Below are 144,179 nucleotides of genomic sequence, written 5' to 3'. Positions count from 1 at the left end.
TATACAGCTGCTTTCCTGCTAGAAGATATCTTCTTCTTGCCACGTTATTTCGGCTGACAACTAAATATTAAAATTTATGTGACTTTTAAAACTTCACATTATTTTCTTTGTTGTTAGCTCTATTTCGCACAAGTGGTGGGCGCTGCCAGCAGGAGAAATCGCTATTCAGCCAAACGTATTACATGTTTAACGAAATTTTGATTCTCTAAAACAGGTGAAACCTATTCTGTTTTAAAAAATACATCGGAGAATTTACATTTTTTTTTTTTTAAGATTACAAGTAATTAGAACATTCTCCACTCGCTGTTTGACATAGGTCCGTTCCTGCCTGTTGCACCAAGTAACAGTCATGTGCTGCTAAGCACACCGTGGCCGAAGACCTTCTCTCCTTTCAGCAACTGCGCCCGAGGGTGGGACTGCTCCCCATGCACGTGAAACAACGCTGCGGACAATACCAAACTCCTAGGCTACACTCATCGCACTTTGTCCTTCTTCCAGTTTCACGATGATTCTTCCTCCCGTGAAATCATCCTAATGTTATCTCCGAGCCATGTCGCAATCCACCTCCGAGCACCGTAGCTACTCGTCGATAAACGCACACAGTCTCTAGCCGTTCCTTCAACTGACTCGTGTTGTACAGCAGGCCCCATTTATCGATATAGTCACCTTGGCTACATCCCACGTGACGTCCAACCATTTGTGCAAGACTGGGATAATTCTAGCAACGAAACGCTGCCGCTCTTTCATTCATTTCACCCGAGTACTTAGTGTATTATGCTACGTTACCTATCGCGTCCTTATGTTTTGGACCCTGATCGACAGCATTTTTACAGACAATGTGCATATAAATGTTAATGGAATATCTGATAATGATGCAAAATTAAGGAAAGTATACAAACATAGACACAAAGAATGTAGCTACAAAAAATAAATAAATAAATACTTCAGCTGATCGATAAAAGAAGGAAGTACAAAAATGTTTATTGAAATTTAGCAATACAGACATACAAATAGCTGCGAAATGCAATAAATAGGAAGTGCAGGGAAGCTAAAACAAAATGGCTGAAACAAGGGCCGTAACATTATCAGTGCACGTGTATTCCAGTGTTTACGCACAGAAAGGGCGGATAGGTGGGAAGGGTACATTGAACGAATCTACGAGGGTGAAGGTGTATCTGGTGTGATGGAAGAAAAACATGAGTCGATTTAGAAGGCATAGGGGATGCAATAATAGAATAAGAATTTAAAAGAGGTTTAGAAGACTTACGATCAAATAAGGCAGAAGGAATATCCAATATTCCATCAGAATTTCTAAAATTATTGGAAGGTGTGCAACAAAACGACTATTCACTTCTGTGAGTAGAATGCGTGAGTCCCGTGATACACCACCTGAGTTCGAAAAAATTTCTTCCACACGAATCCGAAGATTGTATGAACTGGCAAGTACGAAAATTACCGCTCAATCAGCTTAACACCTCATGTATCCAAGTTGCTGCCAAGAATAGTATGCAGAAGAATGGGAAAGAAAATTGAGGATGTGTTAGATTGCGATTAGTCTCACATTGCCAAAATAAAGACATTATTTTCATCATGGCAGCGACAACAGCAACCGTTACGAAATTGTCGAGAATGAAAAACAACCCACACTTGCCCAGAAATAATCCTGTTTCGAACATAAGTAAAATTACATATGGCAACGTATGTCGTCCGCCAGATGTAGTGACCCAATGGGAACCACCACAGATGAACATTAGAAGAAAGTCAATGGATTGGTGACCATAGGATGCCATTCGCGCGCCGGCCGCGCTGGCCGTGCGGTTCTAGGCGCTCAGTCCGGAACCGCGTGACTGCTACGGTCGCAGGTTCGAATCCTGCCTCGGGCATGGGTGTGTGTGTTGTCCTTAGTTAGGTTTAAGTTGTTCAAAGTTCTAGGGGACTGATGACCACAGATGTTAAGTCCCATAGTGCTCAGAGCCATTTGAACCATTTGCGCCATTCACACCTTATACGCGTCGATGCCATCACGCATGGAACAAGCTGTCAGGGCCCATGGTGAGCCCTGTGCTACTAGGCCACAGGACACATGCTGCACCGAGGTAACTGAAACGCTAATCATTTGTGCGGAACATGCTAATGTACTTGTCCTGTGGATAGGAGTGTCCTGTCTCTAGCCATTCAACGTGTTTTTTTCACTTAACATGAGTTTAAATCGTGACCTGTCCTCTTTGGAGCATCGTGCGACCGCAAGTTTTGCTCTGGTGTACAGGGTGGAGCCTCCAGGGACCGTTCAGAGCCATGTTACGAAATTCGAATGTGTCCTGTACAGTGTGTTAACTGTAAGAAGGCAGAGTTGCGTGGGGAGTGCGGGGAGAGGAGGAAGCAAGCATTGGCTGGAGAGGGAGAGAAGCTTTTGGGAGGGGGGACAAGGCACGCCTACCAGTTGCAGTGCTGGCACTACAAAATTGCGTGTCATGCTTATACGAAAGCAGACGAAACGCTCGAAAGTAAAACTCGCTTTAAATGTTGTTCGTAAACGAAACTGAAATCATCATGTACATTAAAATCTATAAATATATATAATAATAAATGTATGTATGTTTGTCTACTATGCGCTCACAAACTATTCATCCGATTGCAAACTTTGGTGAGTTGTTCTCCGAACGCCAAAAAAGAGTAGTCAACAATGTGTCAAGAGATAGGTCATTGTAGCATGCGTGGCTCTATTGACTAGGTACAGGTTTGTCATGCAGCGAACACGGGTTCGATTCTCACTGCTCGCAATTTTTTTCCATTTTACTTCATTCCCCGCAATGTTAAACTATTAATTATAAATTTAAATATACTTAAATGGGTCATATAATATAACGTAACTGTCAATGTCTATATATAAAAATGAATGTATGTATGTCTGCCCTCTGTGCGTTTCCATTTCAAATATTTTGTTCGCGGAAATGGAAACTCACCTTTTCTTACCAGGCGTTTGTGGTGATACGCTACGATGATTCTTGGAAAACTGTTTGAATCTTCCAGTGCTACGCATGCTTTGTCCTGTGTATGCGGCAGCTCTCACTAAAGATTTGTAAATGGGGTGAAGCAATTTTTTCTGCTCCCTTTCCCTTTCGCAGCATTCAATCACACTCAATATAATTTTGCGAGCATAGCTACGTAATACTGGTTTTCTTTTAACTGTAGGCCTACCGGTAGGGGTTGTTGGCGACTCCCGAGATGGGCCAGCAAGTGCCTCCTCACTCATTTTGATAATGTTGAGCACAAATGCACAATAAAAACACGCAGAACAATACAGCGCAAAACGATAACGAAGCAGACAACAATGGCTACTTTGTACAACACAGTCAACTACCAAATGTTGGCAACAGTCGAAACTGCGTGCCTACCGAAGCCTCCCGACGTTTACCGACTTCTACCGATTCAGGACTAGGGAGAAGAGGTCTGCCATCCAAAAGTTTACACACTGTGACAGCAAAGCACGATCATGCTTTTTCAGTTATTCTGTTTCGCCCCCCCCCCCCCCTGCGGCGTGATCACAGTGGGGTGACATGCACGTGAATGAAGAGGCTAAGGGTCCCACTGAGACACCCCCTCCCCCACTTCGGGAACACTCTTAGTGCCACCCAAGCAACATTGTTGAGACCGTTAAAATTATTCCTGTCAGAGACTTACGAACACCACCTGAGTGGCGCCGCGTGGCGGCCCTTGCGCCTCAGGGTGCGCTATCCTACCTAATGTAGGCTCTGAGCACTATGGGACTTAACATCAATGGCCATCAGTCTCCTAGAACTTAGAACTAATTAAACCTAACTAACCTAAGGACAGCACACAACACCCAGTCATCACGAGGCAGAGTACCTAACGTTTATCGAATGGGTTTCAAAACAATATACCTTAAAAATATTAAGTGGATAACTAGATTCAGTAAATTCTTGGGATACATCACGTTTTTTCAGTCTCGCAGAATCAGTTGTAGCAAGACTGACAATTTTAGTGTATTATGTCTAAACGGGAATGAGTGTAGTAATTCTGTGTGCGGAAGTTTTCTGGAATTAAGTAAGTTATTCATTTATTACTAATTATGTATGTTTGTTGTGATCTTCATTACAAAGACTTGTTTGCCGCTGCTCTTCAAGATAGTCTATCCTGTGTAAGCCTGTTTCACCTATGTATAAAATTCTGCTACAGTACCATATTTCGAACGCTTCTATCGTCTTGCTTGTGTGAAACCTTCAACGTTGAGGTTTCACTCCAGATAAATACCCACAGAAAAGAGTCCCTGGTATCTAAATTCATATTCTATTTCGACAAATATCTCTCTTTCAAAAACGATTTTTTCGATGTTGCCAAGCTGTATTTTTTATCCCCTCTACGTCAGCCAACTCAGTAATTTCCATCCTCATGCAACAAATTTTATTTAACAATGTCTCATTTGCTAATCTCATTTCCACAGCCTATTTAATTCCACCACATTTTATTTCCTTTGCTTTATTTTTCTTTCTGTTCACCTTGTAAAGTCTTAAACAGTTGTCACTTTAATTCCCTTGCAGATTAATCTTGGTCTACAACTTTCTCAAATGGCTCTGAGCACTATGGGACTCAACTGCTGTGGTCATCAGTCCCCTAGAACTTAGAACTAATTAAACCTAACTAACCTAAGGACATCACACACATCCATGCCCGAGGCAGGATTCGAACCTGCGACCGTAGCAGACGCACGGTTCCGGACTGCGCGCCTAGAACCGCGAGACCACAGCGGCCGGCTACAACTTTCTCAGTCTATGGTTTGAACAAAGTCGTGGACATGCTATTACCCTGTTTCACCCCCTACTGAAGCACTGTTCCTGTTTCATTCCCTTCGACTCTCATCACTACAGTATGGTTTCTGTGCAACGTTATCAGTTCTACCTTCAAAATGTTAAGTAGTGTATTCCAGCCAACGTAAAAAGTTTTCTGTGTACCTACAAATTCTCTGAATATAAATTCTTTTTCAAACTTGTTTTGTAAGACATGGTGTAGGATCTGTACAGACACTAGTGGTTCAGCGAAATACGTTGTACACTGAGTTATCAACAGCCATGAGATACCTCCTAATATAATGTTGGACTTTCCTTTTTGCACTGTAGTTCAGGCTGCTCGATAAGACGTGGACACAAACAGTCATTGGATGCCCGTGCAGAAGTAATGAGACATCGAAAATTGTGCAAATGTTTCCGATGCAGAATTTTGTGCACGGACTGAACTCTCAACTATGTCCCACAAATGCTCAGTGAGATACATATCGGGTGATCTGGGAGGCCAAACCATTCGTCTGAATTCTCCAGAATGTTCTACAAATCAATCGCGAAAAATTGTGCCCCAGTGACACAGCGCATCGTCATCCATAAAAAATCCCATTTGCTTTTGGAATATGAAGTCCATGAGTGGCTGTAAATGGTCTCCAAGTACCTGAACATCACAATTTCCAGTCAATTATCGGCTAAGCTGGACCAGAGGACATAGTCCATTCCATGTAAACACATCCCAGAAACCCAGTCCATTCCATGTAAATACAGCCCACACCACTGTGGGGATTGGGTCCATGACTTCGTGGGGACTGCTTCATATTTGAACCCTAGAATCAGCACATACCAACTGACATCTGGACTCGTCTGATCAGGCCACTGTTTTCCAGTTGTCTAACGTCCAACCGATATGGTCACGAGCTCGGAAGATGCGTTGCAAGCGATGTCGTACTGTTTACAAAGGTATTCGCATCGATCGTCTGCCCCGCAGTGATTTCTGCGAATATTTCACAGTATGTTGCTTATCTATTAGAATTGACAACTGTACGCAAAAGCTGCTGCTCTGGGGTCCTTAAGTGAACGCCGACTGCGTCGCCCATGGTGAGAGGTAATGCCTCAAATCTGGCATCCTCGGCACTATCTTGACGCTGTCGATCTCGGACTATTGAATTTCCTAACGATTTACGAAACAGAATGTCGTATATTTCTAACTACTGTTTCGCGTTCAAAATCTGTTGACTCCCGTCGTGGGGTCGTAATCACGTCGGAAACCGTTTCACATGGGTCACCTGAGTACAAATGTCAGATCCGCCAATTTACTTCCCTTTTAAATCTTGCATACGCGATACCAAAGCCAAGTATAAGAGTAAAGCCGCGCGGGGTAGCCGCATCGTCTGGGGGCGTCTTATCACGATTCCCGCGGCTTCCTCCGTCGGAAGTTCGAGTCCTCCCTCGGGCACGGGTGTGTGTGTGTGTGTGTGTGTGTTTTGTCCTTAGGTAAGTCACTTCAAATTAGATTAAGTAGTGTGTAAGCATAGGGATCGATGATCTCGTCAGTTTCGTCCCATAAGACCTTACCACAAATTTCCTATCACCATCATCAGTGTTCTGCCAAAAGTCAGGTTTTCGCCTGATAATTCTCCATGCTGTCCGGTCTTCTGCCATCCTACTCAGGCCTTCACAATTTCCTCTTCCCGTTATGTCGTCTATCATCTTGTGTCCCCTTATTCCTCTCAGTCTTCTCCCATATACCAATCCTTCCAAATCATCAGCTACCAAGCACTCCCTTCACAATGAATGTCCCAACCAGTTCTTTTTCCTTTCTATTGCAACCTTCAGCAGACTTCTCCTCTCACCAATCCTTTCCAATAATCTTTCATTACTCACTCTTTCCATACAGCGTATTCTCTCCATTCTCCTCCACATCCACATCTCAAATGCTTTTAACCTTTTTTCATCCTCTCGTCTAAGCGTTCATGTTTCTGCCACATATAGCGCCACAGTCCAGACAAACCATTTGCCAAAACCTTTTCCTTACACCTTTATCTAATTTGCGACATAAGAGTCTCCTCTTTCTGTTGAATGCTTGTTTCGCTATGGTAATTAGAGTTCTCACCTTTTGGTGACATCTCAAGTCTTCAGTTATTGTGCATCAAAGATATTTAATTGCCCTTACTTGGGTAATGGTAGAGTGTCTTGTTTTAATATTGGACAGTCTGCGTCTTGTACTGATGACCATACTCTTTGTTTTTACTGTGTTTATTTGCATCCCATATTCCACACAAGCTTCATTTAGATCTTTCAGCATGTTATTCACTGTCCACTGCGTTTCTACCACTAATACCATGTCAACAGCAAATCTTACACATCGTATTCTCTTTCCACCAACACATATTCCTCTTTTCACATCTAAGCCATTCGTAATAATCTATTCAAGGTATGCATTAAAGAACACTGGGGAAAGGCAACAACCTTGTCTAACACCTTGTCCAATGTTGCTTCCTTCTGATATTTCATTTCCAGTCCTTATCCTTACTTTCTGTTAAGAAAAGATTTTAGTCTGCTTGGAAAAGGCTGTTGACAGAGTTCGTTGGAATAAGCTGATGGATATATTGAAGAGGAAAGGAGTAGATTGGAAAGTGAGACGACTGGTAAGATATCTATATTTACACCAGAAATTTCCTATAAGTGTGAAAATTTCAATACGAAGCCCTTTGCATCTCAGTGTGTGTATATAATAACAGTTATCACTTGTCTCTCTTTCAGTGGTGAAACAGTAAGTTAGTACCAAATTCGTAATTTCCCTTAATCAAAGCTGCAGACGGAAACCATTCACTAATAATGTTACTTATTCATAAGCCCCCAGTGGAGCTAATCTGACTGTTTACCGCGGGTATTCCTGTCCGCTTGCACCGCGCCGCACAAGAACTTCCACAGATTCGCCTGCGAGTTGGCCTCATTAGCTGATTGTATTGTGGCTCGGTAGCGAAGCACAGCGCCGGGTCCGGAGCAAGTTGCCTCACGAACAGCACGCCTCGCGCCGCCGCTCTGATTTTGCTAGCACGGGCTGCGAATACCCCGCCACGGAGCTGCTCGGCTCTAAAGCCAGCGCCAGAAACATGCCGTTACGCGGATCCAGCGCCCGCTCAACAAACCGCAAACCTCATCCCGCTCGCGCTCCTGCTATCATGTTACCGCTTGTCCTGGTAATAGCGTTCGAATTAAATGCGCGGTGATGCTGCAATGTTGTTCTCCGGCAATCTCATCGCTGATGAGGCTATCGCAGTTGCACTCCACGGCCACTACCTGCTTCTGCAGAGTGTAATCGGTCGGGAATTATTCATTTCCTGCTGCAGTACTAGCGTAGCGCTGTTCTCCTGGTTTAATAGAGGTGATTAAATTAACTTCAAACCTCTTAGGTTCTGCATGAAGAGTAGAAGAATTACAACTAGAACTGTAGCACATAGAGCCAACAGTGAACACTCGATGCACACTATTTCTAAGTAGTGGCATTAGAGCGTGCAACGATCAACAAAATAACGTCAGAAGGAGATTTACAATAGTGGAAATATTTATTGCATCACCGGTTACAGTTACCTATTTTTGTTGCAATCATTGAATAACTCAGCTTAACTTGCCTGATTTCTCTTGATTTCTATCAGGAATGAATTACACAACAATTTTTCTCAATTTGTTTTTTTCTTAATATTTGTTTCTATAAAAATGTTTGTTTTTTATAATTAAACACTTCCTTGAAAAATGAGTGTAAGTGGATATGTCAGCTATTCTGCTTGCTATTTTGAAATATGAATACTAATGTCGAAAGAAGCACTGCATATTAATGTTATAACAAAACACTCATGGATTTTAGTGTTTGCATTGCCTCATATGAACACACTGTAGCATTAAATTCTTTGTTGCTCCACCATGCGCCTTAATCACCTCTTGGCGTACTGAAGAAATTGAAAGAATTAACTTATTAACTTACTCAGTTCATGAAACCACACACGCACAAGGGTTCTCCATCTGCTCCCGTTTATCCCGTGGCTTCTTCGTCGTGACAACATTTCCCATTACCTTCCTATAGTTCTCAATAGGATTGAGATCAGGGATGTTTTCAGGCCACTCTAATACTCGAACCCCATTTTCTGGAATGAAAGATTTTACCTGAAATGTAGGAGTAGGTGATAATTAATCAAAAAAGTAATCTGCTTCGTGTGTGGTAAAACTATTAGTCATAGCACTCACCTTCAATGTCAAGGAGCGAAGTCATTCTGAAAAATGCAATTAGAAACACCTCGAAACTTGCTTTCAAGAACGCTTTGAAGGCATTTGTGTTGACAGAGTCATTGGTGAAGTCCAGGCGACCTACTCCGTCACTGAAAATGCACCCCCAGACTATCTGTCCTTGTGGGTGTTCGACTGTATGTGTTATGCTTCATGGTAAAAATTCTTCACCTTTCCTTTGACTCATGAACTCTTTTCCACCTGAGCCATGCAGATTAAATTTGGACTCGTCTGAGAAGATTACTTTGTTCCACATCTCTGGTGTCCATGTCGCATGTGCCTTTGCCAATTTTAGTCTCTGTTGTAGCAGTATCTTGGTCTAAGACGACAGAAAGAGAGTCCAGCCTCCAGTAGTCTATTTATTACAGTTCTACTGGTTGCTGACATGTACCACATTTCTTACCAGTCTCGCTTTAGTTCAGTTGACGACAGGCGACGATAGTTGAGCGAAAGCCTTTTCAATACCCTGTCCTCTTTCGCAGGAGACGCTCATTTCCTACCTCTTCCTTTCTTACGATCAACATTTCCTTTTTCCCCGTATTTTTTCAGTAACCTCGAAATCATAGACAGAACACTATGGGACTTAATTTCTGAGGTGATCATAGACTGATTAAGTCCTATCTTTGAGGCTATCTCTCTGGTGCTGAGACCGACAGGCGAATAAGCAAGTATAGCAGCTTTCTTTTCTGGCGTCAATTCAACTGACTTGCCCATCTTCTTACTGCAAAGTCTCAAATCATAATGGCAGTATAAAAACTGAAGTCATTATAAAACCAAACGACACAACAAAGAGTTGTGTATTGTTGGAAAACATGCGTGAAGAAGTTAGATTATAAAGGCAAGAATATGTCAAAGTTTAGCAACAAGAGGACTGGTATAACCTGAAGCAAAGTGCTGCAAGAGACAAAAAGACGAAGTAATTCATGGTGATGATACAAATATTTCCACCACTGTAAATCACTTATCTTTTCGAATGACTGTTGTCGGAATCAACAAATCACCATTCTTTCTTCAGGAATCATTACAACCCACGAAATCATTTAAGACATTTTAGCAAATTGTGTCAAGCATATTTAACGAGGGAAGAAAATTACAACACCAAAAAATAATTGATATTGAGTAAAGAAATTTCGGGAATACATTTCTCTAGGCAACATATTTAAGTGACTAACACTGCACGACCACAGGTTAATGTTCTCACGAGATAAGCCACTGCATATATGAAATCCTGGTACATTAATAACCGGTGTAGCTGGCAGAATTTTCCATACGAGCATGCAACCGTGCAAGCATTTTGTTGTACAGGTGCCGGACATCAGCTTGTGGCATGGAATTCCATGCCTTTTCTGCACTTGGTCGGTCAATACAAGGACGGTCAATGCTGTTTGTGGATTCCATACGTCTTCGATAGCAGACAGATCTGGTGATCGAGCAGACCAAGCTAATTTGTCGACACTGTGTAGAGCCTTATCCTGTTGAAAAGCGCCCCTGGACTGCTGTTCGTGAATGGCAACCGGCCGAATCACCAGACTAACGTGCAATTTTACAGTCAGGTTGAGTGGGATGATGACGAGAGTGCTCCTTGTGCCATACTAAATCGAATGTCAGGCCATAACTCCACGCGCAGATTCCGTGTGTGTAGGACGTACACTGGTCGGTTGCAGTCCCTCAACTGCCCTCCTTCTACCCAACGTACAGCCATCACTGGCACTGAGAAGGACCAGATTTCATCGTGAAACACAAAAGGCGTCCATTCTGGCCTGCAATGAGCTCTCGCTAGAGACGACAGAAATCGCTAACGGCGGTAGTTTGGTGTCGGTGAAACACTACAGTCGACAGTACAGGACATGTGTCTCGGAGAAGTCTTTGACTAAACAGGTTTTTAGCAGTTCGTTGTGCCATTATGGTACAAAATGCTGCTCATATTGCTGGTGGAGGTGCAGTACGATGCGCCAAATGCACACAAGATGGTCTTCCCAATCAGTGGTGCCACTTGGGCGTCTGGAGCCTGGTCTTTTTGCGACTGTAGGTTATCGTGACCACAGCTACCAACAATCATGTATAGTGGCTACATTCTTGCCTGGTGTTTCTGCAGTGTCGCAGCAGGAGCATCCACCTCCTCGTTCAGACTCAGTGAAGTGTTGAATGTGGCGTCTTTGTGACATAAAGGCTGCCTTTACTAATGTAAACTCACGACCTTTAACCTCAGCCGTTACAATGTGTATTTTACAAACCACATTTGCGTCCTCATAGTGGCACTACAAATACCACTCCTATGCGACTGGTGTGAATTTTATATAGACATCACCTTTCAGATGTAGAAAAATAACTACTGATTTTCGTTTAGGCCGCATAACCCTATCCTGGTGTCGCGACTGATTTTTTTTTTCCAAACCGGTATTTTTGAACGCTGCCATTCTTTTCTCAAATTTTATGACGATTTATGTCATTTTATTAATCTCTTTCTCATGTTGCAGTCTTGTCTCATTGTATGTAGCAGTGTGTCCACTTATACACAGGGTGTTACAAAAAGGTACGGACAAACTTTCAGGAAACATTCCTCACACACAAAGAAAGAAAGTATGTTATGTGGACATGTTACCGGAAATGCTTATTTTCCATGTTAGAGCTCATTTTATTACTTTCCAAATCACATTAGGCATGGAATGGAAACACACAGCAACAAAACGTACCAGCGTGACTTCAAACACTTTCCTACAGGAAATGTTCAAAATGTCCTTCGTTAGCGAGGATACATGCACCCACCCTCCGTCACATGGAATCCCTGATGCGTTAATGCAGCCCTGGAGAATGGCGTATTGTATCACAGCCGTCCACAATAAGAGCACGATGAGTCTCTACATTTGGTACCGCGGTAGCGTAGACAAGAGCTCTCAAATGCCCCCATAAATGAAAGTCAAGAGGGTTGATGTCAGGCGAGCGAAGAGGCCTTGGAATTGGTCCACCTCTACCAATCCATCGGTCACCGAATCTGTTGTTGAGAAGCGTACGAACACTTCGACTGAAATGTGCAGGAGCTCCATCGTGCATGAACCACATGTTGTGTTGTACTTGTAAAGGCACATGTTCTAGCAGCACAAGTAGAGTATCCCGTATGAAATCATGATAACGTGCTCCATTGAGCGTAGGTGGAACAACATGGGCCAAATCAAGACATCACCAACAATTCCTGCCCAAACGTTCAGAGAAAATCTGTGTTGATGACGTGATTGCACAATTGCGTGCGGATTCTCGTCAGCCCGCACATGTTGATTGTGAAAATTTACAATTTGATCATGTTGGAATGAAGCTTCATCCGTAAAGACAACATTGGCACTGAAATGCGGATTCACACATTGTTGGATGAACCATTCGCAGGCGTGTACCCGTGGAGGCCAAACAGCTGCTCATAGTGCCTGCACACGCTGTACATGGTACGGAAACAACTGGTTCCTCCATAGCACTCTCCATACACTGACGTGGTCAACGTTACCTTCTACAGCAGCAACTTCTCTGACGCTGACTTTAGGGTTATCGTCAACTGCACTAAGAATTGCCTCGTCCATTGCAGGTGTCCTCGTCGTTCTAGGTCTTCCCCAGTCGCGAGTCATAGGCTGGAATGTTCCGTGCTCCCTAAGACGCCGATCAATTGCTTCGAACGTCTTCCTGTCGGGACACCTCCGTTCTGGAAATCTGTCTCTATACAAACGTACCGCGCCACGGCTATTGCCTCGTGCTAATCCATACATCAAATGGGCATCTGCCAACTCCGCATTTGTAAACATTGAACTGACTGCAAAACCACGTTCGTGATGAACACTAACCTGCTGATGCTACGTACAGATGTCCTTGATGCTAGTACTGTAGAGCAATAAGTCGCATGTCAACACAAGCGTCGAAGTCAACATTACCTTCCTTCAATTGGGCCAACTGGCGGTGAATCGAGAAAGTACAGTACATAGTGACGAAACTAAAATGAGCTCTAATATGGAAATGAAGCGTTTCCTCACACATGTCCACATAACATCTTTTCTTTATTTGTGTGCGAGGAATATTTCCTGAAAGTTTGGCCGTACCATTTTGTAACACCCTGTATACAGGATGGTCCATTGTTTCAACGAAACAACAAACGCACAACGATACTGCAGTGATATTCTGTACCCATTCATAGGAGAACTTGTGTTAAGTGAAATACTGAACGGTTATTTTCAGCAAGATGCTGCAACTGCGCATAAAGCTCGCGTTTCAATGTCACTGCTTGCTTATGTTTTTGGTGATCGCATAATTTCACAGGGACTTTGGCCTCCATGATCGCCCGACCTAACACCACCCGACTTTTTCTTCTGGGGTGCAGTGAATGCAACTTTCTATAAAAACCGCCCAAAATCCATCGATCAACTGAAAACTGCAATGTCCACTTCACTGCTTCTGTTACTGAAGAAATGTTACAGCTTGTGTTTGGGAACACAATTAGACAAATCGTATTGTGTATTCAACAACAGGGGGCACACATTCAACATTTAATGTGAAAATTTGTAAGTATGAATTAATATCACTAAACTAATAACTTGTATTTCACTGAGTTTCATTTCGGTATATTCACTGCGGCATACGGCGCGCGCGGCTAACAATCATACGGCACTGCGGAGAGACTTTCTGAACACCCCGTACATGAAGGTTTTTTGTTTCTTTCGACATATCTGTAGAAAATCATCATTGACCGAATCTAACTAAAAATGATTCGTAAAAAGCACTTGCGATTAAAAACTGATACAGAATCTGCAGTTTCAAACATTCATTGTGATCATATCACACTATACCATAAGATTTTTCTTGTAGAATAGCACACACATACAGGTGTTTGTGTCAAGTGTCAGAATAAGTTATGATACAGACAAGATTCATCCTCACATACTTCTGTTTATCCCAAGACACAGATCGAAGATTAGTATGAGCTCAAAAATACCACAGTTGGACGTTCGAGGTGTGAATGAAGTTCTTTAGGAATAATGATTGTCGTACACATGTTACCCTCTTCTGAGAGCACCGCCTGCCAACAGGACACCGTTCAGGCCAATGGAGGAGGTATTCTCATTTGGAGGATGTTTACACGGGCTTCGCAGGTCACCATTAAAGTATCTACCACTATCCCTCACTAGCAAACGATATACTGATAATACGTACGACTACGTATATCCGTTTGCTCCACGGAAACACCAAGCAGACCAACTGCCCCCTGCTCTCCCATGTGACTGTGACCCATATCTTCGCCGCCAGTTTTTCGAAGGAGGTTGAGCAGAATTCTATGATTACGCGGATGCTTCTGCTAACCGTGCTGCTGCCGTGTTGACCCTTTCTGGGACTCCATTGGTCGAGATTTGCAAAATTTTGGTCCACCTCTGCCCAGCATACGCTGACGCCCGAAGGCGGTCGCGGATCAGGTTGGCTCCTCAGATCTTTCGGTGTCTCGTGAAGTCGGATAAAACGTCACCTCCTGCGTCAGGAAACTGACACACTCTTCCAGGATGGCGTCCGTAATTAAATGCTAGTTTTTTAAAGTAATTTCTTAATTAACAACTTCACCAATTACAGCGCATTATGATTCACAACAAAATAGTAAGATTTAGATGATTAATAAATACCTTGTCTTGCAAAGTAGATACGGATTCTTCAGTCATATGAATGAACTCTCGACACTTTGGAACTCCTCATTCCTTACTGACCTTTATTGCAGCCTCCTTATCTTTTATTTTTCCCTGATTCGTCCTGTTCCTCCTTACAATGGTGTGGCCTCTCAGTTTAGCCAGTTGCCGAACAATGCTGCATATGACTTATGGAATCTTGTTGTTTGATGTTCCAATTTATTTATGAATAATAGTCTTTGAAAACGGCGCATCGACTGTGAATTGTTAGCAGGCGTGTGACCTATAGCGTCCCCAGTGAAATAATACGAAAAAACTTACAAGAACAGTATTTATAAAGAAGAGGCATTTAAACATTGAGTAATATACATTTTTCTCCTGTACCCGTAAAATAATAATTTCTCTGTGTAAGCTTCGAGGACATAGAAATATGACAAAATGATCTAAAGAGACGACAAGATACGCTCGTTTGTTAATTTTTTAGTCGTCTTCACTTCTTCTCTTCTCTCGATTGCGCGTAGACGGACATCTTGCGTGTGCTGGCAAATGTAAGCATATTTGTACTAATTAAGCAGATAGTATATTGATTTAATATCATCGTTCACTTTTAATTTGTAAGAGGTGATCCCGATATCATGTCCACCTTCCTTGAATAAACCTGCATTCGAGTAATTTACAGTTCAGCAATTGCAGCGGCCGATGCAGCCAACGACGACATTACGTGGCGATATTAACTTATAAAAATTAGCGGAAGTGGAATAACTTGACCGCCATTAACATAATATACATTTTTCTCCACAGCCCCCCGACTTTGCAGAAATACGTAGCTTTAAGATTCTTATTTTCAGTACAATAGCCGAGAGCTAGAGCCAGGACTCCGACTACAAGGCAATGGATAACGGAGGTAAGAAAAAATACTCTCGCGCGTATGTGGGCCGCAATTTTAATTAATAACTAAAGATTTTTTTTCTTTAAAGTGAGCTGACTAGCCGAGGAAATTCATATGAATAGTTTACTCCATTGTTCAACTTACATGCTCATGTTTTAACATTCAGCGAGTATAACATTCATTAACGTAAAAAATAATTTAAGATTCATATTTTTAAAAAGGAGGACTTCACAAAAGCATTTAATTGCAAATCACAATAAAATGAAATATCATTTTTATTAAGGCCCACCACGCAGTCGGCAACAATCAACATAATAATAATAATTATTATAATATATTAAATTACGATGGCCGAAGGACGCGAGAGACCGATCATCAAAATTGCTGCATTGTCTTAAGATCGTTGGTGTCACAGTCTTATCGTGTCTATTTTTCAATGTCATTCAGCGCTCTGCGATCTATGATCGCAAATTTCCTTCCAATATAACACCAGATCTCAAATTCGGTTCCATAGGTGAACCTATGATATATCTTGTCAATGAAACCGCAAGCTTCACGTGTGAAAGTAGTCCTGGGCGGAATGGTGAAAAATTTTTCGTTCCTACATTAACGACCTTGTGCCACATGGCTTTAACATTGAACGATGTCAGGTTGTTGTATAAATTCCTCCAGCTAATACAGCTAATATATGTTAAGCTGAGCAATAACTTCATGCCATTACTCGTTAAGAGTCACAAATCTATTTCTATGTTAAGACAGCTGCGGATTCCGGCTCGTGTGTGTGTGTGTGTGTGTGTGTGTGTGTGTGTGTGTTTTAGAACTAGAACAGTTATGACTTCAAGTGTTCAAGCTAATGGTATCGTTAAGCCGTCCTGCGGCTGCACGCTGCCTGACTCCCACGTGTTCATGAAGTCTGACAAGGGATTTCAGATCGATTCCGTACTTCTGGATTTCCCGAAGGCTCTAGACACTGCACTACACAAGCGGCTCTTAGTGAAATTGAGTGCTTATGGAATATCGTCTCATTTATGTGAGTGGATCTGTGATTTCGTGTCAGAGAAGTCACAGTTCGTAGTAATTGACGGAAAATCATCGAGTAAAACAAGTGATTTCTGGCGTTCCCCAAGGTAGTGTTATAGGCCCTTTGCTGTTCCTTATCTATATAAACGACTTTGGAGACTATCTGAGCAGCCGTCGCCGGTTGTCTGCAGACGACGCTGTCGTTTATCGACTAATAAAGTCATCACAAGATCAAAACTAACTGCAAAACTATTTAGAAAAGCTATCTGAATGGTGCGAAAGGTGGCAGTTGACCCTAAATACCGAAAAGTGTGAGGTCATCCACATGAGTGCTAAAAGGACTCGATAAACTTCGGCTACACGATGAATAAGTCTAATCTAAAAGCCGTAAATTCAACTAAATATCTAGGTACTACAATTATGAATAACTTAAATTGGCAGGACACTTAGAATATGTAACAGACCTACTAAGGAGACTGCCTGCACTACGCTTGTCCGTCCTCTTTTAGAATATTGCTGCGCTGTGCGGGATCCTTACCAGATAGGACTGACAGGAGTACATCGAAAAAGTTCAAGGAAAAGCAGCACGTTTTGTATTATCGCGGAATATGGGAGAGAGTGTCACAGAAATGATATAGGATTTGGGCTGGAAATCATTAAAAGGAAGGCGTTTTTCATACCTACGGCATCGTCTCAAGAAATTCCAATCATTAACTTCCTCCTCCGAATGCGAAAATATTTTGTTGACACCGACCTACATAAGGAGGAACGATCACCACGATAAAATAAGGGAAGTCAGAGCTCGTACAGAAAGATAAAGGTGTTCATTCTTTTCGCGCGCTATAGGAAATTGGAATAGTAGAGAATTGTGAAGGTGGTTCAATGAACCCTCTGCCAGGCACTTTAATGGGATTTGCAGAGTATTCATGTAGCTGTAGATAGTGCTAATGGTCTCGTATCTCATCTCGTATTTTTCTGCACGCCGTTGATATGGAAAGATTTCCATTTTTGACATATGTTCGTGAAGTTTAGGCCAACCCCCACCCCCCCCCCCCCACCCCCCCGCCCTTGATTGGCAGTGTTAAGATGTCGTAACGCACTTTAAAATTATTTCCCCTCATGATAATGCAGCCTAGCGCTCGTTGGAAGTTATATGCTATGACAACAGGTACTGGAAATATCTGTTCCAAGCAATGGAATTTAAATAAAACCGAGATTTTTTTCTGTTTGCACTTTTTGCAACACGTTCAACTAGCTGTCGCAGTACAATCCAATTTTGCCTCGCTTGTTCGACCAATTTCGTGTCGATATCTTGCCCGATAATGTCTCCAGGTATATACAGAGGATTATGTTATAGTTGATTTCTTGATACCACTCGTAACGACGCGTGTCACCCATGTGCAGTAGGAGATATTTGTTTTTATTTTGCTGAGCACCTGCTGCCACAGTAGAATCATCGCCGATGTGGCCCGCCAACACGACGATGCATATTGATATTTGTCATCAGCGTCTGCAGTGCAACATTTCCTCACGTTTCCGACGCGGCCGAGATGCTTAAGAGGGGGCCCTGCATCGGTAGAATACAGAACCTTCGAGAATGAGCATCCTTGCCGGATGGTATGCTGAGTTTCAAGAGGCCTGTTCAAATGTCCCTTTATCAAGACCGGTAATGAACCGTCTACATGAGCACTTCAGTTAAACTACAGCCCATTGTCCGCATGGTTTTTTAGACATATTCCTCACTGAAGACGTGTGCCTTGCCAAAGATCAAATATAAAAGTGCATCGCAGCCCTCTGTGCAAAGACACAGGAGAACGCAGGCTGCAAAAATTACGCTTCGACCGGGGATTTAAGAAAGTGATGGACCTCATTTTATTAGTGATCTCTCTATTACCCTTGTTACATAGAGGCACATCTTTGAAAGCGAGAGGAATATTTTCGGCATCCTATAATTCACATGCGATGTCATGTAGTGTGGGTCTCAAAAGGTCCCCCAGTATTACTCGTAATATTCTGTTGGGAGCCCATCAGCTCATGGTGATTTTTATTTTGCGGCTATGTTAACTGATTCTTCGATTTCGTCTTCGATGAAAAGTGCCTAAAGGATCCCTTTTTCGTTGTCTCATTCTACCAACAATCTTTCCAATCACCATGTCACAAAGGTAACCGATATAGCCTTGTTTGCTCTAGAGGGTGTTATAATGTTCTTGGCTCTGAGCACTATGGGACTTAACATCTGAGGACATCAGTCCCCCATAACTTAGAACCACTTAAACCTAAGTAAACTAAGGACATCACACACATCCATGCCCGAGGCAGGATTCGAACCTGAGACTGTAGAGTTCGCTCGGTTCCACACTGTAGCGCCTAGAACCACTCGACCACTCCGGCCGGCTATAACTTTCTTCCGCGTGTGTTATGATCTCACGTAGATTTACACTGAAGCGCCAAAGAAACTGGTATAGGGATGCGTATTCAAATACAGAGAGAGGTATGTAAGCAAGCAGAATACCGCACTGCGATCGGCAACGCCTATATAAGACAAGTGACTGTCGCAGTTGTTAGATCGGTTACTGCTGCCTCAATGGCAGGTTATCAAGATTTAAGTGAGTTTGAACGTGGAGTTATAATCGGCGCATGAGCGATGGCACACATGTCGGAGGTAGCGATGAAGAGGAGATATCCCAGTACGACCATTTCAAGAGTGTTCCGTGAATAGTAGGAATCCGGTAAAACATCAAATCTTCGACATCGCTGCGTCCGGAAAAAGATCCTGCAAGGACGGGACCAACGACAACTGAAGAGAATCGTTCAACGTGACAGAAGCGCAACTCACCAAATGTCAGCATGCGAATCTTTCAACGAAACATCATCGATATGGACTTCTGGAGCCGAAGGGCCACTCGTAGACCCTTGATGACAACACGACACATGGATTTACGCCTCCTCACCAGGGTCGGTCAACACCGACATTGGACTGTTGATGACTGAAGACGTGTGTCCTGGTTGAACGAGCCTCGTTGGAAATTGTATCGAGCGGATGGACGTGTACGGGTATAGGAGAAACCTCGTGAATCCGTGTACCACATACGTTCATGCTAGTGGAGGCTCTGTAATGACGTGGGTAGTGTGCAGACGAAGTGATATGGGACCTCTGATAACGATAGATACGACTCTGACAGGTGACACGTACGTAATCATCCTGTCTGAACACCTGCATTCATTCACGTCCGTTGTGCATTCCGTCAGACTTGGGCAATTCCAGTAGGACAATGCGACAGCCCACACGTCCAGAAATGCTACAGAGTGACTTCAGGAAAACTCTTCTGAATTTAAACACTTCCTATGGCCACCAAACTCCCCAGAAGTGACATTATTGAACATATCTGGGATGCCTTGGAACTTGCTGTTCAGAAGAGATATCCACCCTCTCGTACTCTTACTGATTTAGGGACAGTTCAACAAGATTCAGTGCGTCCATTGCCTCCAGCACTACTTCAGATATTAGTGGAGTCCATGCTACGACATGTTGTGCCATTTCTGCAGTGTCGCGGGAGCCCTACACGATATTAGGCAGGTGTACCAGTTTCTTTAGCTCTTTAGTGCAATAGTCTGTTTACTGCTTCGTTGGCATTGCGCTGCCTGAACCTTCGCAGAAGGTGGTATAAGGAGGCAATTTCTTCTGAAGCTAGATGTCTGAGTTAATATCTACTAAATGACTGTCCAGTTCTATCGGCTGAAAACCTGATTTTTGTCTTAGTACTTTTTGATGTCCATAACGATGACTTCATTCAGAATAGTACTGTATGATTAAGATTCCGGCAAGTACTGATGATATAACTCTGTTGTTACATTCTGCCACAAAATATTTTGCCTGGCGTATTATGACTGTATTCCTTACTCTAGCATGGGTTATGTATGTCCATCATAGTGGCCTTTACCCCGCAAAACCTGTTAGCTGTTTCGCGTTATTTCCTAGTTTAGCTTATAATTCTGTAAGAGATTTGCTTCCTGTTTGTTTCTTTGGTGGGTTGATTTAGGAGAGCAGACCAAACGTCGAGGGTTCGTCCTTCGGATTAGAAAAGGATGAGGAAGGAAGTTGGTTGTGCCCTTTCAAAGAAACCATCCCGGAATTTGCCTGAAGCGGTTTAGGGAAATCACGATAATATAAATCAGGATGGCCGGACACACGTTTGAACCGTCGTCCGCCCAAATACGAGTCCAGTGTGCTAACCACTTAACCTCCTCGCTAGGTCTTTTTGTTTCCAAAGGTCTCTACCGTGATAAAACTTTGCACATGGGAGGTTTATATAGGTCTGTTAGGGGATACCATTATTCATTAAGTGCCTCTGGAGACACTTGGAGACATAAATTCTATCAGTTTGTTTGACTGTGTATTTACAGTAACTTAAGTACAAGACGAACCATCACCATAAATTTTTATCCATGTGTCATGCAAACTCAAGTCTTGGAAAAGTTTTGCGTTCGGAATTTAGTCATTAAAAGTTATCACATCAATTAAAATCTTCTTCAAGGAAATGTTTTTCATTAAAATAACCTATTAACATGAGAACATCAAACTTATGAAACTATAATTTTTAATGACGTCCTCTACTTCGGGAAAATGGATCAAACAAGCAAATAAAACTATATTAGTGTCGCATGATGTTCTCTTCCCGTTCGTGAGATACGTTTGTAAGGTGTCAGGCAAATCCAACACCTTCCATTAAAACCCTGACATAATAAGCAAATCTAGTAGTATGTCACATAGCTCCGAATAAATCGTGACATTAAATTAACCAAAGTAATACCAGTAACGAGTGAGCAAATGGAATGCCACAGACTAACACAAGAATGCCTAAATGGATGTTGTGCCTTCCCACCATGAGACCGACGCAGTTCCGAGGGGAGAAACGAGAACAGAAGCCGAGAGCAGAACCGTGTTAAGCTAGAAGGCCCTCCGATAAGGGACGGACTGGACACCCATATCGCCAGCCTACCTCTAAGACTACCACCCGCACGTTTTAGCATTAAACTGTTTTGCGTCTCTGTTACATCAAGGACCACCCCCCCCCCCCCAGACTATGTTAATAGCTAGAGCCCTCCACAAAAATAGTATAGATCTTACGATAATACAAAAAGGGCCACTACCACCCGCAAGTTTTAGTGTGAGACTTTTTCGCGTGTCTGTTACATTAGGACCACCTGCCAGCCCATGTTAAAAGATAGAGCCCTCCAGAAGAACAGTACAGATCTAACGATAACGCTTAATGGACCGCACCAGCTGCAGGTTTTAGCGTGAGACTTTTTCGCGTCTCTGTTACATTGCAAACTTTAAAAACATTGCCCCACCACGAAAAGCATAATGTTTCTCATTGGATATACAGAATTTTTGTAGGCAGAGCTTAAGGTTACCATTGAGATCCTGATTGGTCAGATGAAACACAGTCAGATAGTTTTTTTTTTTAAACCAACTTCGGTAAATTGTAGTCAGCAGAAGTTACAAGAGTTAGTTCCGAGATGGCGAGGTGAGCGGAGCTCTGCTGCCCGCCTCTACCCTGACGCTCCCTAAACACCGACAAGGTAATGAACGCACGCGATGCCGCATTTTTGACCGCATAAGGCTTCACTCAGAACTGCAGAAGTCTCATCTGTTACACCCCTCTTTGCGTAATACTAGTGTGGATCGTAAATTAAAACTCATGGTGTTCACATTTGCCACTTGAAGAACATATCTGAAACGCGATGATTTTTCTGTTATATAGTTATTGAGAAGCTACATCAGCCACTGTAATTTACGACAAGTTAGATAAGTAATTAAAGATAATTGAGGGTCACTGTTGACCATTTTGATAGTTTGCTCTTTTGTGAAACTTAATTTAAACCTAGATTATAGATGTGATATGGCATAGGTCATCCTTCGATCCTTTGTAGAACTTGGAAACACATTCAGGGAACATTCGTTCACATTTTTGTTGAACGCAGTTGGTTTTTACCATCCTGTATTAAAACACTTCCTTTTATCAATAGTGCAATTTATAAACAATGTTTTGTGATTAGAATAAAATTTTCAATGGTAAACTTAACTGCTTTTTCAACGTTATTTTACCAGCTAACTAAAAATAGGAAAGCTTCGAACCCCTTCCACTAAATTTCGTTAGTATTAAGATTCTTTTACAGTGAGTGCAGTGGAGCTGACGCTGAGATCATTAAGTATTTGGTTATATCAGCGCTAGTCTCACTGAACTCTTCTGAATTCTACATGTCATGTGTGATCTGGCGTCTCCTTACCAGCATCAGGTCCCAGGTTCAAACTAGTCAATTCCCTAAAAAACACACTCAGAGCGTCGTTGCGCGAAAGTGGTAGGGAGATACGATATAGAACAAACAGACACACCATGAATGTTTAGACGTTGCTTATCTAAAACTTACGACTTTACGCAATGAAAGTTTCTTTCCCGTTGATTTCTCTTTATTATTATTACTGTCTGTTACTTGTCTCCGATAATGATTTTAGTACGTACTTCTACTACATGCTATGTACACATTTGTGCACTATAAAAAAACTTGTAAGTGATTGCCTGGTCTGATCACCACAGTCCGTCACGTAGTCGAATTAAGACGGGTGATGATGAGAGAATTAGATTAGGAAATGAGACACTTAAAGTAGTAAAGGAGTTTTTCTATTTGGGGAGCAAAATAACTGATGATGGCCGAAGTAGAGAGGATATAAAATGTAGACTGGCAATGGCAAGGAAAGCGTTCTGAAGAAGATAAATTCGTTAACATCGAGTATAGATTTAAATTTCAGGAAGTCGTTTCTAAAAGTATTTGTACGGAGTGTAGCCATGTACGGAAGTGAAACATGGACGATAAATAGTTTGGACAAAAAGAGAATAGAAGCTTTCGAAATGTGGTGCTACAGAAGAATGCTGAAGATTAGATGGGTAGATCACATAACTAATGAGGAGGTATTGGGGAGAAGAGAAGTTTGTGGCACAACTTGACGAGAAGAAGGGATCGGTTGGTAGGACATTTTCTGAGGCATCAAGGGATCACCAACTTAGTATTGGAGGGCAGCGTGGAGGGTAAAAATCGTAGAGGCAGACCAATAGATGAATACACTAAGCAGATTCAGAAGGATGTAGGTTGCAGTAAGTACTGGGAGATGAAGAAGTTTGCATTGGATAGAGTAGCATGGAGAGCTGCATCAAACCAGTCTCAGGACTGAAGACCACAACAACAACAACAGTATTTTGTTGGTGGTTTTGGGCTCCTTTGGTGTTTTCAGGTCCTCTTTACGCTTTCATTTTTAAGTTCTCTTTGAGTTTGGTGTCCTCTTCGTGGGTAATTAGTACTCTTTTATCTGAAGATTGTATCGCTCGACTCGTTGATTTTTCCTTTTGGACCTTTTTACAATTGCGTGTCAGGGTCGGGAGCGACGATTTGTTTCTGAAGAGGTCTCTATAGGTTTAAAGGCTACTTCAGTTGTATCAAGTGGTTCAACCTGTGCAAGTTTGTCTGCCAAGTTTATTAAGTCGCACAGCTTAGTATCTCGTTGGCCTGGCTTCCGTTACTAGAATATGTAGTGAAGCAGCATACTCACACCTTATAAAATTCGCATCAGTCTTTTGCACTGTGTACCAGCCATTCCGCTGAAACTAGCTCTGACCTCATAAATGTTGCGCAATACTTAAAAAATCAAGCAAATAACCTGAAACGTTTCTAGAATGTCAGGAGTAATACCTAATCAACATGTGTTGAATATCAGTTCAGTAACTTTAACCATTTTTGAAATTTGGATGTTTTTCTGTACAAATCATTGGCCCAACAGAAAAGAGCTGAAAACTTAAAAATTTATATTTAGATTCCTTTTGCATTATAATTTAGTGGAAACAGTATTCTGGAATTCACAAATTAAAATTTTAGTTGAAATTAATTATTTTTTGTTTTCTTTCTTAAAAATTAAGGAAGCAAAATAGATTAAGTAGGCGAATAAATAAAGGTAGGATGTTTAAATTTAGGTACAAGGGAGATCCGCTATAATCATAAAAATGTGAGAAGTTTCAATAGAATAACTATAAAACTATAGCTATAGCGGATCTTCAAAGAGCAATTTCAGAGCTCGTCTACTGCGTGAAGTGTAAATAAATTAATTCTTTCGCCAAAAACATGTGACTTAGCCATGTCAAACTTTTATTATGATTACTTACCTGTGTGCTGACTGCACATTTTAATTCAGAGCTTCACCGGCCATCAGCAAAGGAAGCAATGATTTATTCGATAAATTAATGTGGTGCATTACTAGCCCAGCGGCTAGTCGGGAGAGCAGATTTGATCAGACGTTCCCATAGCCTTCCGCAACGCTCTTTTATATGTAAGAACGTTGCGCGAGAGGAAAAAAGCCCCAGTTCTCTCCAGACGCTGATTAGAGCACCACCTGTGCTGGGAGTCGCGTCGTGTCGGTATCGTTGATATAAACAGCCTCGGATGCAGTAATAAGTTACTCGGGATACGCGTAACCATGAAGTCGTTTTCGTGTGAATTGTTAATTTTGGGATGTCGTTAATGATCTATCTTTAGTTTGCGTATGTCGTATTTTCACGTGTAGCTGCAGGACAGACATTCTACTATTATTTAGCGTGGCGTTTGATGAACATTATCATCAAATTATGGCGAGCATTCACTTAAACATTTAATTTGAGCAGTTATAGTGGCATCAGCGCATTACAGTGGACTGCTCTGGTAGTTGGATTGTGTGGATTCGTTTTGGTCTGTAACTTTCAGAATACAGTGAACATTTTAGAGAGAAAGGTTTTTGATTATGAATCCCAGACAATCTCCTAATTCCTCAGAGCTATAAGCTGTAGCTATAAATGTATTTCTCAGGTGAAGTGGGCACTAGGAATTCTAATTACAGGCTTCACGTTTTGCTAATCACTTTCTGGTTGCCAACATTGTAGTTAGAGATCCAGTTTTGAGAACGCCAAACAACAGCATTGAGTAAATAATAGGAACATTAACAATTATTCCACGCGCCGCCCCACATATGGTGCATCAGGATTGACGGAGCTGGCACTAAGTAGCGGCGCTGCCGGCATCGCGAGAAGTCAGTTTCGCCTCACCGCAGTCGTCCACTGGAGCAACCGAAGCCGCGCCTGCAGTTGCAGGCCACGCAAACACACAGCAGCCGTCGAAGTTCCGTCTGCAGTTCAACGCGCCGCGTCGCATCAGTAATCCTGGTACACCACGCCGGCATTGCCATACGTCGTGCAGAAGGAACTAAGTTAAGTGAAAAGCTGTTAAAAATTTTACTATCTTGCACTAAAAGACTGTCGGCGATGGAACCGCCAGAAGAAACTGAGGTTAAACTTAAACCAGAACCTATGTCTGTTGAGGGAACTGTAAATCCAGACAACGGTCCAAGTGTAAATATACATGAAAATAGAAATGTTAAAGTGAAATATGAAGTATTGTCTCCTGACAGTAGTGTGAAAAGGGACAATGATTCAATAATAGAGACACCTGTAGTAAAGCAGAAAACAGATTTTGTTAATTTATTGCATGATAGTTCATCTGATGAGTTAAAAACGAAACAGTCAGCAGATGTGGTAGAGTTTAAAAAGGATAAGTTAGATATGACTGATCAATCACATGTTTCATTTCGTTTTGATGATTCTGGTATTGGAGCTGGTTTTTCGTCACCTGAGTGTGATAAAAAAAACAGCTAGTGAGCAACCCAAAGATACTGGGGCAATTGATTTAAATGTTATATTACAAGCAATAGCTACCAGTACTGCTAAAATGACAGCTGAATTAAAGTCTGAAATAACTGAGGTCAAAAGCAGTAATGCTGAATTAAAGTTTGAGATTGTGGGCGTTGTTGTTGCGGTCTTCAGTCCTGAGGCTGGTTTAATGCAGCTCTCGAGATTGTGGGCAACCAAACTAATTTTAATAAACGATTGGAGGTAGTGGACAATACCTTCAAGGCTGGTTGCAATAAGTTGAAAGAGGATCTGGACTGTTTGAATTATAAAATTGATTACAATCATTAGGATATTAAGAAAAAGGTTGCTAACAATTTTCTGAAATGTACACTGCTGGAAATGGAAAAAAGAACACATTGACACCGGTGTGTCAGACCCACCATACTTGCTCCGGACACTGCGAGAGGGCTGTACAAGCTATGATCACACGCACGGCACAGCGGACACACCAGGAACCGCGGTGTTGGCCGTCGAATGGCGCTAGCTGCGCAGCATTTGTGCACCGCCGCCGTCAGTGTCAGCCAGTTTGCCGTGGCATACGGAGCTCCATCGCAGTCTTCAACACTGGTAGCATGCCGCGACAGCGTGGACGTGAACCGTATGTGCAGTTGACGGACTTTGAGCGAGGGCGTATAGTGGGCATGCGGGAGGCCGGGTGGACGTACCGCCGAATTGCTCAACACGTGGGGCGTGAGGTCTCCACAGTACATCGATGTTGTCGCCAGTGGTCGGCGGAAGGTGCACGTGCCCGTCGACCTGGGACCGGACCGCAGCGACGCACGGATGCACGCCAAGACCGTAGGATCCTACGCAGTGCCGTAGGGGACCGCACCGCCACTTTCCAGCAAATTAGGGACACTGTTGCTCCTGGGGTATCGGCGAGGACCATTCGCAACCGTCTCCATGAAGCTGGGCTACGGTCCCGCACACCGTTAGGCCGTCTTCCGCTCACGCCCCAACATCGTGCAGCTCGCCTCCAGTGGTGTCGCGACAGGCGTGAATGGAGGGACGAATGGAGACGTGTCGTCTTCAGCGCTGAGAGTCGCTTCTGCCTTGGTGCCAATGATGGTCGTAGGCGTGTTTGGCGCCGTGCAGGTGAGCGCCACAATCAGGACTGCATACGACCGAGGCACACAGGGCCAACACCCGCCATCATGGTGTGGGGAGCGATCTCCTACACTGCCCGTACACCTCTGGTGATCGCCGAGGGGACACTGAATAGTGCACGGTACATCCAAACCATCATCGAACCCATCGTTCTACCATTCCTAGACCGGAAAGGGAACTTGCTGTTCCAACAGGACAATGCACGTCCGCATGTATCCCGTGCCACCCAACGTGCTCTAGAAGGTGTAAGTCAACTACCCTGGCCAGCAAGATCTCCGGATCTGTCCCCCATTGAGCATGTTTGGGACTGGATGAAGCGTCGTCTCACGCGGTCTGCACGTCCAGCACCAACGCTGGTCCAACTGAGGCGCCAGGTGGAAATGGCATGGCAAGGCGTTCCACAGGACTACATCCAGCACCTCTACGATCGTCTCCATGGGAGAATAGCAGCCTGCATTGCTGCGAATGGTGGATATACACTGTACTAGTGCCGACATTGTGCATGCTCTGTTGCCTGTGTCTATGTGCCTGTGGTTCTGTCAGTGTGATCATGTGATGTATCTGACCCCAGGAATGTGTCAATAAAGTTTCCCCTTCCTGGGACAATGAATTTACGGTGTTCTTATTTCAATTTCCAGGAGTGTATAAAACAGTAAAATCCGAAGTTGCTGAGGATCGCAAAGACTTCCAAATGGAAGATGCGAAGCTGGAGCACAAGTTAACAGAAAAGAACGAGGCGGAATCATAACTGTGCTCAGATAGGTTTAAAGATGTTAATATTAAAGTAAACATATGTCAAGCAGAGGTAGATGCAATCAAAACTGGTACTACTCATATTGTGGAAAGAGTAGCTAATGTTGAAATGACAGTAGAAAATATTAGCACTAACATTGCTAATATTGAGAGTAAAGTAGCTTCAGTAACTTATGGTAATGGTAGTATACAACAAGTTGTTGCTGCAAACGCCGGATTTATCGGATGTCGGCAGTTCTTGCGGTTCGATCCAGATAAAAATATCCACCCGCTATATTTCTGGAACGATTTTGAAAATGTGATTCCACCAATTTGGTCTGCACAAGAGAAAATCTCATTTATTACAAGCCATTTAGCAGGTGACGCCATACCTTGGTCAGCGGATGTTATGTTGAAAGTGTAAAACATTAGCGGAATTTAAAACAGCTTTCATTAATGATTATTGGTCTAGCAATATTCAAACTGAAGTGCTGAGAGAATTTTGGAATGGAAAAAGCTTCAATGCTGGCAAGGAATCTAGTAAAGAGTTTGCTAGGTCATGGATTTCACGTTTGTCACATTTGGCGGAAAAGCTGAAACCTGAAATGATAATACTAGGTCTTGAATCCAAACTGTCATGGTATTGGCAAATTAGAATTGTATCTGCCCCTAGAGACAATCTTGATCGTTTCATTCAGTATTTGGAACGTGTAGAGCGTGTTTCTGCCAATGAGGAGCAACCACGTAATAACAGAAATGGTAATAACACTAGTAGTAATTTTAAGAACGAGCAGAATGGCAATGTAAACATCAGAACAGTACGTGATCGCCATCCTAAGAGAGGTAGGAATTGGAGTAATAATTATCAGCACCAACAATGGCATCCAAATGATAGTAATTTTGTTCCGAACAAAATTATTCAGGTAACAACAGTGCGGAAAGCAATGCTGTGCCAGTTAACTATAATGGAAATAAAGGATACAGTAGTAGGCCGAGGACTTAAAACTAGTTCCCGTCTATGAGAACACTGGCACTCACCAGGCGGTTACTTTTCCTAAGCCAGTAATTACAGTAATTGGTAAGACAGATCAGAATACCCAGACTGAACATGTGGATGAAGGGTCGGTGGCATCTAAGGATAAAGCAAAAATATTGGATCACTCACAGTATTTAATAGATACCACGTTAGAGACGCTTTCTAAGTGGGAAGAGAAAGAGAAGGCGCTGCAGTGTAACGGTAGGGAAGAGCTACAAAATACTGAATTGTCAGGTGAAGAAGCAGAAGAAATTCATGCTTATATTTACGATAAGGATGACTTGTTCTTATCTAAAGTGCCTGTGCAGGATGTTGATACTGTACTAGTAGGACAGGAAGTAAGTGAGAATGTAGAGGATAGCCTGTTGTGGGTCGATGAACCCAGTATCTGTGACCAGTTGTCACCTGAGAAGGAACATGGTTTAGCTGTGAAAGTGGTTTAGCCGGTCTGGAGGCGCAGAATCGCTCAGACTACAGTAATTTGTGTCATGTTCAGCAAACTAAATGTAATGAAGTCATGCGGTGTTTCGATTTGAAATTAATAGACCGACTGGAAAAGGCAGCTGAAAATGTAATTCAGGAAACCCCTACACACTTTGACCTAAATGTAATGAAGCCAGATGTTGATCACTTTAGTTGGAGACAAGTCCAAAAGGAACTATTGGATGAGTTTGAGGAACCACCTGTACAACCTAGAATAAGCCACCCTATAATAATAGTGAATATGTTGGGTATCAATGTACGTTGTCTCTTAGACAATGGAAGTGAGGTAAGTGCGATATCTCAGTCCTTCTTTGATGCATTACCTAGTAACGACGAGCTTACCGTAATAAGGGTATCTGGACTAAGAGTAATTGGTGCTACTGGCATGGTGTCAAAAACGGTAAAACAAGAAGCTTTGCTGCCCTTTAACATTAATGGTAATTTAATTGATCATCCATGCTTAATTGTAAATAATATCAGTATTGAGGTTTTAAGTGACATAGATGTCTTGTCAAAATATCATAGTGTTGTTGACTTTGAAAGAAGCCAGTTAAAAATGGTCTTGCCGATAACCGGAGTAATTACGGTACCTTTTATAGATAAACATGTAGTAACTAATGATGAAACTTGGGAGCTGCCTATACGAATTCTGAAAAATAGGAGATATTGGGACGAAGGTGTTAATCTTAGTAAAAGTAAGCTGAACACAGAAGAAGAAGAAGCAATTATTTTGGACAAGATAGAAGCTAAATTGCAGGAAATCGATAAAATTTCAGCTAATCAGAAGGAAGAGCTGAGACAGGTTTAAAAAAGGCATCATAAGGTATTTTCAAATCGACCTGTCGTGGTCAAAGGTTATGAATGTCAATTAAAGGTGAAACCTGGCCAAGTGTTTTTCAGGAAGCCGTACCAAATACATGTAGCTATGAAGGAGGTGGTTCGAAAGGAGATACAGGGAATGCTAGAGTGGGGTGTGATTGAAAAAGCGGTCAGTGAGTACAATAATCCTTTTGTTGTTGTACCAAAAAGAGACGGGCGTGTCAGATTGGTCTTGGACGCTCGTTGGTTGAATGAAATAGCTGTTAGGGAAAGTGATAGACCGCAGAACATGGACGAGTTATTGCAAAAGTTCCGGGGAGTAAAATTCTTAACTTCTATGGACATCATGTGTGGATATTGGAATTTGCCACTGGCGGAAAGTTCAAGGAAGTACACAGCTATCTTGTACGAAGGAGTTCGTCACAAATTCCGTGTGGTACCTTTCGGACTTAATATCTCTGTTTGTGCCTTCGTACGTTTGATGTGCCATGTTTTAGGACCAGCCTTAATTAATAAAATCACAGTCTACGTAAATTATTTGTTAATAGCAACTCCTACCTGGGAAGAACACACAGTTTTATTAGAGGAAGTGTTAGAGCCGCTATTGAGAGAGGTGGCATGAAACTAAAGATTGAAAAGACAGAGTGCGTTAAAGAGGAAATAGGTTTCTTGGGATATATGATAAGTGGAAAAGGTATTCTGCCTGACCCAGGCAAGCTAGCAGTCATTGAAAAATTTGAGGCTCCCAGAAACAAGAAGCAGTTGAGATCGATGTTCGATCTTTTCGGCTTCTATTGGCGTTTTGTTAGTGATCAGGCACCATGTCTCACCTCCTGCTGAAAAAGAATGCCCCTTGGGTTTGGACAGCAGAATGCCAACAGGCGTTCGAGGTGCTTAAAGAATCTTTAATTAATAGTCCTATTTTACATCATCCTGATTTTGAAAAACTATTCTGTATGTTGTTGATGCTAGTGGCTATGGTATTGCTGTGGAGATATTCCAAGTAGAAATAGAGAACGAACAAGAAGTGCACAAGACTATAGCTTTCGGAAGTCGAACTTTACAGGCAGCAGAGAGAAACTATGGCATCTCAGAACTGGAAGCATTGGCAATTGTATTTGGGGTACATAAATTTGAGCAGTATCTATTAGGTCACAAGATAATTGTTTACAGTGACCATAAGGCGTTGACCTTTTTAAAGACCTGTAAGTTGATGAATGCTCGTTTGGTAAGATGGTCATTGTATCTCCAGCAGTTTGACCTTGAGGTTAGATATATTCAAGGGAAAGATAATCTGGTAGCTGATGGGTTATCTAGAAGTGCGGAGCTCTGTGATGACGCGGGAATTACAGCAACAGACGTAAATGAAGTACGAATATTTGCGTCGCAGGAAGTAAAGGAAGAAAGTGCATTAAAGAGGGTTATTAAGAACTAGCGACGTGAGAAGAATGCAGATGACTAGCTGAAATTAGTAAAGAGCTATTTGGGAGATGCGAACTATCATAAGGTTTCGAAATACTACTGTGTGCATGAAGGTATTCTGTTTAGGATGAAAAAGGTAGGTGTTTCTGAGTGGAAGCTGTGCTTTCCCTCACAACATGTAGACGTATTAATCGACTATGTACACCTCAGGTATGGGCACTATGGTGCAAAGAAGTGCATTGCCAAATTAAAAGAGAAGATTGTGTTTGGCAACATGTACCGCCGTGTTGCCAAGCGTCTAGCATCATGTGTAGTGTGCCAGAAAGTCCGTGCTGCTAACACCAGAATACAAGGGGATATGCATTCAGTAGAGCCAACTGAAACCCTAGAATAACTGGCTTGTTATTTGTTTGGCCCTCCTTCTGCTTCGAGAGGTGGGTGCACTCATGATTTTGTTGTTGTGGATGGATTTAGTAAATATGTTAAGTTATACCCAATTAAAAGAGTAAATGCAAAAAACGTTGGTATAAAAGTTAGAAAAAGATTTCTTCATGAACGTTGGCGTTCTGAAGAGTTTGCTATCAGACAATGGGCCTTAATTTACTTCTGATAGATTTAAAGAATGTCTGGATAAGGCCGGAGTGAAACATTTGAAAATATCTGCGTATTTCCCCCAAGGAAATATGAATGAACGTATTATCAGAAAATTGAATAGGCTTTGCGGTCTTATTGTGCTCGGAAAGACTGAAGTTGGGCAGGGCACATGAAGTATTTTGAGAATGTAATTAACAACTTAAGGCATGAAGCAACTGGTTTTGAGCCTTGCAAATTGACGTTTGGCCAAGAACCGCACAACGTGATTGCAGATGTGGTAGAATTCCCTAGTCTAACGCAAATATCCACAGACGAGAAGAAGTTCAAGGCTAGGGCAAATATAAGAAAAAGAGCATTGGAAAGGAAGAAGCGCCATGATGCAAAAGCTGTACCCACCAGTTTTGAAATAGGTCAGTTAGTCCTTGTCAAAACCAAGGAAAAATCAAAGAAAACAAATGCAGAAACAAAGAAATTCTTGTTCGTATACCAAGGACTTTTCAGGATCATAGGAAAACCACATGCCAATGCATATAGGCTAGAGTACCCTAAGAGTAAAAATCTATTAGGTCTCAGGAATGTGATCGACCTAAAGAAGTTCATAGGTAGTGAATGTTTTCTGTAGGGAGGAGGTTGTTCTGTAACCTCTACACATTGTGGCAGCTGTGCAGTCCCAGCTGTGTGAGAACTTCTTTCCCATTTCGGATCTCATTCTGTCTTCATCTTTCCTATCCACCAAAGTTTCGGCTTTTACTCTCAAATACTAAAATCTTCCGGTATGACTATCAAGCCTGCATTAAGCCAATGAATTCTGTAGGGAGGTCTGGCCGGAATGGCCGTGCGGTTCTAGGCGCTACAGTCTGGAGCCGAGCGACCGCTACGGTCGCAGATTCTAATCCTGCTTCGGGCATGGATGTGTGTGATGTCTTTAGGTTAGTTAGGTTTAATTAATTCTAAGTTCTAGGCGACTGCTGACCTCAGAAGTTAAGTCGCATAGTGCTCAGAGCCATTTGCACCATCTGTAGGGAGGAGGTTATTTTGTAAACTCTACACAGTGTGGCAGCTGTGCAGTCCCAGCTCCGTGAGATCTTCTTTCCTTTTCAGGTCTCACTCATTCTTCATCTTTCCTATCTACCGAAGTTTCGACTCCTTCTTTACAATACTAAAATTTTCTGTCATGGCTATCAAGCCATGAGTTCTGGAACCATTCTATTCACCGATTAGTGAAGAAAATACCTAATGTGACAAACGTAACAGTGACGTATACAATAGAGAAGTATGGCGTAATTAAGATACAAATGTATTTGAGTAACAGGTATGTATAGAACCCTGGTAATATTGTAAGTACAAAGTGTTGTTTTATTGGAAATGGTCCCACAATAATATTTTAAAAAGATACACAAGTACGTGTATAAGCAGGAACTGAAGTGGCAATGAGACCTAGTGCATGCATTAGAGCTAACTAATAAATAGTAAAACAGAGTGTTATGAAAAATAGACAGGTAAGTTGTAAAAATGAACTCACCTTGTGTAGCAAGGAATGGCAGTGTAATAGAATTGAGTAGTGTTTGCGGTTGAGACGTGAAGGATACGTCCCTGAAGTATTTATAAGGATGACACACCTACATGTATTGAGGTTATGAGTTGGAGGCGTGAATGCGACCATAGGTAGCCTTATGTTAGATGAGACAGAGCAGCTCATCGTATCCTATAGGTTTAAGGAATTTAGCATTAAGCTCATCCATAATTACTTAATGCACTTTAGTGGTAGGTCGAGAGAGACTACCTGCGGTTTCAGCGCCCGATCGAGTGGGAATGGATTGCCACGTGAGGAAACTGATCGGTTGCAATACTATAGATATGAAATTAATGTGCTATCCTATGATTTCGACATCTACATCTACATCTACATGACTGCTCTGCAGTTCACATTTAAGTGCTTGGCAGAGGTTCATCGAACCACAATCATACTATCTCTCTACTATTCCACTCCCTAACAGCGCGCGGGAAAAACGAACACCTAAACCTTTCTGTTCGAGCTCTGATTTCTCTTCTTTTATTTTGATGATCATTCCTACCTATGTAGGTTGGGCTCAACAAAATATTTTCGCATTCGGAAGAGAAAGTTGGTGACTGAAATTTCGTAAAAAGGTCTCGCCGCGACGAAAAACGTCTTTGCTGTAATGACTTCCATCCCAACTCGTGTATCATATCTGCCACATTCTCTCCCCTATTACGTGATAATACAAAACGAGCTGCCCTTTCTTGCACCCTTTCGATGTCCTCCGTCAGTCCCACCTGGTAAGGATCCCACACCGCGCAGCAATATTCTAACAGAGGACGAACGAGTGTAGTGTAAGCTGTCTCTTTAGTGGACTTGTTGCATCTTCTAAGTGTCCTGCCAATGAAACGCAACCTTTGGCTCCTTCCAACTGAAGTTGTTCGTAATTTTAACACCCAGGTACTTAGTGGAATTGACAGCCTTGAGGATTGTACTATTTATCGACTAATCGAATTCTAACGGATTTCTTTTGGAACTCATGTGGATCATCTCACACTTTTCGTTACTTAGCGTCAACTTCCACCTGACACACCATACATCAATCTTTTCTAACTCGCTTTGCAACTGATTTAAATTTTAATGGAGTATTACTTAAATTCATACACTAGCAAAGTAAATAAGTACATAATTGCAGATGTGGAACTGACACAGCAGCAGAAGACCAATAAGTGGATTTAGTAGTCAACTAAACGTATTGTGTTTTGAACACTCAGTACTTTACTATAACCACAAGTACAAAGAATCTGAGAAGACAACTACTAATCAAATATACTCATACTATCTCTAAAAATAAGGTAATCGAAGATGCGTCAGCTAAATAAATGAAATACAAATGTATCAAGAATGTACCTAGCATTGGTTCAGTGTTCTGGCCCAGTAATAATAAACTGAGATTAAATAGGATTCATGATTGTATACCTTGAGCATAAATTTTCTCTAGTACGTGACTAACGGCGTTTTGAGCCATTTGTTTACCGATTTTATGACAGTTAAGTAACCGCGAGAGTAAAATTGAAAAAGTTCTGTTAACTTTGTTCCAGCAACATATTGAAAGATAAAATGTATATACACTCCTGGAAACTGAAATAAGAACACCGTGAATTTATTGTCCCAGGAAGGGGAAACTTTATTGACACATTCCTGGGGTCAGATACATCACATGATCACACTGACAGAACCACAGGCACATAGACACAGGCAACAGAGCATGCACAATGTCGGCACTACTACAGTGTATATCCACCTTTCGCAGCAATGCAGGCTGCTATTTTCCCATGGAGACGATCGTAGAGATGCTGGATGTAGTCCTGTGGAACGGCTTGCCATGCCATTTCCACCTGGCGCCTCAGTTGGACCAGCGTTCGTGCTGGACGTGCAGACCGCGTGAGACGACGCTTCATCCAGTCCCAAACATGCTCAATGGGGGACGGATCCGGAGATCTTGCTGGCCAGGGTAGTTGACTTACACCTTGTAGAGCACGTTGGGTGGCACGGGATACATGCGGACGTGCATTGTCCTGTTGGAACAGCAAGTTCCCTTGCCGGTCTAGGAATGGTAGAACGATGGGTTCGATGACGGTTTGGATGTACCGTGCACTATTCAGTGTCCCCTCGACGATCACCAGAGGTGTACGGCCAGTGTAGGAGATCGCTCCCCACACCATGATGCCGGGTGTTGGCCCTGTGTGCCTCGGTCGTATGCAGTCCTGATTGTGGCGCTCACCTGCACGGCGCCAAACACGCATACGACCATCATTGGCACCAAGGCAGAAGCGACTCTCATCGCTGAAGACGACACGTCTCCATTCGTCCCTCCATTCACGCCTGTCGCGACACCACTGGAGGCGGGCTCCACGTTGTTGGGGCGTGAGCGGAAGACGGCCTAACGGTGTGCGGGACCGTAGCCCAGCTTCATGGAGACGGTTGCGAATGGTCCTCGCTGATTCCCCAGGAGAAACAGTGTCCCTAATTTGCTGGGAAGTGGCGGTGCGGTCCCCTACGGCACTGCGTAGGATCCTACGGTCTTGGCGTGCATCCGTGCGTCGCTGCGGTCCGGTCCCAGGTCGACGGGCACGTGCACCTTCCGCCGACCACTGGCGACAACATCGATGTACTGTGGAGACCTCACGCCCCACGTGTTGAGCAATTCTGCGGTACGTCCACCCGGCCTCCCACATGCCCACTATACACCCTCGCTCAAAGTCCGTCAGCTGCACATACGGTTCACGTCCACGCTGTCGCGGCATGCTACCAGTGTTAAAGACTGCGATGGAGCTCCGTATGCCACGGCAAACTGGCTGACACTGACGTCGGCGGTGCACAAATGCTGCGCAGCTAGCGCCATTCGACGGCCAACACCGCGGTTCCTGGTGTGTCCGCTGTGCCGTGCATGTGATCATTGCTTGTACAGCCCTCTCGCAGTGTCCGGAGCAAGTATGGTGGGTCTGACACACCGGTGTCAATATGTTCTTTTTTCCATTTCCAGGAGTGTATATCCCCATTTCATTGTGACCCGCCCTTTGATTTTAAATGACCTGAGTCGGAGGCACTCTTTTTGTTAGTTCTACAGGACAAACCAGATAATGGCAGCCTCGCAGTTGCGTGAAAGCGTGGAGTGACTTGCACACCACTCATAGTGACCCCTCCCCTTTCCCCATATAAGTTAGAGTGGAGGTGAAGGACGCTCACGATAGCAACTTCCCCCTCCCCCCCCCCCCCTCTATCCTTGTGAATGGAAGTCATCAAATTGAACAGTTATAGTTGCATCAGCGCATTAGACTCTGAACTGCTCTGGTAGTTGGATTGTGTGGATTCGTTTTGGTCTGTGACTTTCAGAATATAGCGAACATGTTAGAGAGATTGGTTTTTGATTATGAATCCCAGACAACCTTCTAATTCCTCAGAACTATAAGCTGTCGCTATAAATGTATTTCTGAGATGAAGTGGGCACTAGGAATTCTAATTACAGGCTTCACGCTTTGCTAATCACTTTCTGTTGGCCAGTATTGTAGTTAGAAATCCAGTGTTATGAATGGCAATCAACAGCATTAAGTAAATAGTAGGAACTTTAACAATTATTCCACGCGCCGCCTCACCGACTGATGACCTCAGAAGTTGAGTCCCATAGTGCTCAGCGCCATTTGAACCATTTTGAACCAATGATCGAATCAGCATCATCATGTTACACATAGAAAGCTTGTCACCCAGGGAAGTTACTCGGCTTCTGCAACGGAACCAAAGAGATGTGTTGCGGACATGGAATCGGTTCGAGTTGACAGATATTAATTGAACTTACGCTGCGCATGCCACCCTTGTTCCACAGGTATAGAAGATGATCGTTATCTACGATTTCTGAGTGAAAGGAACCCTGCGCCGGTTGGTCCAGAACTGAATGCTGTTTTAGAAGACGATTGCATGATTCCAATGACAGTGCTTAACACAACGTGGTACACCACAACATCTAGACAAATGGACAAGCAATCATCCAGAACTGACGCCCCACATTCGCCATCGGGTACCGTTTACAGAAAATCGAATCTGTTAGTACCCTGATAATCGCAGACAAAATGTTTGGAGACAACCCAGTAATACAGAACGCCTCAATCTCGGTGCAACTCATATGCAACAAAGGTGGTGGGGGAGTGATGCTCTGGTGTGGCATTATAGGGGGCAACCGTGTATCTCCCGTGGTTGGTGAGTGCAATCACACTGCTCCACGGTACGAGGCCGAGATTGTGCAAGTAATTGTGGAACGACATCGCCAACATTTAGGTTCAAATGGTTCAAATGGCTCTGAGTACTATGGGACATAACATCTATGGTCATTAGTCCCCTAGAACTTATAACTACTTAAACCTAACTAACCTAATGAAATCACACACATCAATGCCCGAGGCAGGATTCTAACCTGCGACCGTAGCGGTCGCGCGGTTCCGGACTGAGCGCCTAGTACCGCTAGACCACCGCGGCTGGCCAACATTTAGGTGGCTGTTTCATCTTGCTCATCATGCTGTTTTCATGAACAGGTCCACTCGGCATACTAGGATTACCAGAATGGAGTGATATGACCGTTCCCCGCACACGAACCCAAGGGAACAGGTGTGCTATTCATTGAAACGATCTATTTTTTGGACGTCGAGAACGGCCATGTACTATGCGCAGCTTATACACATTCGCTAATTTGTCTCCGATGGTATGCAAAACTTTTGTTGATGTCTGTATACTGGGTGAATCAACTAAAAAGTGCACTGCAAATATTGCGGAAATGGATTGTGCTACTGATGTACGGTTTTCACAGGCACTCGTATTGTTAGCTATCAAAAGAGTGTAACTGTACTTGGGAACTCTATATTTGGAAAGAAAATACAATTTTGAATGGAACAATGGCTATTGGCATTAACAGACTAAGAGTTGCGTGAATTGGAATGGCAGTGCCGTTTGTTGCAGGATTGTAGTGCGAGTCGTTTACATATTTTGAAAAGTTCCCACACCGACACTTGTAAAATAGCTATGATAGTACACAAAAGAACAACGCAGGTGTGTCAATAGTTATTTGGATTCTGACCAGTAACGAGACAATTGACTATCGCAGTATGAGTTCAAAATGACCAAAGGAAATACACGCTTCCAGTTTGGTATGCGACGACTGCTGCACGCGTGCTAGCATTTCAGCGGAGATGTGCGAGAAGCCTGCAGTAATACGTAGTTGCATATCATCCGGTGTGGTGTGTCCTTGTATGCGGCATCTTTTAGCCTTCCCCATGAGAAAAGTCTACAGGCGTTAAATTCGGGAAGCGGACTGGCTAAGGTACAGGCCCTCTGCGTCCAATAAAACGATTTGGAAACAGTTCGTGATGCTGTAGTATCTGGTCCACTGTGGGCTGGACAGCCTTCCATCATGTTGGTACCACAGAATCTTCCTAGTCGACAGAGCAATTTCTAGCATAAGTGGAAGATTGTTTGTTAAGAGGCTCTGATATCTGTGACCGTTCAGTGTTCCGTCTATCACGTCTGGCCGTGATTGGTAAATGTTGCTACATCACTAACAAATTACATGACATATCTGGTTCAAAAATGGTTCAAATGGCCCTGAGAACTATGGGACTCATCATTTGAGGTCATCAGTCCCCTAGACTTAGATCTACTTAAACCTAACTAACCTAAGGACATCACACACATCCATGCCCGTGGCAGGATTCGAAACTGTGACCATATCGGTCGAGCGGTTCCAGACTGAAGCGCCTAGAACCGCTCGGCTGCAAGGCCGGAGGCACATCTGGAGTACCCCAGTCTCAATCAGTATGTACAGAAGTTAACACGGTTATCATAATCGTTTCCATACAGCTCTTGATGGAGTGAAATGGGATAAGGATGGAATCTATGTCGCTGGAGAATTCGTAGGGCACTTGCCTAACTCATGCCACTTCCTAGTGCGATTGTGCGGGAGCTAGCTTGCCGATAAACTGCAATACCAGCAAGAACATTAATTTCCCCTCTTCTGTAGTCACTTGTTTCCTCCTGTTACGCTGTCTAGGTCTCACACTGCGTCTGTCACGTAGCTGGCTGAAGAGGTAGATCAACAACGGCAGAGATGGTTGATGTTTATTGGGATATCTTGCCGTACACACTTACAAGAACGAACTGCTATCTTCCTACACTCTCCATAGACAATTAGCACGTCTGGGTTCTGTGCATTGATAAATCCGATCTCCTGTCACGACCAGCCGCTTGGATTGTCAGGCACTGACTGACTAGCAAGTCGCAATGCACTCAAGGAACACACAGGAAGAGATTATAATAATTACTTCACGCACAGAGGCAATCCCGGCTCTGCGCACTATGGGACTCAACTGCTGTGGTCATCAGTCCCCTATAACTTAGAACTACTTAAACCTAACTAACCTAAGGACACCACACACATCCATGCCCGAGGCAGGATTGGAACCTACGACCGTAGCAGTCGTACGGTTCCGGACTGCGCGCCTAGAACCGCGAGACCACCGCGGCCGGCGCACAGAGGCATTCAAACAATCATTCTTCCCACGGTCCATACATGAATGGAACAGGAAGAAAGTCTACAAACTGGTACAATGGAACATACCCTCTGCCAAGCACGTCACGTTGGTTTGCAGAGTATAGATGTAAATGTAGCACATATTCACATTTCTGATAACAATTGGGGCCACATGATAAGGCTGTTAATGGCTGAAAATTGGTGTCCGGACACATGTTAAAGATATGGTATGAAAATACACAACAGTTGAACAGAACTTATGTACTGAATTGTGAAACCAGATGTTCCCTAACAAAGGCACATCAAGAGCTGCTAGTAGCGTTGAAGTGGCAAACCACAAAAATAACTAGTGGTTTTAAGGCAATAACTAGCAGGTATGGACATGAAAATAAAAAGATGAACTTGTGAAATGTAACAATACCATACCTAGCAACTACCCAGGTTGAATGTCACAAACAATTGTCTGAGTGGAAACTCCTCAAAACACGATATCTCATAAAAGACTTGTACTAGAATCCTGCAATAAACACGATTGACGCTCTAATTTGTCCTACTTTTAGACAATAGGCAATTTTCCATTTAAGAAAGTGTAAGTTTCCACAAGAAATACGCTATCTAAATATTATTACTCTCTGTTTATTGGCTATCAGTCCGAGCCCCTGACTACTAATCCATCCTAAGAAAACTGCATATCAACAAAACTATACTTGCGGTGCGAGTTGTAGGTGATTCAGCCTGTATAAAAACAGGTGTGGTTAGGAGCGAAATGTACTACAACATCAGAGCTCTAATGAACTACATCTCTCTCCGAGTATTACTAAGAATACTCATCAACAACTTCGCGCTACTGCAGAAGTGATGCACAAAAACACTCTAACAACAAACGTAAAGAAACAATGTATTTTCTGTTGTTTATCGAGAAGAGTCTTCTTTCATTTATTTCCCTAGCTTTTTCCCATCTATAACGTGGTCTGCTCTTTCAGGAATTGGCAAGTTTTTGTTTTATTGTTTACGTTCGAGGGTTGATGCCCTTCATGACACTTGGTCTTCAACGTAACCTAAGTGAGAGGCCTCGTGTACATCATATGTGTTGTGTTTTACCGTATTTCAACTGTTCGTTTGTCGTATTCTCTGAGGCGAGATTTACACCAGCAAAGCGTTGCCCTAAGCGAACACGGCACGAGAACTCGCCTAAGACCCGCGTTAAAAAAATTGCTCTGAGCACTATGGGACTTAACATCTATGGTCATCAGTCCCCTAGAACTTAGAACTACTTAAACCTAACTAACCTAAGGACATCACACGACACCCAGCCATCACGAGGCAGAGAAAATCCCTGTCCCCGCCGGGAATCGAACCCGGGAACCCGAGCGTGGGAAGCAAGAACGCTACCGCACGACCACGCGATGCGGGCAAACCGCGTTCAGTTTTGCCCGTTCAGCAGCCCATTGTCGTTAATCCACTGCGCAGTTGCGATCCGAGTTCTCGCACTTTCCTTTTCCATAATCTGGCGCTTCCCGCGTTACGCTACACAAGTAGGTTTATCACGTCGGTGAGCTTAAATTTCATATTTGGTTTCAAATGAATGTTTCAACCAACCAGTTCTCATTTCATTGAATTAGGCATTATCTAATGGTAGCCAAAAGCAAAAAGGACAACGGTTAATGTATTTTGTTTATTCTATGTGTCCTGCGTTGTAGCAGATTTAGGTTGTCTTAACAGCTTACACTATTTACAATACGACTGTGATGCAGCACTTACTATTGTACCGCCCATTCATTTCGTGTGTTCATTGGCTCTTGTGTAAGCAGTAGATGAACTACTTTTCAATTAACTCTGTGTCATTATCAGACATTTCACACGAGCTAAGCATATTGATGTATACTGCACTTGATGCGTCAGTGAACTCAGCAAAAGGTCAAGTGCAGAGTGCAGCAAGCAATGTACGTGTAACTCGGGCAGCCGTTTGTCAAGTCTATTGTGCGCATAGTGGCCGCGGCTGGCTAGTACACTGCCCATTCATGGCGGCCTCCCGCTGAGATGCGTCATTCGTAAATGTCACGCGTCTCCGTAGTTGCCCCAGGATGTCAGCATTGACAACGAGCGCCTTTGTGCCCTATAAATCGCACAGCTACAGGGAACAGGACTCGAAAGCTTCGTCCAAGGACACAGCTTCTCTTTGAATGAATTTCTAATTAGTAATTTCTTAATGATTGTGACCTATTTGGCTACTATCGATGACGTAGGTGACGGAATTCACTAATGAAACACGCATCAGTAAACGCCATCTCCAATTGTAAGCGAAAGGCGTATAGCAATTGCCGCTGTTTAGCTCCATCCCGAACTTCTGCTTGCTGTATTCTGCGATTTAATTCGTATATATAAGGGTTGTTTAAAAAGTCTCTCCGCAATGCCGTATGCTTGTTAGCGGCGCCTGCCGTATGTCGCAGTCAAGAAACCGTAATGAAACTCAGTGAAATACAAGTTACTAATTTACTGAGTATTCGTTTTTACTTGCAAATTTTCACAATTAAATGTTGAAAGTGTGCCCCCTATTGTTGAATACACAATTCAGTTCGTCTATCATGTTTCTAAACACAAGGTGTAGCATTTCTTCTATAACAGACGTGGATATTGCAGTTTTCAGTTCATCGATAGATTTTGGACGGTTATTATAGACAGTTGATTTCGCTGCACGTCAGAAGAAAAAGTCAGGTGGTATTAGGTCAGGCGATCGTGGAGGCCAAAGTCCCTGTGAAATTATACAATCACCAAAAACATAAGCAAACAGTGACAATCAGTCGTCTATAAATTGCAATCCAAACTTCTATTTTCACAGAATGAAGTGGTTCCTCATGAATAAACAATGGATTTGCAGTCCTCCATATACGAGAAGTTTGCTAGTTCAAGTAACCGGATAAACGAAACCACGCCTCATCAGTGAAAACCGTTTCATTAAGAATATCCGTTCCTTTTTGTTGAACTAAATTTTTCAACCTTTGACAATAATGCAGTCTCTTCCCATGATCAGTATTTCTCAGTTCTTGGACGACTCTCACTTTGTATGGGAAAAGTTCTAATTTTTTTTCCTTACAGCTGTGTGGCCGTTCCGACACAAACATTGATTTCATGGGGGTGTTTTCTTACTGACATGTTCGGACTCATGGACATTTTATCGAAAATAGTTTATCCTCAGAAAAAACGCTAGGACGACCACTTCTTGGTGAATCTGTCACTGAACCAGTTCTTCGAAATTTGTTGATCAATTCTCGCATAGTATCGCGATGTGGAAGTGTTGTCGCCGGAAAAACTGAATAAAATGTTTGACGAACTGAAACTGTGTATTTACCGCCCGCTTTGAACACTTGTTCGACTAAAAACACACGTTCTTCAATGGTTAGCATTTTAAAAGTGACAAAAACGAAACAAACGAACAAAGGAACTAAACCTAAACGTTCAGGTCAACACGTAATGACACACACCAACGAACTAATGACGCTGGCTGAGATAAACGAAACAGTGGAGTTTTGGGAGAGTCCACTTGAAGGGAAGTAACCCAGGCAGGTGAACAATCATACCGCACGCGCGGTAACAATCATACGGCACTGGGGAGAGATTCTTTTTAACACCCCGTATGAGTTACAGATAAGACATCTTGCTATCTGCCCCAATTAATTACACTAATTTTCGGTCTTTTCAAGTCTCTTTGAAATTGTCCTTGTAGCGTGTTAGAAATGTAACCCACAATCTTTTCCTGTACTGATCTCACTATAGACGACTTGTAGAGAAATTACACATTCGATGGACGTGACGAATCCATTTGACGCTGTAGTGATTTTATTTTTTATTATTTTTTTCAAACGAAGTTTCAGGTACTGAATGTAGTCGAAGTTTCTAGCAGCCCGGCAGTTTAGAGACAATCTTTCCCATCCATATACTCCCTTTTCACAATTTCTACTTCCCGGGAATATACATGCATCTAAGGCAAGAAGTAGACAGAGAAATATTAGAAATTATTGCACGGTAAATAAGTTCTAGTTTATGTATGTAGAGACAAAAACGGTTCAAATGGCTCTGAGCACTATGCGACTTGACTTTTGAGGTCATCAATTGCCTAGAACATAGAACTAATGAAACCTAACTAACCTAAGGACATCACACATCCATACCCGAAGCAGGATTCGAACCTGCGACAGTAGCGGTCGCTCGGTTCCAGACTGTAGCGCCTAGAGCCTCAAGGTCACTCCAGCCGGCTATGTAGAGACAGACGTAACTTACTTCTATCAGTGATAAGGAAAGAAAATCTTAAGACAGTACTTTTCCCGAGAGACGCTAACAGAGCAAAATAGTTTATAAGCAGACTGGAGAGAGAACCAAAACCCACAGATTTAAAATCACATTCACGGAACACGTGTTAAATAGTAACTAATACTAACAGCAATAATTTTATGAAAAGGACAGGCTGCTAGTTGAGTCGCCGAGAGGCACGACAAAAAGACTGTCGATATATACACAGACGGGACGGAAATTATGTGATAGCCAGTGACGGCAGTGTCGCGTGCGCAAGGTATGAAAGTGCAGTGCAGTACCAGAGCTGTTATTTGGACTCAGGTGATTCATGTGGATAGGTTTCCGACTTCATTAAGGTAGCACGACAGAAATTAACAGAGTTTGAACGCAGAATGTTAACCGGAGCTAGACGCATAGGACATTCCGTTTCGGAAATCGTTACGGTACTCAATATTCCGAGATACACAGTGTCAAGTGTGTGCCGAGAACACAAAATTTCAGGCCTTACCTCTCACTAGGGACAAAGCCGTGGTCGCCGGCCTTCACTTAACGACCGAAAGCAGGGGCGTCTGCGTAACATTATCCGTGCTAGCTGACAAGTTACGATGCGTGAGACAAGCGCAGAACTCAATGTGGAATGTACGACGAACGGATCCGTTAGACACTGCAGCGAAATTTGGGCTGTGGCAGCAGACGACCGACGTGAGCTCCTTTGTTAAAAGCCTGCAACGCCTCTCCTGAGCTCAAGACCATATCGATTGGCCTCTAGGCGACTGGAAAACCGTGGCCTGATCAAATAATAATAATTAGCATTGGCGGAAAACTAATCAGCATTGGCGGCCGAAGGCTTCCGATCTAAGAAGTCAACCTCATTCTGCCAGTGGCCTTGTCAAAGAGTGCGAAGGAGCGGACAGAGATTAAGGGCACTCTCTTGTCCTTGGGGTAGGACACTGTCCCTAGAGGCGGAATGATCAGCAATTATCAACGGCATGAAGATGCTTAAAGCAATAGAAATCAGTGCTTAGACACATAATGTGTATCCACAGGACATGTGGCAGAAGAATCCGGAGTAGTCTTCCATTCTAATCTGTTCAAATGTGTGTGAAATGTTATGGGACTTCACTGCTAAGGTCACCAATTTTTTTTTAATTTTATTTATTAATTTATTTAGCACGTTTCATTCCTTCTCCTGAGGGGAGAAGGCGGACTGTTTTAAAGCTTATCTCAGTGCCATTCATCAGCCAGAGGTTTACATCTTTATTTTATTTATTGTACATAACTTGTAGTTTTGAATACGTGATGTACATAATATTCGTTTTTTGTTCATTAACATATAAATAAGTGACTGGTAACATTATACATTAAAATGATTGAAATATAAAAAAAATAGATAAGTGATGTGTCGTCGAGTAATGGTTTACATTTTCCTTTTTTTTCCCTGCTATCTTGTGCAGGAGTGTTATGTGTTGTGGTGTTCGTACTTTAGTGTTTTCGCTTACTTCTACGTTACAGGTTCTCCTTTCCTGTTACTACAGTACTCGGAGTTGGGTATTACAATATTTTCCTTAGTCTATGATTGTTTTTGTTCTCTTTTGTCATGTTTTATGTGTGTTGATGTTGTGTTTTTGTGTGTGATACTTGTGTGTTTTGTGCGGTGTGGAGCCGTTGCGGTGTTTTGGAGATGGGTTTTGGTGCGTTAATCTTCATGTTATGGGCTTTTGTTATGGTCGTTCGTCTAGGTGAGGTGGGATTGTTTCAGGATGAGTCAGTTGTGTCATTGTTGGTGCTAGGTCGGGGAATATTTTGGAGGTGTTTTGAGCTACTGTACGCGCTGGATAGATGTAATTAAATTTTTGTCGCCGTGTCGTTGGTGGTTTGTTTGTCGGTATGTCTTCCATGTCTGGTCTTTTGTGGAGGATATGGGATCCATATCTTGCTCTGAGTTTGGATAGCCTTGCCTGGAGTGGTGTCATGTCTGTGATCTGGTATACTTAGTTGCTTGGTGTGCGAGGTGGTAGTTTTGCGATGCTGCGCAATAGTCGTCTCTCTGTTGCGTATAGTTTTTTCGCTATTGTCTTCGGTATATCGCCTAGTGGCGCTGAGGCGTATTCGTAAATAGGTCTGATGTATGTTTTGTACGTGTGTACGGCTGTCCTGGTGGAACATCCATACAGTCGGCCTTGGACTTGTCTGATGATGTTTCGTCTTCGTCTTGTTTTATTTAGTAGGTGCTGAAGATGAGTCTTATGGTTTAGGTGTTTGTCAAGGAATACCCCGAGATATCTTGCGGAGTCTGTGAGTTGTAGGGGTGGGTTCCAGAGTCTGATGCCGGTGCGTTTTTGTGGGGTTTGGTCTTATCCTCCATTTTGTCATCCATTCTTCGAGTATGGTCAAACATCTTGTGGATTTTCGCTGTATGGTGTCTGTCCGGAGGCCTGTGCACGAGTAGACGGTGTCGTCCGCATATAGCGCCAACTTTTCGTTGGCGTCTCTTGGGGTCGGTACGTCATGCGCGTACACAGCGTAGCTAAGGTCATCAGTCCCTAAGGTTACACACTACTTAACCGAATTTATCCTAAGGACAAATACACACACCCATGCCCGAGGGAGGACTCGAACCTCTGACGGGACCAGCCGCACAGTCCATGACTGAAGCGCCTCAAACAGCTCGGCTAATCCCGCGCGGTCATTCTGATCTCTGAGAGAGGACTGCCGAACGGGAGTTGAAAGTGAGAAAAATATTGAATCGCCAACGAAAGGATAACATTCTATGAGTCTGGGCGTAAAATGTCAGAAGTTCGAACGTTGTACGGAAGCTAGAAATTCTGAAAACGGAAATGAAAAGGCACATGATGTAGCGTGGATCAGTGAAGTGAAATGGAAAGAAGTCAAGTATTTCTGGTCAGGTGAATATAGGGTGATTCCAGTAACAGCAGAAAACGGTATAACGGAAGTAGAATTCGTTATGAACAGGAAGGTAGGGCGCAGAGTGTGTTTTTGCGAACAGTTCAATGATAGGGTTGTTCTCATCAGAATCGACAGCAAACCAACACCGACAACGATAGTCCGGGTATAAACACCGACGTCAGAAGCTGAAGCTGAATATGAAGAGGCAGGAAAGTGTATGAGGATATTGAACGGGTTATGCAATACGTAAAGCGAGATGAAAATCTGATCGTCATGGGGGACTGGATTGTGGTTGTAGGGGAATATGTACAAAAACTGTTACGGGAGACTAAGGGCTTTGTACGGGGAATGAAGGAGGAGAAAGAATAATTGGGTTCTGTAATAAATTTTAGCTAGAAATAGTGGATTTCAAAAGGAGAAGGTATAATTATAAAACCACGAGAGACACGGGAAGATTTCTGTCAGATTACATCATGGTTGACATAGATTCCGAAATTGGATACTGGAATCTAAGGTTACCCAGAAGCAGATAAAGACTGAGATCACAATGCGCAGGTGACAACTATTGTACTCATCTGGCGCAGACGAGTAGCGAAGTTCTGCATGGCCCGCTAAAGTGTCTGCAAATCACTGCTGTCGATGACCTCCTGAATGGTTGTTTTCAGCTCAGCACTGGATTTGCGGTTATTGCTGTACACTTGTCTTTAATATAGTCCCACAGAAACATGTGTTCATATCCGGAGCACATGGCAGTAAATCGAGGCCCATGCCAGTGGCCTCTGGATACCCCAGAGCCAGAATTTGGTCCCCAGAGTGCTCCTCTAGGATATCAAACACTCTCATGCTTCGATGGGGTCGGGGCTCCCACATCTTGTCAAAATCAGGGTTACTTTGGATAATGGCGCTGGAATCATCCTGCAAGTACCATTCAGTAGTCACCGTGGTATCAAGGAATATAGCACCGATTATCATATGACTGGACACTGCACACCACACAGTCGATCACGAAATGCGGCTTCTGAGTCCTCCAAATGTGCCAATTTTGCTTATTGACGAACTCTTCAAAACGAAACACAGCTTCGCCGCCAAACCAAAGCATATTCACATCAAAGTCCTGTTGGTCAGTCCTGTGGGCAATACTATTGGCAAAACACAACCGCTGTTCCATGGTCCCGGAGCTTAATGGCTGATGTGTTTGCCTCCATTATGGGAAGAGATGCTGATCTACAACAACAATTTGTTGCAGTGTCTTGTGTTTGATTTACACCTGTTGTGCAGCTCGTCCGATCGATTTCCTGGCGACAGTTTGAAACACTTCTCGATGTTTTCAGGCGTCTTCAGCCTTTTTTGGACGACCAACATTGGCAACACTGTCATCACGAACACTACCCGTTCTCTCAAACTTGCGAATCAAATTCTTGATTGTGATCACACTTGGGCCGGTTGTTTTTAGCGTTAACTTGAACTCGTCATTTGAGTGGCAACAGGGCGGTTATTCCTCGCATAGAACGCCTTCACAAGCGCTATACGCTCAGACACACTGTACCGTGACGTTTTCACGTGCAAATGGGCGACAACAACAAAGAGTCTGTTCATGTGCATACTAATTCGCATCATGCCACGTGGCCAAAGGTGCAGTTTCAATGTCGTAACGCAAACCGTTGAGGAGTTATGACGATGAAGAGTAGGGAACAGATGAGCTGGGAAGAATGAATCCGCAAAGAAGTGAGATACGGAAGTACTACGGAATGGTTCAAATGGCTCTGAGCTCTATCGGACTTAACATCTATGGTCATCAGTCCCCTAGAACTTAGAACTACTTAAACCTAACTAACCTAAGGACATCACACAACACCCAGCGATCACGAGGCAGAGAAAATCCCTGACCCCGCCGGGAATCGAACCCGGGAACCTGGGCGTGGGTAGCGAGAACGCTACCGCACGACCTTGAGATGCGGGCTACTACGGAATGAAGAAATGTGTTTGAATCTCTCTACAGAATAGCTCGGTAGGTCAAGCAGTTGAACGGCAATCGGTATCTCTAAAATGGGAAGTGACAGAAGTGTGAAAAAAAAACGTGAGTACAAAGAAGATGGCTGCGAAGAATCCATGGATAACAGAAGAAATACTTCAGCTGATCCATGAAAGGAGGAAGTACAAACATGTTCAAGACAATTCAGGAGTTGTTGATGTTGTTGTGGCCTTCAGTCCTGAGACTGGTTTGAAGCAGCTCTCCATGCTACTCTATCGTGTGCAAGCTTCTTCATCTCCCAGTACCTACTGCAGCCTACATCCTTCTGAATCCGCTTAGTGTATTCATCTCTTGGTCTCCCTCTATGATTTTTACCCTCCACGCTGCCCTCCAATACTAAATTGGTGACCCCTTGATGCCTCAGAACATGTCCTACCAACCGATCCCTTCTTCTAGTCAAGTTGTGCCACAAACTTCTCTTGTCCCAAATCCTATTCAGTACCTCCTCATTAGTTATTTGATCTACCCATCTAATCTTCAGCATTCTTCTGTAGCACCACATTTCGAAAGCTTCTATTCTCTTCTTGTCCAAACTATTTATCGTCCATGTTTCACTTCCATACATGACTGCACTCCATACGAATACTTTCAGAAATGACTTCCTGACACTTAAATCTGTACTCGATGTTAACAAATTCCTCTTCTTCAGAAACGCTTTCCTTGTCATTGCCAGTCTACATTTTATATCCTCTCTACTTCGACCATCATCAGTTACTTTGCTCATCAAATAGCAAAACTCCTTTACTACTTTAAGTGTCTCATTTCCCAATCTAATTTCCTCAGCATCACCCCACTTAATTCGACTACATTCCATTATCCTCGTTTTGCTTTTGTTGATGTTTATCTTATACCATCCTGTCAAGACACTGCCCATTCCTTTCAGCTGCTCTTCCAAGTCCTTTGCTGTCTCTGACAGAATTACAATGTCATCGGCGAACCTCAAAGTTTTTATTTCTTCTCCATGGATTTTAATATTTATTCCGAACTTTTCTTTTGTTTCCTTTGCTACTTGCTCAATATACAGATTGAATAGCATCGGGGAGACGCTACAAGCATGTCTCACTCCCTTCCCAACCACTGCTTCCCTTTCATGTCCCTCGAATCTTATAACTGCCATCTGCTTTCTGCACAAGTCGTAAGTAGCCTTTCGCTCCCTGTATTTTACCCTTGCCACCTTCAGAATTTGAAAGAGAGTATACCATTGTCATAAGCTTTCTCTATGTCTACAAATGCTAGAAACGTAGGTTTGCCTTTCCTTAATCTAGCTTCTAAGATAAGTCGTATGGTCAGTATTGCCTCAAGTGTTCCAGCATCCAAACTGATCTTCCCCGAGGTCGTCTTCTACCAGTTTTTCCATTCGTCTGTAAAGAATTCGCGTTAGTATTTTGCAGCTGTGACCTATTAAACTGATATTTCGTTAATTTTCACATCTGTCAACACCTGCTTTCTTTGGGATGGAAATTATTATATTTCTGTTGTAGTCTGAGGGAATTTCTCCTGTCTCATATATCTTGCTCACCAGATGGTAGAGGTTTGCCAGAACTGGCTCTCCCAAGGCTGTCAGTAGTTCTAATGGAATGTTGTCTACTCGCGGGGCCTTGTTTCGACTCAGATCTTTCAGTTGTCTGTCCGACTCTTCACGCAGTATCATATCTCTCATTTCATCTCCATCTACCACCTCTTCCATTTCCATAATATTGTCGTCAAGAACATCGCCCCTGTATAGACCCTCCACACACTCCTTCCACCTTTCTGCTTTCCCTTCTTTGCTTAGAACTGGGTTTCCATCTGTGCTCTTGATATTCATGCAAGTGGTTCTCTTTTCGCCAGAGGTCTCTTTTTAATTTTCCTGTAGGCAGTATCTATCTTACCCATCGAGAGATAAGCCTCTACATCCTTACATTTGTCCTCTAGCCATTCCTGCTTAACCATTTTGCGCTTCCTGTCGATCTCAATTTTGACACGTTTGTATTCCTTTTTGCCTGCTTTACTTACTGCATTTTTGTATTTTCTCCTTTCATCAATTAAATTCAGTATCTCTTCTGTTACGCAAGGATTTCTACTAGTCCTCGTCTTTTTACCTACTTGATCCTCTGCTGCTTTCACTATTTCATTCCTCAAAGCTACCCATTCTTCTTCTACTGATTTTCTTTCCCCCATTCCTGTCAATTGTTACCTTACGCTCTCCCTGAAACTCTGTACAACCTCTGGTTCATTCAGTTTATCCATGTCCCATCTCATTAAATTCCCTCATTTTTGCAGTTTCTTCAGCTGATAACAAATAGATTGCGGTCAAAGTCCACATCTGCCACTGGAAATGTCTTATAATTTAAAATCTGGTTCCTAAATCTCTGTCTTACCATTATATAATCTATCAGAAACCTTCAAGTATCTCCAGAGTTCTTCCAAACGTACAATTGAGGAGTACAGAAATAAAAGTCGCTGATGGATGAAATAAATAGGAAGTACAGGAAATCTAAAATGAAAGGGCTGCATAGTAAATGTGAAGATACCGAAACAGAAATGATTGTCAGAAGGATTGACTCATCTTATAAGAAAGTCAAAACAATCTTCGGTGAAATTAAAAGCAAAGTTTGTAACATTAAGAGTGCAAGGGGAATTGAACTGTTATATGCATCGAAGAGGGCGGATAGGTGAAAAAGTACATTGAAGGCCTCTGTGAGGGGGACGATTTGTCTGATGTAACAGAAGAAGAGACAGGAGTCGATTTGGAAGAGATAGGGGATCCAGGATCAGAATTTAAATGAGCTGTGTAATACCTAAGATCAAATAAGGCGGAAGGGAATAGATACAATTCCACCAGAATTTCTAAAATCATTGGAGGAAGTGGCAACCAAGTTACTGTTCACGTTGGCGTACAGAATGTATGAGTAGGGCGACATACCATCTGACTTCCCGATAAATATCGTCCACACAATTCCGAAGACTGGAAGAACTGACAAGTGTGAGAATTCTCGCACAGTCTGCTTGACAGTTCCTGCATTCAAGTTACTGCCAAGAATAATATGCAGAAGAATGGAAAAAAATTGAGGTTGTGTTAGATGACGATCACTTTGGTTTTAGGGATGGTAAAGGCTCAATAGAGGCCATTCTGAAGTTGAGGTTGATAATGGAAGCAATACTAAAGAAAAATCAAGACGCGATCGTAGCATTTGTCGACCAGGAAAAAGTGTTGGATAATGTCAAATTGTGCAAGCTGTTCGACATTCTGAGGAAAGTAAGGGAAATCTGTAGGAAGAGACGGATAACATACAAAATGTACAAGAGTTATGTTGGAATAATAAGAGTGGAAGACGAAGAACGATGTGCTGAGATTAAAAATAGTGTAAGACAAGTATGTAATTTTTTCGCCCATGTCTGTACCTTGAAGAAGCAATGACGGAAATACAAGAAAGGTTCAAAGTTGAAAAGGTATCATTGATACGACTCCATGAGGAGGTTACTAGCCCCAGTGCAGGATATGATGAATGGGATGAACAGCGTAATGAATACAAAATATAGACTGATAGTAAATCGAAGAAAGGCGCAAGTAATGAGAAGTACTAAAATGAAAACAGCGAGAAACCTAACATCAGGATTGATGGTCAAGAGTAGCTGAACTTACGGTATTCTACCACCTAGACAACAAAATAACCAAAGACGGACGGAGCAAGGAAGGCTTCAAAAGCACAATAGCAGTAGCAAAAAGGGCATCCTGGTCAAGAGAGATCTACTAGTAACAAACATAGGCCCTAACTTGACGAAGAAGTTTCTGAGATTGTACGTGTGGAGCACAGCACTGTATCGTACCGAAACATGGGTTACGGGAAAACCGAAACAGAAGAGAATCGAAGCATTTGAGATGTGGTGCTAAAGACGAATGTTGGAAATTAGGTGGACTGATAATGTAAGGAATGAGGAGGTTCTGCGCAGCATCGGAGAGGATAGGAATATGTGAAAAACACTGACAAGAAGACGTAATAGGATGATAGAACGTCTGTTAAACATCAGGTCATAACTACCACGGTTCTAGAGGAAACTGTTGGGGATGAAAACTGTAGATGAAATCAAAGATAGGAATACATCCAGTAAATAACTGATGACATAGGTTGCAAGTGCTACTCGGGGGTGGAGAGGTTGTCACAAGAGAGGATTTTGTGGTGTCAGCTAGTCAAAATAATTATGAAAAAAAAGGGATGATGAGATGGTTAGTGTGTGGCCCAGACCGCATGAAACCATGGACCGAAGTTGTCAATTAGGCACTGTGCAAGCTGGTGATGGTTTCATAATTGTTCTGGGTCCTCTGTTCCAAATGAACAGATAATTGACTGAATCAGATAGATTCGACTATCTGAAGAACATTTTCAACCATTCATGGGTTTCATGTTCCCATGGAATTTTTATAGATCCCATTGAAAATTTTTGGGACATTATCGAGAAGTCAGTTATCCTGTACTGTTAACACTTTCTTAATTTTTGGGGACTATAGAGGCAGCACGGGTTAATATTTCTGCATATGACTTCCAACGACTTGTTCAGTCCATATCAAGTCGATCTGCTGTACTACTCGGGGTATATTAGGAGGTATCCAATGACTTTTGTCACCTCAGTGTATTTCTCGTTCAGAAGTGATTCAAGTGTAAAGTACATTTGCCATCTACACCACGCTCCAAACATACAATGTATACAACTATAAAAGAGTGTTCTGAAGATCAGCGATGGACCACATGAAACTGTTTTCGTCTTCCTGAGTTGAGCACCGTTTCATGTAGACCTATTGAGATTAAGGCGAATGTTCAAGAGGGGGACAAAAGTAGGTAACCACGAGTGCTCGAACATAAATGCACCTGCTAGCCAGACCTACAGGTTGCGCTGTTCTGTTTGACCGTGAAAGGCACCTGCGCAACCTCCTCAGCACCTTGCACGTATCAGTCGAGATCAGAACAGTTTTCTGTGCAGTTGTGAGTGCTTTAATTCGGAGCTAAGAACATCGAACGTGGGCAGTTTCTTCGACGGAAGTGTTTGCTATTTCAGTAGAAACCATATCAAAGATTTATACTGCGTACAGGGAAAACAGAAAAACATCGTCCATTAAGTCGCAACGCAGACGGAAATTTGTGTTGAGTGATTGCGGCACGCGGTCATTGAAAAAGACTGTGACGAAAAGGAAGAGAACGACAGCTGGAAACGTCACTGCTGAACTGAAAGTCGAGATCGCGACCCCTGTCAGCAGCAAAACAAGTCGAAGGGAACAAAATAAGCAGGGCATCGCTACGCGAGCTGGAATTCTAAACCACTTATCAGGGAAACGTGGAGCCGAAGCCATAAAACATGGACTATTGGGCAATGGAAGTAAATCACTTGGTCGAATGAACATTGCTACAAGTTGCTTCCAATTGCGAGCCTGGTTTACGTTCCATGAATGAAACATGGCGGGGGTTAGGTCGTCGTTTGGACGTCCATATTGTGCTATTGCATGGGTCTCCTGGGCACATTTCAAGGTCGCTTTACTGCCAAGGATAGTGTGACTATTTTAGTTGATCAGGTCCAACCAGTGGTACAGTGTTCGTTCGCCAATGACAATGCCATTTACCAAGACGACAGAACGTTATCCTCAGAGCTCGTCTCGTTCAGGAGGAGCAAGAGGGTGAACTGTCACCTCTCAGTTGGCCAACACAGTCACCAAATCTCATTATTTTTGGGTCCCTGCTGTCTCCATTCGAGAGAATAGTGTGTGATCCCTATTTACCTCCATCAACGTGAGCTGAACTTGTCACTGTTTAGCGGAAAGAGTGGCACAACATTCCATAGAATCCCGTACAGGAGCTGTATTTATCTATTCCAAGATAGCTGGAAGCTGATCTGAATAACAAACGTTTCGCTGCACTTTGTTACGAATGGTAATGTGTTGTGTGTCCTTATTTTTTCCCACCCCCTGGAAATTGAATCAGATATATCATCGTGGTACAGATGCCCATGGTCTACTTAGTGTATGAAATGCATGCTGTTTGCGCGGTGACACGATGAGATGTGAATACATAGTACATTTTCAGGTTATTGCTTTGGAAGTACGTATTAATAATTGTCCTTTTTAGGTGGTATAAAAAGCCTTGTGAAGTTACACCTGTAAGAATTTATGTGATTACGCTAGTGAAACGGTTAAGTGTTTTTATGGTTACCTTGTAATAGCTTTATTAGGAGGGTATGGGAATAAATAAACCTTTAATGATTAACTGTACCTAATCTGACAGTGATATATCATTAACTCAGTACTGATTTAGCCGCAGAGGTAGCTTCCAGGATTACGCAGTTCTTCTTCAAATCGCTTATCTCGTCGCATGAATAAGGACTAGATTTTTCTTAATATTCCAACAGGTTATAATGACTATTCTACCTTTTTATTTTAGGTCATTAATCGTTTTCCCTAAGTAGACATTCGAATGCGTGCAACTGTTAAATTTAGTTTAAACAGTAATGTGAATCTATTTGGATCATATGGCAATGCTGTTATTTCTTTCGATAACTTCGCTTTGTTTTCATTGTGACTGTGCACACCGATGTATTCTCGTTTACATAAAGTGTACATCTGGGCGCACAAACATTCCCCAACGCACTCCGCACAGTTGATCGTCTTCTTACATTTTCAGCAAATGTGTTGCTTATAACGTTTGTCTCATTAGGGGTTCTCCCATGCAACTTGAAAACAGATTTTTTTATTATGTTGCTGATATTTCTAATAACAGGCTTCTCGCAACTAATGTTCCATTATTAACACCGTCTGCACTCATTAACATATACCTACAAAGTATTTCCGAATATTTTAGTTCTGCGTACAAGTGCTTACTATGTATTTCTTTGATACGCTATTTCGTATTTGAATAATGCGATCCATTATCGGAAATTTCGATTGATGTTCTTCACAATTGGTATTTGTGAAATCGACAAAGCTTCGCAAATGCTAAATGTGAATGGAACTGGATATAGGTCCGAATCATCATTTCCTAATCCCCCCCCCCTCACTCTCTCTCTCTATCTCTCTCTGTCTCTCTCTCTCTCTCTCTCTCTCTCTCTCTCTCTCTCTCTCTCTCTCTCTCACACACACACACACACACACACACACACACTCCCTACTCATCTCCTCTACCCCTGTGTCTTTGTCCATCGCCTCTTCCTCACCCTCAGTCTTTCACTACTTCCCCTTCGCTCTGTCCAACTCCTCCTCACCCCACCTCTCGCCATCTCCTCCTCCTCCTCCTCCTCTCCTTTCCCATCTCTTCCTTCCCCTGCTCTAGAGCCATTTCCTCCCACCGCTTCACTCCATCAACATCCCTCTTATTGACACCGGGCTTTGCTTATTGTTATTGTCAACCAGCCCTTGATTGGGAACTGAAATCACTAACTATCAACGTGTAAATCGAATACGGGATATTACAGACCTCTCCAGGTGCTACATCTGTGACGACAGTAGCTTCAACGTCAGTATTTCGCACACTTTTAGTCTGTGAATTGATGGCTTTACAAAATTTCGGACGATTCACATTTCGCAGTATTACTCTATCATAAGACGATAAGTCAAAAATAGAGTATTCCTGTTTTCTATTAAAACTGACTGCGAGGAAGAAAACAAAACAAAACGGCACGTATATTTGTATACAAGATTTTCAAATTATTTATACGAGGAGAAATAATATGTTTGGGATAAGCAATGTCTCCTGTTACAGTGTCCTGCTGTTGTAGATGAAACTGACTGAGGAAAAGAAAACGAAACCTCACATTTTCATAGAACAGCACAGCACAAAATTTTGTTTTTCGCACTTTGTTTTGACAGAAAACCTGCACATTGTTGTCTAAAAATGCAGTATATAGCCTATGCCCGTCTGAGTATTTATTAGTGTATTGTGTAAAAATGTAAAGTAAATCAGTCAAGACCTTTTCAACATTTTTGCTAACAGCTTATCCCCTTCATTCAGGATGAATCACTTAAATCTTGCAAATATTGCGGAAATAGAATATGAGGTAATTTCTATGCAAACCTACACTTTTTTAAATGGAAAAATGCTAACTGACGTTAACAGACTAGAAGTTCGTAAACTAGAACTTCAGTGGTTCTTCTTCTAGGATACCACAGCGGGTCGTATTTTGAAAAGTTCTCACACGTGCACTTGTACAGTGCCTTCTGGTAGCATACACTAAAGAACAACACAAGTGCACACATAAGTTATCTAGATCCTACCAGTAACGAGACAACTGTCAATCAAAGGTTGTATTGAAAATGACCATCGGCAGCGGCAGTACACGCTTCCCATCTGGTATGGATCGACTACTGCAAACGGTAATGTCCGAGCAGGCTAAAGTGACACATTGCTGCATATTAGCCGGTGTGGTATGTCCTTTTAGATGGCTTATTTCAGCTTTCCCCACAGAAGAAAGTCTACAGGCGTTAAATACGGGGAATGGGCCGGCCAAGGTACAAGTCCTCTGTGTCCAATACATGGATTTGGAAACAATTCATGAACACGTGCTGTAGTACTTTGGGCATTACGGGATGAACGGCCATCATGTTGGTACCAGAGATTCTTTCTAGTATACGGGAGAATTGTTCTATAAGCATGTCTTACAGAATCCGTGGAAAATGGTTTCTTTGGAGGCTGCGATACTTGTGAACGTTCAAGGTTCCATCTATGAAACACGAACCTATGGGCTGATGGTCCACTATCCCATATCACATGTTTACACTTCATGGACACTGACGTTCCACCTAATGAAACCAACAGGAATTGTCAACAGACCAACAGTACATGTTTACCCGATTCACCTGGCCATGATCGTTAAACGTGGCATCATCACTAAACAAGATGAACGATACATCTGGAGTACCCTTTCTTAATGTCCATGCACAGAAATTAACACGATTCTCATAATCGTTTCCATGCAGCGCTTGACAGAGATAGATGTGACAGGGGTGGAACCTATGTCGATGGAGAATGCGTAGTACACTTTCCTCACTTATGACAATTCCTCGTGCATTTGTGCGGAAGCTAACGTGCGAGTCAATTTCAATGGCAGCAAAAACACTAATTTCCCCCTGGTCTATAGTCACATGTTTCCTTCTGTTACCTTGTCTACGTGTCGTACTACCACATTCTCGTACTGGCTGAAGAGGTAGATAAATAACGGCCGAGATGGATGACATCTATTGGGATGGCTTGCCACAGACACTGTTCTAGAACGAACTGTATTCTTCCTACACTCCCTACATCATAAGCATGACTTCTTTTACTACATTGGTATATCCCATAGTCCACTCAAGACTACACTGACTAACTAGCAGGCCGCAATGCAAGTAAATTTAGGAAATTTCTGGTAAAGTCTTATGGGACCAAACTGCTGAGGTCATCGGTCCCTAAGCCTAGACTCTACTTAACCTAACTTACACTAACTTACGCTATGGACAACACACTCACCCATGCTCGATGGCTCGATGGAGGACTCGAACCTCCGACGTGGGTAGGCGCACGGACCGTGAGAAGGCGCCTAAGACCGCGCGGCTACACTGCGTGGTGCGTGGGCACTCAAGGAACACGCATGTACGCCGTGAGAAAACATTACAACATCGTATCTGCCAACTATGCAGTTTTAATGGCGCTAACAAGTGTAAGTTGCGCAGCTTTTTCAAAACTTCATGTCTCGTAAACAACTCGCACTAGATTCCTGCAACATGCAACACTGACATTCTAGTTTCTCCTACTTTTGGTTTGTTAATGTCAACAGGTATTTTTTCATTTTAAGGACTCTATGATTGGAGAAAAACACACTTGCCAAGTATTATTACAACCTGTTTGTTGCAGTTCGATATGAGTCACTGATTGCCAATCCCTTCTGTGGATGCAGCATATCAACAGCACTCTCCATTTCCGCAATATTTGCAGTGCAAGTTTTAGGGGATTCATCGTCTATGGTAGATATATGTATATTTTATTTATGTACCACACATATTAAGACAATTTGTAGCCTATGGAGGCCCGAACCTATATTAGAGTATCATACAAAAATCTGAAGCAAATCGAACAAAATGTTTTAGAAAATTTTGGTATCAACGTTAAAAGACATTTATATATACAGTGTGTCCAATTTATGTTGACCACCCTAAATAACTGTTTGTCCACATGCAAATTACAAAATATTTCAAGCAAATGTTCTTTATCCGTCAGGGGGACATCAATCAGTCTGATTGCCTTCGTTGTAGCTTTGTTTTTTACAAAGATATGAATAGCGGTAGGACTGTTGTAAATGACACCCTGTTTTTCCTCTCCTAAAGACCTATTCAGAAATGTGTCACAGTGTACCTTTCACTGAAACACAACGTTATTAATTACATAACACAACATTGACTTTGAGCCTGGGATCACAAACTCGTCTACGTAATATCAGAAATCAAATGAAAACCAAGTAAAAACACAACACTAAATTGACTTTGACTCTGCTGTACTATTGCCCAGGAGAAGAATATTCAATGGTGCTCAAAGTCGTGACCCTGACCCCGACACATTGGTGCACTCGTTGAATGAAAGAATTATTTACTGCTCCCAGTGTTGCCTGCTGAAGAGAATTACAAACAAGTTCGATACGTTCCTGCATGTCCTCTGGAGTTGTTGGAATGTCGCGATAGACAACGTCTTTAATGTATCCCCAAAGAAAAAGTCCAGAGAATTTCAATTAGGAGACCTAGAAGCCCAAGTAACTGTTCGTCCTCGATCAATCCATCTGGCACGATACCTTCCGTTCAGAACACTACGTGCACTCAAGGCATTATCTGCTGGACATCCATCGTGTTGATACCACATAAGCGTTCTGGTTCTTAACGGCACTTCATCCAGAAGAGGAGGAAGAATTCGTCTGAGGAAGTTTGCATACGCTGTGCCGTTTAGACTACCATTGATGAAATAAGGACCAATAATTGTAGTACCAAGCATCCCACACCAGACGTTAACTTTCCATTGACGCTGATGTTCCAGCTATATAAGCCATTGTGGTTTGTCGCAGGACCAGTAATGCATGTTCCTTGCACTTTCCTGTTCTTTGTTTGAGAAGGAACATTTATCGGTAAATAGAACATTTGAGAAGAAGTTCGAGTTGGCGAGGATTTGCTGCTGTGCCCACTGACAGAACTGTGCATGATTCTGGAAATCATTCCCATGCAATTCTTGATGTAGATATACATGGTAAGTATGGAACCGGTGACGTGTAAGAATACGATACACACAGGTTTTAGGAATGCCAATCTCTTGTTCAAGGTGTTATGTGCTCAGATGTGGATTCATATCAATGGAAGCCAGAACAGTAACATCGGCAGCTTCGTCTGTGCGAGTGCTACGACGATTGCGTTGTCCTGGATTGTAACTTCCCGTTTCCTGAAGCGTCGCAAGAAGACGAGAAAACATCCGTCGGCAAGGTGGGTTCTCGTCAGGATATCGCAATCTGTACAGTTCCACTGCCCGCGTAGCATTGCGCCTACCTTCAGCAACAACAATAAAAGAAGAGTTATGTCGATGCAGTTTGTATGAAGTTCAGCCATTACTGTATGCCTGCTCTACACAACAGTATTAATAATGACTAAACTACCGTACTAAATGTACCCATACATAAGAAAACATTGCCATTGCGGTTCTGCTAACTTACATTCCCCACAGATGAGTAGCATTTCTACCTTCTCTTCGTTGACGTACATTCTACTCACACAACTCTTCAAATGACAAATGGTTGACGGAATGACGTATGTGCATTCTACTTATGTTTGCTTTTGTACTCTGTCAGCGTCAGCAAGTGGATGTGTTCCATTAATCTGAGTACCTGCAGTAAGCGCTGGGAGCGTCAACGTCAATGTTGTGTTGTAGAATTAATATAGTTATGTTTCAGTGAATGGTACACTGTGATACATTTTTGAATAGATCTATAGGAGAGGAAATAAATTACCGAATAAGAAATACAGGGTGCCATATAAAAAAGTTATACCGCTGTTCATATGTTTGTAAAAAACAAAGCTACAACGAAGGTAATCATGATGATTGATGTCCCTCTGATCGCTAATGAACATTTACTTGAAACATTTTGTAATTTTCATCGGGACAAGAAAGTATTTAGAGTGGTCATATAAATGGGATATCCTGTATAATGGCTTGTCTTTACATGGTAGAGTAGATATACATGCTGGATCTCTGTCTCCTTTTCCCTGTACTGTAGTTGATGCCCCTCGCTGTAAGTACTGGCTGGTATCTGTTGCGACAATTTTATTACAAGTACCCAAAGCTATCTGTTTGATTTCGTCGTCCATACTGGACGCCGATTTCTTCCCTACAGTACATATTAATTCTTGGGTATTAATTCCTCCTGTTTCCTTTGAATATTGTCATGTAGTGTCCCAGTTTCGCAGACTATAATGGTGGAACCTCTTCTTCTATTCCAAAGAGCGCACCTAAAATCGCTCTTGAAGGACAGCATCTTGTCTCAGTTTTCTTTCTGACCGTTTCAGCCTCTCGATCATTATAGTTAAATTTTGACTATCAGCTTCTGTAAGATAAGGAGTAACTACTTAATCATTCTCCAGCTTAGATAGAAACTACAGTATCTGTGGCTCCTTTCAGTGTAGCTAGTGGTATTCCCGGTGACATCGTAGGATAGATGTCTCAGATGCCTCCGACAGGTATCACGATTAATCAATGACAAGCGTTTCGGAATCGGACAGGAAACGCTCATGTCAGTGGATGGAAGTCCATCTCAAAACAGTTTCCGAGCGAACATTGCAAATTAAAACGCACGTAATTCTCATTTAGAGCCCAATAACTGGACAGTAGCTGCGTAGGTGCGTGGTTGCATGTAGTGTGGTATGAAGAATCGTCTCTATTCAAATGATGCAGGATATCTTGTGAACGGGTATCCCAGTCAGGCGTTTAACTCAGTGGCGCGAGGGTGTAGTGCAGGATGGAACTGGTTTTGAAATGTTTTGGAGATGTGTTTCGCAATATCACTTGAGCCCATTCAGTCAGGTTACCGAGAACTTGAGCCAGGAAGTTTATTTTAACATTCCCGTTGCTCAAGTATTGCCCTTTCTTCCATAAATACAAAAACGCTAAAAAGGAGTTACGAAATTCGGCGTCAAATTCATATTCAGAAAGTTAGCAACGGAAAATGCAAATAGCGGCCGATGGACGAATGCGTGACACTGTAGCACATTTTCACCACGTGTTTGGCAAGGATACTATGTCGATACCAACACCAAGGCTTTGCTACTTTCATTCCGTGTACTCAGTTGGACAGTAGCCGTGCCTCGTAGACAGGCTTGTCAGTACTTTATGGTGAGGTTATCATTTAAGACGTCGTTTAGTTGGACTCAAAGAAACCGGTTGGAGTAATCGGTGAATCACACGACTTATGAATAGGAGTGACGCTACTATCCAACGATGTTGGCAGGAATTGGTGTACCATGGCTGAACACAGGGTCAAGAAGAAAATGGTCGACACTGGGAGATGACAGACCGCGAGGATCAAGTGATCCTTGGAGAGCACTCGAAGCTCCGGATTCATCATTATCTTCCATCCGATGTGGAACTGGTGCTTCAGCGAACACAAGTTAGCAGGTGGCCCACAGAAAGTGGACTGAGCTCAAGGCGCTCACTTACGTCGATCACCATTGCCCTCTGCACACCAGTAGGCTAGTAGGCTTGTTTGCAGTGATGTCGGGTACATTTTGAGTGCAATCGCATTCACTGTAGTAGAACTATCATTGGTGCTGGATCCCTCTTCGAAATGAGACCCGACGACCAGCAATGACGCGTCTGTAGATACCTGGACAGCGGTGGAATACAAACATGACTGTCGTCCACCATAACGTCCGATAACCAGAAGTGATAGTCTGATACGAAGGACCCATGTGGTTGTCATTCGCATCACCCTTAAAAAACAGCAGTGTTTAGACCATATTCTATGCCCATTTTGTTGCCTTTCATGGCAAGTCATCTTGGGCTTGTATTTCAATAGGATAATGCCCACCCATTCAGGACGCTGGTTTCTACTGATTCTCTTCATGCCAGCAAGGTTGCCGTATATCTCCCCAACTGAGAACGTTTGGAGCATTATGGGCAGTGCAGTACAATCAGCTTGACACTCTAACGCGCCAGATGGACAGAAGTTGGCACGATATCCTTCATCAACATATCCAACAAATCTGCCAATCAATTCCAAGCCGAATAATTGTTTGCATAAGGCCCAGAGGTGGACCAACGTGTTACTGACGGACTCAGTTGGTGACTCTCTTCCTCTTTAATAAATAATCCAATTTGTCTGAAATTGTAGTCATTTGTTTCCCTGTACGAGTCCATCATATCTGCCTATTTCTATTCTTTTTAAATAATTATTTCGTGTTGCGGTTTTTTTTGTATTAACAGCTGTGTTCCTGATTTGCTGCACGCCCAGGAATTTCATAGCACTTCGACTGGCCCTTTAAATCACTCGGTTTTTATCACATTGATAATGTCTGGCAGTATTACGAACAGCGATCGAAACGTAGGAATCAGCATCTCCGCAATTTGGTGGATCTACCTGACTGTTGATCAGACAGTGGTTTCAGAAAGATAAACGAACCTAAAGAATCCTGCGCACATTCTTCCTCGCCAAATTTAAGCAATAGAAAGGGTACTGACCGTGTGACGCGGTATTATCAAGATGTGTCCAAGGAGACGATTACTGATTTTGTCCGGTGTGTTTAAATTCTGAAAATCATATGAACGAATTTTTTTTCTTTGTGTGAAATTATTTCCAGTGAAGTATGCCTTGGGAACTAACCAACAGTATAGGGTCAACCATCCCCAATCATAAAAAACCTGATATCTCTTTAGTGCTCATCCGTAACGTATCTAAATACTTTTTAAATATTGCATCCGTATTTTTACTGAAGTGTAGGCATCCATTAACCTACGACGAGAGCGGAAGTGATATTTGTAGCAATTTGTTGTCCAGAGAAAATTCCAAGGCAAACAAATTTATTATGAGACATATTTATTTTTATTTATTCACAGGTCCATTTCAGAAGGATCAAAATGAGGAGAAAATCTCCAAGCTGAGGGATCATGTTAGTACATGAAATTACAACATAAAAGTAATAACAGATAAAAATAAAATACTTATGAACCCCAAAAAAGTCAAACCATAAGTTTAAGTAAAGGCAACCAACAATACAACACGAATCAGCTTAATTTTTCAAGGAACTCCTCGACAGAACAGAAGCGATCCACGAGGAAACTCTTCAATTTAGATTTGGAAGTGAGTGGATTTCTGCTAAGATTTTTGAATTCTAGTGGTAGCTTACTGAAAATGGATGCAGCATTATGCTGCACACCTTTCGGCACAAGACCTAAGGAAGTCTGATCCAAATGCAGTTTTGATTTCTGCAGATAATCAACTGAGTGAAAGCTGCTTATTCTTGAGAATAAGCTAATATTGTCAACAAGAAGTGAGAGTATGGTCTACATATATTGATAGGCAAATGTCAAAGTACCTAGAGTCCTGAACACCGGTCGAAAAGAGATTCTTGAACTTACACCACTTATTGACCAAACCGTCCATTTCTGAGCCAAAGATATCCTTTTAGAATGAGAAGAGTTACCCCGAAATATAATACCATACGAATAAGCGAATGAAAATAAGCAAAGTAGACTAATTTTTGTGTCGAACTATCACTCACTTCAGATACCGTTAGAATAGTAAAAATGGCAACATTAAGTCTTTGAACAAGATCCTAAATGTTGGTTTTCATGACAGTAGTTTACTATCTATCTCAACACAAGGAAATGTGAACTGGTCAGTTTCAGTAATCATATGCCCAGGCTGTGAAATTAAAATGTCAGGTTTTGTTGAATTGTGAATTAGGAACTGTAAAAACTGAATCTTACTATTATTTAGCGATAGCTTATTTTCTAGAAGCCATGAACTTATGAACTGCGCTATTTGAAACCAAGCTAATGTTGCACACAACATCCTTTATTACCAAGCTAGTGTCATCAGCAAACAGAAATATCATAGAGTTATCCGTAATACTAGAGGACATATCATTTATATAAATAAGGAACAGTAGGGACCCCAACTCTGATCCCTGGGGCACCCCCCACTTGACTGTACCCCACTCAGACCACACATCACCAAAAAATATGGTTCAAATGGCTCTGAGAACAATGGGACTTAACATCTATGGTCATCAGTCCCCTAGAACTTAGAACTACTTAAACCTAACTAACCTAAGGACATCATACAACACCCAGTCATCACGAGACAGAGAAAATCCCTGACCCCGCCGGGAATCGAACCCGGGGACCCGGGCGTGGGATGCGAGAACGCTACTGCACGGTCACGAGCTGCGAACCCACGCATCACAGTCATTCTCAACGCTGTGAATAATGACATTTTGCTGTCTGTTGTTAAAGTAACAGGTGAACCAGTTGTGATCTACTCCCTATATTCTGTAGTTTTCCAACTTTTGTGATCAACATAATCAACCGAGATAGTTAAATAAAAAAAAATTGCCTAGCTTTCGAAACCTTTTGTTTAATCCATCCAGTAATTGACAAATAATAGAGAACACAGCATTTTCAGTTCTTAAACCACTTCTAAAGCCGAACTGTACATTTGATATAAAATCGTCCAATATGAAATTATCAATTATCGTTAAATACACAGACTTTTCAATAACTTTAGCAAACACTGATGGCTTAGAAATACGCCTAAAATTTACTACATAATCCCTTTCTCCCTATTTATAAAGAGATTTACTAATGAGTACTTTAATCGTTCAGGAAACTGACCATTCCTGAAGGACAAATTACAAATATGGCTAAATACAGGGCTAACATGTGCAGCACAGTACTTTAATATTCTGCTAGGCACTCCGTCTTATCCATGAGAGTCCATAGTCTTCAGTGATTTTATTATTGACTCATTCTCCCCCAAGTCTGTATCACAGAGGAGTATTTCAGACATCAATCTCTGAAAAGCATTTGCCAAGAGAGTTATATGATTCCCTGTAGGAACTAAATTTTTATTTAATTCACTAGCAATACTCAGAAAATGAATGTTAATACTGTACAGACATCTGATTTATCAGTAACAGAGATCTTTTACTATGAACCGACTTTATATCTTCGACTTTGTGTTGCTCATCAGACACTTCATTCACAACTGACCATATGGTTTTAATTTTATCCTATGAATTAGCTATTCTATTTGCGTATCACGTACTCTTAGGGACCGATGGCCCTTTAATCTAGTCCCTTCAACCCGACAAACCAACCAACTACGTAGTCTGACTTTTTACTCATATGTAGTACTTGAACAATTATTTTGTGGAAAGTAACACGAATTACGATACACTGATGTGAAACTCAGCGCTGTTCGTTCGCAAGGTTGAGAAAGCTGCGCGTATGGTGGAGCCTAGGCTGTGTCTCGTTTATTCTAATTTGGATAACTTTCGCTACAAATCCGCAGCGTCGTCTGGAAAACAAAATACTTGCTGGTGACATATCCATTCTAACTCAAGGAAGTGTGACAGAACAGAAAGCACTGACGCCTTCTGTATTCCTCATGGCTGACGTTTGTAGCATCCTAATAAAATTTTAAGAGTAGTTGAAAAATTTTTGCGAAATGTAGGAAGACTAAGAAATCATAGTTTGATGCAAAGACTGGTAGCTTAACTTAAATAGACGCAATATAATGCGCAGAAATAGTCGAAAACTGTTGGTATGTCTTACCACATTGCCAGTGATCAAGCACTAGTATCTGTTAAAATCAGCAAATGTCTACCAGTATGTGTCCTGGTCAATTTAATATGGAACGATTATGTCAGTCTAGCTAGGGGAAGTGCGGTGTCAGGCTACTGCAACTGAAAAATTCTCAGAAAGTATAATTCAGTAACGGCAAATTTCGTTTACAGAACACTTGTTCGACAAATTCTTGAGAGTTATTTGTTGATCTGACACCGCTGTCAAATATTTCTAAGAAAAGACATAACTCAAGGAAGATTTGCTCGCTTCGCCGTGCATATGCACACATGAAAAAAAGTTTTGCATCACCTCGGTTCCGAGCGTTGCGGAACTTGTACAAAAAATTGCAGTAGAGATCAACATAATCATCACTTCCACCGTTTTTACTGCTCATGAAAACCACACATTGCAGGTTGTACCACCATACAGGGAGACTTTCAGAGGTGGTCGCGCAGATTGCTGTACACACTAGTACCACAAACACCCAGTAGCATGTCCTCTTGCATTGATGCATGCCTGTATTCGTGTCGTGGCACACTATACAAAAATTCATCAAGGCACTATTGGTTCAGATTTCCCACACCTCAACAGCGATTCGGAGTAGATCTTTGAGAGTGGATGGTGGGTCACGTCGTCCACAAATAGCCCTTTCCAATCTATCCCAGGCATGTTCGATAGGATTCGTGTCTGGAGAACGTGCGGCCCACTCTAGTCGAGCAATGTCGTTATCCTAAAGGAACTCATTCACAAGATGTGCACGATGGGGTTGCGAACTGTCGTCCATGAAGGCGAATGCCTCGCCTATATGCTACCGACATGCTTGCACTATCGCTCGGAGGATGGCATTCACGTATCGTACAGCCGTTACGGTGCCTTCCCTGACCACCAGCGCCGAATGTCGACCCCTCATAATGCCATCCCAAAACAGAAGGCAATCTCGACCTTGCGGCACTCGTTGGACAGTGTGTCTAAGACGTTCAGCCTGACCCGGTGGCCTCCAATGATATTCTATTTGAAGGCATATGCGACACTCATCCGTAAAGAGAATGTGATACCAATCCTGGGCGGTCCATTTGGCATGTTTTTGGGCCCATCTGTACCGCGCTGCATGGTGTCGTGGTTGGAAGGATGGACCTCGCCATGGACGTCGGGAGTGAAGTTGCGCATCATGCAGCCTACTGCGCACAGTTTGAGTCATAACACGACTTCCTGTGGCAGCAGGACAAGCTTTATTCACCATGGTGGCGTTGCTGTCAGGGTTCCTCCGTCATAATCTGTAGGTAGGGATCATCCACTGTAGTAGTAGTTCTTGGGTGGCCTGAAAGAGGCATATCATCGATAGTTCCTGTCTCTCTATATCACCTCCTGGTCCGAACAACATCGCGTTGTTTCACTTCCAAGACGCCTGGACACTTCCTTAGTTGAAAGCCCTTTGTAGCACAAAGTAACAACGCGGACGCGGTCGAACCCCGGTATTGACGTCTAGGCATGGTTGCACTACAGACAACAAGAGCCGTGAACCTACTTCCTGGTGGAATGACTGGAACTGATTGGTTGTCAAACCCCCTCCGTCTAATACGCGCTGCTTATGCATGGTTGTTTACATCTTTGGGTGGGTTTAGTGACATCTCTGAACAGTCAAACGGACTGTGTCTGTGATACAATATCCACAGTCAATATCTATCTTCTTGAGTTCTGGGAACCGGGGTGATGAAAAACTTTTTTTTGTGTGTGTGTGTGTGTGTGTCTGTGTGTGTGTGTGTGTGTGTGTGTGTGTGTGTGTGTGTGTTTGTATGTGTTAAGTCAGCATGATAGCAAACAACAAACTTCAATGGGATCCGCTCAAAAATTCCATAACTTTGCGTTATAATACGAGTCCAGATACTACTACTACCTCTAAAACGTATATCTCATTTAAATTTTACAAGAACAAAATTAGATAAACTTCATGTATACCCAGAAGAAATTCTGTTCACGTAGACAGACTGCAAATAGATTGGGGGCACATAATTTTGGGATGCCATGTTTCCTCCATCACAGACTAGATGGTGGACTGCATAATACAGACGAAGACTACACGATATTGAACTGAATAATATGATCTTTAACAAGTATGAATTGCACAGGACCTCCACAAAACAATATCAGCAATTGACGAAATAACGTATACTCTAGATATGACGGAAATGTAACCATTCGATTTAGTATTTCTCCCTTGGTTAATCGATCTATTCATCTAACTACCACCTTCTTCCACAACATAACACCTCAAAAGCATTTTCTTCTCTTCTTGAATAAACTGATTTACTGTCTGCGTTTCTCTTCCATGTAGAGCTACAGTGGGGTCATTTTTCAGAAAACATTAAGAATCACTTAAATTTATACTCCATGTTAATATACAAATACATCAAACAGACATCAAATAAAGAAACATGAGCGCAAGCTACATCTGTAATAGATATAAAGTTAAACAATCCCTAAACTAATACTGTGTAAGATACAGGTGAAGACCGTTTTTAGGAGTATTGCCTTATTGCCTTCCTTTCCGTTGCGAATCACTCAGAGATAATACTAAAAGACATTGTAAGAAAAGCGTAGCCGATTATGTCAGCGATCGCAATCATTTGTCCTTCATCTTTGTAATTAACAACGTAGTAAACCTTCTGGATTAGCCACAGAACTTAGGAATGTTATTACATAGAATACGGATGGCTTAAACCAGAACAGTATTAAAAACTAAGGAGAATAAAGATTAATTAGGAAGAGATAAAAGAGAATGAAATTAAGCTAGGAATCCTCCACAAGAGGAATGCTGGCAAACAGTTAATTACGATACACCAAAGCTAATAACGAAATACAATTTCAAAGACTACGCAGGCTTAGAGGCTAGTTCATTACGGCATTCATTACATCAGGCTTTCCGCAAAAATCAGAAGATGAGAGAGCAAATCCGGACTCGTCATTGAAAACACTGTAACAAGGGAATGAAATTAAATATAGCAAAATGCTATGAAGGGAACGAATGTATTACGCAACATCACCATGTCAAGCAAGGGACACCCATGGATTGCGGGAAAGATAGGTACAATTCCCGTATGGTTACTCATGTATTTAAATGTAAAGTACGAATAGGTAAAATTCCCGTATGGTTACTCATGTATTTAAATGTAAAATAATCATTTTACGTTCTTCCTGTTTACTTACCTCTAGTCGCACAATAACGTCTCTCGTACTGCTTGTAGAAGAGGTGGCTGAATGAATGTTATTTGTATGTGATTCCTAAAATGTTTAAAAATGTCGATGTGCTATTATTCACATGCAACAGTCGGCAGTAGCTTGCTAGTATGGCTGTTATTTTCTTAGAAAGCGAGGTGTCGATTTCCTTACTTTAGATACTGCTAGACTGTATCCCGTCAAGTTCGACTGCCTATCTATTTATTGTCACCTGTAAAGAATTGAGATAAGCCTCCCTATGCGAGGGTCCATATGAACAACAGCTTCTTTCCTGCTGGGATACCGGCCGCTGTGGTCGAGCAGTTCTAGGCGCTTCAGTCCGGAACCACGTGGCTGCTACGGTCGCAGGTTCGAATCCTCCCTCGGTCATGGTTGTGTGTGATGTCCTTAGGTTAGTTAGGTTTCAATAGTTCTAAGTCTTGGGGGCTGATGACCACAAATGTTTAGATCCATAGTGCTTAAAGCCATTTGAACCACTGGAATCTGCTGGGGTAGGAGCGACAATGTATCCTCCTTCGATGGCTTCTGCTACACATTGCTTTAAAGTACAAGCTGATTATACATTGTGTGGTGTCACCGCCAGACACCACACTTGCTAGGTGGTAGCCTTTAAATCGGCCGTGGTCCGGTAGTATACGTCGGACCCGCGTGTCGCCACTATCAGTGATTGCAGACCGAGCGCCGCCACACGGCAGGTCTAGAGAGACTTCCTAGCACTCGCCCCAGTTGTACAGCCGACTTTGGTGGTGATAGTTAACTGACAAATTACGCTCTCGTTCGCACAGACGATAGTTAGCATAGCCTTCAGCTACGTCATTTGCTACGACCTAGCAAGGAGCCATTATCAGTACTATTGATATTGTAAACCATGTATCGTCAAGAGCGACGTTCGTCATTCATGGATTAAAGTTAAGTATTCCACCAGCTACGTCCGTTTTTCACAATTTTAATTCCCTTGTCATGTTCCAGACCTCACGCCAGCCTGCGTGAGCTAAAACGTGTGCATTTCGGCCTCCTTTAGCAATACGGTTGGCTGCCCTCCCAACCACAACATTGGCGACGAGAGTAAAACTGTTCTTATTTAAATTTCCCTGATTTACTTGTGTAATGGCTTCGCCACAATCTCCAGATGTACTGTTCTAATTTTATCGCTTACAGAATCAGCAGACGCAGGCCTTACCGAGTGCCCTTGGACACAGCAGCCGCTTCACCGCTAACGCAGCCACAACACGCTGTTGCACCGACTTTTCGACCTTTTGATGCTGCACTGGAAAGCTGGGAGGAGTGGTCACGCCAATTTGGATTCCATCTCGCCGCCTACAGAATTCAAGGCAACGACCGCCAGCCTTTTCTCCTCTCATCCGTCGGCGTGAGTACGTACCATGTGATAGTCAAATTATTTCCCCGACGCGACGTAGCATCTCTGTCCTACGAAGAAATTTTATCTGCATTAGATGCATATTTCAAAGAATCAGTCAATGTAATTGCGAAACGGTATGCCTTCTTTCGTACAAAACGTACTGCAGGTCAGACTAATCGGGAGTGGGTTGCAACCTTGCAAGGCCTTAATAGGGATTGTGCTTTTGAGTGTCAATGTGACTACCTTATGCAGATATTATGGTACGTGATGCAATTGCACAGAACGTTTCTGATGTTCGTATAAGGGAACAGATTTTGAAACTAGTCAATCCCTCCCTTCAACAAGTGATGGACATATTGGATCGGCAGGACACACTTGACTCTGCTCAGGAATCATTTGAAATTTACCCAGCAGTGTGTCAGGTTAACCGGCCCGCCGGGCGAGCTGCACGGAGCAGTAAACAGCCCTCGCGCCCGGCCGCGCCGCTGCCGCCAGGCTCTCAGCCACGTGTGCGCTCCGGCGTGCAAATGCAGTGATCAAATCATGCCCGCGGTGTGCTACTAAACATTCGCGTGAGAATTGCCCGTCACGCCAAGCTATTTGCTTTTATTGTAATAAAAAAGGACATGTTCAGAGTGTTTGCCAGAGAAAGCTCAGATCGGAAGCACAAACCCATTCCAGGCCGTTTGCTTCGCGCCGGAATCGGAGTCGAACCAAGGATACTCAGGCTCGCGAAACTTCGACCACGGAAATTCATGTAGTTCATTCCACTCCTCGCGGTGCCACTCTCTCTAACAGTGACTGTGTTCGTCCCAAAAATAGTGTGCGTCGACATCTCCTGAACTGCCGTCAAGTCGCAAGTGATTATATACCAGTGTCAATTCACGTTGCACGAGACAGTCGCTCGTGTCGTCAGCAGGACAATAAACATTTTGTAGACTTGTACATTAACGGCAAAGTGATACCATTCCAGCTCGATACCGGAGCTCATTTTCACTGATCAATCAAGACACTTACAAACTGCTGGATACAATTCCGTTGCGTGCCGCAAAAGTTAATTTAAGTTGTTATTCAGGTCAAAACATCCCTGTATTAGGACAGTGCAGCCTTCTTGCAACATACAAAGGACAAACAAAACTTGTGTCATTTTACGTCCTTCGTTCTTCTTCTGCAGTGAACTTGTTTGGTTTCGATTTATTTCAGTTGTTTAACTTGTCTATAGTAAATCAGGTCCTCTCAGTGAACCAGACGGGTGCCTTCAGACAGTGTTTCTCGTCTATGTGAAGAATTTGCAGACATTTTTGCACCGGGCCTCGGTTGCGCTAAGAACTATAAAGCGCACTTGGAACAGGAAGTAAACGCGCAACCGAAATTTTTCAGAGCGCGCAATGTTCCCCACGCATTGCGTGATGAGGTCGCCAAAACATTACACGATTTGGAATCACAAGGTGTAATTGAAAGTGTGCAGGCTTCTCTGTGGGCATCACCCTTAGTCATTTTGCCAAAACCTTCCGGAAAGTTGAGACTTTGTGTGGACTTCAAGGCAACAGTGAATCCATAACTAGTGATTGCAACTTTTCCTTTACCCCGCCCGGAAGATCTTTTTGACAAACTGTGCCCGGGTAAATATTTTTCGAAGTTGGACGTCGCCGATGCGTACTTGCAAATACCGATGGACCAAGAATCCCAGCGCGTTTTGGTGGTTAACACGCATCTTGGTTTGTATCGATTCACACGACTGCCATTCGGGTGTGCATCCGCCCCTGCATTGTTTCAGCAATATCTACAAACTGTTTGTGCGTCGGTCCCTACTGCAGAAAATTATCTGGACGATATTGTGATCTCTGGAAAGACGGAAGAAGAGCATTTGGCCAATCTCAGAACATTACTTCAGGTCTTGCGACAAAGTGGTCTTCGCTTGCGTAAGGACAAATGTGTGTTTTTTGCTCGGGACTTGCCATACTTGGGACATGTACGCAATGCCGAAGGCATACATCCCAGTCCCACGCACCTTAGTGCCATTCAAGACTTGCCTTCGCCGAAGCATTTGAAACAGCTACAGAGTGTGCTGGGAAAAATAAATTACTATAACAAATATGTTCGGCATGCCTCTTCCATTTCAGCTCCGCTTCATCGCCTACGCCGTACAGGTGTTCCGTTGGTCTGGACGACGGAGTGCGAACGCGCCTTTCGCCAGTTGAAATCGGCGTTGCTTTCCAATACTTGCCTTACGCCATTCGATCCCCAGAAGCCCCTCTTGTTGATGGTGGATGCATCGGATTTCGGGATCGGTGCTGTGCTTGCGAACAGAGATGGATCGCATGATCGACCTATTGCCTTTGCGTCCAAATTGCTCTCGTCTGCTCAGAGAAATTAGTCACTGCTCGAGAAAGAAGCATTGGCTCTGGTATTTGGTGTTACAAAGTTTCATGATTTCTTGTATGGTCGTCACTTTACCATAATCACAGACCGCAAACCTTTGACATCGCTTTTTCATCCGACCAAGCCTGTACCTACACGAACAGCGCAGAAATTCATTCGCTGGTCTATTTTCCTCTCGCAGTACGGCTACGATATCTTGTATCGGTCCACTGCTAAGCACGGAAACGCCGATGAGTTGTCCCGCTTGCCTGTTGCTGAGGATAGGGCATTCGATTCCTCCGAACTTGCTTGCATGTTCATTGATGCGGAAACCGATGACGTGGTCGAATCGTTTCCAATTTATTTTCGTCGTGTAGCTACAGCCACATCTGCCGACCCTGTCCTAGCTCCCGTTCTGCGTTTTGTTGCTACGCAATGGCCCTTGTCAAAGTGACGGATCGGGGACCCGTTGGTTCTCCGATTTTTTGCTCACAAGGAGAGACTTTTTGTACGACGTGGTGTTTTGCTGTTGCGTTCTGATAATGATCAGTCCAGGGTCGTTGTCCCACGTTCGTTACAGTCCTCTGTCTTACAGCTTCTCCACCAAGGACATTGGGGTATAGTGAGAACGAAACAACTTGCTCGTAAGCACTGTACTTGGTTCGGAATCGATGCCGCGATTACGAATATGTGCTCTTCTTGCATGGTGTGTGCCGAACAACAGTCAGCACCATCGCGGAAATTCTTTGCATGGCTAAAAGCCACTTCCCCTTGGCAACGCTTACACATCGATTTTGCTGGTCCATTCTGGAATGCTCGATGGTTGGTTGTGGTAGATTCATTCAGTAATTTTCCTTTTGTTGTCCTGATGCCTTCCACGACGCCAACTACCACCATCCAACAGTTATCCGCTATCCTTTGCATTGAAGGCCTTCCACAGACTATTTTTTCCGACAACGTCCCACAATTCATGTCCGCAGAATTTCAGTCATTCTGCAAGGCCAATGGTAATCAACATCTTACGTCCACGCCGTTTTCGCCACAGTCAAACGGTGCGGCTGAACGATTGGTCAGGACTTTCGAGTCCCAGATGTTGAAGTTGAAGAGTCGCACTCTCGGGAGGTGGCGTTATTGCTCTTTTTGTCCTCGTATCGCTCTCAGCCCCGAGATGGTCGCTCACCGGCTCAGTTGCTCCACGGTCGCAGTTATCGAACCTTGTTGTCTTTGCTACATCCGCCGCATCAGGTTCCTGTGCCGCGGCAAACACCTGCTTTTGCTCCAGGCGCCGTTGTCTACTATCGCCACTATCGAGGTTCACGGCGTTGGCTCCAAGAGCGCATACTTTGCTGCCTCCGCCGCGCTATGTATATGGTTTTGGGGGCCTCTGGTGAGGTGCGTCGGCATCTCAATCAGCTACGCCTCTGTTGTCGCACGGGATCTGCCGCTCGCCGTCTGCTTTCAGCGACGGTGCCGTCCGGTCAGCGCCCCGGGGACCCATCTATTGGCTCGCCTAAGCCCCAGGTGTTACCGACGCTGCCTTCCATTTTGCCCCATGGCGACGCGCCGCCGCCACCGCCGCCGCCGCTGCCTGTTCTCCAGCCGGCGACGCCCGCAGTGGACGCGTCGCTGCAACCGCCGGGCACCTCCCTGGGTCACGCGCCACCGATCGCTTCCCGTGACCAGTTGTCCTCCGACATGCAACTCTTGCCCGCTCCGGACCATATGTCTTCTTCGCCCGTCGGGTGCCCCGGCCCGATGGAGGTCGACCCTTCGGCCCCTCCTGTCTCTCTACGAGCACATACACCCCATGTTGGCGTGCACCCTGGAGCAGGTTTTCATGCGTTTCCTAGCTCCCCGGCGTCCGAATGGCAGGGTGCGGATGGCACAGCCTCGCCTGTTGTTAGGCTCCCCACCTCGTCGCATACGTTAACATGGGGTCCTCCCCACGGCGGGCGGAAGCCTTATGCCACAACCGCACGCCGATTTGTGGGGGAGGAATGTGGTGTCACCGCCAGACACCACACTTGCTAGGTGGTAGCCTTTAAATCGGCCGCGGTCCGGTAGTATACGTCGGACCCGCGTGTCGCCATTATCATTGATTGCAGACCGAACGCCGCCACACTGCAGGTCTAGAGAGACTTCCTGGCACTCACCCCAGTTGTACAGCCGACTTTGCTAGCGATGGTTCACTGACAAATTACGCTCTCGTTTGTCGAGGCGATAGTTAGCATAGTCTTCAGCTACGTCATTTGCTACGACCTAGCAAGGCGCCATTATCAGTACTATTGATATTGTAAACCATGTATCGTCAAGAGCGGCGTTCGTCATTCATGGATTAAAGTTAAGTATTCCACCAGCTACGTCCGTTTTTCTCAATTCTAATTCCCTTGTCATGTTCCAGACCTCACGCCAGCCTGCGTGAGCTAAAACGCGTGCATTTCGGCCTCCTGTAGTAACGGTGTTGGCTCTCGTGTCAACCACAAGACATTGTTTATACAAAAGTAACCTTTAATTGTGAAAAAGGTAAATAACGTGCAGACTATAGTGGCAACTGCTGCTATTATCCGGTGTCACAGCTCATCGAAGTTTCCCCTCTGGGAACAAACATTCTGCCTTTAATTTAACTCCTTCCGCAGAATTCCATTTGTTTTTAATCAGGTGGTCGTGGTTGCCACGTTACTGTTCCCCCATGTACTATCGAAGTCGGCACATTCCTACGTAAATATGCGACAACTACAAGATGATAACGTGGTGTCGCCCCATCTTGCTGGAAAATAAATTCTTGCCTCTGTAATTGAGGCAGTAGATAATGTTAAACTATGAACAGGTACGATCTGCCACATACAGGTGCCTCGGCCCAAAAGAAAGAACTGTAAATCTTGTTACAGCTTACATAGTAAAAGCCATTCACCTTAGGTAAATACCGTATATGTTGATTACATTACGTGGTTTGTGCTCAGCCCATTATCTAACATTATGCCGATTAACTTTGCCACAGGAATGGAAATTGGCTTCATCAGAGAACAGAATTATATGAAGAATATCAAGTTCGGTCAGCATTTTGCTAAACATTTCTACACAAAACGCAGTTCGTTTCTCTTTGTCACTTTCTCTCAAACCTTGCAATAGTTCCAGTTTGTAGGGTTTCAATGACAGGCGATTCCGTAGTGCCTGCACATTGTAATAAGAGACATATTTAATTCTAAGTTGTCACTTTTTGTCGATTTACTCGGACTACGAATACGAAACGTCGTGTGGCTAGGGCCTCACGTCAGGTAGACCTGTCACCTGGTGCAATTCGCCAACACGTGGGGGCCAGTTGTCTTCGCAGTGTGCAATATGCCAACATACTAGAAGCGTACAGTACTGTCTCTAGTCCTTCTGCTGCTGGTCTCATTTTTGGAACACCCCAGCTGTCGGGCGGGTTGTGAAAAACACTTCCTAATTGGAAATGTAAGACATGTATTTCGTATGATTCCGAATGTTGTTCTAATAAGTATATCCAATATCGTACGAAAACAAATATTTCGTCACATGTACAGCGATCCAATTGACCTCATATGTCTTTTGTTTTGGAAAAAGAGTCTTGTCCGGTAGAAAAAGTAAATCCGATGTGATTTCTGTGTAGTTAGTGCGCCGAAGGAAGGCCGGTATTCGACGAATCAGCATCCAGACGTCCCGCGCTGCGCCACACACTAAACCATGTTCTTCCGTTGCTAACAGTCCACAGTTTGTGCAAAGAGCGGAATCGACCATATGAACTGTATGTAATCGACTCCTGGTCACAAGTTTACATTTTACGAGAGTGTACCACATCGATCTCGCTGCAGTTGACAATAACGGAGTTGCAGTGCACACTGATAGATCTCCCGAGTGGTGGGTATTCTCGTCGAAAGTACTTTCAGACGAACATAACTTCAATCAACAAGAAATGAGACAATGTGTTCTAGAGAGGGCGAAATGTTGCCCACCGCTATCAAATGGTTCAAATGGCTCTGAGCACTAAGGGACTTAACATCTGAGGTCATCAGTCCCCTAGAACTTAGAACTACTTACACCCAACTAACCTAAGGACATCACACACATCCATGCCCGAGGCAGGATTCGAACCTACGCCCGCAGCGGTCGCGCTGTTCCAGACTGAAGCGCCTAGAACCGCTCGGCCACAAAGACCGGCCCCACCGCTATCGGGGGTTCGTGGGAAGGCGGAACAAGCACTTTCGTATCATCGCTCGCATCTAAATCGCCAAAGCTGTGTTTCGCGCGTTTGTGAGGTTTAGGCCACCGTTCACCGTAAGTGAGAATTGTAGCGTTAACGTGTCATACTTGATCTTAAAGAACACCCCACTACTCACAAGATAACCAAAGGCAGCCATGAGGCGGCCCGCACTACCCTTTCGGTATTGGTAGCATCTGCGCTAAATGGGGCAGTCTTGACGCTATGTGAACGTTGTTGTATGCCACACGTTGGATCATGTCAAAGGCTCTCAGTGAGTTGCTGCGTATCGTCAAACGAACATTCTGCAGAAGCCGCCGAGAACTCGCCGCCGCTGACTGCCGTTGTGGACGGGTAAATGTGATCTCCATACATCGCAACGATTCCATCGTCTGAAACGGTCGCGGTACGTCTTCCAGACATCGTCCAATATGCATAATTTTGGATTTCGTTATGTTAACGACACTGCCTGCCGCTGTCCCGTAAGAGTCTAGATGTTCGACAGCCTGACGCACTTGATATCCTAATCTGACAAGAACGATCAGGTCGTCCGCATATGCGCGACCAACGAAAGAGTCCTCATTAAGCGCCATCCCAGTAAGTGAGAGCCTCATAACACACATCAGCGGCTCGAGTGCTATCGCCAATAGCATCATGAAGAGTGGGCACCCTTGTCGAACCGAGCTGTTAACGGGAATCGAGCCCGATTGCCAACCGTTTACAATGATCATCGATTACCCTCTCGTATTAGCCTCACAACTATGGAGATGCCATTCGGCTCATGACTGATGCCAAGAGTCATGGTTTATCCTGTAGAACGCACGATCGAAGTCCACAGATATCATCGCTGCTCGCAGTCTGCACAAGGACGATGACGTCACGATATTCATTTAACGCCGAGGAGATGTTGCTTCGCACCCGTAGGCAAGCCTGATCAGGGATGTCGCCAGTATGAGACGGGACACTAGTTGTCGTACAAAGATTTTATAGTCGGTGTTTAACATTGTGAGAGGCCGATATTTACATTGCGACTCCCCACCATCTTCGGAATGGGAAGAAGAAAGCCAGTCACAAAATCCGACGGTAGGTGCATGTCAGGACGCATCGTCTCACTGTATATCGACACCGACTGTGGTATCATCATGTCCACGAATTCTCGATAAAACTCTAACGTAATCTCATGCAACCCTGGTGATTTACGGGCCGCTCCTTTTTTGAGTGCCACCTTTATAATGGCTTCTGTGAGTGGCTCTTTAAGTACTGCCTTATCCGTCTCTGTCAGTGTCATTTGCAGATGTTGCAATATGTCTTCCCCCAAGCGACCGTCCGTCGGTGTTCTGGCACATAGGTGGCGGAAATGCTCTAAAAATCCATTTGCAATGTCCTGTTGTGTTGTCAGTTGACAGCCATCTAAACCGTGGAGCACTGTGATCAATGCACTGCTTTAACGCTTGTGTTCCAGCGACACATGATGCAGTGGTGTGTTGGGGCTTATGGGCGCCCAGTCGCATGATGCATCGATGTGCGTTCCACAGTGACGGTGTAGAGACACCTTGCCTGTATCGGGATGCCACTCAGTCGGCGTCGCTTGATCGACAAGATTTGTGCCTTGACGCGATGAGTTACTGCATGATGTTCTTCAGAACGGCATCTGGAATAATAGCTCACTAAGCATGGTGTAATAATAATCAAGAGTGTCTCTTTGCTTTCTCGTCTTATCCCGACCACACTATATGAGAGCTCTTCTTATTGCTGGCTTAGTTCACTCGAGCCACCATTGAAGCACTGAGGCATATGCTAGTAGACGGCGTTGACATGTGGCCCATACCTCCTCGACTCTCTGACGACATTCGGCTTATCCACACACTTTGCCGAGGGAGTGATATGGTACAAATGTAACCCAGATGATCAGTAAATGCCGCAGACCATTGCCCCGTGTCGATCACCTTATCCCATAGGCTAACCGAACATACATTCGATCAAGTCTGCTCGCCGAATGACTGGTAAAAATGGTATATCCCTTCCGGTTCCTATGAATCCTGTCCCAGGTGTCGCATAACTCCAGGTCCCCGCAAGGCACTGGCACTTCACGACAGGTATTGTAATGTGGAATCTGGTCTTTTTGGGGCTAAAACACAATTCAAGTCGCCACCTATCATGAAATGATCGAATCTGCCGGTAAATCCAATCTCGCCGTTCCACTGCGTTATCCGAGTAAGGTGTGTAGGAGGACGTATCCACGTACTTCCTGGAGCTCAGGAATGTAAATTTCCTGCACCATCAGTATATCCACATCCGACGCGTAGATCATGTCCCGAAACAGTTGCTGTTTCACTGGCGATCTAATGGTACTTACGTTCACTGTCATGACATCTTTTCACTGTCCGAATTCATATGGTCAGCGAGAGCCGAAGCTTGTGGTTCCAAGTCAGATAGGTCAATAGTGATAGACTCAACAGAAGGGAGCGTCTCCGCAGAGTATAATCGGCGCTTCTCGGGGAGGTTCGGCGAGCGTTGTTTGCAGGTCCTAGCCTCGGCCTCTGGCGTTGTCGCGTCTCGTATCTCCTGCTGTCTCGCCGCCGCCACAACGCCCTGGGACCGTTCCACTTTAGCTTCCATGCCTCGCGTGATGCTGTTATCCTCTTTCTCCACCATCTGCATTGTCTGTGATTGGAGCTTGGTCGGAGCCATTCCTTCTTGAGTGTGGCCCGAAGGCGCCTCAATTAACGGCAACGTTGGTTCGATAGTACGCTCCGACCTCAGCGTCACCTCCCCGCGAAGTGCCATCACGTAAGTCAGCGGCAGTGACGTTGGTGTAGCCGGATTCTGAAAGTCTCCATCGGGGAGTTTCACGAGTCTCCGATGCATACACACTGATCGAAGACGTCCTTCACCACCACACCCGTAGCATGTCCGGGGCTGTCCGTCATAGATGACAATAGCTCTACAGCCGCCGATGTTTATGTACGATATCACATGTTTCGTAAGGGCAATTCGCACCTGTCTGACACCATTGAGCACTGGATACATGCTACAACTTGCCGAACGTTCGGCCGTATGACTAATAAGTCTTCCGTATGGTTGGAGTGATTCAGTGACCAATGATTCAGGTACCTGGAAAGGCAACTCGAAGATTCGAATCGTACTCACGCCCAGGCCTGAATGAGCTTCTAAAACTTCGCCAATATAACCATCGGAGTGTCGTAACTGGAATCCTCGTTTGGCGGCTTCAGTAATTCTATCGCATGCTGCGTCATCAATGATATTTACGTAAAGGTAGTTGTTCACGATCGATAAGTGAATTCCAATAAGCTCCGTGTAATTAAGATTCACTTCGTCCCTCAAGAAACGTTTGATTTCGAAAGCATTCGGTCGTGCATACTCGTTACAGAACGTGAACTGTATCGTGGTTTTTCGGAAACTGTGTGCCACTGCGTTCGATTCAAACAGTAACACAACGCGAATAACGTTGGTGTAAACACCTCTTCTTCCGCAAGTGTTCGCAGCCGGGACGTAAACAAGCCCGAGCTGCTCACCTGCCAAACGCAGACAGTCCATCAGCTATCGAGGCCGACACTACGAATGTAAGACCGCCGAATTTATGCAATTGCTGCGTCACAGACTGCTGACAGACTCCGATCCGACTTCGTATGTGATAAACACCCAGTATTGATCAAACGATTGTACCAATTAATAACAGTTTGTCTGCCAGTTGAGGCTTGTGATATTTAGTCCTGAATGGTCCTTGAACTGTGGTACTGGACCTCAATCCATGAACGTATCCATTACCTACTGAAATATTGTACGCGCTCTGCACCGTTATACGACGCAGTCATGACTGTAGTAACAAGTCATTCGCACATGCCACCATGCGGGACCTTAGGGAACTAATAGTGTTAGGCGGTAGCAAACTTGACTGCATACTGCATTCAGAGCTGGATCAAACATTTATCAAAGTTGTTGTCTCTTTTGACACTTAAAGGTTACTTTTGCATAATTTATTTATAAACATTCCTTATCTTACGAAGAGCCAAAGAAACTGTTACACCCGTCTAATATCGTGTAGGGCACATGCCAGCATGCAGAAGTGCACCAACACAACGTGGCATGGACTCGACTAATGTCTGATGTACTGTTGTAGGGAACAGGTCTGTGCACAAGCCCGTAAGAGTACGAGACATTGGAGATCTCTTCTGAACAGCACGTTGCGAGGCATCCCAGATATCCTCATTAATGTTCATGTCTGGGGGTTTGGGGACCACCGTTAGTTTTTAGACAAGGAAAATTTTACCTAGAGTCACGCTATAGCAATTCTGGGCGTATGGAGTGTCGCATTGTCCTGCTGGAATTGTCCAAGTCCGTCAGAATGCATAATGGACACGAATGGTTTCAGGTGATCAGACAAGATGCTTACGTACGTGTTACCAGTCTTAGTCGTATCTAGACGTATCAGAGGTCCCATATCATTCCAACTCCACACACCATATCGCATTAGAGAGCCCACCTGCTTAGAGAGTCCCCTTGTAAAAGGTGTTTTCAACCTATTTTGTATCGATATCGACATTTCTAAGTCAATTTGTAGTGTGGGTTATGTATTGTTGTTTATGTGAAGGAAATTCTTTGACTATGTGTACATATTTCATTCATGTGAACTTTTTGAACCATTATTTTTAACTGTGCTTGTGGATTTAAATAACAATTGGAGTGATGGTTATATAACGTATTGTAAATGACTTGGTCCACAGTTAGGGACCGTATGGTTGAATGTAAAAGACGTGGGGAAGCAGCCTGGCAGAGTGGAAAACGTGTGGTTTTCACGCTAGTGGTAACACGTCCTTTTGCGCCGCGCGGGATTAGCGAGCGGTCTTAGGCGCTGCAGTCATTGACTGTGCGGCTGGGTGTGGCGGAGGTTCGAGACCTCCCTCGGGCATGGATGTGTGTGTTTCTCCTTAGGATAATTTAGATTAAGCAGTGTGTAAGCTTAGGGACTGATGACCTTAGCAGTTAAGTCCCATAAGATTTCACACGCATTTGAACATTTTTGAACATGTCCTTTTGTAACAGGTAAGGCGCCTGGGCTGCGCAGTTCTGTGGTTTACATCTCATCAGCAGTAGCGGATCATTGTTACTCATGTTCCTGATGTTTTGAGGCCGGAGGAGCTGAAGAGTAGTATTTATGGCCTCAGAAAGCTGGCTAAAGCCTGAAATAAGTTCTGCAGAAATTTTTACTAAGTCTCAGACGGTGTTCAGGAAAAATAGATTAGGCAGAATTGGTGGTGGAGTGTTTGTGTCTGTCAGTAGTGTTTTATCTTGTAGTGAAGTCGAAGTAGATACTCCGTGCGAATTGGTATGGGTGGAGGTTATACTTAACAGCCAAACTAAGTTAATAATTGACTCCTTCTATCGACCCCCAGTCTCCGATGATACAGTTGCGGAACATTTCAGAGAAAGTTTGAGTCTCGTAGCAAATAAATACCCCACTCATACGGTTTTAGTTGGTGGGGACTTCAACCTTCCCTCGATATGTTAGCAAAAATACTTGTTCAAAACCGGTGGTAGGCAGAAATCATCTTCCGAGATTTTCCTAAATGCTTTCTCCGAAAATTATTTCGAGCAGTTAGTCCACGAACCCACGCGAATTCTAAATGGTTGCGAAAACACACATGACCTCTTAGCCACAAACAATCCAGAGCTAATAGAGAGTATCATGACTGATACAGGGATTAATGATCACAAGGTCGTTGTAGCTAGGTTCAATACCGTTTCTTCCAAATCCATCAGAAGCAAACGCAAAATAATTTTATTTAAAAAAGCGGATAAATTGTCACTAGAAGCCTTCCTAAAAGACAATCTCCATTCCTTCCGAACTGACTATGCAAATGTAGACGAGATGTGGCTCAAATTCAAAGATATAGTAGCAACAGCAATTGAGAGATTCATACCTCATAAATTGGTAAGAGATGGAACGGATCCCCCGTGGTACACAAAACAGGTCCGAACGCTGTTGCAGAGGCAACGGAAAAAGCATGCGAAGTTCAGAATTACGCGAAATCCCGAAGATTGGCTAAAATTTACAGACGCGCGAAATTTGGGACGGACTTCATTGCGAGATGCCTTTAATAGGTTCCACGACGAATCATTGTCTCGAAATTTGGTAGAAAATCCGAAGGAATTCTGGTCGTATGTAAAGTACACAAGCGACAAGACGCAGTCAATACCTTCGCTGCGCAGTGCCGATGGTACTGTTACCGACGACTGTGCCGCAAAAGCGGAGTTATTGAAAGCACTTTCCCGAAATTCCTTCACCAGGGAAGACGAATGGAATATTCCAGAATTTGAAACACGAACATCTGCTAGCATGAGTTTCTTAGAAGTAGTAACCTTAGGGGTTGCGAAGCAACTCAAATCGCTTGATACGGTCAAGCCCTCAGGTCCAGATTGTATACCGATTAGGTTCCTTTCAGATTACGCTGATACAATAGCTCCCTACTTAGCACTCATATACACAGATAGATCTGTACCTACAGATTGGAAAATTGCGCAGGTCGCACCAGTGTAGTAGGAGTAATCCATTTAACTACAGACCTATATCATTGACGTCGGTTTGCTGTAGGGTTTTGGAGCATGTACTGTATTCAAACATTATGAATCACCTCGAAGGGAACGATCTATTGATACGTAATCAGCATGGCTTCAGAAAACATCGCTCTTGTGCAACGCAGCTAGCTCTTTATTCGCATGAAGTAATGGCCGCTATCGACAGGGGATCTCAAGTTGATTCCGTATTTCTAGATATCCGGAAACCTTTTGACGCCGTTCCTCACAAGCGACTTCTAATCTAGCTCCGGGCTTATGGGGTATCGTCTCAGTTGTGCGACTGGATTCGTGATTTCCTGTCAGGAAGGTCGCAGTTCGTAGTAATAGACGGCAAATCATCGAGTAAAACTGAAGTGATATCAGGTGTTCCCCAGGGACGCGTCCTGGGACCTCTGCTGTTCCTGATCTATATAAATGACCTGGGTGACAATCTGAGCAGTTCTGTTAGGTTGTTCGTACATGATACTGCAATTTACCGTCTAGTAAGGTCATCCGAAGACCAGTATCAGTTGCAAAGCGATTTAGAAAAGATTGCTGTATGGTGTGGCAGGTGGCAGTTGACGCTAAATAACGAAAAGTGTGAGGTGATCCACATGAGTTCCAAAAGAACTCCGTTGGAATTCGATTACTCGATAAATAGTACAATTATCAAGGCTGTCAATTCAACTAAGTACCCGGGGGCTGGCCGCGGTGGTCTCGCGGGGCGCTCAGTCCGGAACCGTGCGACTGCTACGGTCGCAGGTTCGAATCCTGCCTTGGGCATGGATGTGTGTTATGTCCTTAGGTTAGTTAGGTTTAAGTAGTTGTAAGTTCTAGGGGACTAATGACCACAGCAGTTGAGTCCCATAGTGCTCAGAGCCATTTGAACCATTTAAGTACCTGGGTGTTAAAATTACGAACAACTTTAATTGGAAAGACCACGTAAATAATATTGTTGGGAAGGCGACCCAAAGGTTGCGTTTCATTGGCAGGACACTTAAAAGATGCAAGATGTCGACTAAAGAGACAACTTACACTACAATCGTTCGTCCTCTGTTAGAATATGGCTGCGCGGTGTTCGATCCTTACCAGGTGGGATTGACGCAGGACATCGAAAGGGAGCAAAAAAGGGCAGCTCGTTTTGTATTATCACTTAATAGGGGAGAGAGTGTGGCAGGTGGATGTCATTACAGCAAAGACGGTTTTCGTCGCGGCGACATCTTTTTATGAAATTTCAGTCGCCAACTTTCTCTTCCGAAAGCGAAAATATTTTGTTGAGCCCAACCTACATAGGTAGGAATGATCATCAAAATAAAAGAAGAGAAATCAGAGCTCGAACAGAAAGGTTTAGGTGTTCGTTTTTCCCGCGCGCTCTTAGGGAGTGGAATAGTAGAGAGAGAGTATAATTGTGGTTCGATGAACCCTCTGCCAATCACTTAATTGTGAATAGCAGAGTAGTCATGTAGATGTAGATGTAGATGTAGTTGCTGCATTTGGTGTTACTGTTAGCATGGTATGCTGTTTGGCCCCGTAAAAATACAGTTCCGAAGCCAAGAAAATCTGTAACAGAGCAAGCCCAACAGCACTGCCTTGACTGTATCGCCGCTGTGTTAACAGCCACTTAAAATTACGCCACCAGTGCCAGTAGCCTTCCACAATTTCTTTTTAAACTTGCCACTGTGTAGATGGACAAGGTATTTGTGAAATTTTGTTGATTTTCATAATAATCCTGGTGTTGCTAAAAACTGTTACGCCTATGATTGTCCCATATCGCAAACCTGAACAGTAGTCCTGTCGTAGTGCATTTAATTCCGAGTCTCCTAATTTATTACGGAAAGACTTACTCGACAGCTGTAAAAATAGTTGCAGTTGCTTTCTAATGTGTGGACCTATAGTGTTCAAACTTCACTTTTATAGTTTCAGAACCGTCCGCTGTAGCCGAGCGGTTCTAGGCGCTTCAGTCCAGAACCGCGCTGCTGTTCCGGTCGCCTCGGGCATGGATGTGTGTGATGTCCTTAGGTTAGTTAGGTTTAAGTAGTTCAATGTCTAGGGGACTGATGACCTCAAATGTTAAGTCCCATAGTGCTTCGAGCCATTTGAACCATTTGAGCCATAGTTTGAGAAAAACTCCACTTCCAGTGCATTTTTAAATCAGTCTGCAATTATTTTCTGAAATAATTTGCCTTACTTGTAATGCTGCCTGAGAATAGTAAAGCTGATGGTTAAAAGAACAGTAGTATTAATTTGAAGAGAAAAAGATTAATTCTTGCATTTATGCACATTGATCAGGACTGCATAGTTTTATCAGTTTTCATTTCATGAGAAAGTGTTGGAACTTGAATTTAATGGTGTGTTGGCATTTGAAGAGTCAGCTATATTTTGAATAGATTAAAAGACTGCTTACCAACGTACATTTGTTATTTAAAGAGTTATAATTTGTTATGCTTTACTTAATTGATAATTATTGACGAGAATAGTTACCATTTCTCGTACATACTTGTGTAGTTTCGTTATTGAACATGGTTCTTCAAACCATGAAAGTTTACGGACCCTCATGTGCGTGGCTATTTAGTTAATGAAGCAAAGGAAAGGCTCCTTCAGGAACAGTGTAATTAGATTTGCCTTCTGTTTAACTGATTCAAACTGAGTTTAAGAAAGAAATATTTAGTGTTTTAGCTGCTCCATTGGACGTTGGTTAATGTACAGGCATGGAGACCCTGAACTGAGCAATGTTATTATAGAGTATGATTATTAATAGACCCCATGATTGAAGTCAGAATCAGTTCATGCTCTTTCCTGTTCAGTATTGCTATTAATTTAATGTGTGCTGGTGATCCGTTCTATAAACTGCTGCACGTAGTTCAATCAAGGTACGTGTTGTTGAAACACATATGTTACTGTTTGTTATCTCGTTGGCCTTTTGTTCGTCTGACTTCCAAGTTAGCAGTACATTTATCTATAAGGTTATTTAGGTTACTGTGTAGTAGTGTGAACAGATATAAAAAAGAGTTTGGTGTGTGTGTCAAGGAAGATTAGGTTAGCCTTAGCACTGCCTTCTGCTTTATTATATTGCTTGACACAAGAGTGCCTAATTAGGCCGGCGACCGATGTTAATACTTAGTATTACCACTGGCTTTTGTACTGGGAGAACGTCTGTTCCTCACGCATCTGTTTACTGTTGGTTTTACTCTGCTGGAGTTTTCGGAAACAAATACCAGTCTGATTATTCTGTTCTCATTAGATTATCTCACGGTCACAGCTTTCTCAACAATTCCTTGCAAAGGTTTAACAATAGCATCGATTGCCATTTAAGGTGGTCGGTGTTACTGTTACACTTGGCGATGGTGAGAGGGCTTTTATTGTTTTCGAACATATCTAGCGACTAAATAGTGTGGTTCGAGCAGTGAATGTCCAGTGGCGAGAGGGTGCAATGAAGTCCAGTGGAGGGTACAACAGTAGACGTTGCATGCAAAAGTAAATTGTAATATTTTAATTACTTTTGAATACATTATGGTAGTGATAGTGATCCATATGTTACAAATATTTACTATTAAAAATAGTCTTGATCACAATTTACTTAGTACGGTGACCGGTTCCGACCACTACTGTGGTCATCTTCAGACCTGTAAGTCGCATACAAACCTTTAATTAGAGTTCTACATGCATTAAATAAAATACATAAAGTTATAAAGTAATAAAACGATGATTTTCCAATGAGTAAGAACCTTCTTTTGCTAGAGAATCACTACTGGTTTTAGAATGTTTGCTTATATGCTTTTAGACTACATATTGCTCATTCACATACTTTTATTTCTGACACTACGGCTTCCATTTTCATTATTTTTATTTGTTTATAAGACTACCATGCAACTTAAGTAATAACAAAGTTTTTTTTAAAAAAATGAAACATGTAATTAAAAAAATTGCAGTCTACATACGAACTTCATAGACAATATTCAATAAATATGCACAGTTACTTCGTATCGTATCTGTGCAGCACGTCAGCTAAAGATCGTTGCAGCCTACTCACTGGAAATCGTTTCAATAAAGACATGTTGCTGCTCAATACTACATCGTTTGACGTGACAGTCTCTGCCATTCCACTTTCGCAATAACTTCGTTAGAAAGATGCCTGCTACCACATCTTCGCACTGGCGTTTGTCTTCACCATGGCATACACTAGTTTGCTTATCGACTTTACAGCAACTTCAGTGGAAAGAAGCGTGCTACCTCATTCTAGGAACGGCGTCCAACTTCACCATGGCAACCAGTGGTTCCAAATGGTTCATTAACAGGCCTTGAGAGGGCAACTCCTGTTCTGTCAAAACGAAGTTCATTTATCTTACATGTTTAAATATTTTTAACGTTTCTTAATTGACAATAGCTGTTAAATATGCTATGTTTAGTGTGTGTTTATTTTTAATTCTTGACAATGTTCTTTTAACTAAGAAATTTTACAATTGTTATTCGACTTATAACTGATTGCTCAGGAATGACATCATACCATCAGAAGTGGGCGGAGCCTCCATTATATATAGTAAGACGTACATTGGTTTCTCCAGTAGCAATTCTCAAGCAGAAGGAGGTTCTTACTCATTGGTCATTCATCGTTTTATTGCTTCATAGCTTTATGTATTTTCTGTAATGTATGTAGCCCTTTAATTAAAGCTTTGTATACGACTTATAGGTCTGAAGATGAATACACTAGTGGTCGAATCCGGTCACCGTACTAAATAAATTGTGGTCACGACTGTTTTTAATAGTAAATAAAATGTAATACTCATTCAGAATGGCGAAGGTGTGGTTCCATGAACCACACTGAGTGAACGGAATGAAATAGTGCTAGGCGCCGTGGGAAATTCTGCTGACAGAAGTGGTAGTCACACGAGCAGGTAACAGATTACGCTAGTGATTGACGGCTAGCCTACACGTAAAGTCACTAACATGTAAATGAACAGATCGAGATGTTGATAGCGTCCCTATCATACCAGAAAAAAAGAAGACGCAACTGATGAGGACTTTACAGACGATAAGGTTATGTGAACGTATCAGTTGACATGTTTGATTCGCCACAAACAAAGAAAGAACCGAAAGAAGCATATAATGTAGGACCAAAGGACGAAAATTCGGTAGAACGACAATGTAGACAACTGTTGAGTGTGATTCAATATTTAAAAATGTAGTAACATCAAATGAAAACGCAGATCAGGGGCCTTAACAACCGAATAGCAACCGAAGCTAGTAATCTTGAAAGCCAGCTTAAAACACTGATTAGCGATCTCAAAAATTAAATGAAGTCTCATAACAATAAGATAAGTCAAGAGCTTGAACATGAAGCCCTCAAAGTAGATGCTTTAAGTACTACTGTCACTGAAATGTAAAATGAAATTAATTCTATAAATGGAAACATGGCTAATATGCAGCGACAAATTAATGACATTAATGTAAGGTTCTTTTTTTTCTTTTTTCCTTCATCAGTCTACTGACTGGTTTGATGCGGCCCGCCACGAATTCCTTTCCTGTGCTAACGTCTTCATCTCAGAGTAGCACTTGCAACCTACGTCCTCAATTATTTGCTTGACGTATTCCAATCTCTGTCTTCCTCTACAGTTTTTGCCCTCTACAGCTCCCTCCAGTACCATGGAAGTCATTCCCTCATGTCTTAGCAGATGTCCTATCATCCTGTCCCTTCCTCCTTATCAGTGTTTTCCACATATTCCTTTCCTCTCCGATTCTGCGTAGAACCTCCTCATTCCTTACCTTATCAGTCCACCTAATTATCAACATTCGTCTATAGCACCACATCTCAAATGCTTCGATTCTCTTCTGTTCCGGTTTTCCCACAGTCCATGTTTCACTACTATACAATGCTGTACTCCAGACGTACATCCTCAGAAATTTCTTCCTCAAATTAAGGCCGGTATTTGATATTAGTAGACCTCTCTTGGCCAGAAATGCCTTTTTTGCCATAGCGAGTCTGCTTTTGATGTCCTCCTTGCTCCGTCCGTCATTGGTTGTTTTACTGCCTACGTAGCAGAATTCCTTAACTTCACTGACTTCGTGACCATCAATCCTGATGTTAAGTTTCTCGCTGTTCTCATTTCTACTACTTCTCATTACCTTTGTCTTTCTCCGATTTACTCTCAAACAATATTGTGTATTCATTAGACTGTTCATTCCGTTCAGCAGATCATTTAATTCTTCTTCACTTTCACTCAGGATAGCAATGTCATCAGCGAATCGTATCATTGGTATCCTTTCACCTTGTATTTTAATTCCACTCCTGAACCTTTGTTTTATTTCCATCATTGCTTCCTCGATGTACAGATTCAAGAGTAGGGGCGAAAGGCTACAGCCTTGTCTTACTCCCTTCTTAATACGAGCACTTCGTTCTTGATCGTCCACTCTTATTATTCCCTCTTGGTTGTTGTACATATTGTATATGACCCGTCTCTCCCTATAGCTTACCCCAACTTTTTTCAGAATCTTGAACAGCTTACACCATTTTATACTGTCGAACGCTTTTTCCAGGTCGACATATCCTATGAACGTGTCTTGATTTTTCTTTAGCCTTGCTTCCATTATTAGCCGTAACGTCAGAATTGCCTCTCTCGTGCCTTTACTTTCCCTAAAGCCGAACTGATCGTCACCTAGCGCATTCTCAATTTTCTTTTCCATTCTTCTGTATATTATTCTTGTAAGCAGCTTCGATGCATGAGCTGTCAAGCTGATTGTGCGATAATTCTCGCATTTGTCAGGTCTTGCCGTCTTCGGAATTGTGTGGATGATGCTTTTCCGAAAGTCAGATGGTATGTCGCCAGACTCATATGTTCTACACACCAACGTGAATAGTCGTTTTGTTGCCACTTCCCCTAATGATTTTAGAAATTCTGATGGTATGTTATCTACCCCTTCTGCCTTATTTGACCGTAAGTCCTCCAAAGCTCTTTTAAATTCCGATTCTAATACTGGATCCCCTATCTCTTCTAAATCGACTCCTGTTTCTTCTTCTATCACATCAGACAAATCTTCACCCTCATAGAGGCTTTCAATGTATTCTTTCCACCTATCTGCTCTCCCCTCTGCATTTAACAGTGGAATTCCCGTTGCACTCTTAATGTTACCACCGTTGCTTTTAATGTCACCAAAGGTTGTTTTGACTTTCCTGTATGCTGAGTCTGTCCTTCCGACAATCATATCTTTGTCGATGTCTTCACATTTTTCCTGCAGCCATTTCGTCTTAGCTTCCCTGCACTTATTATTTATTTCATTCCTCAGAGACTTGTATTTCTGTATTCCTAATTTTCACGGAACATTTTTGTACTTCCTCCTTTCATCAGTCAACGGAATTATTTCTTCTGTTACCCATGGTTTCTTCAGCTACCTTCTTTGTACCTATGTTTTCCTTCCCAACCTCTGTGATGACCCTTTTTAGAGATGTCCATTCCTTTTCAACTGTAATGCCTACTGCGCTATTCCTTATTGCTGTATCTATAGCGTTAGAGAACTTTAAACGTATCTCGTCATTCCTTAGTACTTCCGTATCCCACTTCTTTTGCGTATTGATTCTTCCTGACTAATGTCTTGAACTTCAGCCTACTCTTCATCACTACTATATTGTGATCTGAGTCTATATCTGCTCCTGGGTACGCCTTACAATCCAGTATCTGATTTCGGAATCTCTGTCTGACCATGATGTAATCTAATTGAAATCTTCCCGTATCTCCTGGCCTTTTCCAAGTATACCTCCTCCTCTTGTGATTCTTGAACAGGGTATTCGCTATTACTAGCTGAAACTTGTTACAGAACTCAATTAGTCTTTCTCCTCTTTCATTCCTTGTCCCAAGCCCATATTCTCCTGTAACCTTTTCTTCTACTCCTTCCCCTACAACTGCATTCCAGTAGCCCATGACTTTTAGATTTTTGTCCCCCTTTACATACTGCATTACCCTTTCAATATCCTCATACACTTTCTCTATCTGTTCATCTTCAGCTCGCGACGTCGGCGTGTATACCTGAACTATCGTTGTCGGTGTTGGTCTGCTGTCGATTCTGATTAGAAGAACCCGGTCACTGAACTGTTCACAGTAACACACCCTCTGGCCTACCTTCCTATTCATAACGAATCCTACACCTGTTATACCATTTTCTGCTGCTGTTAATATTACCCGATACTCATCTGACCAGAAATCCTTGTCTTCCTTCCACTTCACTTCACTGACCCCTACTATATCTAGATTGAGCCTTTGCATTTTCCTTTTCAGATTTTCTAGTTTCCCTACCACGTTCAAGCTTCTGACATTCCACGCCCCGACTCGTAGAACATTATCCTTTCGTTGATTATTCAGTCTTCTTCTCAGATTTGATATTGAAATCATTAACAATGAGGAAAAAATATAACCTTTGGTAGTGACGAATGTGGACGAAAAAGCTTTTGGTCTGGAAACTGAAATAGTAAGTGAGTGCAAGAACGAAATCTCACATTTGAAGAGAACAGTTTAAGGTGCTGAAAAAGTTTTAAGGAAATAAACTGTTGAAGGCGAACAGAAGTGTGATAAAAATACTTCGCAAACTGAACGAAAAATTTCTGACCTTGATGTAAAATAAGGGGCAGGCCTGGTGTTATTAGTAACAGAACACTAGTTAACAAGTTGTTGGAAGGCGAAGAAAGATTCGATCCCGCCAAGAAACAGTGCTGATACCTGATCATTTATCTAATCAGGCAAAAATAAATGTGATGATCACAGCTCTGGCAGGTGAATCCAAGCGCTGGTGACTTAAACTGAATACTGAGCAAATGACCTCTGATGAATTTAAACAAAAATCACAAAATCCTGGTCTGAACAAAATTAGTATTGCTTGTGGAGCGAGTTCATCATAGCTATACTCCACGATAATAGGAGCAGGAATTCTTTACAAGATTTCTGAAAATACTGGTACCGAAAGTTGACATACTTCAGAAGTAGACGATTGAAATCCAAAATTATCTGTGAACTGTGGAAAAAGCTTCCAAAAGATTCCAAAAGACACATAGGCAGCAACCACTGAAGCTTCTTACCGTTCTTAGGAACGTCGGAAGATGAAGAGCACTGGCGAGGGAACAGGGTTAACCGCCATAATAATACTAAAAGAATCAACCGTAATCAGGACAAACAAAATGACGGTGTTGGTTATCGCGTCAATGTGATTCAACGAGGTAGAGGTAGTTGCAGAGGAAAAGGAAGAAGAGGAAATTCTGCCGGCCGCGGCAGAGGTTTTTATGAATAAAATGCACACCAGAGCGATACGAAAAACTGAATATCACTGATGTTGAGTACCAGACTGACACGTACAGAATATATCAGCCCACACGAAGTAACTTTTTCAGACTGACACGGACAGAATATATCAGCCCACACGTAGTACTTTTGCCGAAATAGTTACCGAATAAAGAAATGAAAAGCGGTCACGTGGCATACCGCGAAGCCGCATGTACAGTGACAGGTCCGCGCTTGGGTTATTTCCCGATTGCAGGCAACGGGCCTGGCGTTGGCAAACTTATAAGCTGTCAGAGAGCAATGACCAGTGTGAATGTTCCAGCTGTTTCAGGAGAGGCCATGAGTGAGGCGTCAGAACAGAATGTAAACGTCACAACAGATAAAAGCGAAAATAGAGAGGCAAATAATATTTCCATAGCCGAGGAAAGAGTGGGCGCATTCGTAGATGTAAGAGAAGGAGCGAGAAGATGCGCAAATAGTAGTTTAAATGGCGAAAATGAGTTTTCAGAGGTGACAGAATGGAGTGCGTAGATCGACGATCTGTACAGGGCCTCACACATTGCGAAATGGAGGATTTTAAGAAAGTATAAGCGACCAAAATGTTGATTTAAGATAGAAGAGATAATAGGGACGCCGGTAAGGTGACGTGGCCCGACAATAAGGAGGATGAAATAAAAAGCGGCACGCAACGTTCGCTTGCGGCCAATAAAAAGGTCATTATGGATAGAAGGATGTTGGAAAACGAAACACTCAGCATTAATGATGAAATAAACTCTGTTAACGATCCGCAAACTGCTACCGAATGGAACGAATTTGAAGATAATGAAAACGTAGACAATCTTCTACGTGTTCTTTAAGACCATGAAGATTATACAAAGCACGAAGTAACCGTGGACGTTATTAAACCTCATGAGGATGGTAGCTCATCAGCAGAAACTGCGAGCCTGAATTAAAGTCCGACGAGAAATCGGAAAACGAACTTAGCGACTGTCTTGGAAAAGCTTTCATGTTCGATCCAAAAAGCGAAAGATGATAGTCGTATATGGACGAGTGCTCGGATCACGAAAATTTCGGTATACCTGAAACCAATGAAAGTGCAACTAAATGCAGTATTGTACCGACCAATGACGATGGTTCCAAACAAAATCCTGACATCATTACTGAACAAATAAGGAAAGAACCACCTGATAACACGGTACCAATTCAGTGAAGAGTTCAAGTAATTAAAACCTTTTAACTGCAGAAAGCGAAGAAACCACCTGGCATAGGTGATTTCCAGCAGGACATGTCTTGGGGTGACATTATAGTAGACCGAGATCTATTGTGGGAGGAACAAAATAATGGCAATAATTCAACCACCAAACAGACCATAATCGTGGTTGACATTTATAATGTCAGAATACAAGTACTTCTGGATACTGGCTCTCAGATAAGAGCCATTTCCCAGTCATTTTTGGAGTACATCTGTGATAAACCTGGATTGTTCATGATGTCAGTTTGTGGCGTAAATATCGTAGGCGCCACAGGTAAATCTAGTAAGTCAATAAAGAACCAAGTATTGGCTGAGTTTAGTATGAAAGGTCAGGAGTTAGAACACGATTTCTTAGTTGTACCAGTCTTAAAATCCTGAAATGATCCCAGGCCTAGATAGGTTGTAACGAGTAAGAGTAATAATCGATTGCAGTCAGGAAATAGTTAAGATTAACCACGAGTACAAAATATTGGAACTGAAATTTTGAATCAATGAGAGCGTGTCAGACAAGGGAACTCAATCTCTGATAATAGAAATCGATCAAGGAAATGATGGTTTGACAAATGTTTACAAAATGTACTATGTTAAGATAGTGATAAATGAAGATTACAGACAGGGGCATGATTTCAAGGAAATGGTGGAAATCTTAAAAGGCATAACCTCAGACCAGAAAGCGGAATTTATTAATATCTTAGAAAGCAACAGTATAGCATTTTCGGATAAACCAGTTATGGTTAGAAATTTTGAATGCTGTATGAAACTTTGGAGACCGTATTCGGTAGCTTTATCTAAGAAATAGGCCGTACAGAACGAAATAAGTAAGATAATAGAATGGGGAGTGATAGGACGCAGTAACAGCGAATGTAACAGATCGCTTATCTTTGTAAACGAGAAGATTGGGGAGAACGTGTGGTTACTGATGCACAAACTCTAAACAAAATTGTAAAAAAAGAGGTAAACAGGGCTGAAAATCGGGACGAAATGTTCCAAACATTTCATAATGTGACGTATTTAACCAGCCTCGCCCTCACCGCTGGCTGTTGACAAATCCCGTTAAGTCCAGAATCCCGTGAGTATACAGCATTTCTGTTTGCCAGGAAACATTATCAATACAGAGTATCTCTAGTAGGACTGAAAACCTGTGGGGCAGTGCCTATTAGAGCTCCGAACTTTTTATTAGGGCGGGAGTCGAGTTCCAAGTTAACTATTTACGTGGATGGTTCATTAACCGCCACTAAAAACTGGCAAGAACACTGAAGTTTTTTGTTAGTCTTGAAGAGGAAGGCATGACTTTAAAATTAAAGAAGTGTGAATTTGTAAAATTAGAAATTAACTTCTAGCGTCATATAATTGCAACTACCTGGATTAGTAAGGACCTGGAAAAGCTATGTGTCATAGAAAAATGTCCCACACCAAAAATAAGAAGACAGTTGAAAGCCTTTTTAGGTACGTGTGGATTATACAGAAAATTTGTTAAGGGGCAAGCCTTCAATAGTCCGCACATGAATAACCTCCTTAAAAAGAATTGTGCCTTTATTTGGACAGATGAGTGTCAGCAGGATTTGAAGTCTTTAAAGAACTAACTTATACATTATAATGTTTTACATCAGCCAGTACTGTCAGAGCCTTTCCAATTGAATACTGAAAGTAGTAGCTATGGGATTGGTGTTGAAATACTTTTACATAATAATGTATTACATCAGCCAGTACTGTCAGAGCCTTTCCATATGAATACTAAGAGTAGAATTTATTCGACAGGTGCTGAAATCATGCAAGAGGTAAATGATATAGAAGATTTAGAACATAGAACTAGAGCATTTGCCAGCAGGATGTTGACGAAATACGAAAGGAACTGTACCATACGAGAGAAAGTGGCCTTGGCCATAATATGGGGCCTAAAAAAATTGAGAAAGTGTTTGTGAGGCCATAAGATCACCATTACATTGATCACAAAGCTTTAACATTCCTTAAAGATCACCTTCTAAATGGCAGGCTAACACGATGGGCTTTAAACCTGCAACAATTTAATACGAAATCTGCTACGTAAAGGGTACAGAAAATTATGTGGCAGATGCATTGTCCCGATTTCCAAATGGTACTGATGTACCCAAGGAATGCAGTGAAGATGGAACTTCCAAATTAATTGCATGAAAGAAGTGTCAGACAAAAAGAAAATTAAACAGATTTGCAAACACATGAAATATCACGAAAATGAGGATCTGACTTGGAAATCTGTGAAAGTAAATTTAGATAGTATACACTATGCCCAGATTAAGAAATGATATACAGTTTTTAAACGTATCGTGAATAGCACGAAAGATTTGCTTACTGAACAGTGGAGGGTGTGTTGGCCTACCCAATTTGATACAGATGTCGTAGATTATTTTCACCTAGCGTTGGTCCATAGTGGGCCAAAGAAGTGTCTAGATAAACTGGCTAGTGTTGTGGTGATTGGCAATAGTGCGAGTGGAAAAGTAAATGAACGTGTTAGGTTTTGTGACATCTGCCAGAGAGCTAAAGTAACCAATAGAATGCAAAACACGTTACCTGAAGATACCATGGATGTACTGTCCATGGGACTGTGTGGCCCCCTCCCCTAAACTTCTGCTAATTTCGCATACATTTTAGTGATTTTGGAAGTATTTGCTGAATATATAAAACTGTATCCGCTGGAAAAGGCGACAGAAAAGTCAGTATTCAGTAGGATAACTAAGTATTGTAGAACCATTGGAAAACCCAAAGCATACTGTCTGATAATGGCACCCAATTCGGTTCCAAAATTAGGAAAGATGGCATGGAGCAGAGCGATGTAGAGGTTAAATATGTTTGGGCCTGTCATTTGGCAAGCAAACCTAATGACTGCTATATGAGGGAAATAGGAAGGTTATATAGGATATGCTGTCAGCATAACTATCGAACAGGAGGCAAATTTGTATCGGAATTTGAGGCTGTAATGACTATCTTGCTTCATAAATCCACTTGGTTCACACCTGAGGAATTCCTGCTCAATAATAAGAGCCAAGTTTAATTGAGGAAGACTGGAGTTCGCACCTGGACTTGGCCCAGAAGAAATAATTGGTAAAAGGAAAAACAAAGCAGGAAACAGACACACAATCTAAAGACACAATACGAACCTGAAGTTCGCCACATACAAGATTGGAAAATCAAGTGAACTTGACTATGAAATATCAAAATTTAAGTACATATTTAGTGGGCTTTTCGTAAAACAAGATATATGTCACAGCAATGTCTACTATTTAATCTATCCAAACTCCAAAAAGGCCCTTGGGGTCTGTAACATAGTTGATTTCAAAATGTAAGTCCCCAGGAATGAGTAAGTGAAGTATATTCAGAAATGATCCTGGGAGAAAAATGTATTTTGTGCTATAAAAGAAATATACCTAGGAGAAAAATGTGTTTATGGTATAAAAGGAATATACCTATCTTTGGGCAGTACCACACTGCATTTAAGTGTATGTCTTTATAAAAATGTTGGTATCCATGTAAAATTGCTGATACTTTCTTGTAACCGGCCGGTGTGGCCGAGTGGTTCGAGACGCTTCAGTCTGGAACCGCGCGACCGCTACAGTCGCCGGTTCGATTCCTGCCTCGGGCATGGATGTGGTTTAAGTTGGTTAGGTTTAAGTAGTTCTAAGTTCTAGGGGACTGATGACCTCAGATGTTAAGTCCCGTAGTGCTCAGAGCCATTTGAACTATTTTGAACTTCCTTGTAAGTTTCTGATTCTAAAAATTGTTCTAAATCGTGGGAAAGGCTACACCAAAATGACTAAAGGAAATTGTTGCCTAACTGAAAAGAAATGTGGAGTACCTGAAATACAGAGTGGGCAGCATAAAATACTTGCCAAGAGGGGCAAGAAAATATGTCTCAAACAGACTGCCATAAGCCAAAGTGGTCCGTCAAATGTCTAATATATGGTGAATATACAATGTTGAAATTTTTGCAAATATGGACTGCCAGACGCTGTCGCAGGCAGCAAAATTATTTGATTTTTATCTTGGTTAATGTTGTATGTGTTTTGCTGTGGTTTTCAAAGAAAGAATGTCTATTTTTAATAAGGGCAGCGATAAAAGAATTGTTGGTTCGGTTAAAATATGTTTGTATGTTTATGTGAATATCAAAGAAAGGACTGCTACGTACAATTAGAAGCAGAAATGAAAGTTCCTTGCGAATGCACTCATTCGTCCGAACCCTTGCGGCATTCAGCCGAATTGCAGAGAACAAGTAGGGAATAATGGACATGGACACTATATCTACAGTGTGCGGCATGTGGAAAATTGCGCTGGACCAGAGGTATGTATGGAGAATAGAACACAACATCTTTACACTCACTCATCAATGAACCCCTCCACAGAATATTGAAACAAAAAGCCAAATCAGCTGTGGCCGTGGCTGTTAAGGCAACCATTCTCAAGAAGCAGAGCATCCAGGTTCGAGACTCGGTCCCATACAAATTTTCGCATGTCGCCTAAGCATTTAATGCAATGTCCATACGCAGCGTAGATCTGAAAATTTTGGTGTCGTTCTGCACAAGAGCCTACCTAATCACACAAATGGTCTCTGTTACGTGGCACGGGGTCAAATGAACAGATACTAGGCACGTAAATAAAAGAGGTATAGATTGAGAGATGCAGAATGAAATGTATTTGGCTGTGAAGAGAGTTATATGTGATGCCAGTAGTGTCTAATGTAGCAGAATATTGTCAAATTACCTTTCACAAATCCCCAAAGAGATTCTGGTCATATATTATGATGTTAGTGGCAGCAAAGTTAGCGTCCAGTCTGCGACGGTATCTAACTGTTACTGCTAAGTGCAGTTACTCTTCAAAGCCGCCTCCCATACAAGAAACTTATTTGTGTGCATAAAATCTACTCGCTTTTCAAGCACCATCATTTCCAATAAAATTATCCGACTCTGTGGACACAAAACATTTCTGTACTTACCTACAGTTACTCATACTTTATGTACCTGGGCATGAATGGCTTTGTTTATAAAGAATAGCTCGTTGTAATGTCATGATCGAGCTCTGCACGTCCGCTGTCATGCACCACAGCTAACTCGCTGCAAATAATAACCATTAACTTTGATCCTGGAGTCAAGTAGCCTATATATTGGCTAGAATTGCGAATTAATATAGTACACAGAAATATAAAAAAAAAATTAAATGAATAATTTAATAACAGGGGTTCTATTCTAACGTCTATGATTGTTGCAAACGACTGAGAATTGTGTTGAATAAAGTGTATCTAAGACATAACGTCTCAAATAAATGGGAAGTGGTGCTACGGTATTCATTTAAAGTACAGACACAAACTACCCTCGTGAAATGCAGTAAAGGTACTTTGAGAGCGTCATGAAGAAAGCTGCAAAACCCCCAAACGAAATAGCCATCACAGATAAGAGAAAACTATGTCCAGTTCATCATCTCAATACACAAAATATTCTCTAGCTCAATACAGTTCTGATTTCAACATTGCGGTCCTCATTTTCGTAATACAAGTACATTCAGACCTCTCGAAGTATAAAGTTCCTTCAGAAGTTAATATATGCTAGTGGCCGTAGGCCACCCAGTTTCATTACGACTTGTCACCACGGGCGGTTCTGCCGTCTTCAAGAACTCAATATAAAGTGTTAAGAAACGCTCCCTTGAGCTTTTCACACGAAAAGTCGCACTCACCACTTGACTCACGTAGTATTCAGCTACTGTCAGCTCTTCCACTGGCCGTCTGCACCAAAAATACATCATTCTTAAACTCTATAGACATGATGTGACTTCATGGACTAAAATAATATATCTGAAGAATATTTAAATGAAGAGATGTCATAAAATGAATGTTTATGACTAAAATAATGTATTACAACAATATTGAAATAAAGAGATGTCATAAACTTTCGGTTACACTCAAATCATTTGTAAGATGGTAAGAACTATGCCACTTACATGAAGTCATTAAAGATCACTGCGCTCACATTGAGCGAACAGTAGGGCTGAACAGAAAGCTACAGTGGAGTGGTCAACAGAGGTGGAAATATGTGTGTTCGTGACTATAGGAATTTCACGCCGAATTCACGGTCCTCAGAGTCTGAAGTAAATCAGGTTAGGAATGACAGAATGAAATACGCCAGCCTCTGATAGGAACGTAGGACCAAGGAATTTGAAGTACTCTCCTGGGAGTCAAAATTTCGGAAAAATTGGTGTTTTATGCAGATGCCAACCTAGATGGGTGGCCTGGGAGGAGCTAAATGCCAGACGTTGAGAGGAAGGGACATTTTGTGGGAATTCGTTCACTTCCCAGAGCAGGCATAGACTGGCGCTGGGAAGCGATGCATAATTAATGCCACTTGCAGTGCAATTGGCGTAAGTGATTTTGCTGGAGGGGAAACCGTGGCGAAAAGCGGACTGACAGAAGTCTCTGTAGATGTCTTCTGTTCCCAGCTTGTCTAGAGTGCATACATGGCATTCTTTCCTTGGCTTGCCTGAGTGAGAGTGCACATCTCTGAAGTTTATGACTTAGCAATCGGAACGATTGAGGTTGGAAACAGAAAGTTTAGGTTGAGCTATGTACTGAGCAAGATAGCTAGAAGTGAAAAGATGGGAGCAGGCTTGCAGCACCACTAGGCCAGCCGACGTCTGCACAACGACATCACCTCGCCACACTGAATTCGGTGATATTGCGCTCGCTCCAGTTTGAGTTAGGCCACTGATTAATTTGTTGGATCATGTTGGCAATGTTTCCATGAGGGTTTCATGGGCCGTGTATTGTAGAATTCCTCTCGCACTTTGCATTATGCCTGAGTCAGTTGAGTTATCACGCTTTACTCCTCGTAAACGTAATTTATTCTCACTGCCTGTTAGCAGAATCATGTAATGTGACAATTGAAGATCGTGAGTTAAAATAAATTTGTGCTAATCGACTGCATCTGTTTTCAATCAAGTAGTTGAAATCCCAAGTCACTTTCATAATTAATTTTTCGTTCAACATTGCATCTGGTGTTCAATAGCTGAATATAACAACAATGTGCACCCCTTTTTAATTACAAGGGATCAATTCTGTCACCACAGTTCGATCAGGAGTCACAGGGCCTTATTACTTTCTTTGCGTTATCCGATATTGCTGCAGTTTTACACTCTCTGTTGACCTGTTAGTCAATTAGCTGGGGTGAACACACGCCAAAACCTGGTAAGTAATGAGTGGGGTATTACACATTTACAATAAATATAAGCTTTCTTGCACACGAGTGCTCTGGATACATTACAAAAGACTCTCTTTAAACACTGTTTAACCAATTATTTATGCCTTCTTGACAGAAACATCTTTTCGTTCTCTTTTAAGTTGAGGTATCCACTAAGATGTGCGACTACGAATTTGCAAATTAGCACAGCCATTTAAAAGCAGTTGGAATCAACATTCGAATAAAGTTATTGACAAAATAGCAAACTGTTTATTACATAAACATTCATGTATTGCAAAAGATGTGGTATTTATGCTGTATTCATTTGCTGTGTAATTGTGTCTACCACACTCCTAGAAATGGAAAAAAACACATTGATACCGGTGTGTCAGACCCACCATACTTGCTCCGGACACTGCGAGAGGGCTGTACAAGCAATGATCACACGCACGACACAGCGGACACACCAGGAACCGCGGTGTTGGCCGTCGAATGGCGCTAGCTGCGCAGCATTTGTGCACCGCCGCCGTCAGTGTCAGCCAGTTTGCCGTAGCATACGGAGCTCCATCGCAGTCTTTAACACTGGTAGCATGCCGCGACAGCGTGGACGTGAACCGTATGTGCAGTTGACGGACTTTGAGCGAGGGCGTATAGTGGGCATGCGGGAGGCCGGGTGGACGTATCGCCGAATTGCTCAACACGTGGGGCGTGAGGTCTCCACAGTACATCGATGTTGTCACCAGTGGTCAGCGGAAGGTGTACGTGCCCGTCGACCTGGGACCGGACCGCAGCGACGCACGGATGCACTCCAAGACCGTAGGATCCTACGCAGTGCCGTAGGGGACCGCACCGCCACTTCCCAGCAAATAAGGACACTGTTGCTCCTGGGGTATCGGCGAGGACCATTCGGAACCGTCTCCATGAAGCTGGGCTACGGTCCCGCACACCGTTAGGCCGTCTTCCGCTCACGCCCCAACATCGTGCAGCCCGCCTCCAGTGGTGCCGCGACAGGCGTAAATGGAGGGACGAATGGAGACGTGTCGTCTTCAGCGATGAGAGTCGCTTCTGCCTTGGTGCCAATGATGGTCGTATGCGTGTTTGGCGCCGTGCAGGTGAGCGCCACAATCAGGACTGCATACGACCGAGGCACACAGGGCCAACACCCGGCATCATGGTGTGGGGAGCGATCTCCTACACTGGCCGTACACCTCTGGTGATTGACGAGGGGACACTGAATAGTGCACGGTACATCCAAACCGTCATCGAACCCATCGTTCTACCATTCCTAGACCGGCAAGGGAACTTGCTGTTCCAACAGGACAATGCACGTCCGCATTTATCCCGTGCCACCCAACGTGCTCTAGAAAGTGTAAGTCAACTACCCTGGCCAGCAAGATCTCCGGATCTGTCCCCCATTGAACATGTTTGGGACTGGATGAAGCGTCGTCTCACGCGGTCTGCACGTCCAGCACGAACGCTGGTCCAACTGAGGCGCCAGGTGGAAATGGCATGGCAAGCCGTTCCACAGGACTACATCCAGCATCTCTACGATCGTCTCCATGGGAGATTAGCAGCCTGCATTGCAGCGAAAGGTGGATATACACTGTACTAGTGCCGACATTGTGCATGCTCTTTTGGCTGTGTCTATGTGCCTGTGGTTCTGTCAGTGTGATCATGTGATGTGTCTGACCCCAGGAATGTGTCAATAAAGTTTTCTCTTCCTGGGACAATGAATTCATGGTGTTCTTATTTCAATTTCCAGGAGTGTATGTTCCTACAAGCATTTGCACAGGTAAAAATGTATAAAAGACGTCGCAGATCAATAAACAAAATACGAGTGTCGTTCATTACGTAATGAGCCACATTTTCTCGAAAAGCCATTAATATACACAGACAACCGTTATTGTTGATCCTTCACATTTGAAGTCTATTCTGTGCCCTATGAAGTTTAGAACCGTTGTGGCAGATGGCAGAGCCGTAGTGCAGCGTCAAAATGGCCTCTGCGTACGACTTACGTTACGAGCAGCGTGCTGTTATTGAATTCTTGTGTGCAGAAAAAGAAACCGTGGTGAACATCCTTAAACCTTAGTGTGCAGTGTGTGGCGATACTGCAGTTGATAGGAGTACAGTTGGACGACAGGTAAAGAAGATTACGGCATCACTAAGTGCAGAAACACACCTCCGTGATTAGCCTCGCTCGGAACGTCCTGTCGCAGGCACTGCTCCAGAAATGCTGAATCGTGCTTATGCCATTATTCGTGCTGACCAGCACATACCAACTCGACAGTTGGCTCTACAGTTGTCGGTCAGCACCGGAAGTGCGTCTGCAGTGATCCAGACTCTCGGATATTCAAAGAGGTGCTCCCGGTGGTTCCCACAAATGTTCACAGCGGACCACAAGGTTCAAAGAGAGGCCGTTTCATCAGAATTGATAGAGCGTTTTTAGAACGACGGAGACGCCTTCCTGTCACGGATGGTTACAGGCTGACGAATGATGGGTGCACAGTTGTGCGCCGGAAACAAAAAGGCAGTCCATTGAGTGGCATCATCCTCATTCACCACGAAACAAGAAATTCATACAACCCCCTCTGCCGGAAAATTCACGGTGAAAATTCTTCTGGGACTTTGATGGCGTCATTCTAGCGTACTTGATGCCAAGAGAGTCAACCATCAATTCAGAGGCATATGTGAAGACTCTGAAAAAACTCGAGAAACATTTTGGACGTGTTCAATCGGACAAGAATCCAGCAGAAATCTCGCCCACACAGAAGTTTCAGAAGCCGGGTAAACATTTGGTTGGACATCACTGCCTCATCTACCCTACAGTCCAGATCTGGAGCCTTCGAACTTCCATTTCTTTGGGCCGCTCAAACATTCTCTACCGAGAACACACTTTGAAGATGACGAGAGTGTCAGTCACACAGTGACAACATGGCTACGCCTACAGGTCTAGAGCTTTTACCAGCAGGGAATACATGCTCTTCTACGACGTTGGCGTACGGCCATAGAACATGATGGAGACTACTTAGAAAAGTATGACATGGACAAGATATGTTGATATGTACTGACCTACAGTCTGACTCTTAACTCTAAATATGTTCCGAGAAAAAAAAATGTGGGCATTACTTATTGAACGGCCCTCGTAGATACTGATACGTATCTTTCGGTGATAATAACTATAGTGCAACGCTGTCATCTGAGATATCGTTTCTTCATATTGTGTGAAGCGATTAATCATTGTTAATTCGGAGATATATCAGTCAGCTAAGACCTGGCATGGCGCCCTTGTCTTCCAAATACGGGTAACGTTAAAAGCCACTCAAGGATTAAAAAGGAACTTAAATTTAGGGTATCAAAGACAAAGCGGAAATTCTTAACTCCTTTTTAAAATGCACCTTTTACGATGGAAAACTCAAGAGAATTTCCTCAAACTAATCCCTGCACCACTGGAAAGGGGAGTGAAATAAGTATTACTTTAGTACCGTTGTGAAAAAGCTGAAATCTTCACAACTAAACGAATTTCCAGCGCCCGATGTACTCTCTATCAGTTTCTATATTGAATTTCCCACTGAGTTAGTCCCTCTTTTGACTACAGTCTATCGTAGATCACGCCAACAAAAAACCGTGACCGCTAGTTGGAAGAAGCATAGATCACAACTGTCTACAAGAAGGGCAGTAGATGTTTCCTACATAAATACCGTCTACTCACCTTGAGATGAATCTGTTGTGGAACGTTAGAACAAATTCAGAGCTGAAGCATAAAGGTATATCTCATACGGAATGACCTCCTCCGTGCCAACCAGCAACAACTCCAGAAATATCGAACAAATGAAACCCAACTTGCACTTTTCCCAGATGACATACTGAGTGCCACGAATCACACCAGTCAGGTACATATATAATTTTTAATTTCCGAAAAAAGCATTCGTCTCGGTGCCGCAGCTACACTTACTATCACAAATATGATCGTATTTGGTATCAAGATAAATATTTGACCGGTTTGAGGCTGATTTTGGAAGGAAGGAAGCAGCAAGTTATCTTGGATGTAGAATGATCGACAGATACAGAAGTATCTCTGGGTGTACCAAATGGAAGTGTTTTTGGGACACTTGTTCGTGTCGTATTTTAATGACCATGCAGCAAACACGTGGGCTGTTCGGAAAGTAAGTTCCGATCGGTAGCTAAACGGAAAACACTGTCAAAATCCAATGAAGGTTTGGACAGATGTGTCGAGCAGTGGCTGTTGTATGCGCGTCGCTTGCATCACGTCGCTCTTTCCAGTTTTAAGTGTACGGTGAGCACATAAAGACGACTAGAAAGTGGTGTCTCCAGCCAAGTACGAGGAACTGGTGAGATATTTTGCCTGAGTTAAAGCCGCTCACATAGCAAAACTGTTATGCGCCTCCTTCTTATTGACAGTTCTCGTCCGCGCTCAGCAAGGGCAATGAAAATATTCCTGTAGCGTTTTCGATGGAATGTGTTTCATCACCCACAATACAGCCCGTAACTGCCTGCCCATGGCTATGAAGACAACATTTTGTCACAGACAACAAGCTGTAGAGGGGCGTGGGAGGGGGGAGGAGGGGGGAGGGGGGAGTGTACTGTTTCTCCTGGTGGACTTGGGTTATTTTTAAAAAATGTAAGCTAAATATTACGGTAGGTTTTATAAATAATCGACAAGTACGCCAAAGAAGAAGATATAGAACTACAATGGACATGTTATTCCATGAACTATTGCGCTTCTGTGTATGAGCTCTCTTTCCTTTGTCATTCGCTTATCTTATCTGCTTGGATTCGGACCCAAGAAGACGTTCGTGTGTAAAGCTCATCTTGCTGAACCTGCTGACAATGCAAATTGTACTTAAAACCCGAAATATATAATGGTTATTTTGTCAAAAGAATTTATGTATGTATTCGATCTATCGTAAATCTTATACCTCTATTGTCTTAAGTAGATATAGACCTTAACAAAGAATTTTCATTGTTAGGCGCCATCTTAGATAACTCTTTAAGATTTTTCTTTTTGCTCATTTACGAGACGTGCCGTCGGTTAGGACAATTAACTTCATTTCAGATCCCACGAGACCGGAGGCAGCTACTAATAATTTAACAATTTTGGTTAAAGATTTTCTTTATATCACTAGATAACACCCCAGGCAGAAAAGGTCTGGTCTCAGGATTCCAGTTCCATTATAAGATTTTACTCTTGATATCTTATATTAGGGAATCAAGACGAAACCACGATATTAAGTTACGTACTACAGTAGCGTACACCGAACAGGCTTAGCAAATATTCTCTGGTGCAATAAGGACACGACTCCTCACGAGCCTAGTGTTGGATAAATGAGGAAAGGACAATTAATTATCGACGATTAGGTAAGTATCCTGAGAACTGACCTAGTTTACTGAGTGCTTATACACGTCGGGCTAAATCAAACAACATATTATACTGTTAATACTATTCCTCCATTAGTTATTTCTCTTTTACGCTGAACCATTGCATTAATGTCTGTTTCATTGTTGTATAAGTCACGGCTCATATTTTTTATTACATTACAGGAGGGGGCAGGAGTGTAGAGAATTGCCGAAAGGTATAGGCGGTGACCTTGTGACGAGGGTATTTGAGAGGTGGTACAACGCTACGACAGATGTGTAAACCGGCGCGGCGGCTATGTACAGAAATAGCTGGAATAGCTGGACTATATAGCTAACTCTTGAAAATAAAATATTTTTCATTTTCACAGTGGTTTCCATTTCACTACCGACCGGAACTTCCGTTCCGAATCGCCCTCTTATTAATAGTAATTTCAGGCTTTTTGCAGATGATGCAGTTATCTGTAACGAAGTGATCTGGAAGAAATAGAAAAAATATTGTCAGACTTTGGTAAGACTCCAAAGTCGGGCAAAGATTGGCAACTTGCTTTAAAGGTGTAGAAATGTAAAACTGTGCACCTTACAAAAGAAGAAATTAACTGTAATATCAACGAGTCACTGCAGAAATAGGTGAACTAATACAAATTCCTGAGTTTAAAACTTCGAAAGGATATGAAATGGATTGAGCACATAGGCTCAGCCGTGGATATAGGAAGGAGGGGACTCGGGTTTATTAATAAATACTGAGCAAATGCAATTAGTCCACAAAAGAGATTGATTACAGATCACAGGTGAGACATATCCTAGAATACTGATCGAGCTTGTGGAACCCATACCAAACAGGACTAACAAGAGATATTGAACGTGTATAGAGAAGGACCACAGGAATGGTCACAGGTTTGTTTGATCTGTGAGAGAGTGTATAACACTAACCTTCCGTGACACAAGCTAATGTTACGCTCTGAGAGGATTTGGGAAAGTTTGACCGCGATTTGCCTAATGAATGAAAGTACAGAAATGTAATTTTGAATGTAGTGCAATTAATAGAAAAACTAAACAGGCTTTAACTTTGGGGATAATGAAAGTAGTAAAATTCAAATACGAATGCGAGTTAGGCACATTAGTTTGAAAATATATGTTTAAGAAAATTGAATATTAGTTGTTGAAGTGACGTTCATTAATATTATTTTTCAATAGCACACAGGATACTACTGGACACATCTAATCTGTTGGTACCAGTAGTTACCAACAATACACAAACCAGTAATCATAGAAAACAAAATTGTACCCAACTCATAATAATAGCAACTACAATCACGATCATTAATTGACTCAGTACTGAGATGTTACTGTAGGAAGCACCGAACTAAAGTTGGACATGTAACAACCACAAATAAAATTACATAGTACCACAATTACACTCTCTATTCTCCATTTATAGAAATATATAACATTTCCTTAGTAGCAATAATATTCCAATTACCTTTCTAATATGAGAATAATATGGTGGGGACCCATAAACTTATATTGTATCACTAGTCAAACTCTATGATTATTACAGTGTCAATATTCAATTCAACTAAATTTAGTTTTTAGCTTCACTTGAAATAATTTATGTTGTTACTTTTCAAGGCAAATTATTCAACACTGAGCTCAATTAACTTAAAAAATCGTTCATGAGAGTAACAAAGGATAAATTATGTTTCAAATAAGTTTAACTTAGGTGCCTTCTCCATCACCTGTGAAGCAGGTATTTTAGACAGTAATATTTACACAGTCTTGCACTGAATTTTTGCAAAACGATACTTTGCAAAAAACTGAGATCACTTTAGCAACATTCTAACTTCAACTCTTGCTAATCCTTGCACATTTGGCAAACATAAATAAGTCAGTAGTTCATTTGAAAAAGGATACTCTGTTTCTGGACACTTAGGAGGCGATCCGGCATAGGTTCATGATTAGGATAAAAGATATAGTTTTAAACACAATATTATATCACTTGGAATATTATTAAATCACTCACACAAATTAACTGGTCCATGCTCTTATACATATCTGTACGCGTGAAGTTGGTGGAGTAGTGGCGAGGTAGTGGTGGCAAGCGCCGTGGTGGCTAACTGTACTCACGGCTCTTAATGTTTGAATGCCCCATACAATTTCTTTTTGCAGACGGATTTTTATTGTGTTGGAGCCACTGCTTATTGCCGAGAGTAACATGCAACAGCGAAATCAACATCGGCGGCAAAATTCCTTGCAATGCGGCTTCCAATTGCCTCCCTTGGCACCGTCGATGTGTACCGTGCAACGGCTAGCCTCTGACTGCGTACCGTTCACACCAAGGAGCCGCCCAGTCCGACCGCCAAAACCACATTTTACATCGCGCCAAGCCACCTACATTGCGGAGCGACTTTCCTAATTGTTTTACATTTTACAATACAAGTGTCTTCAGCATGAACCAGTTGTTGTTGTTGCGGTCTTCAGTCCTGAGGCTGGTTTGATGCAGCCCTCCATGCCACTCTACCCTGTGCAAGCCTCTTCATCTCCCAGTACCTACTGCAACCTACATCCTTTTGAATCTGCTTAGTGTATTCATCTCTTGGTCTCCCTCTACGAGTTTTACCCTCCACGCTGCACTCCAATGCTAAATTGGTGACCCCTTGATGCCTCAGAACATGTCCTACCAACCGATCCCTTCTTCTCGTCAAGTTGTGCCACAAACTTCTCTTGTCCCAAATCCTATTCAGTACCTCCTCATTAGTTATGTGATCTACCCATCTAATCTTCAGCATTCTTCTGTAGCACCACATTTCGAAAGCTTCTATTCTCTTCTTGTCCAAACTATTTATCGTCCATGTTTCACTTCCATACATGACTACACTCCATACGAATACTTTCAGAAATGACTTCCTGACACTTAAATCTGTACTCGATGTTAACAAATTCCTCTTCTTCGGAAACGCTTTCCTTGCCATTTCCAGTCTACATTTTATATCCTCTCTACTTCGACCAACATCAGTTATTTTGCTCCCCAAATTGCAAAATTCCTTTACTACTTTAAGTGTCTCATTTCCTAATCTAATTCCCTCAGCATTACCAGATTTAATTCGACTACATTCCATTATCCTCGTTTTGCTTTTGTTGATGTTCATCTTATATCCTCCTTTCAAGACGCTATCCATTCCATTCAACTGCTCTTCCTAGTCCTTTGCAGTCTCTGGCAGAATTACAATGTCATCGGCGAACTTCAAAGTTTTTATTTTTTCTCCATGGACTTTAATACCTACTCCGAATTTTTCTTTTGTTTCTTTTACTGCTTGCTCAATATACAGATTGAATAACATCGGGGATAGGCTACAACCCCGTCTCAATCCCTTCCCAACCACTGTCCCTCGACTCTTATAACTGCCATCTGGTTTCTGCACAAATTGTAAATAGCCATTCGCTCCCTGAATTTTACCCCTTCCACCTTTAGAATTTGAAAGAGAGTATTCTAGTCAACATTGTCAAAAGCTTTCTCTAAGTCTACAAATGCTATAAACGTAGGTTTGCCTTTCCTTGATCTCTCTTCTAAGATATGTCGTAAGGTCAGTATTGCCACACGCGTACCAGTATTTCTACGGAATCCAAACTGATCTTCCCCGAGGTCGGCTTCTACTAGTCTTTCCATTCGTCTGTAAAGAATTCGTGTTAGTATTTTGCAGCTGTGGCTTATTAAACTGATTGTTCGGTAATTTTCACATCTTTGAACACCTGCTTTCTTTGGGATTGGAATTATTATATTCTTCTTGACGTCTGAGGGTATTTCGCCTGTTTCATACATCTTGCTCACCAGATGGTAGAGTTTTGTCAAGACTGGCTCTCCCAAGGCCGTCAGTAGTTCTAATGGAACGTTGTCTACTCCGGGGGCCTTGTTTGGACTCAGGTCATTCAGTGCTTTTTCAAACTCTTCACGCAGTATCGTATCTCCCATTTCATCTGCATCTACATCCTCTTCCACTTCCATAACATTGTCCTCAGGTACATCGCCCTTGTATAGACCCTCTATATACTCCTTCCACCTTTCTGCTTTCCCTTCTTTGCTGAGAACTGGGTTTCCATCTGAGCTCTTGATGTTCATACATGTGGTCCTCTTATCTTCAAAGGTCTCTTTAATTTTCCTGTAGGCAGTATCTATCTTACCCCTAGTGAGATAAGCCTCTACATCCTTACATTTGTTCTCTAGCCATCCCTGCTTAGCCATTTTGCACTTCCTGTCGATCTCATTTTTGAGACGTCTGTATTCCTTTTTGCCTGCTTCATTCACTGCATTTTTATATTTTCTCCTTTGATCAATTAAATTCAATATTTCTTCTGTTACCCAAGGATTTCTACTAGCCCTCGTCTTTTTACCTACTTGATCCTCTGCTGCCTTCACTACTTCATCCCTCAAAGCTACCCATTCTTCTTCTACCGTATTTCTTTCCCCAATTACTGTCAATTGTTCCTTTATGCTCTCCCTGAAACTTTGTACAACCTCTTGTTCTTTCAGTTTATCCAGGTCCCATTTCCTTAAATTCCCACCTTTTTGCAGTTTCTTCAGTATTAATCTACAGGTCATAACCAATAGATTGTGGTCAGAGTCCACATCTGCCCCTGGAAATGTCTTACAATTTAAAACCTGGTTCCTAAATCTGTGTCTTACCATTATATAACCTATCTGATACCTTTTAGTATCTCCAGGGTTCTTCCATGTATACAACCTTCTTTCATGGTTCTTAAACCAAGTGTTAGCTATGATTAAGTTGTGCTCTGTGCAAAATTCTACCAGGTGGCTTCCTCTTTCATTTCTCTCACCCAATTCATATTCACCTACCACATTTCCTTCTCTCCCTTTTCCTACTACCGAATTCCAGTCACCCATGACTATTAAATTTTCATCACCCTTCACTATCTGAATAATTTATTTTATTTCATCATACATTTCTTCAATTTCTTCGTCATCTGCAGAGCTAGTTGGCATATAAACTTGTACTACTGTAGTAGGTGTGGGCTTCGTATCCATCTTGGCCGCAATAATCCGTTCACTGTGCTGTTTGTAGTACCTTACCGGCACACCTATTTTCCTATTCATTATTAAACCTACTCCTGCATTACCCCTATATGATTGTGTGTTTATAACCCTGTAGTCACCTGACCAGAAGTCTTGTTCCTCCTGCCACCGAACTTCACTAATTCCCGCTATATCTAACTTTAACCTATCCATTTCCCTTTTTAAATTTTCTAACCTGCCTGCCCGATTAAGTGATCTGACAATCCACGCTCCGATCCGTAGGACGCCAGTTTACTTTCTCCTGATAACGACATCTTCTTGAGTAGTCCCCACCCAGAGATCCGAATGGGGGACTATTTTACCTCCGGAATATTTTATCCAAGAGGACGCCATCATCATTTAATCATACAGTAAAGCTGCGTGCCCTCGGGAATAATTACGGCCGTAGTTTCACCTTCCTTTCAGCCGTTCGCAGTACGAGCACAGCAAGGCCGTTTTGGTTAGTGTTACAAGGCCAGGTCAGTCATTCATCCAAACTGTTGTCCTTGCAACTACTGAAAAGGCTGCTGCCCTTCTTCAGGAACCACACGTTTGTCTGGCCTCTCAACAGATACCCCTTCGTTGTGGTTGCACCTACGATACGGCTATCTGTATCGCTGAGGCACGCAAGCCTCCCCACCAACGGCAAGGTCCATGGTTAATGTTGGGGGGGGGGGGGGGGGGGAGGCATGAACCAGTGCCCAATATAAAATATTTTTCTTTACAAACATACATTCACTGTTAAATTTCATTATTTTAGCTAATTGTTTTTCGTTGTCTATATATATATATCCCGTCAAAAATCAATGACCTTCATCAACAAAGAATACATACTTCGTAATTACAGATGCACAGTTAAATAATACAAACCTGCCACTAATCGATGTAAGTGTTGCTAGTGTGACAGAGATGCTGAGGAAACTGAACTGGCAGATGCCTGACGATAGACATAATCGGTCCCAAGAATGTCTGTTTACAAAGCTTCGGGAACCAGCTTTAAATAATGACTCTAGGGAAACACTAAAACTCCCTACGTATCACTTACATCAGGGTGGTGAGGATAAGACGAAATTAATTATGGTTTGTATAGAGACATTGAAACAATAATTTTTCCCCTGCGCCATTCAGGAATGAAATGGGAAAATACCCGAACAACTGGCACAATAGGAAGTGCCTTGTGCCATGCATTTCACAGTAGTTGGCAGAATATACTTTGAAACTAACTCTTTAATTATTTTTCTCAAACCCTGACCTACAGAATTTTCCCTGGCAAACCTATTAATCTGTTATCCACAATAGCCGGCCGCGGTGGTCTCGCGGTTCTAGGCGCGCAGTCCGGAACCGTGCGACTGCTACGGTCGCAGGTTCGAATCCTGCCTCGGGCATGGATGTGTGTGATGTCCTTAGGTTAGTTAGGTTTAAGTAGTTCTAAGTTCTAGGGGACTAATGACCACAGCAGTTGAGTCCCATAGTGCTCAGAGCCATTTGAACCATTTTTTTTATCCACAATATATAACCCCAACGCAATCAGACAGTTATACATTTACAACACGACTTCCAATAATGAACACATAAGAATGGTTCTGAATTGCAAGAAATCCTAGCAATAATACAAATCCTAAAAAAATATGAAATTAAAGAAACACGAAAAAACCAACAATTCTATTAATTACCTAAACTCATTCAATCACGAGTCCCGATAGTGGAAACCCCATTCAGTTTTTTTATGTCGCTTACCTCACAGAAAATCTTCATAACGCGAACTAAAGCAATTACAGCAAATAGCAACAACGGCCAGCTAAATAAAAAAAGATTCTAACTACTATAGACTCTAACTACTAGGAGGCATATGGTTAGAAATAGAAAGATTTCTTTGAAGAGCAAATTTCACCTTGTTCATGTGACATCCACTTCCAAAAATTAAGTAGTTGTCAATAATTCCACTGCCCAAACATTATCAACCATACATCCATCATCATACATTTCCTTGCGTATTTTCTTATAAACACGACATTTCATCTCACTTTACTATGCCTGTCCTACCAACACAGAGCCTCCATTAAGAATATCATTTCCATGCACTTCCCTATCCACTTGCTAACTGCTGCCGGCCGTTGTGGCCGAGCAGTTCTAGGCGCTACAGCCAGGAACTGCGCGACCGCTACGGTCGCAGGTTCGAATCCTGCCTCGGGAATGGATGTGTGTGATATCCTTAGGTTAGTTAGGTTTAAGTAGTTCTAAGTTCTAGGGGACTGATGACCTCAGATGTTATGTCCCATAGTGCTCAGAGCCATTTGAACCATTTTCCACTTCTTCCGAACTAACTATGTAAGCGTTAACCAGATGTGGCTTATAATCAGACAAGCAGTATCGACGCCAATAGGAAGTAAATCAATAAGAGACAGTATTTATCCCCCCTGGCACAGAAAACAGGTCAGAACACTGTTGCACAGGCAACGAAAAATGTGCAGCAAATTTAAAAGAACGCAAAATTTCCAAGGATGCCGACGTTTCACTTACGCTCGAAATGGTAACTAGAAGTAAATATTTCTAATTCCAGTTAAGAGCAGGTGCAAAATTTCTATAGTTTTCACAATGAAACTCGGTCTCGAAATCTGGTAGAAAATTTAGGGATTCTAGTCGTGAGTAAAGTATCTCAGCGGCAAGACACGACCAACACCTTCACTGCGCGATATCAAAGATCATGTTACAGATGACAGTGCCATTAAAGCAGAGTTACTAAGAAAAGCTTTTCCTAAATTACTTCATGAATGAAGAAGAAGTAGGTATTCCTGAATTGGAATCAAGAACACGACCCAGCACGAATCGAGTAGGTAGTCTCGGTCCAGGGTAGCAGAGAAATCCCTTAATAAAGGCAACTCTTCTGTTGTTAGTTTCATATCAATTAGATTCCTTAATTCCTTGCGGATATGCTCATACAATAGCTTCATACTTAGTAATCATATACAACCGCTCTCTCGGTGAAATAGATTTCTCTGAAGACTGGAAAGATGCACAAGTCAAAGAGATACTCATGAAACGAAACAAGAGTAATTGACCGAATTACCGTCCCATATAACTGGCGCCAGCTGGCAGCAGGACTTTGCATCATATACTGTGTTCGAACACTATGAATTACCTAGAAGAAAAGATTTTTATTAATACACAGATAGCACAGATTCTGAAAGTATCTCTTTATTCGTATGAAGTAAAGAGCTTTTGACATCGTTCCTCACAAGTGACTTCTAATAAAATAGGGTGCCTATCTAGTAGCGTCTCACCTGTGAGACTGGATTCGTGATTTCTGGTCAGAAAGCTCACAGTTCGTAGTACCATTTGGAGAGTGATCGAGTAAAACAGATGTGATATCTGACGTTCCCAATGAAGTATTAGCGACCCTGTGCTGTTGCTAATTCAGCTAAACGATTTAGGAGACAATCTGAACTGTTATTACAGATTTATGCAAATTACGTTATCATTTGCTGTCTAGCAAAGTCATCAGTACATCACAAAATGATTTAGATGAAATAAATGTATGATGTGAAAGTGCGAGCTGACGATAAATAACAGAAAAAAATTGTTCAAATGGCTCTGAGCACTATGGGACTTAACTGCTGAGGTTATCAGTACCCTATAACTTAGAACTATATAAACCTAACTAACCTAAGAACGTCACACACATCCATGCCCGAAGCAGGATTCGAACCTGCGACCGTAGCGGCCGCGCGGTTCCAGACAGAAGCGCCTAGAACCGCTCGGTCACACCGGCCGGTTTAATTTAGAAGTTTACTAGAAGTGTTTATTCGTTACGAAGGACCTATTGCAACAAATATAATCCGAACAAGTAGTGAGTGTCATGGCGGACACAGGGGTTAGTGATGAAAAAGCCACTGTAGCAAGACTGAATACCGTAAGGTCGACGCCCACTGATAATTAACGCCAAATATACCTGTTTAAAAAGCAGACAAATATTCGTTTTATGAATTCCTAAAAGACAGTTTCCATTCCCTCAGGAACTAACCATGATAGCATTGAGCTGACGTGTTTTTAATCTGAGAAACAATATCAACAGCAGTTGACAGATTTTTAGCAAGTAAAATAGTAAGAGACGCAACTTACACCCCGTAGAACACAAAACAGGCTAGAACACCGAAACAGAGGCAATGAGAAAAGCAAACCAAAATTAAAAGAATACAAAAGCCGCAAGATTGATGAAGTTTTACAGAAGCTCGAAATTTAATGGTATTCACGACAAAACTGTCTCGAAATCTGGCAGAAAGCCCAAAGAGATTCTCATCGTATGTAAACTACACCTGCTGCAAGACACAATCAATACCTTCACTGGATGACAGCGATGGTAATGTTGCTGATGACAGTGCCGCTCTGTAGGGGTTACCAGATATGAAATTCCTTCGCCAAAGAAGAAGAAGTAAATATTCCAGAATTCGAATTCAGAACTGCTGCCAATCTGAGTAACTCAGAAGTAAACACCCTCGGTAAACAAAGCAGCTTAATAGTGTAATATAGGCAAGTCTTCCTATACAAGTTCCATGCACATTAGATTATTTATAGATACACTGATATAGTAGCTACATACATACTAACCATATATTACTGAAGTGGGAAGTTGCACAGGCCACGTCAATACTCAAGAAAGGAAACAGGAGTAATCTGCAGAACTATGGACCATATCAATGGCGTAGATTGGCAGTAGGATTTGGGAACATGTACTGAGTTTGAATATTGTGAACTGCCACGAAGAAAACGATCTACTGCCAAATAGTGAGTTGCAGAGGCCACGTCAATACTCAAGAAAGGAAGCTCGAAATTTAATGGTATTTGCAGAACTATGGACCGTATCAATGGCGTCGATTGGCAGTAGGATTTTGGAACATGTACTGAGTTCGAATATTATGAACTGCCACGAAGAAAACGATCTACTGCCAAATAGTGAGGAGGGATTCAAAAAATATCGTTCTTGTGAAACACAAGAAACTCTTTATTCTCACGAAGTAATAAGTGTTACCCTGCGGCCTTCTACTGTCTCTACTTCATACAAATTATTTAGGAGACAATCTGAGCGGCCTTTTAAGATTGTTTGCAGATATCGCTGTCATTTACGGGTTAGTTAACTCATCATAATATCAAGACGAACTGCAATATAATTTAGACAAATTATCTCAACGATACGAGAAGAGGCAGTTGACTCTGAGTAAGGAAAAGTGTGAGGTCTTCCACATAAGTACTAAAAGGATTGTAATACATTTCGGTTACGCGCCTAAATCACACAATTATAAAGTCTATCGATTCAATTAAATCCATAGGATAATACTGATGGAGAACATAAAGTGTAATGATAATGTAGATAGTGTTACAGAAATGGCGAATCAAGGCTGAGTTTTTTTGGCAGAAGACTTAGAAGGTGCAACAAATTCACTATGGGGGCTGTCTGTTCTATTCTTGTCCGTCCTCTGCAAGACTACTGCTAAGCCGCACTGGGTCCTTACAAGATAGAATTGGCGGAGGACATCGAAAAGGTTCAGAGAAGAGCTGCTGGTTTTGAATTATTTCGAAATAGGGGAGAGGGTGTCACGGGTATGATACGCGAGCTAAGGTGGCAATCATTAAAATGAAGATGTTTTCCGTTGCGAAGAAATTTCCATTAAATTTAAATTTTCAACTTCCTCTCCGAAACTATAAATAACTTGTTGGCGCCCATATTCGCTGGGGAACATGATCATTGTAATAAAATAAGGGAAATAAGAGTTCGCAAGAAAACATTTATGTGCTCATTTTTTCCGTGCTTTATTCAACAATAAAACGGTAGAGAAATAATGTGAAAATAGGTCAATGAACCTTTCGTCTCTGTGAAACCCATAGCAGGCATTTAGATTTAGATAATAGATGTAGAACCTCCGTTCCTCCACATAACAATGAACCCTTCATTCTAATCAGAGTTGCTAATAATGTAATTTCGGAATAAAAACACGAACTGTCTTGTTGCCTTCCTCTAGCTGGAGTATCTCATCCACCACAGACTGTCACAGAGGAAGTACGAGCAACAGTAATCAGTTAGTTGACACATCGTTACAGAAACATGTCCTATGTGGCTTGAGGTTTCTTATGGGAAAGATGGAAAGCGCTACCACATTGTCTTTCGAAGCGCGTTGTGTCTGACCTATGAAGGCTCTCGATGCTCCCAGATATTTTTGTCAGTTTAGGGCTGACTTGAAACACTTGGAGCTTTACACAAACATTATTGAATGATAATGATTGAGTGATACTGTAATCGCAATTCGAGGCTAGCAGGGAACAGAACCTTCCAAAGCTTTCGCTTGTGTGTTATTCATCTAACATCAATTTTACTAGAACGCTAACGTATGATACTCGAAACGACGGGGTTAAATGATGGATGGTACTATTTCCATGTGAAAAATATGTTTTGCTGCTATCAACAGAAAACTGTTCTGAGTGAGATAAATAAAGCATATTATTCATTTTTCATTTAATTCTTTCTCTGACGGTTAGAACGCTTGTCAACATGAAAATTGCTATATTACAATGTAAAACACAATTTTATTGTCCTGCGACTATCAATTTTGTCGAACACTGACAGTCGCTTAAGGACAATGGACGATGGGCATCGAAGATAAACGCAGAAGAATGGCCAACGTGATTCGTCGGAACTTTGTTAGTTACAGCGGCAGCAGTAAGAGGGAAAACGATCCCTGCATCGAAAGTAGTAGAGAATTATCATTCAGTGATTTTCTAAAAATCCACAAATGTAATCAGATGAAACAACAGTTTCGTTATTAATCATTTATTAAGACAGTATGCATGGCCCTCAATAAACAAGATATGAATATCGAGTAATAATGTGTAGAAATTGTATCCGTTAGTAAAAGTAAGTAAACATAAAGAACTGACGCCGGAACGTTAATTGTATACACAGTTAATGCGAAGAGCTGAATGCATCCCAATGAAGTAAAACACAATTTTATTGTCCTGCAACTATCACACCGTTGGGTGGCTTGCGGAGTATGAATGTAGATGTAGAAGTGCAGTTAAGAGAGGTCCTCCGACCATATTCCTGGAAAACATCTACGGCATCCACAGTGATGTTAGAGAAGTAAGTTTCTTGCATTTGGGCATCTTGCATCTTCTCAGTACTAATATTAGATGTCTAATTTTCAGTATTATTAGTGGAAACTGTTATAGCTGGCAATACAGAAATGAGATGATTCGTTAGTAAATAAAACGAATAAAATGCCATACATTGTTATTTTTTGAATACGTGATCGTATTTTTGTTTTATATCACCGTAAGATACAACCAAAGCTCGAAGACACGTTCTTCACACTTGAAAAAGTGCATATATTTTATGGACATGAGTCCTGAGACGCTTTCTTTTCTTTTTAGAATTCAGTTTGTACAACATTTCATAGTACACTACTTAAGTTAGACACACCGTAACAGGGCTCATCTGCATAGAAATTTTAACTCTTACTTACATAAAATGTTTAAAATGACTTCTTGTTACTGGGGGTTCATTTAACATACTTCCCCTTTATATAAATGATAAATGTTTTTTGAATAATCGACCATACCATTTCGTAACATCGTGTGTATATGTATAAAAAAACTGAAAATTTATTCCTGCCAATACATGCTGACTATTTTAACCCTCAATTCCAAAGTAAAAGATAAACATGGCGAAAATTATAAACTTCAAGAAGCTCAGCACTAACGACAACAATAATCATAGAATGAGATTCTCACTCTGCAGCGGAGTGTGCGCTGATATGAAAGTTCCTGGAAGATTAAAACTGTGTGCCGGTCCGAGACTCGAACTCGGGACCTTTGTCTTTCGCGGGAAAGTACTCTACCAACTGAGCTACCCAAGCACAATTCACGACCCCTCCTCACAGCTTCACTTCTGCCAATAATCATAGCATCCTCCATTTTTAAGGGCTATCAAATCATCGAAGTTTCATCATACCCTTTGTAATATACGATTGTTAACTATAGTATCGTGAGTAGTGGTGGTGTTGAGGTTGGTCGAAATTTTTGTTCAAGTTCCGAAGCAGATGCGAGCTGTCTTCAATGTGAAGTATAATGGGCGCTAAAAACATTCCCGTTTGAGTGCGTTGCTGCAGTGTATATGGAACCTAGCGCGAGTCCCATACGGGGATTTAATCACCGGTATATAGACAAGGAGTTGGTGTGGTCTTCGAACTGAAACTTTTTGATCGACCCTTATATTTACTGATTAGCACACACGTGCAGCAGTCGAGATCTAAGGAAACTTACAGGCAGTTATTAACGCTTCATGATGCTACAGTGTTGTACCTAACAGTAACTGCAGCTACATTCCTTGCCAACACATCGCAGAACGTAGTCAGTGGAGTGGCGTATGATTCTAACATGGTTCTCATGACTGTTGCTGCCAGCTTTCAAATACGAAGCCGCTATTTCTTCTTTTAGAAAGTCTTCACCTGTCTTCAAAGGAATGAGTGTTCTCTGCTGCCACGCTCCTGCCAACGAAAAATGCTTGGTGGTACACGACATCGTCTTGTGAACAGAGGCTTTCTATACCAGAACCTGGCGACAAGTATTATCAGAGAATGTAACAGAAATTGGAGATACAGTAATCAGCTTCTAATGTAAATAATCTTCTTCTTGTTCACATCTCATATTAAGGTATTTATTTCCTGTAAGCCGGTGTGCTGTGCTATTATGTTCAGTTAGTGTGCATATAGGAACTTGTGCTTTTGATTTTTATGACTTGTTATTAGAATTATCTTCAGTGCGATCTAAAAGAATTACAGAGCTAGGTTATGTTTGTTATTCACGTTTTTTGTGTACGGAAAGTCTATTACTGAACATTTGTGCAGGTTGCTGTATCTCAGTAGGGCAGTTTGAACGTTGTAGTGAAGCCTATGGGTAATCTTATTCAGTTGTCTCCCTTTATAAGGTACAGTTGTGTAAAATGTGTTACTATTAATGTAGCTGCTCATGCTTTTGATTTCGGTGACACTGTTTGGTAGAATATCTTTCTGTGATGCGTCAAAACGTCACAGAATTTATTTTATTGTTTTTTTCTATATTTTGCAAGTAGCTATTTTAGTAATGTAGATTTACGCTCCTTGCAGAGTTACTGTTGGTCAGTTGTATTCCCCATCATTGCAATCTGTTTGCAGTTTCCAATTAGTCTCTGACTACTTTAATACTTCTTTAACTTCGTGACATTATGTAACGATACACAGAAAGAAAAACATAGGAGCTTGATTGTTGTGGGCCGATATAAGAGAAATCGGGTTAGAGCTGGAATCTGGATGGGTAGATATAGGGCATCAGGCTGCAACGACGTTCGGCCATCTCAGCCTAAAACCCTCATGCTTCTGGTGGCCCCGGAATCCACTAAAATCCCCTAAACGGAAGATGACCGAAGGAAGGACAATATAGTACATTTATCCATTCCATATTATTTCAGTGTGGAAGACAGTAAAATGTTTTCTCTGCTGCTCATCACATAAACGGCTATACGACTGATATTAATATGAGTAATCTTGGCCTGAAATGTTAACTGAAACCTTGAAGCTTGGACGTCTATGATTCTGCTGTGTTCGTACACAAACTCTGTGTCTGAGATATTATCGCCAGTAGTAGCGGGTGAGCAATCGTGGAGGGGAGTCCAAAGTGGTCGGACGCAGGGTGCAGTGGAGAGAAGCCTCGCGACATCAGAGGTGCAGCCGGCTGTGATCGTGCTATTAGCGACGACGGAGACATTGATATTAATTGAGGATTTTTGGTATTTTGACTTTTCGCTGCACACAGTGATTAAATTGCTTGGATACCGGAGGCATTTTGTCAGACTTGTGTACGCATAAATTCACAGTAATATTCGTATCTTTGTTGTAGCCAGAAACGACTTTATTGTGTACAGACATTGTGGAGTAATTAAAAGTCTGTGCAAATTTTGTCAGCATTTAAATCATCAATTTTCTGAATACGGTAAATTAAAAGTTTTTATTGGTTTCTTTCACTTTTCTTTACATTGTTTAAGGTTAGTTGACCAAACCCCTCCTGATCAAGTAATTTCCGTGTATAAAGTATGGCAGTAATTGCTACAACTAGTCCTTCCATTGCACTCTGCATGGATTGCAGTACTGCTTTTTGAATGACTTTAGCATGTTGTTGATCATGGACTTTCAGCAGCAAGACGAGATAGTTGTCTGCTGCATAAAGGAGCGTTGCAGAACAATTGTTAGAAGACGTTAGAGGATATTTTGAAACTCGCAGTCAGATGGTCGAGAACTTATTTCTCCACCTGGCGACCATGCCAGGATTTCGCTTCGTTGGATGGTTTTTCGGCTAGAGATGCTTCGTCTTGCTACTTCATTTGCATGATTTTGTCAAATAAAACTTTGTGCGTAGCTATTGGATAGCATTTTTTGTTGCTTCTGCGATGCTTTTCGTCAGTTGAAAACTCAGATTTCAGCAGATTTCTAGTTCAGTATTTATTTTATAACAGTGAAGTCAACAGTCTTGGGCTAAAATGGTTGTTTTGCATTTTTGTGGCATTTTAGAAACCACAGTACAAGTGGCTTGAAATGAAACTTCGGAAATTTTGAGATATGCTATAGAAATTTCTTCTCTCGATAATGAAGTCAAGACACTTTCAAGCAATACTGTGAATAATCAGAGTATAAGCTATTATTTGCCGGTCATGGGTGATGAACTACATGGAACTACATGCAATTCAGGCGATCAAAATGTCGTAACACAGTCCGATTTCATAATGAGAAATTCGGGTATTGCTTCTATTTCTACAGAGCAAATAATTTTATCTCCCCTTCTTTCAGTAGTAGTGTTATACAATTAACACAGGCTCCACTTCGTGAGATTAAAAAATCTAGTGACGAGATAAATGACAATATCAAAGAATCTAGTAGCAAACAGGAACAAAATTACAAGTTACATGAAAATAACTTCAAATTGTTTGGGGTAGATTAATGACAATTTAAATTGTAAATTCGAGGAAATGTTAGAACGGTTAAATTCCGGTATGTGAGGAACTCAAGTTATAAAAGGTCAGACGGGACTCAGCCAGTTCCGTTCGCTGGTACCGAAGAACAACGTTTTAAGAAAGGGCAGATGACGACTAATCAGGAAAATCAACGTGACGTAAGCAAGATACAGAAACAGCTTGCCAATACAGAAGAAAAGATCGGTTTGAGATAACGCTGCCAAGAGGTTCAATCATTCTCTCGTTGGAAATCACAATGAACGCCCCAATTTTTGGAAATCCTGATCACTTCTCTCATTCACAGTAAGGAAATTTCAAATTTTCCGAATGCTAGCAATGACATTCACTCAAGGGAGCGGCTACAACAATTTGACTACTCTTTACCCCGAACATGGCCAATTGATCACAAACTGGACTTCATTTGCAGTTTTCTCTAAGGAGAGCCCGCGACAAGAATGAGATCGATTGCCCGTGAACGTCACACGTATGGTGATTTTTATCATGCATTCTTATCCTCTTACTTGTCGGGAACAACTCAAGATCGTATGAAATATAACATTATCATGGTACACAATTATGAACAATCAACTTTTTCCGCTCCTGTGCAGTAACGTGAAAACAGATATTTAACTAATCTGTACAGTCTGTCGGAATTTATCCGCATTTGTCTGACGAAATTACCTGCAGATTACGCCACGTAGTTTTGGCAGGACGTTGTAAGAATGACTTGGGAGCTTCTCAAGCTCTTTTGCAAGAGCTTGATGTTGACAATATTGATGAAACACGAAGAGACAATAACAATCAATACTGGGAAAATTTATGTCTTGGGCGAAGGAAATCCTAGCAGACATAACTCATCACGTACAGTGTAACAGTACAAAATCGATAGATTTAAAAATACTCTGGGGAATATTCCAAGAAATAATATGTTAACATGCCAGATGGCAGTCACTTCTATTGACCTCGACTTTGCCTACGATACTGTTTGGAACGAGGACCTGTTGGTAAACCTCTACAACCTAGTAGCCTACAAAACTTTTCTCCAGTCTATGACTGTAACACTCGGCAACAGGACATTTCAAGTAACATTAAACTGAAGGAAAAGCGAAATCTGAAGCCTGCAGTGGGGCCTTCCGCCGTTCTGGCCCCACTTTTGTTCAACATCTACACATGGGATGTCTGAACCACAAGCTTTCAAAAGTTCATGTACGTAGAATATATAACCTTACCCATAAAAAGTGTGAACGTAGCTCATACAGAGGAACATTATCTCAAAACCTCGAAATAATAAAGAAGCTTTTAGAAAATGGGTAATCGAGCCAAATCTGGTTGAACCAGAAGGTTCCGCCTTCCGTCAAAATAACATACAGGCCCACTTTCAACTGAGAATATACTCCAGCATATATATCATCCTTAGGCAAAATTCGTATCCTAAATAACTGTGATAACACTCGATTGAACACCAAAAAAATATCTCAGCTACAGTAAAGATCAGAAACCGAACAGTGTGGCCAAGCGGTTCAGGCGCTTCAGTCTGGAACCGCGTGACCGCTACGGTCGCAGGTTCGAATCCTGCCTGGGGCATGGATGTTTATGATGTCCTTAGGTTAGTTAGGTTTAAGTAGTTCTAAGTTCTAGGGGACTGATGACCTCAGATGTTAAGTCCCATAGTGCTCAGAGCCATTTGAACCCTAAAGATCAGAACAAAACTAAACCAAAAATTAGAAAATACGCCTGGGAGTATGATTTAAACACATTTTGAGAACATCAGTATCTTCGGTTTTCTCTGCTCCTGTTTGGATCAAGAACAACTACACAAACCTTGTTGACGTCCATCACAGTCAAGCACTGAGACAAGGACAACTCCCAATAAGTGGCTACCCGTTCTGAGTAACGTATCCGGATACCTTATGGCTCTACAATCTCCTCTTCAAAAATGTTCTAATAAGCCAGCATTGTTTATTCAAGCCAATTTGTCCAATTTAACGATCAAAGTAAGGAAAAAATAAGACTGAAATCAAGAAAAGCACAGTGAGAACAGCAAACGAACTTCGGACTTTAGTTCAGACGAGCATTTTCGATCACAGTCGAGACAAGAAGTCAGAAACTGTAACGTCATAAAAGACCCGGCAATCAAAGTCGCCACTTCAGACCAGAGTAGAGGGATGCAGTGCAACCTCAAAAGAACGCACGTGGTCAGGGAATACGTAGTAAACCACTGTTTTAAAGGGGATTGCAATAATATCCTTCAAGTAGAAAGTGTTGAGTCTAAGAACTATCTTCCATATAGCTTTAGAATGCTTTGAAGAAATCCATGATCTCATGCCTACAGACACTGGATAAGCTGAAAAACTGCAACCTGTTACTTCAATTCTTCATCTATATGGCCATATTGTCCGTAGTTGCTTTACAACACCTGAAGGTAATTTGGGTCCATTGTTAGAACTACAAGAAAACTTGTATTTCCCTCACCAGACGCATTTCGCTCTATTGACGTAAACCGCCATCAGTGGTCTGTAATTAGTGATATTTATACTGTGATTTGTTTTTTAGATCGAAAAACTTTGAGTTAACATATCGTTGGAAAACTAAGCAGAAACTTCCGTAAGTAAAAACCAACAATTTGTGAATGAACTGTTTTTAGATCTAAGAAAGAAATCATATTGTAAATATCTTTAATTACAAATCGCTGATGATGGTTTACTTCAACATAGCTCAACGCGTCTGCTGCGAAAAACACGCATTTTCTTTAGTTGTAATGATGGAAAAAAATATTCTCAGGAACAGTAACCTGTGTTTCTAATATATCTGTATTAATTTTTTTTTTTAATTTGTCTTTTTATCCATGTTTTACCTTGTTTGTTAAAATTCTTTTCCGTTTACATATCATGTGCCCATTAGTCATGAAGCAGTGTGTAATGTTCATTAGACCGATATTGTTTACAGTATTAAAGGTCTACCGCATGACATTAGCCGCTCCATGAAGGCATTGACCGGCGATGCTGTTGTCTGCTCTAAGATGACGATATAGCGCTACAAAATACCCAGAAACAGCCGTCTGAAGCTATCTAAAGTAGAACGACCACAAAAAGCTAATTGTAGGGAGAGGAAATGCCAGACTTATGTTCATTGGAAGTAACTTACAGAAATGTAATTCAACAACAAAAAATGGGCTCGCAAAACACTCTTTCGACCAATTACTGGTCTTACCTTACAAGGTTTCGTTAACACAGAGTGGGCAGAACGTAACAGACCCGGAAAATATATCGTGTGCCATAAGATAGACAACCCAAATTACATCATCCACATGGGTGTAGAAGTTGTAAGTTGGGTTTCTTATCTTACGTTGCATGAAATATATTCAGGGCCAGATTACTTTGCCCGTTCTGTAGAAAAAAATGAGTTGATCCAACGAAGAGTGGCATCTTTGTAACGGCGACGGTTTAGTAAGTTCCAGACAAGTTCATCAAATTCCAGTGGCAGAAGATGCAAAAAAAGTGTCGGAAATTACGGAGAGTATACCGCTAAAGTCACAAGAGAGTCGGGAAGAACTGTAAGTCTTCCTACACACATCTCACGATATGTCCATGATGATAAAATCGAAGAAATTAGATGTCGCACAAAGGCTTCTTCACAGCACCATTCGCAAATGGCACAGAAGTTGGGAATGTTGTGGTGCTGGAAGTACTCCACATGTAGTTGGATGAACTTCTTATTGTAGGTGCAGGTGCAGACGTCACAGTCCCAGGCTTACGCTCTGTCAACTAAATGTTTATTATCCTTTGATCTAAAGTTTTTCAACTTTATTGGTAGCCTTTCGTTTCACTCTCTCTATCGTCCGTTTAAAATTACTTGATAGTCGATGGCTGTCACTTGCCGCTACGGTAGTGCCACACGGCCGCCGGCTACCGTTCGGTTACAGGTAATACACAAACAAGGCAAGTCATTTCACACATGCTGTTAATGTATAACGTGGAGCAGTTTTAGAAGTGGCAGTCGCAAGGTATGTTGGAAATGCCAGGCGATCAGCTGATTTTAAGTGACCAATGACTCAACTGCGGCAGAGGCACGTTTTGTAGCCCTGAATTTAAACTGATGTCCTAAGCTGACCAAAACCTCGTGATGTGGTAATATATCCGAGAAAGCGGTCACCATCAATCTAAGGCAGAACTAAAGTTACTTTGTTCACGTCTATTACAGCTAACCTCTATGAGCAAATTCAAGACATAAAATGTTCAGTTTCAGTGTTAAAAGTGAACTGTAATTTACTTGTGTCATTGGTAACCTGAAACTGTCACCCTATTGATTATACGAGCTGCAGTGCTAACAATCGATTTGCCGATGAGCGGTCCTCCTTGGCCCTTAGTTGCAGATCACAGAAGTCACAGGCAGATTCCAAATTAAAGGAGAATGATAGGTAGAAAAACAATAGCAATAAGAAAGCCAATAACCTGAATAAAAGCGATAATAAAACTCTTTCGATTAGATTTAGAATTGAAAAACAATTCGCAACATTTGACGAGACTCGAATCTACGACCTACAGCATGGTAGATTTACGCGTTAACCATTGCATTGAAGTACAACAGTAAGTTAAGTTCTTGTATTTTTGACTGTGATCTCCAACAACCCTCCCACAACAAAGGTCAAAATTTAATAATGATTTTGGTGTTGCTCACGCTGCTAAATACTGCATTTTCGGGCAACAACAAAGTTATTATGTGGCAGGTGTCATTAGTGCACAGTTAATGAAGTCATTTCATGTAATAATGAATAAATTAGACACTCATCTTTTCGTATTTCCCACGGTGGTCTCGTTGTAAAACCATGGCTAGTCGTCGAAAAGCTAGGTGGTGATGATTCCAAGCTCGGATTCAAATAGGCATAGGTTTTATCCTCCTATTTTCAAAAGTTTTACAGATGTGTTTCACAATCTATTCTTGAAGATTACACTTTTGCAGGACAATGGTGATGTAAAAAAAGTAATCAGCACTCCGAATTTAAGTTACACTTCCTTTTAATTGCTTTTATTGCAATATCACGTAACACACAAAACATCACTTCAAAATATAAAGCATAACATCTTCCACACTGTTAAAGTTCACATTTTATAAACTGGCTACAATATGCGTCTTTCCAACATGACGTCCAGCACTTGACTTTCTCAAGATCCGACTCGCTAACTCCCTAATAATCTTTTACGCGCCCAAAAATCAGACTTACAAGTACCTCAAAGATCAAAGTGACAAAAGAAAGAATATAGATAAGAATAATATCGTTGCAATATAAACATATCGATGTATCAAAGTACTTCTACATTGATGAAATTAAATGTGAATGTTGTCTCAGAAATATGTCAACCACTTTACAGAAACACAGTAGAATATTACTGGTATCGAGAGGTTCAGGTGGGATGCCATAATGGTTACGTAATTCAAGTACCATTAAAAGTTGCAATGACGAATTGCACTTCATAAACTCGGTTTCATGTAATGCCGTGCGTAGCTTATATAAGCCGGTGTCTGTGACTATGATAACCGCGTATGTCCGCATATGTGACGGTGAATCGCGTCTTGTGCGGGAGAACCTAGCAGTTATTTGACATTCTGTACTGAACAGCCGAGTCCCGCAACCATATCTGAAAAGATGGACAAAGAGAGTATCCAATAGTGTTCAGTTATTGCTGCGTATGAAACGTGTGTATTTCGTCAGCGTCGTTATGTATGTGTTTTGTTTGTGATGTGGTTTCCATGTATGATGAAATAAGAACTAGAAGTGCCAGAACCACGATTCGGGATCCCAACACATCACGCAAGAGTGTTGGACAGGGAACTGAAAGGGAGCTGAGCAGTTGCTGTCACAGTCTGGAAACGCAGAATGACTGGGGCTGCCATTGACGCTGGAACCAGTTCCAACGAGTGAAGTGTCAGCTATCAAATAATGTTATTCGGACTGTAAATGTCCAGTCCACATTTTTTCTTCCATTTTTTCATCACTTCCAGTGCTCAACCTAGAGCAATGTCTTGCTTAATTTCATCATTTCTTCTAGTGGACAACCTACCGCAACGTCTTCCTTCGTTTCGTCATCCCTGGTAAAGCTCGTCCCTTTTCCGTATACTTCTATAAGTTTCAAGAATTTCATTTGAGCAGTTTGAATAGTTTGTTTTTCCTTTGTGGTGCACCTTATTTCCAAACAGCTATTTCAGCATTGCACCAGTTTCTAAATTTCATTTCGTATTCTGTTTTTAATAGGCTGGACTACACATTAAACTTAACGTGCTCACTGTTTTTCTTAAAATTCTTTTGAAAGCCATACTGCTTCACTGTGAAGCACTGAAGTAACTTGATGTTGTTTTGTCAAAAACTGACCTTTTGAGAACCGTGGTCATAATACAACAGGGTTTGTACTGAAACAACAACGAGCCACAAGCATTGTTTAACAACACTCATTTGAATCAAACCGCAACCGGTTTCGGATTTCTTACAAGTATAACTTTAGATGGTTTTTGCACGTTTCGTTGTTTTCTTGCTGGGGCCTCGCTTTCTATCCATTACTGGTTGCTGCACTAGGACAAGTAGACAGTCTTTTAGCCACTATTTGGTTAAGTTTATGTTAGGTTTAGTTCTTAGGATAAGTGTATACCAAATTTCACGCTTTAATAACTTTAAAATCGTTCCATAAATACTTTCATACAGGTCATAAGAACTAAATGTATTGTAAACTTTACCAAATATTTAATAAAAATTTTCTTTGTGTCGTAGTGCAGCAAACCAATAACGGGTACTAGCCCAGGCTCCAGCAAGGAAACAACGAAACATGTAACAACCATGTGAAGACGGATTTGTAGAAAATCTGAAAGTGGTCATGGGATGAACGAAAAAAATAATGTTAAACGATAAATGTGGGTCGTTGCTGTTTCATTTATAAAGGTTTCTGAAGCAAATAGCTGCCCTAAAGAAAACCGATGCATAGACGACCGAAACTTCGGGCTGATAGTTGTTGCGATGTTTCTTAATGAAGCAGCGAAACACCAAAAGGATTTTACTCAAATTGACAGTGGAGGTGGTGGAATTCTTAGTGGCCAGTTTTTCTTGTTTGTCGTTGTCCTAGTCACAACTCAAATCACAACTCAGTTTCTTATCTGAAGGCACCCATTTTACATTTCTTTGTCATCTGTAAAATTTTGGAAATAACAGTGTTGTAATAACGGTATAAATTTAAATGGCTCCATTGCATCTGTTTAGCCCCCTAGGTGTCACATCTCACAAATATGGTAGCAACTTTAGTCAGTTACCCTCATTTTCCAGCAATTCTATAGAAGTTTCCCTTTTCTTCTTCTTCGCCAGGGACGCCGGGCAACTGAGTTCCACGGGCGTGGTCTAGAACAAACACTGCAGAGCAAACGGCCCCAAAGCCGACTTGCTGCCCAAGTTATGATTGCGCCGCTGCCTGCGGCGTTAATTTTCGTCCGTCTGTTTGTAGGCTCGCTAACGCGGCAGTCTTCTCCCACAAAATCTGCATCTCAGGAGCGGCGCCACGAGTCTTATTCGTGGTGCTGAAATATTTGCTTCTTCGCGTAGCTGAGTGCTCTTTTTTTTGCTCCCGCCTTTACACAGTTCGCCTCACAGTAGCTAATTATAAACTTAAAAGTCCGCTTCACAGCTTTAATTCGTAATCAAGAGACTGTGTGTCTACGAGCCAAACTAAATAATAAACGTATCCACAACGTCTTGTGAAGAGAGTATATTTGACTCTGTGTGTATATGGGTAGATTGGGCCTATTTCCTTCTTTTTTCGTATTCGGAAAAAGTAATTTGCATACCGCCTCCGAATTTCCTGCTCTTTCTTGTCTGCACCACTTTCGTTAGAAGCAAAAGGAGAACACTGCAGTTGCTCATGACAGTCACACAAAGGATCCAGTTACACATAAGGTAACAAGTTTAGCACTATTTGCTCGCATTCGGGAGGACGACGGTTCAATCCCGCGTCCGGCCATCCTGATTTAGGTTTTCCGTCATTTCCCTAAATCGCTTCAGGCAAATGCCAGGATGGTTCCTTTGAAAGGGTACAGCCGATTACCTTCCCCATCCTTCCCTCATACAATGAGACCGAGGACCTCACAGTTTCGTCTCCTCCCATAAATCAACCCAACCCAACTATTTGCTCTAGAAGTGGGGCAAATAAATGTGGCCCGGAGAACAGAGTTTCAGGGTACGAAGAAACACAGCAGAGACAAGGAAATATGGTACTAACCTGACTGTATCAGAAGCTAAAATTGATCGCCATCCATCTTTTGGCACTTTTGAGTCCTAGTCAGCAAGTTTTTGAAGGTGGATCGAAGCTGGACTGCTGGAACTGCTGCAGTCTCATCCGAAATGTTCTGCTGCAGTTCTTGAAGATTATGAGAGTTGTTTCGATACGCCTTGTACTTGAGCGTTCCTCACACAAAGTAATCGCATGCTGACAGGTGATCTGTGTGGCCACTTAAGGCCCTGACCAGACTGACGTATGTCACCAACTCTGTCAAGCGTGAAGGTTGCGCGAATGTACTTGAAGTTTCGGCCTCCTGTTTGAGCTTCAATCTTGAAACTTCCTGGCAGATTAAAACTGTGTGCCGGACCGAGACTCGAACTCGGGACCTTTGCCTTTCGCGGGCAAGTGCTCTACCAACTGAGCTACCCAAGCACGACTCACGCCCCGTCCTCACAGCTTTACTTCTGCCAGTACCTCGTCTCCTACTTTCCAAACTTAACAGAAGCTCTCAGAGTGAAAATCTCATCCTGCTCCATCTTGTTGGAAGTGGCGGTAGGTCTTTTCCTCCTCCGTTAATGCTGCCAGTCGTATACACACGTACGAGCCACTTTTACTTGCCTCTCTCTGTATACAGGTTGTCTCACCTGACACTGCCACCTCAAATATCCCTGTAACAGCAATAGATATTCAGAAACGGTTTTCATCAGCATGAACGTACGGCAGGGGCTTAAGAAACCACACACTATGCGAAATTTTAAAACGTAAACAAATACTACTTTCAAAACAAACTTTTTTTAAATGAATACCCTCTACTATTTCCTACGCAATCAATAGCATGAAAAATCACAAAGATAATGTCGTTGGTCGGATCGCAATACGTCAATTACACCCCGATAACATGCGAAGCGAAATTGACGCTTGGAACAAATGAAGCGCACAGCTAGCGCACGTCCTGAGACTCAAGCATGCACCTCACGCTGCCAGCAATCGTGATGTGATTGACGTACTACGTCAGTGGAGTGTTAATGTATGGTGTGGTATCCTAGGGCAACACATCATTGGCCCAAATTTCATTGGTGGCACTCCTAAAGGACGATAGTTTAGCCCCTTCTTGAGCTGTACCTTACCAGAACCGATTCACCTCATAAAATGCAGTATCAGAATGAAAGAAGTCCTGCGCATAATGCATATTGTGGCGAAAGGCAACTAGAGGTAAAATTACTGGTAACGCACTTGGTTTCATGTTTCTAAACCTCATGAGTGTTGAAAGATGTGGCCTAATCTGGTCTGCTGAACTGCTCTCATACTGTAACGTAATTCACATACTTTTTCACATTAAAACCTGTTTTCTTGTGGCTTGTGACATTTGCCGTCATCCAGTCGATATGCCGGCTTTCATTAACGAAGAAAAACAAGATATTATTTTAACTTATGGCGAATGTCACGGAAATGCTGTGATGCACTATGCTGAATGCTACCCAGATCGGCGATGTCCGTCACGTCGAACCATTAGCAACATCTGCAAGACACTCACGGAAACAGGGAAATAGGAAGCTGGGCTTCCACAAAACGTCGACGCACAACGGCAGCCAGCGACTGGCAATGGAAACGAAATTGCTCTGCTGTAGCGCACATTCCTCATGTGGGTGTGCGAGAAACTGCACGAGGTGTAGGAATAAGACACAGTAGTGTGTGCAGAATCTTGCGTCGGCATCGGTTTCATCCGTTCCGTATTTCACTGCACCAAGACTCGGGTGACTTTGAATCCTGCATTTCATTCTGTCGTTTCGCTCTTCAGCAGTTGGGAGGTAATCCAGTACTCCTAAGCAATACTTTGTTTACGGAGGAGGCTTCATTTATATATCATGGTAATGTGAATCTGCGGAACATGCACTACTGGTCCGCGCAAAATCCCCACTTGATCCGCCAAGTTGCTCATCCACGACAGTGGAGTGTCAATGTTTGGTGTGGTATCATTGCTAACTGTATTGCAGGTCCCTATTTTTACCGTGGAACATTGAATGGACAGCGATATGCATCATTTCTTTGCCGGCCGGTGTGCCCGTGCAGTTCTAGGAGCTTCAGTCTGGAAACGAGAGACCGCTACGGTCGCAGGTTCGAATCCTGCCTCGGGCATGGATGTGTGTGATGTCCTTAGGTTAGTTAGGTTTAAGTAGTTCTAAGTTCTAGGGGACTGATGACCTCAGATGTTAAGTCCCATAGTGCTCAGAGTCATTTGAACCATTATGAGCCATCATTTCTTCAACACGCACTAGCACTCCTCATGGAGGATCTAGGACTGGAAACTCGGCTATTAGTGTGGTTCCAACATGGTGCATGTCCACCACACAATGCAAAAGTTGCCAGAGACGTTGAAGATGCGACATTTCCAAATAGGTGGAAACGGAGGGCACTTCGAACATATGTTGACGTCACACAGTTTCATTGCTCAAGATGTGGGTGTATTTTCTATGCTGGATGTAATGCACAACGATACAGATTCTGAGGGCCACAGGTCACTAGTAAATGTGTTTAGCAAAGTGAATTCAAGTGTGTTATCTGTAAATGTAGCTCTAGTTCTCATTTCGCTAGAATAAACGTACATTTGGAATTTGAAAAACGCAACTTTGCGTTGGATGTGTTACTTGTTTATTTTTTTGGATTGTGCATACCTTACCATTGTGTGAGCCTCTGTCACAGGCCGCGTGAAGTGCACGCACGAGTCTCAAGATGTGCACTAGCTATGCGCTTCATTTATTTCAAGCGTCAATTCACTTCGCAATTTTTCGGGATATAATTGATGTATTTCGATGCAACAAATGTCATTATTTTTCTGATTTTTCATGCTATTGATTGCATACGAAATAATAGAGGGTGCCCATTTAAAAATACACAAGTTCGTGTTGAAAATAGTATTTACTTACGTTTTAAAACTTCGCATAGTATTTAGTTTCCTAAGCCCCTGCCGTACGTGCATCCTGGCGAAAGCTGTTTTTGAACATCTATTGTTGTTCCAGAAATATTTGAGGTGGCAGAGTTAGGTGAGACTCCTGTATATTTCGAGAAAATGGTAAGTATTTCGATTATTTGACCAAACGTATTCCTTTGCTTTTCTCGGTCAATAAGAACTAATGGCATTCGTGAACAATGTTAGAGAAATTATACAGAAGCCGAGGTCCGCGCAGCTAAAATGTTTACAATACCTAGAAAAAAATTTTGAGCGCAGTACTTATACACGAAGTATAATAATAGTTGACTTACATTGACAGTGCAATGGAAATCTTAGATAAGCGGTGCTAATCCACAAAGGCTTTCACGCTAATGGCTTCGAATACACGACTTATGTGGATTATGAGGCGATTTAGTGACTAAATAATTTTGTAATGATTTTCTACAAAGGGTTGCAGAAAAGATTTTCGGTATATTTCTACAGCATTTATAATGTTTTCGAATAGCTGCAAATGGGACGCATAAACCTTGTATTTCCATGACTCTGAGTTCATTTCACACGCAGGTCTTCAATGGAAACAAATATTGTAGACGGTAGCAGTGGCGGTTTTTCGATAATTTAGGGACAAAAGTACCACTGCCCTTTGTTTATTTCATTTCATAATATGGGTTACGTGAGATCTATGACACATGAGAGAATATCTTCGTTAGGTACCATTGATGATGAGGGCAGTAATAAATAAGAGAAGTTTATGGGCCATTAAGTAGGTTTTAGCTGCCGAAGATAAGCGAAAGAGAATTGTTTAATAGCACAACATTTGCTCAAAGAAGGAAACTGCAAAAAACAAGCAAGGCCATACCTTAACCAGGAAACGATACAGGAATAAGGTAGCGATCAGTGAAGTGTATTGGTGTTTTGACGAGTTGACAAATATGTAAACGTAGGTGGCAAAAAATGATGCATAAAATCTAAAAGGCCATCACATGTTAAGAAACTGTTAAATAATTGAGAAATTCCTGGAAACAGTTTTCATTCTGTAGCAAAGTGGACGAAGAGGAAGTCGATAACGGAGGGACAGAAGTACTACTGCTATTTGTTTATTTCTTTTCGTATATATTTAAATCTTTCTCTCTCTCTCTCTCTTTCTCTCTCTCTCTCTCTCTCTCTCTCTCCATTCAGATTTTCTTCTTTATTCACACTCTTGTTGCTTTTACTTGTAATACCCTTCACTGGGTCATTTCCATCTTACTTTTTTCGTTCTGATATGTACTAGTTATAGGCGCATCTGTAACCGAGGTCTCTAGCGAACGCCTGTGATGTGGCGTTCGACGCGGAGCTAAGCCGGTTAGTATCCTAGTGGAGGATGAAATTTTCAGTATTTTGCTGGCCAGGACACCACCAGCTTTTGCACCAACATCCTGGATTAAATTCCAGACTTCTTCACAGTTTCTCACGAAATGACGCCATGTCACAACTGTTGATGGTGATCCGTCCGACGGATGGGGCTCAGCGGCACACTTTGGTGCATTTCGAGGGGAGCGGACTATGTGCCAGCACCGGTTTTCACGCTCTTGCTCCCCTCCATCCATACCGAACAGACCCAGCAGTACACGGTACGACCTCCCATCACAGTCACCTGAACGGCCCACATACACACTTGGAACTTCATAACAGGTTGGAGGAAGGAAACGACAAGCTCAGCACTATGACCTTGGTATGTGGGCGGTAGAGGATTGCCGCATCTGCTCCCCTTACACTCATTCAATGAGTATGGGACTATCCTGTCCTATTTACTATTTTTAAACAATTTCCTTACAAAATAAAAATCTACTCCAGCCACCAGCAATTTCTTAATTTATTTCACGACCAGTTTCGAAGTTAGAGCTTAATCTTCAGCTGCCACCAAATAATCATGCGCCTATCAGTCATTTGGAGGGGGGAGGGGCGGTAGTTCCCTAATATATTAGGTAAATTAAGAAATTACTGACAACTGAAGCGGATTTTTTTGATGTAATTGCGGAAGTTCACTTAATAAAATTTGTTATACTAAAGAATTTCCTCAGGTATCCACGGATTTATTATCGGTATATCTGCCGTAATTATGTCTCTCTGTCACAATTTTGTTTACCCAATTCACCTCGCATTTATAACACACATTCATTTTGTTTTACTCAGATGAATTTCTTTGGCTTTACGTATTATAGAGTGTAATTATAAGTTGTGACGTCATCTACGTTTCATCACTACTAAAATGCGATCTGTGTCTGTATTTGCTCCTGGGTACGCCTTACGATCCAATATCTTATTTCGCAATCTCTGTCTGACCATTTTGTAATGTAACTGCTATCTTCCAATATCTCCAGGCCTTTTGCAAGCATACCGCCTCCTCGGGTGATTATTACTAGCTGTAATTGATTGCAGAACTTAATTAGTTTTTCATCCCTCTCAGTCGTAGTACCAAGTCCATATTCTCCCTTAACCCTTTCTTCTGCTCCTTCCTCTAAAACAGCTTTCCAATCCGGCATGACTATTACATTTTTATGTCCCTTCACATACTTCATTACCCTTTCAATATCGTTATTTATTTCCTCTACCTCTTCGGCTTCGGGCCGCTCGGTTTGAGGCGCCATTTCACGGATTGCGCGGCCCCTCCCGCCGGAAGTTCGAGTGTTGTTCTTAGCATAAGTTAATTTAAGTAGTGTATAAATATAAGGGACCGATAACCTCAGCAGTTGGTTCCCTTAGGAATTCACATACACTTAAACATTTTTTGTTTCCTTCGTCTTCGGCTTGCGACGTCGGCGTTTATAATTGAACTATCACTGTCTGTGTTGGTTTTCCATAGATTCTCAACAGAATAGCCGTATCACTGAACTGTTCACAGTAATTCACTTTCTACCATATGTTCCTATTCATAACGGACACTACTCCAGTTATACCATTTTCTGCTTCTTGTTGATATTATCCTACAGTCATCCAATGAGAAGTCCTTGTCCTCCTTCCATTTCAGTTTATTAACTCCGACTCTATTTGGATTTAGCTTTAGCATTTATCTTTCCAGATTTTCAGATTTTTGGCTTCAATAATTCGTTCAAACTTGTGACATTCCACACCCCAGCTCGTAGGACATTATTGTGTCGTCGGGTATTCAGCCTTTTTCTCGTAATCACATCTCACTTGGCAGTCCCCTGCCGGAGATTAGAAAGCAAAATAAGTATGTTGTTACAGCCATAAAGAAGTAAACAGAAGCATGTGAACCGTAATTATGCTTGACAAAAGACACTTTATTGTTTAAAACACTGTACCATGGAGAAGCACATACTTGTAACTCAGTAGTCAGAGACAGACTGCTAGAAGCAAAGAATGTCAGTCTTAAGCCACCTCATTGCGGACGCCAGAGAAGTTAGGTTGAAAGGTGCTGTACATTTGTAACGTTTTCTGACTGCTTCACAGTCTGCTGTCCCCACGGAGGCTAGCCCACCCCCTCCTCCACTACCCACGGCTGTACGGAATACGGTTGAGTGGAAAGCACGTTACCTTCATTCAGCCAGGAATGTAATCTTGTGAAGTGCCGCGGGGGACGGCCGATGTAGCCGGAACAGGAGAGCTGTTCGTCGTCCGGACGCATGGCTTTCGACGCAGGTGGAGTCAATGTGTGTTGTACGATGCAATGTGGTGAAGAGGGTTGAGGCGCCTCTGTATGTTTGCCACAGCATCTGTCGAGTGTTTGTGTGGATCGTCATTGAGGATCCAACCTGGTTTCAAGCAATGAGTCCAGACCGTTTTAGGCTTCTCGAACAACAAAATAATAAAGGTGTTTCCACCCTTTTGGAGAACTCCGTGTGGCCCTGGATATGGCGGCTGCAGTGTCGCTCGTCTAGTTTTGTCTGTTAAAATCATACAGGGTAATCGAAAATTCCCGTTACAGACTTCTAGGACTTGTAGTGGGGAGGGAATACATAACAATTTGAATAGGAACCCATGTTCAGAAAGGTACCATTTACGTGCTACAATCATTTGAAAACTTGTTACCAATGCGACCATTTTTACAGGTAGTTGACTGGGCGTGATCTAGTAAATCACTTGTTTTACAACTCTACTCATTAACAGACAATGAGACTACCCGTGTACTTGTTGACGAGTTCTCATCAACGTGATGCACTAACGCCTGTTCCAGCTCGGGCGTGTGGGGCCTCCCTGGAGCGCCACAGTCACGCCTGCTGCTGGTGAAGATACCCTTTCTCGAAACCGGTGCGTAATTGTGGCGAAAAGGGTACGTGGTGCAGTCTGAAGTTGTGAAGAACTATCTCGATAAAGGCGACGAGCAGCTCTTCCTTTGCCGTGAGCTTTGCCATTCAGGAAGGTCAAGTCGGTGTGTTCTGCAAACCTGTACTCAACCGTGTCGCTCCGACACTGACAGACGCGAGAATGAGCCTCAACCAGGTCACTGAAATAGGGTAGGATATCAAATGGCATCAGCAGGTCTGACGTAAGCGCCCATCACTATGACTATCCTGTTGCAAAATTACCTAGCAAAAAATGGTACAAATGGCTCTGAGCGCTATGGGACTTAACATCTCAGGTCATCAGTCCACTAGAACTTGGAACTACTTAAACCTAACTAACCTAAGGACATCACACACATCCATGCCCGAGGCAGGATTCGAACCTGCGACCGTAGCGGTCACACGGTTCCTAGAACCGTTCGGCCACCAACGGCCGGCCCTACCTAGCAAACATGTCTTCAAACGGCTGTAGCACGAAAGCGGTACGTTTCCGGACATGGGTTCCTATTCAAAATATTACGTACTTACTCCCCTGTGCAAGTCCTAGAAGTTTGTAACGGGAATTTCCGACCACCGTGTATAGTCACAATGTGCGAGGGATTTATGCATGAAAGATTTTGGTATACCACGTGGATTTGGTGAAGGTGTGTGGATCCGTGTCATGCTCTGATGACAAGTTCTGGTAACTATTACGCGATCAAGGTTTCAACAGGTCTCACTAATTCTGCCAACATATATGAAGGTTCGCCGTACAAGACTTCTACTAGCGATTCCTTCAAGTCCTTTAGTGTCACCTGTGGCATATTAAAGCTGCCTAAAGAGTGTAATACGACCGCTCTACCAGCCCACTGCAATGGGAGTGGTAGGCGGTGGTGTGAAAGCACCTAACAGCACAAAGCTCTTACAGAACCGTGAGCAGGGCCGACTCATACTGACGGCCGTGGTCAGTGGTAACCACGTCCGAGCAAACAGATCTAGAAATCCGCAACGGCACGCATGCTGTTACTGTTGATTCTGCAGTAAGGTCGTCAATGGTATTGCCTCCAAGCACCGTGTACACGATCGTTCATTGAGAGAATGTATTTATAACCATTTGACTCTGGAAGGATCCCAGCCAAGTATAAATGAGCATATTGCAGTCTGCCTCTAGGGAAATAAAATTGTACTCGCATGTTTATGTCCACTGCTTAGAATTTATTTTTACTTCCGGCTACAAGGAACGGAATTTGGTTTAGGCTTTTACCGCCGGTTCAGAGAGTCAGTGCAAGCCGTCAAAGACATGTTTCCAGTTAGCCGAAGGAACCAGTGGGCGGACTCTGATCTGAAATATATCTCACCAAATTCGCTTTTCCGAGTTGGAGAGCAAGCGACACCTGACTAGCAAACGACGCTCTAACATTAGGCTGGTATTCACGTTGTGCAAAAGTTCTTCAATTTGTGACTCTTATTCCCGTGCGGCTGCGAGTACCTCATAATCTACCTTCGCGGACAATGCATTGATTCATGACGGATAGCCGAACACAAACGTTTTCTGCTCCTCTGATTTGCTGTACGTCAGTTGTGCACCGACTGACATAGTCAAGATGTCGTTATCGTCTCGGTTAACAGTCACTGCCTGGTTTCCTAATTGCTTCTGTTACAGGGGAGTGGTCTGTAAAGATGGTAATATCTCTACCTTTCACTTCGGCCCTCAAGTGGCGCACCACTGCATATAGTGCTAACAAGTGGCGATCGAATGCGAGCAACTTGCTCGCGCTTGTGCGTGCTTCGGTGAAAGAAACCGTAGTGTTTGTTGCTCGACATGTACGATTTCCTGCGGCATCGCACTCATGGCTGTATCACTCTCACCAGCTGTGATGGAGAGATGAACGTCCAGTACGGGGTGTGCTAATGTGGCTGAATGTTGTAAGCATAACGTGATGTCATCAAGCGCATGTTACATTGCTTGACCACTGCAGCGGTTGTCTCTACTTTTTATTTCCTCTCAGGGCTTCACTGAGTGGTATCAGTACTGCTGCTGCTAGAGGTAAGTGATGCCTGTAGAAGTTAGCTGTCCTAGAAGTCTTCTCAGTCCCTGGTAACTGGAGCGTCTGGGCAGTTCTTCCGAAATTTCAATACGCTCCTGCGTGGGGTGAGGCCTAGGCTGATTCCCTAGATGGCCTAGGAAAACGACTGCAGGTTGTCAGAGCTGCACGTGTCTTCATTTGTTACCTCGCTGCGCAAGTCTAGCATATTAAATAACTGCAGAAGTGTTCCTTGTATTCATCCGACGAAGTTGAGAAAATTATGATGTCGTGTAGGTAAGAAATGCAAAATGGAAATTGTAGTAATAACTGGCCAGTGAAGCACTGCCAAGTTTGTGCAGCATTTTGTAACTTGTACGGCATTAAAAAACCGACTGATGTCAGCCATTCTTGGTACATCGTTGGTCACCATAAGAACTTGCAGATATGCTTTCTCGCTGCCTATTATGTTGAAAACGATGGCGTCTGCCAATGCATGGGAAAAGTCTTATAATGAGAAATGGATATCTATCAGGTATTGTCCGTGCATTCAGAGCCCGGTAGTCTCCAAAAAGTGAGTACTTAACTTACTTTTTTGATACAAAATATGTGCGTGAGACCCATGAACTGTCAGATTAACACACTATATCCGCATACAGAAGCTTGTCTGTCACAGTTTGTCACACACAATGTATCTGGAACTAGGTGGCGAACGTTAAAATGCACCAACGGTCCGTGTGTATTGTGTGTCGTCTATGACTCCCCACTGTGTATGCTGTCGGCGTAGTACCTGTTTGGTATAAGCGTCAAACGATGGGGCCACTTGCACATTTTTCAATACTAAACTGACTGACCTGAATGTTCAATGAGGAACAAGACTTTTCCTCTGAGCTGGAACTCAGCTGTTGTAGTGTCTGCTGTGATGTACAATGTTGCTGTTGATGCTGAAGTGCGTGGTGCTGCTGCTGTTCGCTTTGTAGTTCCACGAGATATGCTATCGCCTTGTGTAATTTTTCCTCTGCTCTCTGTACTGGAGTTTGAAGTTCTGCATTCTCCTTCATTATAATTCCCAACAGTACATGGTTCATGCTGACTGCTTGAGGAGAAGTTTTGGATTCGGTACGTGGAGTTCATCCGCTGATTCGGTGTATGCTTGTACTTTTTCACTTGAAATAGTTTGCCTAACTGCTTCTGTCGCTAGACCCAGCACAATGTGGAGAGGGTGAAGGAAATCTGCTCCTACGATTGGATCACACAGTCTGATATTATGAACTGCCACGTTCACTTTGACGCCAGTAGGAGATCTACGTTTAATTTGATCGTTCTGTATTGACACACTGATGTGTCATTAGTGTATGTGTTGTGTGTGCGAAGATCCTGCTGTAGGTAGTGGTGCTCAGCCTGGGATGATACTGACTGCCGATCCTTTATCCACCAAGAACTGCTTCTGTGACTTGTGATCAAGAACATGAATTCGGGCGTCAAGTGTAGGAATAGCCAAACTGGTGTGTCTTCTTGTTGTGTAGGGGTCTTGATTTCGTTGGGCAGTCCAGTTTGCCTATAGTGAGCCACCGTCGGAGCTAGGGAACTCGCAAGGAATTGAACAGTTACATGATATGCTGCCAAAGAGTGAGTGAAATCAGCGAAGACGAAGCCCCCCTGTTATGTTTAACAGGGTGGGCGCCAGGGAGTGGCATTTGGTGGGGGGGGGGGGGGGGGTGTTGGTCGCGTGCATTTGCAGGTCGGCGTCCTGCAGTCAGTTTCTGTCGGCTGCGCTCGTGCTGTCCCGGTGTCCAGTGTCGTGCGGTTGTTGCTGCCGTGGCGAGGTGGCTGGTTTGGCATCCAGGGCATTGCTGTGTCCTGGAATTGGTTTTTGTTATCTCCGTTCGGCTGCGAAAAGTATAGTTTAATGTCACTCGGGTCCTGTTCCCTCACAGTTAGCATTTACTGCAGTGAGGAAGGTAATCGAAGCATCCAAACAGACAACTGTGCAACACATGGAGCGATACTGTGGTCCAGTGTTGCTCGCAGATGTCTCCAAAACTGCGAAGGTGTTTGTGGGCCAATCTTCTG

Source organism: Schistocerca gregaria, chromosome 5 (genome assembly GCF_023897955.1).
Source record: "Schistocerca gregaria isolate iqSchGreg1 chromosome 5, iqSchGreg1.2, whole genome shotgun sequence".
In the NCBI taxonomy this organism is placed as follows: domain Eukaryota; kingdom Metazoa; phylum Arthropoda; class Insecta; order Orthoptera; family Acrididae; genus Schistocerca; species Schistocerca gregaria.
The sequence above is the reverse complement of the archived record's forward strand: the minus strand, read 5'-3'. Positions refer to the sequence as shown.